Below are 144,179 nucleotides of genomic sequence, written 5' to 3'. Positions count from 1 at the left end.
CTTTTTCAAATTTCACAGTGAACTCAATCATGTTATGATCACTGCCTCCTCAGGGTTCCTTCACCTCAATCTCTGTAATCACCTCCGGTTCATTACACAATACCAAATCCAGTACAGTCAATCCCCTAGTGGGCTCAACAACAAGCTGTTCTAAAAAGCCATCTCGCAGACATTCTACAAATTCTCTCTCTTGAGATCCAGTGCCGACCTGATTTTCCCAATCTACTCGCATGTTAAAATCCCCCACAATTATCATAACACTGCCCTACTGACAAGCCTTTTCTATTTCCTGTTGTAATTTGTAGTCCACATCACTGCAGCTGTTTGGAGGCCTATAAATAACTGCCATCAGGGTCCTTTTACACCTGTGATTTTGTAGCTCAACCCATAAAGATTCTGCACCTTCCAATCCTATATCACCTCTTTCTAATGATTTAATATCATTTCTTACGAATAAAGCCACGCCTCCCCCTCTGCCTACCTTCCTGTCCTTCCGATACACCGTGTATCCTTTGACGTTCAGCTCCCAGTTGCATGCATCCTTTAGCCACATCCCTATAGATATGGAACCCAAGCCAACCCCGACCGAGATATTTGTTTAAGTCTAATCGGCAATAGTAAATTTCTCTGACAATGTGAGTTACACTTGGGAAACATTCATGAGGAACATTTAATTGTGAGCTGCTGTGGGTCTCCGGGGGAGACAAGACTAGTAGGGCAAGGCCGGTACAAACGAGGGGCCCACGCGGCCTTTGACCATCACCGAGGTCCTGGAAAGGAGCAAGACAGTAGATGGAAGACAGGGTCCGAGACCCACAGGGAGTCCACTGAATAGTCAAATTAAAGGACAACAGGGACTTCAAAGACTGAGATAAATTCTGGCCAGTAAAGGGAAGGAAATTGTATTGTGATTGAAAACTAAATGCATTTGATGACTGATTAACCTAAAACTAACAAGTAAGAAATTGGTAGTAATGAAAGCAAATGCACCAAAGCCGCTAGAGTTGTATTGAAGAAAAGGCCTCCTCGAGCCCTGCTGATCCACCGACAAAGGCTCCAATGAATAAACATACCAAGAAGAGGGTAAAGAAGTATAAGAAGACTAAGCAACTTCTGGGTGAGTCCCTACTGCCTCCACATTCCCCAGCGGACAAGGTATGGCTGGAAACCGGAGAAAGCAGGTATGCGTTTACTTTTCTAGCAACTTATATGGATGGAGCCCTGGAGACTGACCCTTGGAGTCTCCTTTGATTTAAAGAAAATTCATTACTGGAAAGGTGAGACCAGAAGAGGGGATGGGGACTCAAAGGAGGTGTGCAGTGAAAGTTTTTGTTAGTGCAGAGAGTGGTGGGAAAGTGCTGCCGAGTCGGCTCCCGAGTACGCTTTCCATCCGTGCCGGGTTGAGTGTCGAGGTCTCAACTCAACCTCGTAAAATAAAGGGAAAAGTGCTGCGAGATGTCCGTGTGGGGAGTGGCGCATCACACAGTCTCTCTCTCTCTCTCTCGCTCCGCGCCTTGTGAAGGCATGAAAAAGACATCGTCCTGCCAACATCGCACACACACAGACGCATGCATGCAGACGCACGGACGCACACACACGCACGCGCCAAAATAAATAAATAAATAATCTTTTTCAAGAAGCTCTGAGGTAGGCACGGGAATTGGTGAAGAATAGAGGGATATGGACCTTGTATGGGTAGAAGGGATTACTTTGATTAGGCGTGTAATTACTAGTTTATTTAGTTCAACACAACATGATGTGGTGATGGGCCTGTTCTGATGCTGCACTGTTTTAAGTTCCATGTTCTATCTTTATCACCTGAAAAGACTATCATTCCTGAATGTGCAGGCAACATGTGACCTAGTAATCATGATGCTGAAATTCTGATTGACGTTGAAGCCTTTGGAACTTGGCCACCATGGGATCAAGAGCTATGTAGGGAATGGTCTGAGTTTAGGGAAGAAAAGTCAAAACTTCCACTGGAGCACCCAACCGTTAAGTGGTTTCTGCATGAGCTGTGATGGATGCTAGCATCATTGCCATCTGCTGGTGCATTGGTTTGATGTGGAGCTGGCCACCATTTCCATGGTCTCCAGGCACCACATACTGCAAGGTTGGCACATGAGTCTCCCAGATTCCGAGACCCTTCGCTCAGGCTTTTGTGATAAAAATTGGATAGATATATGGACAGGAAAGGAATGGAGGGCTGTGGGCTGAGTGCAGGTCGGTGGGACTAGGTGAGAGTAAGAGTTCGGCACAGACTAGAAGGGCCGAGATGGCCTGTTTCCGTGCTGTAATTGTCATATAGTTATGTGGTTATATTATCTTGTACACCTCTATCAAATCACTTTATAATTGAAAATTCATGCATTTTTAACACACAAGAGATGGCAGGTGGTAGAATCTGAAGCAACAGAAAATCTGCTGGAGAAATGCATCATGTCCAGCAGCATCTGTTGGCGGAGGGTAGGGGGAAAAGACTGTCACTCTGATAGCGAGTTTTAACAAGAATCATTGACAATTCCCTCCAACCCCACCCACTCCTACACCCCCACCCGACAGATGCTGCTCATCCCACCTTCCCCACCCTCTTATTCTGACTTTTGCCACCTTCCTTTCCAGTCCAGATAAAGGCTCTCCAGCTGGAATGGTAACATGGTAGCATAGCGGTTGGTATAAAGCTTTACAGTGCCAGCGACCGAGATTCGGGTTCAATTCATACCACTGACCGTAAGGAGTTTACAACCCCCTGCCATGACTGATTGGGCTTCCTCTGGGTGCTCCAGTTTCCACCCACATTTCAACGGCATACGGGTTACAGTTAGTAAATTGTAGCCATGCTGTGCTGGCACTGGAAGCCTGGCGATACTTGCGGGCTGCCCCCCACCAGCACATCATCGGACTGTGTTGGTCGTTGACGCATTCCACTGTTTGTTTCGACGTTTCGACGTAGAGTGTCAGATAAAGCTAATCCGAGGAAGAAAGTGCCCTCCTGGACTGTAGCAATGTGACCCAGCATAAGACTGAGGAACACCTCGTCGCCCCTCTGGGCACGTTGCATCTTTCTGAATCTGATAATGATTCAAGATTCAAGATTGCTTACTGTCATTCTTCAGTGCTTGAGTGTCAAAGCGGTACCTCCAAAAGGTGGCATCCATCATTACGGACCCCCTTCACCCAGGACCTTCACTCTTCCCATTGCTACTGTCAGAGAGGAGATACAGGAGCCTGAAGGCGCACACTCAGTGTTTTAGGAACAGCTCTTCCCTCTGCCATCAGATTTCTGAATGGACAATGAATCAACCCATGAACGCTACTTCAATATTTTTGGTTCTCTTTTACACTACTTATTTAATTGAATTACAATAAAACTATGAACTACAATAGGAAATTAATGAATTTATTGATTGATTGATTGATTGTCCACTGTAGTATAGTTTCTGTACCCATTCTAACTTCAGTAACTTGCAAACAAAGATTACTCGGGTAACTGATGAACACTCCAACTTCAGATAGCTTGTTTTCTGTCTGTGTCTGTCATCCATCTTTGATATTTCTTAGCTCGTTGTTCTTTCTCCTTTTCTTTCCACTGGGGCTGGAAGACGTGCCCAAGCTGACCTGCCAGGCATGTCATTCCTCTCTTATTTTCCATAATTCCCACATTCTTTTTAATGTATTCTATCTCTCTGACTGCTCCCATTCACTGATTGGCCTGATCACTTCTTAAGCACTTAACCTTATGGTCATCCCAGTCTTACTCATCAAAGCCTTATTCCCTCTCTCCTACCTCCAACGTTTCTTTTATTGCTGTCCTGGTTCTAACAAGAGGTCTTCAACCTAAAAAATTAATTCTGTTTCTCTTCCTGCAGAGGCTACCTGACCTAGTAAGTTTATCCAGTAGGTTCTGTTTCTGTTTAACAATAATCTGCAGTCTGTCCTACAAACATGCCCAGACACTATCATTATCAATGATTACACAATGTCCGATGTTCTGGCCAACTTGATTTTGCAATGAAGATGACAAAGCTTAAACTGTTTCCAATTTGACCCACTCCAGTTGAAGTGAGACGTAGGAAAAAAGATTGAGAGTGTTGATGGGATGATGACATAGCTGTTCTTGACGCCACTCCATCTGCAGCTTCAGTCAATTATTGAGCCATTAGTTAAGGTCACATCTTGCATGCTATTATGCAACAGACACAAGATGGAGATGTATTTCCCCGGGTAATAAAGAGGATGCTCAACTGTATTTCTCGAAAGACAGAATAAAAGGATAGTGTAAGGTAATTGTGGTATTATGGTTGATTATGTACCCTCCTGGGGTTAAAGCACAGTAAAGATCGTGTCCATTGTGCTTCTAACAATTTTTCACCAACATCTCTCAGAGTTTTCAAAGTAAATTTATTATCACAAGTACAGAGTGCAGCCTATTTTCTGATCCTTCCATTAAAATTACCCATTGGATCAACTTGACACCCTCTGGGATGTGGGCCAATCAAAGCAGAAGTCCTTCTTGATCACAACCATAGTTTCCAATTTTGGGTATATGCATTAATATGACAATGGTATGCTAGTTCTGTGTTAGAATGAGTCAGAGGGTTACTATTCAGCAATGACTCAAGTTCGGGCAAAGCAGCCAGGACTTAAGTTAGAAAACTCCAGGGTACACTTTTTATTCTGCATTCTTATTGCTTTACCTATTCTAGCTCAATGCACTGTGTCATGATTTAATCAGTATGAACAATATGCAAAACAAGTGTTGACACTGTATCTAACTACATGTAATAAAACAATGGATTATGAAAAGAACGTTTGGATGGAGTTATGAAGATTATCATCAGGAAGGTGCAACTTCAGGTGGAGAACAGGAACGGAGTGCATCCTGTACAATAAAAATGGAGATGATTCGAATTTTGATCCATGCATTGACTAGTGTGACGTTCATAAAACCATAAGATAGATAGATAGATAGGTAGATATACTTTATTGATCCTGAGGGAAATTGGGTTTCGTTACAGCCGCACCAACCAAGAATAGAGTATAAATATAGCAGTACAAAAACCACAAACAATCAAACAACAAAATGCAAACTATGCCAGGTGGAAATAAGTCCAGGACCAGCCTATTGGCTCAGGGTGTCTGACCCTCCATGGGAGGAGCTGCAAAGTTCGATGGCCACAGGCAGGAACAACCTCTCGTGATGCCCAGTGTTGTATCTCGGTGGAGTATGGCCGGAGTCCAACAGTAAGAAGTTCAATATCCGGCCTACAAACACGTTCCTCGATTGTAATATGACCTGGATTGCACCATCTGTTGTTAACCAGAACAGTAAGCACCCAACTCCTTTACGCTTACCGCTCTCCGTGCACTTCCAGTCAGCCTGAACGGTCTGGAAACCGTCCATGGAAAAGTTTTGATTGGGTATGTCCTCGTACAGCCCCATTCCAGTAAAACACATAACACTGCACTCCCAAAATGTTCTCTGACGCCTGGCTAGCGCCGTCAACTCGTCCATTTTATTACCCACCGAACTCCTCTGCACCATAAGTCTCTGTTGTCTCGACCCGGTCCTCTTTCCTCGACTTTGTGATCCCCCTCTGCATCCTCTGTGTGCTTTCCTCCAGATTTCAGCAGGGCTGTCCGCCGCTCTGCTCACTAAACCGGCCGGCATAAGCGCAAGCAGCTGGTCCCTGGGATAAACAATGCGACCATGCTTCTGCCCCACTAATGAGGCCTGTCGGAATGTAACTATTTCCAGCGCTAAAAACCCAAATAAAACTCTCTCTACCAACATGTTAGAGAGGGTGCAGCTTCAACTTGTTACCGTGAAAAAAAAATACAAAAAATAACGTAAGTTAAAAAGTAAGAAGAAAAAAGTAAGAATACTCGTCAGAACGGCTGTAACAGGCTGCATGCACGATCGGCGCATGCGCACAGATATAGCAGATTTGGGCCATTTGACCCATTGTGTCTGCTCCATCATTCCATCATGGCCAATTTATTATCCCTGTCTACTCCAGTCTCCTACCTTCTCTCCATAACGTTCGACGCCCTTACTAACCAGCCTCCACTTTAAATATACCCAAAGAGTTGGCCTCCACAGCTATCTGTGGCAATAATTTCCATAGATTCACCATCCTTGGGCTAAAGAAATTCCTCCTTACCTTCTAAAGAAAGGTGATAGGAGTGTGGAATGATCTTCAAGACATGGACAGAATCCTTAGCTCCTTGCGCTGAGATCAATCAAAGCAATTTTTCAGAACAAGAACACAAAAACAAGCCTTAGATATACGGGAATATTCTTGTATTCATGATAATTAACTTCATTTACAGGGCTGCAACTGACAGATAATCAGCTGCAAGAACATTGGAGGAACACATTCATAGAATCTCCTTTCAGGCAAAGACAAATTGTTTAAGGAGATATCATTTGTACAACATCAGCAGATGACAGTCAATCTATCATGAGACAGACACACAGATATTCATTGTTGAAAACTGTTGACTCATGCTTTAACAATTGTGTGCACACCAGCATATTGGTCAGCTTACAATTTCTTCCAATAATGTGGAGTAGGCTAAGATACTATACCCCTTTAGCTCATTCTAACACAGAATTTGCATATTGTCATTATTTGGAGCATATACCTAATGCTAGGAGCTATATGCATCGTCAACTCTGGTCTTGAAAATCCTCCTCCACATCTCAGAGGAGGAAACCAATCCACTCAATATCTTTACAACAAACAACAGGAATTCTGCAGATGCTGGAAATTCAAGCAACACACATCAAAGTTGCTGGTGAACGCTTTCTTACTATCTCTTCCTTCAGTTAGTCCTGACAAAGGGTCTCGGCCTGAAATGTCGACTGTACCTCTTCCTAGAGATGCTGCTTGGCCTGCTGCATTCACCAGCAACGTTGATGCGTGTTGCTCCAATATCTTTACACAAGGGTTAGAAAATAGACTATATTCAGTCAAGGTATGATCAGTAAAGAGGATACAGCAAGCACTAAATGCAACATTCTTCTCCAGATGAAATGCTCAGAGTATAGTCTTGTCATAACCAACACATTGTTTTACCAATGTGGGGCATGCATAAAATCTCAGTACCACAAGCCCAATAACTAACATCTGTTAGATTACATTGCTATCCGAAAAAGGAATCACACTGATGTAGCATCAGCCAGGCTAAGGCAAGTACCAATGATTGTTGAACTGATTACAGTCTAATCCATTCTGTAGCCTGGCCCCAAAACAGCAACTGCAACTGCAACGGAAATGTTGCTCCAAACTAAATTAATCTCACGGTCCAGCTGCATAGCTCTTTTCAACTTGATGACTTCCAGCCGACAGGATTTGTTGAGTGTCCACGGTGTCTGGACTGCCCTGACATCCAACATCATTTTAGCCTCTGAAGTAGTTCTTTGATTCCCTGCCAGGTAGTACAACAAATAGTCTGTTGAAAATGACCAAGATTTAGTTACTGCAAGGGCAATTTTGTTTTAGAATTGGAAAGCCAAACAAAATTTAATGAAAAGACCGGTTATGAAATAAGAGATAATAGATGTAAAGACTATTTGGTTGTTTTGACGCAAACATTGAACAATTTAGTCTGAAATGGTAGAGCTTCTAAACTCAAAGCATACATACACCAATGTTCATTTCAGGAGATTGTTGTGTTAGCCATAACAGGCAATGCAATAGGTATCTTCAGTTCTGAGAAAAGGAAAAGCCACAGCCCTGCAGGCACCTGAAGGCTGAGATACAACGGAAAATATTGATCTAAATCAGAGATGGTGAACCTTTTTGAGAGTGTGTGCCCAAACTGATGTTAATCTTCTAAACATTTCTCTTGTGCCATGGTGATTTTGAGCAGAGATTATCATTGACTAATAAATTAGTATCAATAATTATAGACTTTTTAAAGTAAAAAGGGCAAGACCTGTTGATTATTTATATGTATTCATTGCTTTATGATTAATAGAAGTATAACAGAGACAAATTAAAATAGATTACGTGCTTTAGAAAACATATTCAAAATTTATAAATATTAATCTTTTTAAAAGATAATTGAAAAATAACTATTTCTAAATGCAACCATTTACTATCTAAATACAAGTCTGCAAGGATTTCAAAATGTAACATCCAGCATTATGTGTTTTCACAACAATCTAGCTGACACCAAACAGCCATGAGACATCTCCTGTGAAACCATCTCACTGCTCTCAAGTTGTATACCATCATTTGCTGCTTCATTTGGGGGGGGGGGGGTAAAGATAATCGTTATCTATCTTTTTATCATGGATGGAGTTTAAAGAATCAAGGGGTGACTTTACATGCATGTGTGCCAACAAAATATTTGCACATGCTATCTTGAGAACATGTATTATAGGTTCGGCAGAGCCAGTCAGTGGCAAGAAACTGACTGATGATTATGAAGTGCGCAGATTCTTTAGCATAGTTAATCTCACCCATGGCTTAAGAAGAGCCATAACTTATCTTGGTCAGAAAGAAGGCAACAACCCCTGGAAGGAACACTTGGAAGAGCTCCTTTACCATTATTTGACTCCATTCCACAACAAATTATCTGATCCAGTCTTGCTACCACCTCTGACTAGACCATTCCCTCTGCCTCCATGAACTTTTAATTGCATTAAGGCTCAAATGTTCTTAAAGACCTAGATAGAGTGGATAATGAGATGTTTCCTATAGTAAGGGAGTCTAGGACCTGAGGGCACAGCCTCAGAATAGAGGGACATCCACTTAGAACAGAGGTGATGAGGAACTTGCTTAGTCAAAGGTGGTGAGGCTGTGGAATTCATTGCTACAGACGGTTGTGGAGGCCAAGTCACTGGATATATTTAAAAGCAAGCCTGATGAAGGATCTCAGCCTGAAATGTCAACTGTACTCTTTCCCATAGATGCTGCTGGCCTGCTGAATTCCTCCAGCATTTTGTGTGTGTTGCTTGGGTATGTTTAAAATGGAGGTTGATAGTTTCTTCAGGGTGCCAAAGGTTACAGGAAGAAGGCAGGAGAATAGGGTTGAGAGGGATAATAACTCAGCCATGATGGAATAGTGGAACAGACTCAATGGGCTATATAGGCTAATCCCGCTCCCATATCTTATGGTCTTACCGCAGCTGAAAGACAACAAGGTCTCCAGAGCGGTCGGCATTCTTGATGAAGTTGTAAAACTGAACCAAGTGGAAGCTCAGTAATAAACACAACTTTATCTCCCACATCAGTGGAAGTTAATAGAAATCATATTGTACAGCCGATGAAATCAAACTCTTAGCAACAAAGGTGTCACAAAACAATACATTTCACAAAATATGTCAGTGATAATAAATCTGATTCTGATTGTGATACTGAAACTTCGTTTGATAAATGGCATAGCTACCCCCTCTTGAATACCAGTGCATCATGATTACACTGAGAATTATTAGTTAGCTCTCTGGACTTGTCTTATCTAGCTTTCTTGTCATGGCCTATAGGCACAACAGGGCCTGTAGAATGTCTAAATCTGCAGCCTTCGTACTCTCACGTTAATTAGAGTTGTCATTTTCCAGAACCTAGCAGAACGCACATCTCCTTTTCAAAACAATAAATTTCCAATGATTCTAGGAGACTTGCAATCAAAAGTGCAAAACATTATTTAAGATAAATGTAAAAACTATTTGGTTGTTTTGACACAAACATTCAGACATTTAGTCTGAAAGTGCAGATCACTGACCTTCCTAATTCAATACAAACATATGCCAATGTTCCTTTCAGTAGACTGGGTGTTAGCCACAACAGGCAATCTAATGGGTATCTTAATTTCTGAGGAAGACTCCCTCTTTAATGCTACACTGTGGTAATTCGGCAGGTTCTGTGGATTGCAAGACAACTTCATTGTCACTTGCTGAATTATTTAATATTGTGTCATGACTTTGGAAATGTTGAAGAGCCAGGTATTTGCCTCGTGCTTTTCAAATAGAATGCCCGGTGAAACAATCAATGACAAAATCATCCCTTAGGCTAAATTTAAAAACGACTTCCTTGTGGATGCACAAATGACTAAGGAGGTTGGAACCTGGAGCCACAAGCAAACTGCTGAAGGAACCTATCAAATCAGGCAGTATCTGTGCAGGGAAATGGTCAGCTGATGTCTCAGGATGAAACATTTCATCCAGATTTTCACATGCTTGCCTTTAACATAGAAGGAGGTTAATTGTCCAGTGAGTCTTTATCAGAACAATCCAACCAATCCCATTCCCCCAGTAACACACACAAATTGATGGAGGAAATCGACAAGTCAGGCAGCATCTGGAGAGGAGATTAAGCAGTTTACGTTTCAAGCTGATGAAGATTGAACCATGTGCACCAGCATACTGATAAGCTTAGAATTTTATCCTGTTTTGTACTATAGTGAGGTAAGTGAAGAAGTCACTTTATTAGTCCTGATGAAGGGTCTTGACCTGAAATGTCGACTGTAAATTCCTCTCCATAGATGCTGGCTAGCTTGTTGAATTTCTTCAGCATTTTGTGTGTGTGTGTGTGTGTTGCACAAGATTTCCAGCATCTGCTGAACCTACTGAGATTATAATCGCATTTCCCATTTCCAGTTCCCCTGTTCATGTTCTCTCACACATGCCCAAAAACTTCCCCCTCATTCTCCTTCCAACTATGTACTCCAGTGTAATTTGTAGTGACCAATCAACCTACCAACCCAGACATGCTGGGTACGTGGAGGAGAGCTGGAGCATCCAAGGACACCCATGTGATCATTGAGACGAAGAAGGAAGAAGAGCAAGAGAGAGTGAACTCCACACTGAAAGCAGCAAATGTCAAGATCAATTCCTCCTTTCCCTTCCTGAAGAACATAATCAGTTATTCAGTTTTCAGACATTGAATGAGAGGTTGTAGTTGTGGTACCACTCAACCAGGTATATTGCTCCTGTACGTTGATTGATCACCACCAGTGTTTTGACCAACTGCCATGGTGTTGTCAATGGATTGTATATGTTTGAGTGGTTTGCATCAAGGATAAGTATTGATGAAGTTTCCAGAAAAGTCACACGTTCTTCTTCAGACTGGTGCCAAGGGATCTCTTGCACTAATGGAGAAGGCAGAGGAGGACTCATTATGTGATGGTTGCTATACATGACCAGCAGCCTGCTACAATGTGAGCATCAATGCATTCTGGCTTACTGCTCCCACACACAGCAGCACAGAATTAAAATATGTTAATAATAAAATGCCATGATGAAGGTTCTTGGACAGAAACATTGACTGTTTGTTCCCTCCCATAGAAGCCTCCTGACCAGCTGAGTTTCTCCAGCATTTTGTGGGTGTTACTCAACTTCAGCAGGATCTTCTGTCTCCAGGCAGCATAGAGGTCCTCTGGACTCACCACCAAATGGAGGACCTGGATATCCTATGTCTGGCCCCTTTTCAGCCACCGCTGGTCTCTCTCATGCTGCCTCATTCACTTGAGTGGACCAGTTTCTGTAAAAAGCAAGAACTTAAAACTATAAGACGTACGAACCCTCTGAGCTGGCTCCACCATTCTGCCTTGCTGTCACTTCCTGCACCAACCCCAGTCCTTTCGTTCACTAGGTAAAGATGTTTATCTTTTACTTTGAGTAATATCAATGTCTTCATTAACGTCAGTCCATCCAGTTTTAAACTATTTATGATAGCCTAATTTTTAACCATTGCTTTCTTCTGACACTGACAATTTGGCTGGGTCCCTCTTGTCTTTAACTGTTTCCTGATCAATTCACTAATCTGTTTGCCATAAGGCATAGGACCACACCATTCGGCCCATCGAGTCTGCTACACCATTCAATCATGACTGATTTATTATCCCTTTCAACCCTATTCTCCTCACTTCTCCCTGTAACCTTGGACACTCTTACTAATCAAGAACTTATCAAGCTCTGCTTTAAATACATTCAATGACTTGGCCTCCACAGCCGTCTGTGGCAATAGATTCTACTAATTCACCATCCTCTGGCTAAACAAACTCCTCCTCCTGAATCCACTCTCTGTATAGTTATGAGTAAAACTTTTCAGACTGGAGATTAACCCAGTGAGAATGCTCAGTTTCTGTAACAAAAGTTCCTAAAATTCTATTTAATAGTTTACTTCAATGTTCTGCTTTTAAAATTGGTTAGAGGCAAGGGATATGATAGCTGGTGGTGTATCCTTAAGGCTGATTTATACTTCTGCGGTAACTCGACGCGGTAACCTACGCAAGTGACCAACGCACGTTGTGAGCATTTATACTTGTGTGCTGGTGTGTCTGTGTCACTCTGCAATTCACGCTCGTCACACATGCGCACACACCTACCCGTGCAAGGCTTCATGGTCATGGTAGTCTTTCTCGGGGTAAACAAGAAGTGAGTGTCTTTTTCATAAAAGCGAAATGTGTCCTCCATAGCTTCGGGGGTCTGTAAAGCTTTATGGAAAGCATTGCAGCCAGAGTTCCTTCCCTGCCCTTCAGTCACCCAATGGGAAGCTATTGCAGCGTAGGATGAAACGCGATGCTACCAAGCGGACCAATCACAGCTGTTGCATTCTCCGTTGCCACGACGCGTAGTTACATTTTGGGAGAGGTGCGTGTCAGGCTACGGCATAGAGATCGCGTAAGCTCTGCTTAGGATTTGTGGCTACGCCGTACCTACGGCGTCGATTTGACGCAGAAGTATAAATCAGCCCTTAGAGTTCTCTCTTTATTGCTTCTTAGTTAAGCAAGTAATAAGACTTAGATCCAGGTTCAGATTTGTTTATTTATCACAAGTATATCCAAGCACACAGTGAAATGTGTCATTTGTAGCCAACATAACCTAATAGGATAGATATTCTGCTTTAATAAGAGATATCAGGGTATTCTACCCTAAGAAGGGCAGAATATCAAAAAAGCTTAATTTATTGATTGCATATGTTATCCAGCTAACAACAGTAGTTGATGCAACCAGCTGTCAAATATCATAATTGAGAGGTGTTGTAGGGTAGATAGTCAGAGTCTTTTTCCCAGGGTGGAAATGTCAAACACTAGAGTCTTTGAGTGTAATGTCAAAGGGGAAAAGTTTAAAGGATACTTACAAGGCAAGTTTTTTTTTAAATTTCACACATGGACTGGTAGGTGCCTGGAACGCGTTACCACAGGAGGTGGTAGAAACAGATATGACTGCAACATTTAAGAGGCATTTAGGCAGAGGCAGAGAATGCAAGTAAACAGACCATGTGCAGGCAGATAGCATTAGTTTATTTTGGCATTATGGTCAGAACAGAAAGGTCTCTTCCTTTGCTGTACTATGTTCTATGGCTATTGCTTGCTGGTGGAAAAGTAGACAAACAGGTGGGTAAACTGAAGATGTACATACATATATATATATAAAGGAAGATAGATAATTAAAAGTGAAGTCAACTCAACTCAGTTGATAAAAAGATTCGACAGAAACCAATGAACTGTCTGGTCTATTCTTCTGCTTCCTGTCTCTTTTTTTCCCAACTAACCTCCAACATTCACACATGTTCTTATCTGCCGAAGACCTTGAGGCTTTATCACTTGACACAAAGCCAATTCTAGTGTCTGTCTGAGACATAGTAGCCACATCGCATTGTAGCGTGAGAAGGTGTGTTTGTATGCCCAACTTCATCACACGGTCCACAGAGCTGTTGTCTCAGATCTGACAGATATAACTTCACATGCAAAGCCCGTTATTCTGCAGGACAGCAACAGAGTGTTCTGAATTTTGCATCAATGTCTCAGGCATTTAGGGACATTGGGACAGCAATAGGTTGGACACTCCTTGAGTTTCACTTAATTAAGCCACGACTGATCACTATTTAAAAATCTCATGCCTTTCTTGAAGAGCCCTTCAACCCAACTCGTCCATGCCAAGCAAGATACCCACTTAAGCTGGTCCCATTTGCCCATGTCTGGCATGCAACCCTCTGACTTCACAATCTATGAAGTTATCCAAATAACTTTTAAATACTAGTATTGTAACTGGCTCAACTACTTCCACCATCTATGTGGAAAAAGTTGCCCCTCACCTCAGTGTAAAAACGACAAAAAGAGTGCAGTGCAGGTAAACAGTAAACTGAAGGATCATAGTGAGATAGACTCTGAGGCCAAGAGTCCATCCTATTGCACAAGAGGTCTGTTCAAGAGTCTGATAACAGGGGGGGCAGAAGCAGTCCTTCAGCCTGGTGTTACGTGCCTTCAGACTTTTGTATCTTCTGTCCCATGGGGAGGGGAGAAGAGAGTATTGGCCAGGAAATAAGCTAAAGACAAGAGGCACCTTATCAAGCACTTCCTGCCCCATTGCTTGATTCAAAACTGTAAGATCACAGAGTAGTAAGTTTAAATAAATGTACTTTGGCACCTGATCCTGCCTTCTGCTCCCCTTGTTTTCAGTCCGATGAAGGGTCTCAGCCCAAAACATCAACTGTTTATTCATCTCCATAAATGCTGCCCGACCTGCTGAGTTCTTCCAGCATTTTTTATGTATTACGCAGATACTTGGGGGAGCATGGAAATCGCACACAACCAGTCCCAGAGGTCAGGATCAAAACCAGGTTGCTATGATTGAACTTGACTCCATGGAGATCAAGGTGATATTGCTGCTCATTTTGCTCGCCACAGGATTTTTCCAAGCAGATGCAGCAGATCTCTAATGCCTTCTTTTTAAGATACAGCCCGGTAACAGGCCCTTCCAGCCCAACGAGCCTGTGCTGCCCAGTTGTACCCATGTGACCGATCAAGCTGCTGACCCATACGTCTCCGGAGTGCGGGAAGAAACGAAAGCATCCGGAGGAAACCCACGTGGTCATGGAAAGAACGTACAAACTCCTTACAGGCAGTGGTGGGAATTGAAACCGGGGTCGCTGGCTGATGCAGTAGTAGCATTATGCTAAACACTATGCTGCCACGGTTCCACATTATCAAAGAACCAAACACCACAGAAGTGAGTCCTTACAGCCCACCTGTGGACTGTCACACTCTTCTACATGAATCCCATTTTTCTCTTCTTCTTTTCCCATTACCTGCCCAAATGCCCTTTAAACATTGTAATTGTACCTGCATCTACCACCTCCTCTGGCAGTTCATTTCCATATCCCCACCACCCTCAATGGATACAACGCACCACCCCCCCGATCCCTTTCCCCTCTCACCTTAAACCTATGCCCACTAGTTTTAGAACAGCTTAGCCTGGGAAAAAGATTATGCCCATCTTCTTTATCTGTGCCACTCACAAGTCTACTAACCTTTTAAGGTCTCCTACACCCTACAGTAGACAGCCCCAGCATACCAACTATTTCTTTATTACTAAAGCCTCTCAGTCCCAGCAACATACTCGTGAATCTTTTCTGCCCTCTTCCAAGGATCAAGAATCAAGGAATCAGAACCAGGTTTAATATCACAGGCATATGTCATGAAGTTTGTTGACTTTGCAGCAGCAGTACAATGCAGTACATAATAATAGAGAAGATATATATAATAGTTAAATTAAACAAGTAGTGCAAAAATAGATATTGAAAAACTGTGAGGTAGTGTTCATGGGTTCCACGTCCATTCAGAAGTCAGACAGCCGAGGAGAAGAAACTGTTCCTGAATCGTTGAATGCATTCCCTCACAATGGTAAGCATCGTGATGGTAGCAATGAGAACAAGGCTTGACCTGGGTGATGGGGGTCTTTAATGATGGACACTGCCTTTTTGAGACATAACTCCTTGAAGACGTCCTGGTTACCATGGAGGCCAGTGCCCATGATGGAGCTGACTAAGTTTACAACTCTCTGCAGCTTATTTTGATCCTGTACAGTAGCCCCTCCTGATACCAGATAGTGATGCAGCCAATGGGAATGCTCTCCACGGTACAACCATCGGAATTTAAGATTGTTTCAGGTGACATCCCAAATCTTCTCAAACTCCTAATGTAATGCAGCCGCTGCTGTGCCTCCTTTGTAGCTGCGTCAATATGTTCCGTCCAGGTTAGATCCTCAGAGATATTGACAACAAGGAACTTGAAATTGCTCAACCAACAGACATCAAAGTTGCTGGTGAATGCAGCAGGCCCGGCAGCATCTCTAGAAAGAGGTACAGTCGACTTTTCAGGCCGAGACCCTTCGTCAGGAACTTGAAATTGCTTGCTTTGTTCGCCTATATATTTAAATTTGAGAGGGAATTTGCCCTGGTGTGTTGGTCAGGGCACGATATGCAACAGAGACAACACTCAACAATGACGAAGAATAAAGAATTACATAAAAAATAAAGTCAGGTGCTAAAGTACGGATATGGAATAAAATGTACATAAATGACACTCAGCATAACAATATCCTTCCCATACCCAGGTGACCAGAACGACACATAGCATTCACACTGCAGTCTCACTAACACCCTAGAACATGACATCTCAGCTCTTATAGTCAATGCTCCACCTGACAGTAGTGGAAAACACCACAAGTCTCCTAAAGATGTGATTTTGTTCCTTGTGTTTGACTGGCTCTTTTCGGCAGGTCAGAACAAAACAAGGCAGACTTCAGTTACTGCATTTTCTTTTTTCAGCTCTGAAAATTTGGACTGCAGCCAATACCAGAAGAATAAGAGAAGGGAGATTCCTAGGCTCTGAAGGCCTTGAGGCACACCTGAATAGCAGCAGCAAGTCTGCAGGAGGAATACTGAGGCTGACGGAGAAAGTCCCAGCTCAGAAGACGCAGCCCCATCTTTCAAATTTTACCGGCGCAGGCAGGCACAAATAGGGTTCTCTCTTTAGAGATGATTCACATAAGGAGCCTACAAAATAAAGCTCTCCAATTTAAACCAAGTTTGCCAATAATCAGACAGCAGACGACAGGCAAAGACAAAATCCCCTCACACCTTGCTGTGAATTGAATATAACACATTGATGAATGAATCCCTGCCACAATTATTTTAATATCTCTGTACTTTCTGAGGAGTGATGATTCACTTAAAGAATGTAAACCACATTTAAACAACTATGGGGAGGATCTTAAATCTGCACCTGAGAGACACTGATGCACAGGACATCTTTTCATCTCTGATGAGGAACTAAAATGATTATCACCATTGTCCCACTGTGTAGGGATACTTAAAGGAAGCTACAGTAGCCACTTGCCATCAAGCTTTTCCTATGGTGTCCTAGAAGGTCTTTGGATCCCCCCCACCCCAACCCCAACGTACAGGAACTTCCTCTTATTGACCTGGACTTTCATATCCCATTAACTGACGGTGGGAGCTCTCTCCTGCTCTCCTGCATTTAGTGCGCAAAAGTAGAATGCTAAATTGGCTGAAGTTGCCACTGAAGGGATGCTTTTATGGTCCAGAAAGAAGTGCCAGAGTGGAGCATCCACAGTTCCCACAGGAACCAAACAAATCTCAGGGAAGGAGAACTGATAGAGTTGTATAAAATCATGAAGGACATTGCATGAATGTACATAATCATCTTCCCCAAGAAAGAAAACCAACAACTAGAGGGCATAGTTTTAAGTTAATATTGGAAAGATCAACCTGAAGGGCATGCAGAGGACTTGAGTATACAGAATGAGCTGACAGAGAAAGCAATTCAGGCAGGTACAATACCACTTGGGTAAGAACACGGGTAGGAAATGTTTTGAGGGATATGCGCCAATGGTCGGTAAATGGGACTAGCTTAGGTGGGTACTTTGGTCAGCATGGATGAGTTGGGACAAAGGGCCAGTTATGATGTTATATTACTCTCTGGTTCTTTATGACACAGCTTTTAAGGTCTGTCTCCACATGAAAACAACACAGACTTCAGTGGAAGGGACAGAGGCTGCAGGGGAGATGGAAGGATGTCCAGCTTTCAAAGTGACCTGCAAATCTCGTTCAATAAGCTACATACTAGGAGGATGGTCCCATGTCTCAAAGAGATCTGGAGATCCTCTGGGTCCCCCGAAAGAAAAGCTTGACAGAAGCTGGCTACGATACTTCCTCAGGAATCCACACAGATCAATCAACAGTTGTAATCAAATCTTCAGGCAAAAATAGTTAATTTTAACATGCTGCTGCCACTCCACATGATTCAGGCACAGTTTTACAAACCACTATGAGTATATCAGAGAAATAACATGACTGATAGGGTTGTCATTTGACACAAACATTTCAGCACCAGCGATCACCAATCAGGATTTCAATTCCCACCTCTGTAAGTTTGTATGTTCTCACCTTGACTATGTTAGTTTCCTCCGAGCGCTCTGACATGGTAGGGTAGCAGTTAGTACAGTACTGCACATCACCAGCAATCAGCAATTGGGGTTCAATTCCAGCTACATTCTCCCTGTGACTATGCGAGTTTCCTCTAGGAGCTCCAGTTTCCTCCCATACACCAGACATGCCGGTTAGGGTTAGAGTTAGTCATATGTGGGCATGTTAATTTGGTACCAGAAGCCTGGCGACACTTGCAGTCTGTCTCAGCCAGCACAGCCTTGGATTGTATCGGTCATTAGTGCAAATGACACATTTCACTTATGTTTCGATGTACATGTGACAAATAAAGTTAATCCTTAACCTTTTCTTTGACAGCAGCAGTATTTGTTCTGACAAGGTTAGACCGTTGCTACCACAAGATAAGATAATTATTTAACTGACAGAGGTCAATCTTATCATGACAATGGGCCTCAAGGTTAATAGTTTAGCAATACACATGGGAATGGAAGATAACAGCGTGGAAATTGCTGACTCCTGTCTTGAGATGCATAAAACAAGACAGGATGGAGAAACGGCTCTTTTTCATGCTGCAAACCAATAACTAGCCAACTAAATAATAAGACACGTTAAGAACCTCCAACCACCCTATTGTACACCATCTGCAGAGAGGTTCATTCCAATGCATCACAGCCACATCCTTCCCCACAATCGATGGTATCTACACGAGGTAATGTCACAGGAAAGCAGCATCCAGCTCCATCATATGGGCCATGCATTCAATAGTTTACTTGTGCATATGCCAATAAACTCAACTTTTTCATTTGATAAATTATTTCTTCTTTTTTATTTAAAGATACAGCACAATAACAGGCCCTTTAGGGCCAATGAGCCCACCTCATCCAATTACACCCATGTAATCAATTGAGTTACTAACCCGTACGTCTTGTGAGCACCAGAGGAAACATACACGATGACAGGGAGAACATACAAACTCCTTACTGACAGTAGCGGAACTGAATTCAGGGAACTTTGACTTTGAAAAGATAATGGACAGAAGTGCCTAGATCTTTCTTCCTTCACCTTGCTAGCTTTGCAGAATCAGAATCAGGTTTAATATCTGGTATATCTTGCTCCTGTAGGCCCTCTCATCACCAGCGGAGATTCTGAGATTGAGGTGTGGAAGCTGAACATTAGAGAACTAAAACGAGGAGGAGAGCAGAGCAGCCGACATTGCAGAAAATGCAGGACACAGCTCCCAGTTAAAGCGAAAGTCAATTTATGCCACCACATATTAGTTTGAGATACATTTTCTTGCAGGCATTTACAGGAAAATAAAGAAATACAATAGTATTAGATTAGATTAGATTATGAGGACACACAGTCCTCTTTTATTGTCATTTAGTAATGCATGCATTAAGAAATGATATAACATTCCTCCGGTGTGATATCACAGAAACACAGGACAGACCAAGACTGAAAAACTAACAAAAAACACATAATTATAACATATAGTTACAACAGTGCAACAATACCATAACTTGATGAAGAACAGGCCATGGCACAGTAAAAAAGTTCAAAGTCTCTCAAAAGTCCCACATTTCACGCAGATGGGGGAAGGAAGAAAACTCTCCCTGCCGTGCCCGACCACAGTCCGACTCTGAGTCATCCAAAAACTTTGAGCCTCCGATCAGCTCTCCGACACCGAGTACCAAGCACCATCTCTGCTGAACACTTTGACCTCAGCCTCAGTCGCCAGCAGCAGGCAAAGCTAGGGATTTTGCAGCCTTCCGTCCGGAGATTCTTAATCGCACAGTAGCAGCAGCAGGGAACTGAGCATTTCAGAAATTTCTTCAGATGTTCCTCTGTGCCTTCTCACATCTGTCTCCATCAAATCAGAATTGTCCACGGCATCCTACTTACAAATACAATAGTATTCATGAAAAGCTACACATAAGCAAAGACTGATAAAACAATCGATGTGCAAAAGAAGACAAATTGTGCAATTATAAAGAAACAATTCTGAGAACGAGTTGCAAAGTCCTTATCAAAGTAGGTTGTGGAATCAGTTCAGAGTTGAGTCATCCATGCCAGTTCAAGAACCTGATGGTCCTAGTTTGATAACTGGTGGCGTGGGACCCAAAGCTCTTGAACTTCCAGCCCCATGAAAGTAGCGAAAAGAGAGCATGCCCTGGATCATTGATATTGAAGATGGATGCTGCTTTCTTGCGTCAGCGCTCCTTACAAATGTGCTCAGTGGTGAAGAGGGCTTTGCCTATGATAGACTAGGCTGCATTCACCACTGTCTGCAGACTTTTCCATTCTTGAGCATTAGTGTTTTCATACCATGCTGTGATTCAGCTCCTTTGGACACTCTCCACTGTGCATTTATGGTCGTTTGCCAAAGTTTTAGATCACAGGTTGAAAAAATGCATTGATTTAGAAGCACCAGGAGGAGGAGAGACAACTGGAATTGATCTCATTTAGGACAAGATCTTTCTCATTCCCACAGCTGCCACAAGCTTTACCCAGAAGAGAGTGTGTATCATTATCCTCATCCCTCACTGCGAACAAGAGCATGGATTGTTATCATTTTAGAGGATCTGTTTTGAGTCCAGCTCAAAAGTGCCAATACGAAGAAAGGACATCAGTGCCTCTGCTTTCTCAGAAGTTTGCAAAATTTGACATGTCATCTAAATCTTTGACAAACATTTATAGATATGCAGTGGAGAGAATATTGACTCGTTGCATAATGACCTGGCATGGAAACACCAATGCCCTTGAATGGAAAAGCCTACAAAAAGTATTGGATACAGTCCAGTCCATCACAGGTAAAGCCTGCCGCATCATTGGGTATATCTACATTACATGGAACACTGTTGCAGGAAAGTAGCATCCATAATGAAGGATCCACACTATCCATACTAGGCTTTCTTCTTGCTGCTGCCAGCCATAAGAAGGTACAGGAGCCTCAGAACCCACATCACCGGGTTCAGGAACAGTTATTACCACTCAACTATCTGGTTCTTGAACCACTGTACGTCTGTAGGAATTTGGAAGAGTCTTTGGTGAATATCAAATATCCTCAAACCCCAATGAAGTATATTTCCTGGCATGCCTTCTTTGCGATTACATCAATATGTTAGGCCCGGGATAGATCCTCTGAGATTTTGACATCCAGGAGCCTGAAGCTGCTTGCCCTTTCCACCACTGACCTCTTAACGAGGACTGGTACGTGTTCTCCCAAATTCCTCTTCCTGGAGTCCACAATCAATTCCTTGGTCTTGTTGATGTTGAGTGTGAGGTTGTTATTGTAACACCATCCAATCTATCTCACTCTTGAACTCTCCCTCGTTGCCATCTGGAACTCAACAGTGGCGTCATCAGTAAATTTACAGATTGCATTTTAGCTGTACTTAGCCATACCACCTTGAGCATAGAAAGAGTAGAGCTTCCCTTAACCACGTCTTGATTGTCAGCAAAGAGGAGATGGTATCACCAAACCACACTGACTAAGGTCTCCCAATAAATACATCAAGGATCCGGTTGCAGTGGGAGGTACACAAGGCATGTTTTGAAGCTTGCAGCAAAAATGATGAAACTATGTACAGGGAGGAGGTCAAACACCTGGAGAGCTGGTGCAGGGATAACAACTTGATGCTTAATGTCACCAAAACTAAGGAGGTGATCGTCGATTTCAGATGGTCTCAGCCGGAGCACATACCCCTCAGCATCAGCGGCTCCACAGTGGAGAGAGTGGAAAACATCAAGTTCCTTGGGGTGCAGATCTCGGACAATCTCACCTGGTCCAGGAACACCACTGGGATTGTGAAATGGGCCCAGCAGAGATTGCACTTTCTGAGGAAGCTTAAACAAGCATCAATCCCCACTAACATCTTAACTACATTCTACAGAGGCGTGGTTGAGAGTGTGCTGACCTTTTGCATCACAACCTGGTACTCCAGCTGCAGTGCTGTCAACAAAAAAGCCTTGCAGAGGGTGGTTAGGGGAGCAGAGAAGGTTATTGGGGTCTCCCTACCTTCTGTCCAAGACCTCTTTCAGAGTCAATGCCTCCAGAAGACACGGTACATCATTAAAGACCCCTCACACCCTCTCCATGAACTGTTTGTTCTTCTGCCATCAGGCAAACGTTACAGGAGCATCAAAACTAAAACCACAAGGCTACTAAACAGCTTCCTCCCACAGGCAGTCAGACTGCTAAATAGCTGCTCCACCTGACTCTGCTTTGGACACTTTTAACTTGCACTGGACACTTATAACTGATTTTAACTGACATGTGGCTGTTGTGTTTTACTATTTATTGTTATGTTTATTATTTAGTGTTGCGTTTGTTATGTTATGATTGCACTGCCCCTGAGAAACGCTGTCTCATTCTGCCCTGCAGAGCTGATGTATGATTAGAATGACAATAAAGTTTTTTGAATCTTTTGAATCTTGAATCTTTGATTAGTACTATGGAGATGATGGTATTGAGCACTGAGCTGTAATTGGTAAACAGCAACCTAATGTCTGTTTTGTGGTTGTCTAGGTGCTCCAGGACAGAGTGGAGGATGAATGAGATTGTATCTGCTGTAAGTACAATCTGCTAACAGAATGATCTCTACCTTGCTGAGCCCCAGCGACAACTGTCGAACACCTCCACTTACCTACCCCTCGAACAGGACCCCACTAAGGAGCATCAGGCCATTGTCTCCCGTGCCATTACTGACCTTATTAACTCTGGGGATCTTCCATCCACTTTCTCTCGCCCCGCACCTCCCATTTATTCCTCCTAGCCAAGATCCACAAACCTGCCTGTCCAGGCAGACCCATTGTTTCAGCTTCTCCCGCCCCTCTGAACTTATACCTGCATACCTCAACTCAGTTTTATTCCCCCGGTTTAGTCTCTTCCTACTTACATCTGTGATACTTCCCACACTTTTGATCTTTTCAATGATTTCAAGTTCCCTGGCCCAAATCATCTTATTTTCACTATGGGTGTCTAGTCCCTATACACCTCTATCCCCCACCAGGAAGGCCTCAAAGTTCTGTTTCTTTCTGGACACCTGACCCACTAGTTTCCCTCCGTCACCACTCTCCTCCATCTGGTGGAATTTGTCCTCACTCTCAATAATTTCTCCTTTGGCTCCTCCCACTTTCTTCAAACAAATGGGTAGCCATGGGCATCCGCATGGGTCCCAGCTCTGCCTGCCTTTCTGTTGGTTGGTGGAATAGTCTATGTTCCAAGCCTACACTGGTATCACCCCCCAACTTTTCCTATGGTACATCTACGACTGCATTGGTGCTGCTTCCTGCACCCAAGCAGAGCTAATTGACTTCATCAACTTTGCCTCTAACTTCCACCCTGCCCTCAAATTTACCTGTTCCATTTCTGACACCTCCCTCTCCTTTCTTGATCTCTCTGTCTCTATATCTGGAGACAGCTTATCTACTGATGTCTATTATAAAGCCACTGACTCTCACAGCTACCTGGACTATGCCTCTTCTCACCCTGTTAATGGTAAAAATGCCATTCTCTTCTCTCAAGTGCTCCATCTCTGCCTCACCATTTCTCAGGATGAGGCTTTTCATTCCAGAACCTAGGAGCTATCCTCCTCCTTCAAAGAAAGTTCCTCCACCATCAACACTGCCACCACTTGCATCTCTTCCATTTTGCGCACGTCTGCTCTCACACTAGGGATAGGGTTCCTGCTGTTCTCACCAACCACCCCACCAGCCTCTGTGTCCAACATATAAGTCTTCGAAATTTCTGCCATCTCCAATGGGATCTCACAACCAAGCACATCTTCCTCCCCCCCCAAAACACCACACTTTCTGCTTTTGTGGAGATTGCTCCTGCGCAACTCCCTGGTCCATTAATCCCTCCCCTCTGATCTCACTCCTGGCACTCATCCTTGCAAACGGTACACCTGCCTCTACACTTCCTCCCTCACTACCATTCAGGGCCCTAAACAAATCCTTCCAGGTGAGGTGAAACTTTACCTGTGAGTCTGTTAGGGTCATCTACTACATCTAGTGCATCCGGTATGGCCTCCTGTATACCGGTAAGACCTGACATAGATTGGGAGACCACTTAGCCAAGCACCTACGCTCCATCGGCCAGAAAAAATGGGATCTCCCAGTGGCCACCCATTTTAATTCCACTTCCCATTCCCATTCCAACATGTCTCTTCATGGCCTTCTCTACTGTTGCAATGAGGCCGCACTCAGGTTAGAGGAGCTGCACCTGATATTCCGTCTGGATAGCCTTCAACCCAATGACATGAACATTGATTTCTCGAACTACTTGTAATGTCCCACCTTCACCATTCCCCATTCCCATTTCCCTCTCTCACCTTATCTCCTTACCTGCCCATCACCTCCCTCTGGTGCTTCTCCCAATTTTCTTTCTTCCACGGCCTTCTGTCCTCTCCTAACAGATTTCCCTTTCTCCAGCCCTGTATCTCTTTCACCAATCAACTTCCCAGCTCTTTACTTCACCCCTTCCCCAGACTTCTTATTCTGACTCCTCAACATTTTTCTCCAGTCTTGATGCAGGGTCCTGTCCTGAAACATCGACTGTACTCTTTTCCATAGATGTTGCCTGAGTTCTTCCAGCATTTTGTGTGGATTCCCAACATCTGCAGATTTTCTCTTGCTTACGCTGTAGGCCTCTTGTGGCAGCATGCAAATTGTAGTGGGTTATAGTCATAGTCATAATTTATTGATCCCGGAGGAAATTGGTTAGGTCCTTGCTCAAGCACGAGTTAATTCTAGCCATAACCAACCTCTTGACACATTTCGTTATAGCAGATACAAGGGCTACAAGCCAATTGCGGTTGAGGTAGCTCTTCCTGCTCCTCTTGGGCACTGATGTGATCTGACATGTTCTGTCAATGAGGTAGCATTAGGGTTGTTCAAGAGTTCAAAAACCTGATGACTGTCGGAAAGCAGCTATTACCAAACCTGACTGATCACAATCACACTGAACCACACTGGTCAGTGGACAAGTCCATTCTCCCTATGCTATGTTTGCAAACCCAGAGATGCCCTGCTGTTGTGTTTATCATATCACTGAAATTGGCAATCCCCCTGTGTCCTTCAGCTTCTCTGATTCAACAGTCTGGGGCAATTTCAATATAAGCTTTCAATAACTAACTGTGCAAAAATTTGCTTAGTGGGAACGATTAGACAAATTTTATTCAAATTTGAAGTTTAATGCATAATTTGGGAGGGAGGAACGGAGCTCATTTTGCCATTCTCACTTTGTAGTGTTCTGTGTTTTGCTACTGAGCATCATGGGCAGCGTGTATTGAATATTTCAGTAATATATTATAAATATATTGTTAGATTAAGCATTCTTTGTTGTTTAAATAATTCATTAAGGGTAAAAGTACGTGAATGGCATTTGTGAGGATGCCACCACAACAAATACAATGCCTCACTAGAAACTAAATACACACATTTATCCCTAGGTTCCTTGTGTTTTTCTTTTGATTAGTTTTGGAGTTACAAAATATAACAGTAATGACGAGAAAGTTTTAAATGGCTTCCTACATGTTAAATTACAGCAAGACTTCCAAGGTTTAAAAGAAGTGCAGTGAGACATTCAAGTGTATAAAAAAAGGTGATGCAACATTGGGTCACGAGGCCTCATGTCCAAGAGCGTCTCTACTATGATGCCTGCTTGTTGTTCAGACTAAAGACTTCTATATCACCAGCTTTAGTGACTCCCAGTGACTTGGATCACTGTCACAACATTATCAGAAAGCATTCAAAACAGCTTCTAACTGAAACACATTTAAAAGAGCAGTTGAAATCACTGTATCAATGGAAACCACAGCCGAAGAAACAAATCAGGAATGAAAGTGAGTGTGAACCTTTATCGCCCGGCTCCCTGTGTTTCACTTCGATTAGTTTCGGAGTTGCAAAACATAATACAGGGTCTGCTGTGTTGACACTGGAATGTGTGGTGACACGTGCTGGCTTCACCCAGCCCACCCAAATCGTTAACACAAAGGTTGCACTTCACTATACAGTTGCTAGAAAAAGTTAATGAACCCTTTGCAATTACCTGGTTTTCTGCATGAATTACTCATAGAATATAGTCTGATCTTCATTTAAATTACAATAAAAGACAAACACAATCTGCCTAAACTAACAACACACAAACAATTGTACTTCTTCTCATCATTACTGAGTACACCATTTAAGCAATCACAGTCCAGGTTCAAAAAAGTATGTGAACTTCTGGGGTAATATCGTTGCTGTCGTCACTGCGGGGTCGGGAATTTTCCGGAGGGTAGACCTCAAAATCCTCGGCTTTGCCTGCTGTTGGCGACCGAGATTGAGGTCGAATCGTACAGACAGAGATGGCGCTCAGTACTCAGTGTCGGAGAGCTGATTCAGAGGCTCGATGTTTTCAGATGACTCAGAGACGGATTGTGGTCAGGCATGGCAGGGAGAGTTTTTCTTCCTTCTCCCATCTGCGTGAGATGTGGGACATCTGAGAGACTTTGAACTTTTACTGTGCTCATGAACTTCTTCATCAAGTTATGGTATTGTTACACTGCTGTAACTATATGTTATAATTATGTGGTTTGGTCAGTTTTTTAAGTCTTGGTTTTCCTGTGTTTTGTGATATCACACCGGAAGAAATATTGTATCATTTCCTAAAGCATGCATTACTAAATGACAATAAAAGAGGACTGCGTGTCTTCATAATCTAATGTCTTCTACAAAAGCTCCTTGGAGTCAGGTGTTCCAATCGATGAGATGAGACTGGAGATGTGACCTGTTGAAGTGCCCTGCCTTTTAAAAGAGATACAGAAAGTAAGTGTACCCCTTAGGCTCAGCCAGCTCGCGTTCGTCTAGGGGGAACTGCCTTTGGCCCCGCCAAACTGAGTACATGCTGTGAAATGTACCGCCCAGTTACAAACCTGCACCGCAAAACATCAGGCAGTACACTATATGCAATTAAATGATTGAACTTTATGAATCTTAATCTGAATATGGGGTTAGTAATGAAAATTTTAAAAAGGGCCCATTTTAAGAAAAAGTCAAAAGTGCACGTCACAAATTCGACATACTCCTCCATCGATCTCTTCCAAGGTCGCCGACCTTCAGACCCTCAGATCCCAGTCCACTCCATCCGGTGGTCTACCAGCTCTCTCCACACATGCCTTCCCTCTTCATCTCTCCTCAACAAAAGACTGTGAAAAGTCTCCTTCCAGATCCGTAAGACAGAGCAACAATCTCCTGATTGGCTAACATGCATAACCATAGTCCTGCTATCTCCAGTCATAACCCAAACATTGCTGCTACAGAGAAACCATTACCTCAGCAATGAACATTACAGAGAAGTTATTACATTAGCAGTGAATCCTTACAGCGCTTTACATAAGGTTACTGACACAGCCTGCTCTTTTCAAGAAGGATCTCTTTATGTGTACCATGCCTTGATCAAAACAATTTTCAGAGGACTTTAGAAGAACAATTGTAGAGATGCATGAAGCTGGAAAAGCTACAAAAGCATTTCTAAAGACCTGGGTGTTCATTAGTCCACAGTGATAGAAATTCTCTCCCATTGGAGGAAATTCAGTACTGTTGCTATTCTCACTAGGAATGGGTGTCCTACAAAGATCACACCAAGAGCACAATGTGCAATGCCAAAAGAGGTGAAAAAGAACCCAAGGGTAACAGAAAAAGACCTGCAGAAATGTTCAGAATTTGCTAAAGTCTCTGTTCATGTGTCTACTATAAGAAAAGCACTGAGCAAGAATGGTGTTCAGAATCAGTATCAGGTTTATTATCACTGTCGTGTGACATGACATTTGTTAACTTAGCAGCAGCAGTTCAATGCAGTACATAATCCAGCAGAGAGAAAAAAAAACATAATAATAATAAACAAGTAAATCAATTATGTATATTGAATAGATCTTTAAAAACGTGCAAAAACAGAAATACTGTATATAAAAAAAGTGAGGTAGTGTCCAAAGATTCAATGTCTATTTAGGAATCGGATGGCAGAGGGGAAGAAGCTGTTCCTGAATCGCTGAGTGTGTGCTTTCAGGCTTCTGTACCTCCTACCTAATGGTAACAATGAGAAAAGGGCATGCCCTGGGTGCTGGAGGTCCTTAATAATTGATCTCACGGAGATCCTTAATAATGGATCTCACGGAGGAAACCACTGCTCTCCAAATAAAAACTTTGCTGCACGTTTCAAGTTTGCAAAGACCACCTGGATGTTCCACAATACTGCTGGGACAATATTTTGTGGATGTATGAGACAAAAGTGGAACTTTCTGGCAGAAATACACACTGCTATCTTCAGAGGGAAAAGGGCACTGCAGACCAACACCAAAACCTTATAACAACTGTGAAGCATGGTGGAAGGCGCATCATGGTTTGGGGCTGCATTACTGCATCAGGGCCTGGACAGCTTGCAGTTATTGAGGGGACAATGAATTCAAAATTGTATCAAGGCATTTTACAGGAGGCTGTTGTGGTAGTAGTCCATCACTTGAAGCTTAATAGAAGATGAATGATGCAACAAGACAATGATCTGAAACATAAGAATAAATCAACAACAGAATTGTTCAAAAAGAAGAAAACTTGTGTTTTGAAATGGCCAAGTCAGAGTCCAGATCTTAACCCAATTGAGATGCTGTGGCCTGACCTGAAGAGGACTGTTCATGCAAGGTATCCTAGAAATATTGATGAACTGAAACAATTTTGTATGGAGGAATGGTCTAAAATTCCTCCAAGCCGATGTGCGGGACTGATCAACAGTTACTGGAAACATTTGGTTGAAGTTATTGTTATACAAGGAGATCATAATAATTACTGTAAGCAAAGGTTCACAAACTTTTTCCAACAAATACATGTATTATTGGATCACTTATCTCAATAAATAAATGAATAAGTTTAATGCTTTTAATTGGGTTCTTTATCTAGTTCTAGGACTTGCATGAAGATCTAATCATATTTTAGGTTGTATATTTATGCAGAAATAGAGAAAATTCTAAAGGGTTCACAAATTTTCTAGCAGCACTATGCTTTGATGTACATATGATAAATGAACTTGAATCTTGAATTTTGAACTTCTATTATAGAGAGAAAGAATATAGAAATATAACATGTTATAATATACAATATATGATATAATACAACACATCTCAGTGTATTCCGGTTAATTGGGACACACCAGGACCAATACATTTTGGCCCAATTAAGTGGATGCCCCAATTAGCAAAGGTATATAAAAAACAAATTACTGTTTAACTGAGTAACAAACTATGTATTTAAATGAAATACAGAGCAAATTAGACCACTATCAATAATACGACAGCATTAGAACTATGTATTAGTTCATAATAGTTATCAATTGAGAAATTAATTGTACACTGATGCTTTCTTTTGATTGACTGTAAAAGGACATAATGAGCGCAGACTCCCAGTGTAGCCTTCATACAATGCTATTGATGATTGTAATCTTCAAATCTTAGTTTTCATTATAATGTTCAAGATAATTGTGGATACCTTCAGATTCTTCATAGTTCCTAACTTGTTGAAGTCGTGAAATTGTTTCATTTTTACTCCTGGCTCTTTCTGGCATCTCCAAGCCTAAATTATTGAAACCACATTTAGCAAAACAGTTTTGAATTGTCTTACTGCTTATTTCTCTCCAACTATCAGTGATAAAAATCATTTCTTTTTCAAAACAGGCACATGCAACTGATGGGATTTATCAAAATGTTCGCTCTAAGCACGGTGTAGTTCTAATGGCCACACAAGTGCACACGTCTGAAACTAGTTAAAAACTGTTCAACAACAGTCTCCTGCCACAACTAAGTGGCATAGTGTCCCAAATAAACAAAGGGAATCCCAGCTATTTTTTTCTTTCAGTTTTTGTTCTTTCAGAGTTGGCCCAAGTAAGTAGCTGCCCCAATTAACCAATGGCCCAATTAACTGAAATCTACTGTATGTACAGAATATGCACAGGAGAAGTAGAAGGAAGAGAAATGCCTTAAACTGGTTGACTTGCTCTGCCATTCAGTATCGTACCTTGTCAAATCTATTTGATCTGCTCCACCTCTCTGCTAGAGACTGATTTCCAGTGCAGTCCATGTGGAGTTTGCACGTTCTCCTTGTGACTCCTTAGCTTTCCTCAAGGGTGGTCCGGTTTCCTCCCATATCATGTAGTCTGGTAGATGAATTGAGTCCTGATGAAGGGTCTAAGCCCAAAACATTAATTGTTTATTCCCCTCCATAGACGCTGCCTGATCTGCTGACTTCCTCCAGCATTTTGTACATGTTGCTCAAGATTTCCTGGGTCTGCAGAATTCTCAGAATGCGTCCATTCCTGGGAATTGTTCAAAATCCATCAGAAATGAACAACTGTGTGTGGGAGAGGATCACGGGAACAGCAGTGACAGGACAGGGAGCAGGCATGGGAAGAGCGGTCACCAGCCAGCCTTACTTCCTCAGTGAAGGAGCAAGTGAGTCTGCTCAGTGCTCCCAACTCTGCTCGGTTCAACCCAACCCCCAGTTGCTGTGGTTCATTTGTGTGCACGGGTGGCCATAAGTTGACATGTATCTCAGGGAGAACCTGTACAAGCATTTGATGGAAGGAAATCCTCTGCCCTATGGTCCATATGTGATGATATGCTCTCAGTAAAGTGATTATCACTTATGTCTCCACTGAAGTGGAGTCACTCAGACTTGAGCCAACTAAGGGTGGCTAGGTTAGACTCCATCTGCTATTTCTCTGCCCAGAGAATTCTGGGCTGTCACCTACACTATCCACAACACCACCAATCTTCGCATCAACTACAAACTTACTAACCCACTGATCTACATTTTCATCCAGATCATTTATATACATCAGAAACAGCAGAAGTCCCAGCACAGATCCCTGCAGAACACCATTAATCACAGACCTCCAGCTAGGATTAGTTCCTTTGGCCACCACCCTCTGTCTTCTTTGGGCAAACCGGTTCTGAATCCAAACAGCCAGTTCACCATTGATCCCATGCATGTTAATCTGCTGGATGAGGAATCCACAAGGGACCTTCTCAAATGCCTTACTAAAATCTACATAGACAACATCCACAGCTCTACCTTCATCTTTCACCCTCGTCAGCTTGTCAAAAATTCAAAAGACTTAACTCGCCCTATACAAAGCCATGGCAGCTCTCCCTAATTAGGGTATGGTTTTCCAAATGCCTAAAAATCCTATTGGAAGGTCGGGTGAGGACTGGGCCTGACGTCCCACTCACCCAGGGAAAGCGAACACGCAATACATCGCCTCTCCTTTCCCGGTGTAGTGATTGCCGCATGGTCACTGTCTGGCCTGCTAGGCAGGAGGACACTGCAAATGGCCTCTCCTACATTACTGCATCCATAGCAACACCCACTCGTCGGTGCCCCGGTTTCCACCAGCTTGCTACGTCATGGCGCGACCGAGTGTCCGGCGGTATAACTGGATGGGTAGGATGGGCTCGCTTGGTTGGCAGCCAGCCTAAGAGAAGGAGAACTCTGAATCCAACCCCGGGCAGGCTCATTAGCCTTGTCAGGCCATCCACCTAGGAGAAGGACGGTCCGACGTAACTCCTACGACCCAAAGATCTCGCTGTCACCATCCCAGCTTGCTAGGCTATGGCAGATGAATCCCGGGTGTAAAGGGTGGGGCCACACACTGCACTCCACCTAAAATACCATTGCGCAGACCGAAGGACACGCCCACATCTACGACCATCCTCCCCAACTCCCTTGCAGCCGCTGTGGCCGGACCGTATTGGCCTCGTCAGCCACCAGCGAGTCTGCAGCAGTCGTGGGCAGCCGCCTTCTTAAATCTTCATTTGCAAAGCCAAGCCACGATGTTGATAATAAATCCTATCTCTTAGATTTCTCTCCAGTAACTTCCCTATGGCTGACGTGAGACACACTGGTCTATAGTTTCCAGGACTATCCTTGGTTCCCTTCTTGAATAATGGAACTACATTAGCTACTCACCAGTCCTCTGGGATCTTGCCTGAGGTTAGAGAGGACTTCAGATATCGGTCAAGGCCATAACAATCTCTTCACTTCTCTCCCACAATAATATGGGGTACATCCCACCAGGCCCTGAGGACTTACCCATCTTAATGCTCTTTAAGAGACCCAACACTACCTCCTTTATTTCAAACTATCTTGCTTATTAATACTTTTGAGAATGATCTCCCTTCTCCGTGGTAAATATTGATATAAAGTACTCATTAAGGAACTTACACACATCCTTTGCATCCAAGCAAATGTTCCCTCTTCATCCTTCAGTGGTCCCACCCTCTCCCTAGTTATCCCCTTGCTCCTATTGTTTGTGTAGAATGTCATGGGATTCTGGTTAATCCAACTTGCCAAGGACTTCTCATGGTCCCTCCTTGCTTTCTTAAATCCCTTCTTAAGTTCCTTCTTTGGCTTGTTTATAATCCTCTAGAGCTGTTTTTGATTCTAGCTTCCTCACCATTACATACTATTCCTTTTTCTTCTTGGCTAAATTCATCTCCTTGCCCAATAACCAAGGTCCTCTTACCTTGCCATCCTTTTCCTTCCTTCTGACCGAAACATACCTGTCCTGTACTCTGTACAGTTGGTCTTTAAACATGGCACATGTGGACTTGCCAAAACACAACTGTACCCAATTAATCTCCCTAGCTCATGCCTATTGCTCTCTTAATTGGCTCTGCTCTAGTTTACTACTCTATCACAATGTCCATATTCATCCTTATCTATAGCTATCTTAAAACGTGAGGAGATGTGACAACAGTTGTCACTGTTCCCTAACTGCTCACCCAATGAAAGGTTGGTCACCTGGCCAAGTTCATCAACCAATACCAGATCCAGTACAGCCCCTAATCTTGTTGGACTATCTTTTAGATATTGATTTAAGAAACTCTCCTGAATACACCCAACAAATTCTGCCCTACTTAAACCATTTGTGCTGAGAAGATCCCAGTTTATATTAGGAAAGTTGAAGTCCCCTATGACACAATCCTATTACTTTTACACCTTTCCTTAATCTGGCTGCATATCTGTTCCTTAATATCCTAGCGGCTATTGGGGGGGGGGGGATCTGTAGTACAATCTCATCTGAGTGATTGAACCCTTCCTATTTTTGAGTTCTACCCATATAGACTCAGTGAATGGGCCCTCCATTATGCCCCTTTGAGTGCAGCTGTGATATTGTTCCTAATTAGTAGCACAACTCTCCCCTTCCCCTCTTGTACCTCCCTCTATATCTTTTCTAAAACATGGAAATCCTGGGGCATTAAGTATCCATTCCTGTTGCTCTCTCAACCAAGGCTCTGAAATGGCCACAACATTAGCACAAAGCTTTACAGTACAAGCGACCCGGGTCCAATTCACTGCTGCCTGTAAGGTATTTGTATGTTCTCCCCATGACTGCATGGGTTTCCTCTGGGTGCTCCATTTTACACCCACAGTCCAAAGACAAATTGGTTGGTAGGTTAATTGGTCATTGTAAATGGTCCCATGATTAGACTAGGATTAAATTGGGTGATTGCCAGGCAGCTCAGCCTAAAGGGTCAGAAGGGCCTACCCCGTGCTGTAACTCAATAAATAAATAATTAAAATTATAGTTGCATATACTGATCCATGCTCTACACTTACCAATAATACTAGCATTAAAATACACACACTTCAAACTATCTGTCCTATTGCTCTTGCCTGTTTTTACTGGCCCTGACATCGACCTTCCTCTCCATCCTTCCACTTTCTGACCTATTGGTCAGGTTGCCATCGCTCTGTCAAACTAGTTTAAACCCTTCTGAACAGCACTAGCAAACTTCCTGGCCATGATGTTGGTTCCTCTCCGGTTTAGGTGCAACCTGTCCCTCTTGTTGAGGTCACTCTTGCCCAGAGGAAGTTCCAGTGATCCAAGGACCTCCTGCGCCAGTTCCTCAGCAACTCATTCATCTATACTATCATCCTATTCCTGTCTTGACTAGCACGTGACACCGTGAATAATTCAAAGATTACTACCTTGGATGTCCTGCTCTTCAGCCTCTTTCCGAACTCTCTATGCTCTCTGCACAGGACATCTTCACACTTTCTATCCATGTCATTGGTGCACCGTGACCTCTGGCTGCTCACCCTCCCCCTTGAGAATATTCTGCAGCTGCTCCAAGACATTCTGGAACCTAGCAACACATCATCCTGGCGTCTCTTTCTTGGCCACAGAATCTCCTATCCATCCCTTAACTACTGAGTGTCCTATAACTATCGCTCTGCCTGACTTTACCCTTCCATGACTTTAAACTTCCTCCAGCACTTTGCTTCTTGCTATGCATTGGTTACCCTGTTCATCAGCGAGGACAGAGGGATTGGTCAGCCGGATATGGTTCAGGTTAAGATACAGAGAGCAGAGTCCTGTGTGACTTCATGTTGTAGAGAATGAAAGGCAGTGGCCGGCCAGGAGAGCACCAGAGGACTCAAGACAACCAACAGAAGCCTGTTGATTCAACCACTGAATGTCCCAAGATAAGACAGCCTACGAACTCCTTTCAAACACTTAATCTATTGTTATCATAACCTTCTGTTCCTTTCTAATTTTGCCTATAATGCCCATCTCCAAGAACCATAAGAGATATTCAGCTTGTCTCCTACCCTGGTTCTTTCCCCAGATTAAGCAATATTGTTTTCAAATCATTTGAATCAATTCCCTCTTGAAAGCAATTTTATTGTTTCTATATGCATCTTCTGAAGTATTGCATTTTGATTCATAGCTACTTACCCAAAAAAGAATATACCAAATCATATTGAAAAATTATTCCCTTGGTTTTCCTGTTGGATGCATTGTCAACGCTGACTGATGATCTTTTTGCAAGGTCTGCTAGTTTCTCAGCTGCTTCTCCCTGGGTTCTGCTTCCTCTTCCAACTGCTTACTCCATGATAATGAGGAACGGGAACTTCTGCAAATGATCAGACCACATTTGGTTTTAAACTTTGATAAGTATCTATCCAAAAGCAGACAATTTCAGTTCTGGAATGAAGTCATGTCTGTGGCTACATTTGCATCAATAAATGACTATAACTATAGTGAAATAGAAACATTTGTCAATACTTAAACACTTGATAAATAGGTTGGAAGTGCTTTTACAGACATTCATACTCGAAGCATAAAAATATTGCATTATGATGTTCAATTTGTCATTATTTGGGAAACATCCATGACGTCTTGTAACTTTAAAACTATATTCTGCCTTCTGTGCTTGTTTTTCCTTTTGTACTACCTCTATTTCCTTATACTTGGAATGATCTGTCTGGATTGTATGCAAAATAAAGCTCTTCCCCGTATCTTGGTACATGAGACAAGAGTAAACTAATTACCAATTACTATATCCCTCTCAATCATTCGCAGGAATCCAAACAGCTAGTATTTATTTATTTATTCAGTTAGCGATACAGTGTGGAGTAGGCCTTTCTGGTCCTTCGATCCACGCCACCTCCGCGACCCCACAACCCCAATTAACCCTAACCAGATCACAGGACAGTTTACAATGACCAATTCACTTACCGAGTACATATTTGGACTGCAGGACGCTACTGAAGCACTGAAGGGAAAATTCATGCTTTCTATGGGGAGGATGTACAGAGGTTCCTTACAGAACAGTGCCTGAGTTGAACTCTGAACTCCGAGCTGCCATAGCGTTGCGCGAACCACAATGCTACCATGGTGCTCACATCGGTACATGGAGGTAGTCAAAAGGAAAATCAAGAGCTACGATTCCTATTGGGATTACAAGTGGACAGGGTAGGGTCTTGGCATCAAACAGATACCAATGATTCATAAAAGTGGCATACCACACCTCCCCAAGGGCAATTAAGGATGGGCAATAAATGCTGGCGTTACTATTGATACCCAAATGGATTACAGTGAAGTTTATCTGCTGGAACTTGGGCCACAATCTTACCCTTCTCTGGTGGGGGAAGAGTTATCTTCCATTCCAACATTGCTGGACAGAAATGTTGACTGTTTGTTCCCCTCCATAGATGATGCCTGACTTGCCGCATTTTGTGTCTGTCTGCCTTCTTCATAGAAGTGGCTTCATGAAATATTTCGATGGAGATCAGACAGACAGAGAAGCTTTGGAATGGAAGTCAGAAAATTAATTGGTAACAACATAGCCTACTTCAGATACTACAGCTGACTGAGACAATTTCCATCAATCACCCATTTACACTAATCCAATATCAATCTCATCTTTCATTCTCCCCACATTCTCTTCAACTCCCCCCCAGACTCAATCACTCACCTACACACTCGAGGTTATTTACAGTGGCCAATTAATCTGCCAGACCACATGTCTTTGGGAGGTGGGAGGGAACTGGAGCACCTGGAGGAACCACACATGGTCACAGGGAGAATGTGCAAACTCCGCACGAATGGCACCAGGAATCCGGATTCACTGGCGATGTGATATCAGATCTGCTACGTGATCTGTCCTTTTCACTTTCCCACCAGTAGATCTACCCTGTGAACCCAGGGATCGTGTACTCACATTCTTCTCTGGGATCATTTCCAGAAGTCAATTTACTAGGTTTTAACCTCCAACCCATGGACACCCATATGTACAAACGAGCTCCCACTCTATTACTGAATTCAAAAGTCCAACATACATTTGTTCCTACAAACTGCAGAACCAGATTCCCCATTCTCTTCACTTTTTGCCTTTGTTCCTTCTTATCAGTTGCATATGTTTTTGATCCAAGGTCAAAGAAAATTTATTATCAAAGTACATATATGTCACTATGTAGAACCCTGAGATTCATTTTCTTGTGGGAATACTCAATAAATCCATAATAGAATCAATGAAAGACAGCACCAAATTAGGCGTTCAACCAGCGTGCAAAAGGCAACAGTCTGTGCAAATACCAAAAGAAAGAAACAATAATAATAATAAATAAATAAGCAATAAATATCGAGAACATGAGAGGACGAATCCTTGAAAGTGAGTCCACAGGTTGTGGGAGCATTTCAATGATGGAGCAAGTGAAGTTGAGTGAATTTATCCCCTCTGGTTCAAGAGCTTGATGGTTGAGGGGTAATAACTGTTCCTGAACCTGGTGGAGTGGTTAGCACATTGGATGATTTTTGTGTACATTCTGATTTATAGACAAAATTTGCTGAAGAACATCAGACATCAACGAATACTTCGCTTCGGTATTCACCAATGAGAGGGAACTTGATGACGGTGAGGACAATATGAGTGAGGTTGATGTTCTGGAGCATGTTGATATTAAGGGAGAGGAGGTGTTGGATATATTAAAATACATTAGGACTGATAAGTCCCTGGGGCCTGACGGAATATTCCCCAGGCTGCTCCACAAGGCGAGCAAAGAGATTGCTGAGCCTTTGGCTAGGATCTTTATGTCCTCGTTGTCCAAGGGAATGGTACCGGAGGATTGGAGGGAGGCGAATGTTGTCCCCTTGTTCAAAAAAGGTAGTAGGGATAGTCCGGGTAATTATAGACCAGTGAGCCTTATGTCTGTGGTGGGAAAGCTGTTGGAAAAGATTCTTAGAGATAGGATCTGTGAGCATTTAGAGAATCAGGGACAGGCAGCATGGCTTTGTGAAGGGCAGATCGTGTCTTACAAGCCTGATAGAGTTATTTGAGGAGGTGACCAGGCATATAGATGAGGGTAGTGCAGTGGATGTGATCTATATGGATTTTAGTAAGGCATTTGACAAGGTTCCATGCGGTAGGCTTATTTAGAAAGTCAGAAGGCATGGGATCCAGGGAAGTTTGGCCGGGTGGATTCAGAAATGGCTTGCCTGCAGAAGGCAGATGGTTGTGGAGGAGGGAGTACATTCGGATTGGAGGGTTTTGTGACTAGTGGTATCCCACAAGGATCTGTTCTGGGACCTCTACTTTTCGTGATTTTTATTAACAACCAGAATGAGGGGTTAGAAGGGTGGGTTGGCAAGTTTGCAGACAACACAAGGGTTGGTGGTGTTGTGGATAGTGTAGAGGATTGTCAAAGATTGCAGAGAGACATTGATAGGATGCAGAAGTGGGCTGAGAAGTGGCAGATGGAGTTCAACCCGGAGAAGTGTGAGGTGGTACACTTTGGAAGGACAAACTCCAAGGCAGAGTACAAAGGAAATGGCAGGATACTTGGTAGTGTGGAGGAGCAGAGGGATCTGGTGGTACATGTCCACAGATCCCTGAAAGCTGCCTCACAGGTAGACAGGGTAGTTAAGAAAGCTTATGGGGTGTTAGCTTTCATAAGTCGAGGGATAGAGTTTAAGAGTCACAGGGTAATGATGCAGCTCTATAAAACTCTAGGTCACACTTGGAATACTGTGTCCAGTTCTGGTTGCCTCACTATAGGAAGGATGTGGAAGCAATGGAAAGGGTACAGAGGAGATTTACCAGGATGCTGCCTGGTTTAGAGAGTATGCATTATGATCAGAGATTAAGGGAGCTAGGGCTTTACTCTTTGGAGAGAAGGATGATGAGAGGAGACATGATAGAGGTATACAAGATATTAAGGGGAATAGATACAGTGTTCAGCCAGCGCCTCTTCCCCAGGGCACCACTGCTCAATACAAGAGGACATGGCTTTAAGGTAAGGGGTGGGAAGTTCAAGGGGGATATTAGAAGAATGTTTTTCACTCAGGGAGTGGTTGGTGCATGGAATGCACTGCCTGAGTCAGTGGTGGAGACAGATACACTAGTGAAATTTAAGAGACTAATAGATAGGTATATGGAGGGATTTAAGTTGGGGGTGTTATATGGGAGGCAGGGTTTGAGGGTCGGCACAACATTGTGGGCTGAAGGGCCTGTACTGTGCTGTACTATTCTATGTTCTGTATTTCGGATTGACCTGTATTACTTTTGACACGGCAAGAAGTTGGATAAGTTATTCTTTTTTAAATCATGGATGGTGAATTAACACTTGCAATTGCTCTGCATTGTAGATCAAGACTACATGTGTAATATTAACAGTGAAGGATACGAATTTATTAAACACATGCAGACTTTGAAAAGGCCAAGGTTAGCATCTAGGATATGCATCTTCAGCATGTACATTACAGCAATAACATGTTGACAGCTGCAAATGGGAACAGAAAATGCTAGTTCATTCATGGAAAGGGAAGCAGAGTTTTTACTTCTGGTTGTATAGAAACTGTGACAAAGAGAAGTTTCTTATTTACAGCAACACACCAAATGTTGCAGGAACTCAGCAGGTTAGGCTGTATCTATGGAGGAAAATAGACAGTCGACATTTCAGATCAAGACCTTTAATTGGTTCTCCCTTATTCACAGGCCTCTGCTTATTTGCTCTCAGATACTCATTTACTCTCAAATGTCAAACTGTGTCTTTCTGGCTCATTATCAGCCATCAGTTTTCCTTCTTTTGATTTCTCTAGCTCTTGTGTTCTCTGGCTTTGGACAAATGGAAGGTCATTGATTCGAAATATTAACTCTCCTTCTCACTCTCGGCAGATGCTGGCTAACCAGCTTTTTGTGGAAATTTCAGACTTCTATCACCTGACCTTCTGCTAATTTCCAGTCCTAATGAAGGGTCTTAACCCAAAACATTGACTGCCCAGTTCCCTCTATAGGCGCTGCCTGAGCCTTTGAGTTTCTTCTGCGCTTTATCTGTTGCTAATTTCTGAGATTTTATTTCAGTTTTCCACCATTTGCAGGACTTTGCTCATGCAAGCTGAATGTTATTGGTCCACACAAACGGAAAATGCCAGAAGCAAAAAGCAGCTCTGAGAGTATCACTGGGTTTCAAAAACAGGTTGATGACCTTAGAAAAATGTCTGTTCATTCTTCCTGTTATTGCATAACAAACTTCACCTGACTGTGATAAGAACTGTTGGAAACACTCTGCAGATCACGCAGCATCTGTGTAAGGAGAAACTGAACTAACATTTGAGGTCAAAATGAAAACATGTTAGTTTTAAATTGCAGAGAAGGTAGTGAGGGCTGCATAGAACACAGGGAATATTTCCAATATCTTTCTTTGTTTTCAAATCTTTTTATTGTGTATATATATATATATATATGAAAAATAACATGAGTACATCGAAGTAACAACACTTACAATGCCTCAAAAAAAACCATCATCTTAAAGATTGAAAACAAAATTTTGTGATAACAAAAAAACCTCCTGAGCAGAAAAGTGAGAAAAAAAAATGAACCCATTAGGTGTACAACCCCGGAGCCATGCATCATATAAAAAGCTTCTAAAAATAAACATCAAACCGCCAGCAAGAAAAAAAAATATACTAAAAGAATTTACAATTAGATCTTGGAAAAATTATATCAATTAACTCAAATGATAATAACGAGCAAATGAGCCCCATCTTTTCTCAAAATCAAATAAAGGTTCAAAGGTTCGACTTCTAATTTTCTCCAAACTAAGGCATAGTATCACTTGAGAGAACCATTGTGACAAAGTGGGAGCTGATGTATCCTTCCACTTCAACAAAATGGCCCTCCTAGCTATCAATGTAACAAATGCAATAACATGTTGGTCAGACACAGAAATACCGTGAATATTTTGAGGAACTATTCCAAAAAGCACAGTTAATTTATTAGGTTGTAAATTAATTTTAAGTGCTTTAGAAATTGTTGATATTTCCAATATCAAGGACCATTTCTATCCCACAATTAACAGACTCCCAAACAGACCTCTCATATGACAAAAGATTAACTCTTCATCTCACAATCTACCTTGTCATAGGCCTTGTCATACACCTCATTTGTGTACCTGCACTACACTTTCTCTGTGGCCACAACCCTATATTTCTAGATTTCAACCCACCCCCCACCCCGCTTTACTACCTCAATGTTTCTTTGTCTGCCATGATCGGACAAGGTGGCATGCAAATAAAAGATTTTTCATGTATCTCAGTACATATGATGACAATAAACCAGTACAATAGGCTGATGCCTGGATCGTCATGGTGAAGTCCCCCACTGCTAAGTTAATGAGGTTAGTTAGAGAGAGGCAGCACGAACACTACAGAATGCAAAGTGTCTGCAGCTGCTGCTGGACAAGTCAAAAGCTTTCTCCATTTTTATTGCACCTTTCCAGCATCTGCAGCTTCATATTGATTTTTATGTACCAGTTGATGAGAGGATTAAAACACAAACTGGACCAGAGAGCCTGGGATAGAATCTAGTTTACAGAATAATAATATTATAATTCCATATGATTCAGTTACTGGTCTGGCAATCCAAAGGTTTTGGAGGATGATCTAATGATCTGGGTTCAAATCCCTCCATGACAGAGGATGGATCTTAAATTTAATTATTATGATTCATTAGAAAATGCTAGTTAGCAGTGATGGGAACTGCAAAATTATCATATAGTCATTTAAAATCCACCATATTCATTCATGGAACCTGCCTTCATTGTTCAGTCTGACCTACACAGGACAACAGTGTCACTGAATCTTAATAGAAGAGGTTCAGTTCAAAGGAAGCTAAAGATTAGATTCAAAATGCTGGACTGGCCAGCAACCTTGACATCCTTAGGATAAATTAATTAAGAAAGAATCCTCTGGCAAATTCAGGCAGCCTAGGGTGCCCTGTTGGTTACTTTCCACATAGTTACATAACAGGTTTAAAAGCCACAAAACATTTTATTGAAGTTGGAAGCCAACTCAAACAAGAGTCATGACTGTAATTGCAGTTTACTGTTGATCTTGGAATGTTTTCAATTGAAAAGCTAAATAAGTAGAATTTAACAGGGTCAATATAATTTTGTGTTGTACAAGCTGTGTGTTTCTCTCCAAATTGACCCATAGTAACACCTTGAATTTAATACAGCTTAGAATCAAAAACAAAGCAATGCATTGTGCTGCAGTGCTATGAAAAAAAGAATTTGACTTTCAGTCAAGGGATGAGTCAAAGAGATAGATTTTAAGGTGATCTTAAAATCTATGCATAAATTGGAAGAGAACAATGAATTAGTTATATTTATACAGCACATTTCATGAACTTTCAATTACTTTCACATCAAATTCACAGCTGTATTGAAGTAAATGTGGTTGTTTCATTTCACATGGACAGATCTCACATGAGTGTGATGGGGCCAGTGTTGAATACTGATGCTTTTGCGATACAAAGACACTTCAGAAGTCAATAATGAGGCATAAAACTTGTTATTTATGGTAGCTTTAATAAAGTGTTACAAGAGCAAGCAGAGGGAAGGAGAAGCATAGCAAGAGAAACAGGAAAATGGAGCAATTTAAAAGTAATGTGGACTTCTCATACCAGACAACTGATAACAGAAATTCCAACATATCTTCCATTGATAACAGTTAACCAATTAAATAGCCAGGTTCAAGTAATTTGACACCCAACACTGAAACCAAGAAGTTCTCCAGAAAAATACAGAGGCAGCTGTAACCACTAGAAATCTTCCTGAATAATTACATGTTGTGATGGTACTGAGTTTGCTGAGCACAAAGTTCTGAACTCAAGCAAAGACCTTAAGCCCTATCTGACATGAATAGCTACAGATACCCTCACTAAAGGGAAGCTATACGGTAATTACTCAATCTTCAATTACTAGTCTACTTCCCTGTTTATCCTCCACAAGTTTAGCTATCACTACCCATTATTTGAGTGTTGTATCTTCCACCCCCCGACCCATGAAAAGATGCTTCCAGCTGACAAAGTAGTTTAGACACAGTTCATTTATTTTTAGTGATACACGTTTAAATTCAAACAACATTCTTAAAAAACGTTCAAAACTCACAGAGAATTTCTATCTTATAAAAGATTTCCCAAAGTACATAAAGGATTTCCAAAACACGGGTAAAATTCCTATAAGCTAAAGACATACCCACAAGATGCAGATGAACAAGTCATCTGTCACAGAAATTGAAGCCAGAAGAATGGATTCTAATTCTCCCCGTGTTTTTGTCATTCTTCTTGATATTCTGTGGCCTGAACTTCTCTACTTTTATACTGCTTCTCTGCCACGTGATATTTCTTCAGATACTTCTTAACACAAACTTTCTAAAAATTTCTTAGGACAGGGATCCCAGATACCCACAACTAATAAACAAGGGGAAATCTGCAGATGCTTGAAATCCAAGCAACACACACAAAGTGCTCGAGGAACTCAGCAGGCAGCACCTATGGAAAAGAGTACAGTCGATGTTTCAGGCCGAGACCCTCCATCGGGTCTGGAGATAAAAAAGATATGGAGACAGAATTAGAAGGTGGGGGGAAGGGAGGAAGAAACACAAGGTGATAGGTGAAACTGGGAGGGAAGAAGTAAAGAACTGGGAAATTGATTGGTGAAAGAGATGCAGGGCTGGAGAAGGTGAAATCTGATGGGAGAGGACAGAAGGCTATGGGAGAAAGAAAAGGGGGAGGAGCACCAGAGGGAGGTGATGGGCAGATAAGGAGATAAGGTGAGAGAAGGAAATAGGAATGGGGAATGGTTGGGGGGATTGTTGGAAGCATTACCAGAAGTTCGAGAAATCAATGTTCTTGTGGGTTGTTAGCAGCTGAGACAGTTACAACTTGATTGGAGATCCATTCACCATTTGCATGTTACTTCCCCTGCAATAGAGCAAACTGAAAGCGAATTAAGAAAAGCAATCACACATCAGTCTCCATGCTGTACACTATGAACGTGAAGTCGTTGTTGCGACCAGCCAATCTATCTCACTCCTGTACATTTACATTAGCTTGTCTTCATCTCAGATTCTGCCAACAGCACTGGTGTCATCAGCAGACATGTGCATACCATTTGAGTTGTGCCTAGCCACACGGTTGTGAGTGAAGAGAGGGAAGTGCAGTGGGCTAACTATGCATCCTTGAGATGAGCCTGCTGATTATCAGTGAGGAGGAAACGTTATCACTGATCTGCACAGTCTGTGGTCACCTGATAAGGAAATCGAGGATCCAATTGAAGAGGGAGGCATGGAGGCCCAGGTTTTTGAAGCTTGTTGATTAGTACTGAGAGGTTGATGGTTTTGAACACTGAGCAGTAGCTGAAAAACAGCAGGCTGAGTACAGTGCCAGTGGGGTTGTGTCCCCTGTAGACTTGTGATGATGATAGGCAAATTACAATGAGCCCAGGTCTTTGCTCTAGCTGTAACAAAGATATGAATGCTACTGGCAATTACCATATAGCTATTAAGGTGGCTCATCTTGCTCGTCTGGGAAACTGGTACAATTAATGTCTTTTTGAAGCAGGTGAATTTACCGACACAGTGATCCCTTTGATCATTTTGCAGTAAAATGAACATTTTTTTTTCTAATCATGGTCTTTCATGTAAAAATTGCATTTACATTTAATTTTTATGTTTTTTTTCTTGCAAGTGCTACTTATATGATGTTATGTACCAGTGATGTGGCTACAAGTAAATTTTACATTGCACCTGTGTATGCACATGCTGCAGTGGTGCCCAGCCAATCAACTCAACTTTGACTTTGACTATTACAGTGCTGCACTGTAGTGTCAGTCAAGATGTCTGCTCAAGTCCCTGTATGTACCTTGACTTCTGGCTCAGAAGGACTACAGTTGCCAAATGCTCCAGACTGAGGCATCAGAGTGCCTCAAGGCTCAAAGTACAGTGATATGAAGATAGGCCGTGAATTGATTTTCACCAGAACATAGGCAATGCTGTTTTAATTGGCCTTCGCTAAGCCTAATGGCAGTTATGAAGACTATAAGACATAGTAGCAGAATTAGGTCATTAATTCCATCGAGTCGGTTCCGCCTTCCGTCATAGCTGATTTATGTTCTCCATTCTCCAGCCTTCCTCCCATAATCTTCCACATCCTGACAAAACAAGAAGTGGTCAATCTCCATTTTAAATATACCTGATGACTTATCCTCCACAGCCAACTGTGCCAATGAATTCCATGACCCAGAGCCATCAAATGCTCCTCGTACGTTAATCATTTCATTCCCAGAAATATTGTTGTAAACCACCTTTACTCTCTCCAATGCCAGCACATATTTTCTTAGATAAAGGGCCAAAAACTGCTCACAATACGCCAAGTGCAGTCTGACCAATGCCTTATAAAGCGTTAGCATTACATCCTTCCTCTTATACTCCAGTCCTCTCTAAATGAATGCTAACATTACATTTCCCTTCCTCACCATTGACTCAAACTGCAAGTAAACCTTTATGGAATCCAGCATAAGGATACCCAAGTCTCTTTGCACCTCTAATTTTTTAATTTTCTCCCATCTACAGCTTTTTTCCTTCTACCAAAGTGCAGGACCATATACTTCTCTGCACTGCTTTCCATCTGTCACTTCTTTGCCCATTCAACTAATCTGTCTTTCTAAAAACCTGTTTCCATCAGGCGATAGTAAGCAGCCATCTTGGATCACGGCAGTTCATGTGGTTAAGGTACTCTAAGTATGCTATTATGTTTGTAGATACCATATACCATGCTATAATCATGCACCTTATTGTCTACCTGCTCCGTACTTCCTTTAGCATAACATTTTGTTCTGTATTTGTGTTATTGTTTTACCTGGTATTACCTCAATGCACTTTTTAATAAATTGATCTGTATGAACAGTATGCAAGACAAGCTTTTCACTACACTGTACAATGTTATGTCTGCCCATGATAATCTAATGGAAATTCTAATTCCTTTGACCAGTGATGACACAGGAGCTGTGATGCAGTTCAGTTTAAGGATGGTGCAAACATCCACAGCATTTCTATGTACCATTTGCAGCATTTTCCCTGTCCCATAGAAATTGGAAGACTCTTTGAAAACCTGGAGGAACTCAGCATCTATGGAGGGGAAGTGGCTGGGATGTGGTTGCAGGAAGCCTGCATTCAGCTCCAGATAAGATGAACCACAGAACAAGAAGCAGCACACACAAAATGCTGGGGTCAGCAGGTCAGGCAGCATCTATGGAGGAGAATAAGTAGTTAAAGTTTCAGGCTGAGACTCTTCATCAGAATTGGATAGGAAGGGGGCAGAAGCCAGAATAAGAAGATGGGGGGAGGGGACGGAGTATAAACTGGGATGTGATAGCCAAGACTGGGTGAGGGGGAAGGTAAAATGCAAGAAGTTTGCACTGTTAGTGTATTGCAGTGACGGGTGAGAATCTGTCATTGTGGACAAAAAAACATATAGGTGTTACTGGCTCCAAGTCTCAGGTAGGATGAAGCTGGATATTGACAGATTCTAGAAATAGGGATCACTATATTGAAAATGTGTTATCTATTTAAGAACGTGGTGGTGTGTGTAGGGGGGGGGAGGAGTACAAGCTGGCAGGTGATGGGTGAGACCAGTTGAAGCGAAGGTGGGTAGGTTGGGGGGGGGTGACGATATAAGAGGGTAGGAGATAGTAAGTGAAAGAGGTATAGGATGGAAGAAGGAGGAATCTAACAGGAGAGGACAGTGGGCCATGCAAGAAAGGGAAGGAGGTGGGGGAGGTCATGGGCAGCAAGAAGAGAAGTGGGGAGAGGGTATCCAAAATGGGGAATGGAAAAAAGAGGAGGGAGGGTGGAAAAGTGATCAGAAGTGGTAGAAATCAATGTTCACGTCATCAGTTGTGAGGCTACCCTTCTCTTCTCCTCACCTGCTCAGTGGAGTCAGAGAGAGTCCTGACATTTCAGAAGCTGGTAGACAGTGATTGACTCACCAAGGCTTAGAAGGCTATAAACTAAAGGTGAGTAAATGGGGCTGTACCTGTCATTCCCCTTTATGTCCAATTTATTCTCTCTTATATGTCCACCAATTCCCCTTTAACTCCTTTGCCATTTATTGAAATCAAGGAATAATTCGGAATTGCCAACAAACTCATGTCTGTGGAATGTGGGAGGAAACTGGAGGAGCCAGAGGAAACCCACACAAAATCAGGGAGAATATGCCGAGTCCACACAGACACCTTTACAAACCCTCCATCCACATCTTTTCATTATGGGGCTACCAGAGTAACACACAAAAAAAATGCTTGAGTAACTCAGCAGGTCAGGCTGCGTCTATGGAGAGTTATAAACAGTTGACGTTTTGGGCCGAGACCTTTCATTAGGACTGCCCGTGTTCTTGAAAACCCATTGCCTCTGATTACTGAGGAGAGGTTAAAGATAAATAGATTTTGCCATCCCCCCCACCCCCAATACCGTTCTCAAGGAAGCACCAAGATTATTATTTTTACTACTTGTCAATTTCCAGAGTAACTCTAAGTGGTTCTCTAGTTCCAGGTCAGAATCGGGTTGTAATCAATTCTGTCCGCGTAATGCAAGTGGTGGTCCCTAATCCGTCAAGCGCATTGTATGTAAATCGTTATGGAAACACGCCTTGGAGCAGAAGGACCGTATCTCAAAAATCTTACATTCTCACCGAATTGCTATCATTTTCCCTCGTGGGGATTAATATCCGCAATCAGGTATAATATCTCAACACTGTCTATTTCCCTCCAGAGATGTTGCCTGGCCCAGTGAGTTCCTCCAGTGCTTTATGCGTTGCTCAAGGTAAAACCCCCTCTCGCATTCTTCCCTTCCTTTGGCCCCAGTGCATTCACGATTTCCTTTCCCCGGTTGGCCGTTATAAAGCAGATGATTCCAATTTTAGGATCGGGGCTGACCACAAATTCACTCGTGGCCTCCAACTTTGCATAGGCAGATTGTGTGCACATGAAGAGTACGAGCTCTTACGTCACACCAATACCTCTTACAAAGGATTTGCTGAACAAAGTACTTATAAAGGTGGAAAGTTTTTCAGTTTTTTTTAGATTATGGGGACACATAGTCCTCTTTTATTGTCATTTAGTAATGCATACATTAAGAAATGATACAATATTCCTCCAGTGTGATATCACAGAAACACAGGACAGACCAAGACTGAAAAACTAACAAAAACACATAATTATAACATATAGTTACAACAGTGCAACAATTCCATAGCTTGATGAAGAACAGGCCGTGAGCACAGTAAAAAAGTTCAAAGTCTCTCGAAAGTCCCACATCTCACGCAGATGGGAGAAGGAAGAAAACTCTCCCTGCCATGCCGGACCACAGTCCGACTCTGAGTCGTCCAAAAACTTTGAGCTCCGATCAGCCCTCCGACACCAAGTACCGAGCACCATCTCTGCTGAACGTTTAACCTCATCCTTGGTCGCCAGCAGCAGGCAAAGCCGGGGATTTTGGGGCCTTCCCTCCGGAGATTCTCGATCGCACAGTAGCAGCAGCAGTGCACCGGGCATTTCAGAAATTTCTCCAGATGTTCCTCTGTGCCTTTTCACGTCTGTCTCCGTCAAATCAGAATTGTGCACGGCATCCTACTTACAAATATGATATCATTTCACTTTCTCCTCTTGCAATCTCTTCAGCAACATCAGTATCTCTTTGGCTGATTGTTGTCAGATTACCTCACTTCTATGCAAATCCTCACTTTATTCTGTACACCCTCACCCCTTCCTCCCTAGGATTGCAATCAGTACCCCAACCTTAACGTGGCAGATCTCAATCTCTTCCTACAGTCCTCAGCTGTTCTTTCTCTCTCTCGCTCTCTCTCTCAATCCATGCTCCCATGAGATTACAACCCACTTTCGGCTCTCTTTTGAGCATTTTACTGAGCGCTTTTGAAAGAACAACCCAGGTAATCCTGCGGCGTCTGATGTCAGTAACCCCCCCCCCACCACTCTTCATCTGTGTAGAAGGAAGCTATTCGGCCCATGGTATCTGTGCCAGCTACAGAAGAGCTTTTTAGTCTTGCACATTCCAATACATCACATGCAAATCCGTAAGCTCTATGAACAGGATGCAGGTTTTCCCATTAAGGATCTTCTAAACTTGAACAAATTAGAATAATCAGTTTGCACTGTGTTGTATGGATTTTTACAGCATAAACTATTTTAGCAATTACTTTCTTTGTTGATGTCTTTATTTATCATGCTGTTTCAACCTATATCATCAGGATCACTGCATAGGCAGGGCTGTTAGCATTGCCAATGATCCCTCCCATTCGTCCAACAATCTCTTTGACCCCCTACCTTCAGGAAGGAAGTACTGTGGCATTAGGACAAGAACTATTAGGGTGGGAAACAGCTTCTTCCCCCAACTCGTAAGGATACTGAACTCCCTGCCACCACCCAGTTCTCATCAGCCTACAGCGTGACACTGTTTACTTTTTAACTTGTGTCATACATATAAATTATTATTTGTTAATTTACTTTGTCTTATGTATGACAACAACACCTTGACCTTATATAACTGTCGTTGTATTTACACCATTCCTCCCAAACTGATACCTGGCAACTCCGAGTCAGCTTCTTGAATTTCTAAGTTGCACTCTGGGCGGGATTCCAGTAGGGGATTCAGGCTAATGAGAGTTTGGAAAAACAGTGTTTGTGTCTGCTGGGTCCATGTTTGGTGAGAGCGTTCTGTCACAATGGGGGGCGCTGGGAACAGACCCAAATGCAAGACACAGACACTGAAGTACTAGGAACAGGAACGGACAAAACTGAATGATGGGACAGGACGCAGACTAGAAGTAGGGACAGGAACACAGACTAGGCTAGGGAAGCAGGACCAGAATGAGGGACTGGGAACAAGGAGCCTGAGCATGGACTCCGAGCCAGAGACTGGACAAGGACCCAGAACCTGGGTCTTGACTTGGGCTTGGACTCCAAAACCAGGCGAAGACGTGACGAGGCTTTGGTTCTTGGAGACCAGGCAAAGACGTGACAAGGCTTGGGTTCTTGGAAACCAGGCGCAGACGTGACGAGGCTGGAGTTCTTGGAGACCAGGCGAAGACGTGACAAGGCTTGGGTTCTGGGAGACCAGGCAAAGACATGACAAGGCTTGGGCTCATGGAGACCAGGCGAAGACGTGACGAGGCTTGGGTTCTTGGAAACCAGGCGCAGACATGACGAGGCTGGAGTTCTTGGAGACCAGGCGAAGACGTGACGAGGCTTGGGCTCATGGAGACCAGGCAAAGACATGACGAGGCTTGGGCTCATGGAGACCAGGACAAGACGTGACGAGGCTTGGGCTCATGGAGACCAGGCCAAGACGTGACGAGGCTTGGGCTCATGGAGACCAGGCCAAGACGTGACGAGGCTTGGGCTCCTGGAGACCAGGCCAAGACGTGACGAGGCTGGAGTTCTTGGAGACCAGGCGAAGACGTGACGAGGCTTGGGCTCATGGAGACCAGGCAAAGACATGACGAGGCTTGGGCTCATGGAGACCAGGACAAGACGTGACGAGGCTTGGGCTCATGGAGACCAGGCCAAGACGTGACGAGGCTTGGGCTCATGGAGACCAGGCCAAGACGTGACGAGGCTTGGGCTCATGGAGACCAGGCCAAGACGTGACGAGGCTTGGGCTCATGGAGACCAGGCCAAGACGTGACGAGGCTTGGGCTCATGGAGACTTGGGTTCCTGGAGACTAGACAAGGACATGATGGGGCAAGGGTACTTCGAGGCAATTCCTGGGCAGGACGCAGGACTCCACCCCACAGAGGCAAGGACAGGGAAGGATAGATTCAACCGCAGGGTAGCGGCAAACGGCCTGGCTTACCGGACGGAGGCACAGGACAGGAAGGGCAGACCCAACCGCAGGGTAACAGCAAATGGCCTGGCTTACCCGACAGAGGCACGGGACAGGAAGTGACAGACCCAACCACAGGGTATTGGCAAACAGCTGGCTTACCCAATGGAGGCAAGGGACAGGAAAGGAACTAGGTCCGGGGTGGCTCCAAGACTCGAGGCAGCCAGTAACCTCGGTGGGCTACAGAATATCTCGATGACTGCACTAGCCTTCCACCAGTGGGTTACTCCAAGGGGAGACTGACAAGACAACCCCACTCGATCCCAGGGCCACTTATATTCCCAGTCCCAAGTTGAGCATCAGGTGCTTATGGTTAAGTCCAACCAAAACAAGTGACAGCTGGAAGACCCGGAGTACGGAGTCCGCAGACCGGACCGTGATCCGGAATGCGGACTTTGGACCGAACCATGACACTTCCACCCCCCCCATCTCTTTTTCTATTCCCCATTCTGGCTCCCCCTTACCCCTTCCCATCTCCTCACCTGCCCATCACCTCCATCTTATGCCCCTCTTCCTTCCCTTTCTCCCATGATACACTCTCCTCTCTTATCGGATTCCTTCCGCCCTTTACCTTTCTCACCTATCACCTCTCAGCTTCTCACTTCATTCCCTGCTCCCCCAGCAATCCACCTTCCCCTGACTTGGCTTCACCTATCACCTGCCAGCCTGTGTTCCCTCACCTTATTATTCTGGCTTCTTTCCCCTTCTTTTTCAGTCCTGTGGAAGTGCCTCGGCCATAAACATTAGCTATGTACTCCTCTTCATAGATGCTGCCTGACCTGCTGTGTTCCTCCAGCATTTTGTATGTTACCAAAATATTGTTATAGCAATAATCAGAACCGCCCGGACAGGATCCTTTGCATAAGCAATCTGTTATAGGAACTCAGCAGGTTGAGCACCATCTATGGAGGGAGAGGAACTGTCAATGGTTCAGGTGAGAGGTGATAATAGATTAGCAAACATTCTTCTGGATCATCTCAGTGGGTTGATCAGCATGTCGGGAGAAAGAAACTGACCACTGAATTCCTCCAGCATGTTGCCTATTGCTCAAGATTTCATCACCTACATCTCCTCATCAGAAGTATTCTGACAAAAATGGAATGTCGCAAACATGAAAGGGCCTTGAGCCAAAACGTAAACTGTTTACTCTTTCCCATAGATGCTGCCTGGCCTGCTGAGTTCCTTCAGCATTTTGTGTGTGTTGCATGGAATGTCACCTCTCTTCCCAAAGATGCTACCTAAACTGTTGAGAATTTGCAGTATTTCCCAGTTCATTGGCCTAGGAAATAATGTGAATAAAAATTATGTTATTCTGCAGATGCTGGAAATACCGAGCAACACATATACAGGAACTCAGCAGGTCTCCTCCATAGATGCTGGATGACCTGCTGAGTTCCTCCAGCATTTTACTGTATACATGTTGCTAAGGTAAGTAAGGTCTTGACAATGTCTATACAGTATAATTGGTAACACAACAGCATCATGTGTTATTCTGGTACAAGGCAGTGGAACAGTGAGGTGTAATGGCCCCATATTCCAATATTTTCTATACTCTATTTCAAAGCTTTCCGACTATTTCATCCTTTCTCTCCCTACACCAACTCTAGAACTTTAAAAATGAAGAAAGACAAGTAGGTGCTTTAGCATTGATCTGAAGAAGTGCAGCCTTGTTGGAAAACAAAACCACAAATACTGGAATGTGAGGTAGAAACAGGAGTGATGGAAGAACTCAGCTGGTCAGGCAGCACCCATGGAAAGATGAAACAGTTACTGCTTCAAATAAACTGCAGAAAGAATTCAGCAACTCAGGCAGTGTCTGCTGAGGCAGAGAGACAGTCAACGTTTTGGATCAGGACATTTCTGTATCACAACTAAGAGGGTGATAGTCAAGGGAGATAGACTGGTAATCTCCACCCTACGCTCTCAGTCTTGAAGCAGGATCTCAGCCCAAAACATTGACTAACCCCTTGCTTCCAGAGATTTTGCCCTGATGCCTGAACCATCGCAGTATTTTTTGGCTCCAGATCTCAGCATCTGCAGTCTGTCTTCTCACCACTTAAAATTTCAGGTCTGCGACACTTTGGTGTTTCCTGACCTTGTCATAAGGGGGCGTTGGGAGCGGACCCAAATGCAAGACACAGACACTGCAGTTCTAAGAACAGGACTAGGTCTGTCAAGAAAGCAAGGGGAGTCAGGAAGAAACAACGCTGGACATTGACACAGGCCCTGGACGAGACTAGGATTCAGGGCCTGGGCTAGGACTTGGACTAGAAACACAGGACCCGGATGGGGAACTAGGAACGAGGAGCCTGGACAAGGACCTGGAACCTGGGTCTTGGTTGGGACTCGGAACCGGAACTCGGGTCTAGGCTAGGACTCGGGACTAGGATCTTGGCAGGGATAGGACATGGAACTCCTGCACAGGACGAGGCACATAGACAGGACTAGAACACAAAGCCTTGACTTGGACAGGACCAGGTTCTTGGACGTCGCTTGGACAGGAGGAGAGACTCCTGGACAGGACGAGGGAACTCCAACACAGGACTGAGCCAGGTACTCCTGGGGTGGGCAAGGAATCTCCAGCACAGAACGAGGAATCTGCAGCACAGGACGTGGCTCTTGAACTAGGCTTGGTTAGGCTCTTGCGTACAGAGCTGGGCTTCTTGGAGCGCAGGCCGGGATGACTGCTGAGGTAAACTGTCGAGGATTCGGATGAGGACAATCCAGCACAGGGGAATCTCCAGCACAGGACAAGGAATCTCCAGCACCAGGCTGGGCAAGGTACTGGGCTGGGCGAGGCACTCCTGGGCTGGGCGAGGCAACCCTGGGCTGGGCGAGGCACCAGAACTGGATGAGGACACGAAGCTCAGAGTTGGACAGGGCTGGAACACGGCACCTTGACTTGGTCTTGGAACACAGGAACACAGAGCCTTGGACTTGAGCACAAGAATACAGGAACATAGAGTCAGGACTCCTCCTTGGGGAGCACAGGACGTAGGGCCAGGACTCATACAAAAAAAATGGGCACTAAACACGGGGACACAAAGAGACAGTTCCAAACTCAACAATGGATAGTTCCTTCTCTTGGCGTGGCAAGGCTCCAGTCTCACTCTGGTGGTTGAACTTGATGGGGATACTGACAAGGTTGCAGGCGGAGGTCCAGAAGGGAAGGGAACAGTCCACCAAACAATCCCTGGTATGCAGAGGTATTTATGTGGCAGACTGAAATGAGAATCAGGTGCCTCAATTAAGGCACCCAACAGAACAAGGGAAAAAACAGGAAACCCTGGAAAGAGGATCGCTGGACTGGACTGTGAACCAGAATGCGGACTTCACAGACTGGACCGTGAGAGACCTGAAAATTTAACCGGTTCCTCTTCCTGTAAATGTTGTTTGACTGGTTGAGTTCTTCCTGCACTTTTATTGTTTCTACCTCTTCAAGGATCAAGGGTCAACTTTATTCACTACTCTATTCACTCTTGGCTACTTTATCAGGTACACCTGCTTTGTCCACCAGTCTTCTTCACTTTATAAACTTTTTGTGTCTCAAATTGCACAGTGCAATCTGATTAGAGTGCATAACGGGAAGCTGGAAATCTGGAATTAGAGTGAAGTCTAACAAAATGGATTGAGACAGAAGCTTGAACAAAGATGAATCGATATATTGAAATGAAAATACTTTCTTCTTCTTTTTAAATCTTTTTATTAATTTTTCAAAATTACAAACTCAATAACAAAGTTGGTACAAAGAGATTGGAAAAATGTTCATCAGCATATATAAAATGAATTTTAAGTAACATAGATATAAAAGACTTCCAAACTCATAATGAGATCAAACATTAAAAAATAAATAAAAAGAAAAAAATATATAAACAAAAAAAAGGAAAAAAAAACCCAAGAAAAAAAAACAAAACAGGGCTAGACCAACAGCTTATATCAGACATGTTCAATAATGTCATTAACTCCGCTCCTCTCATCATATAATTTAAATTTAGAAAAAAGATTCGGAAAGGTCAGATTACATCATATGAAAATGTTGCAAAAAAGGTTTCCAAGTTTCTTCAAATTTAACCGAAGGGTCAAAAGTATCACTTCTAATTTTTTCTAAATTTAAACTTAATATGGTTTGAGAAAACTATTGGAATGTAGTTGGAGGATTAGTTTCCTTGCAGTTCAACAAAATAGATCTTCTCGCCATTAAAGTAACAAAAGCTATCATTCGACAGGCTGAAGAAGACAAAGATCTATGTTCTACCATTGGCAATCCAAAGATTGCTGTAATAGGATGGGGTTTTAAATCGAAACATAGAACTGTTGAGATAATATCAAAAATGTCTTTCCAATATTTTTCAAAAAGAGGACAGGACCAAAACATATGAGTTAAAGAAGCCACTTCAGAGTGACATCTATCACAAGTAGGGTTTATATGGGAATAAAAATGAGCTAGTTTATCTTTGGACATATGAGCTCTGTGTACTACTATAAATTGTATTAAAGTATGTTTAGCACATATAGAAGAAGTACTAACTAATTGAAAAATTTTATCCCATTTCTCTGTAGGTAGGGAAAGTTGAAGTTCCCTTTCCCATTCATTTTTAATTTTGTCAGATATATCTGGCTGTAATTTCATAATTATATCATAAATTATTGCTATTAATCCCTTCTGCAAAGGATTAAAGCCTAAAATTTTATCAAGAGTGCCAGAAGGATTGGAAGTCGGAAAGGTAGAAAATGAAAATACTTTCAGTGGCTTCTTTATTAGGTACACCTGTACACCTGTTTACTAATGCAAATATCTAATCAACCAATCATGTGGCAGCAACTAAATGTATAAAAACATGCAGACATGGTAAAAAGGTTCAGTTGTTGTTCAGACTAAACATCAGAATGGGGAAGAGATGTACTCTAGGTGACTTTGACCGTTGAACAATTGTTGGTTGCAGATGGGGTGGTTTGAGTATCTCAGAAACGGTTGATCTCCTGGGATTTTCACACACAACAGTCTCTAGAGTTTACAGAGAATAGTGCAAAACCAAACAAAAAACATCCTGAGTGTGGCAGTTCTGTGGGCAAAAATGCCTTGTTAGTGAGAGAGGTCAGAGGGCAATGGCCAGACTAGTTCAAGCTGATAGGAAGACGACAGTAACAGTGGTATGCAGAAGAGCATCTCTGAATGCACAAGATGGCCTACAGCAGCAGAAGACCACACAAACAAAAAAATCAGTGGCCACCTTATTAGGTACAAGAGATATCTAATAAAATAGCCATTGAGTTTACTGTTACATGTATTAGGAACTTGCTGTGGTGTGTTGGCACGACATGCAACAAAAAACAACATTCAACAATTATAAAAAGTATTGAATTATATAATATATATGTATGTACAGACAGAGATGACATGTGGTTAACTTCCTCTATAAATTGCCTGCACTTTCCCAGTGGACACTCCTTGGATTTATAACTCCACTGTTCTGTTCAGCCACACCATGTTTGTGAGCCACGGCAGAGGCCATGCCTGGACCTGCATTTGTGCTTGGCAGGAAGCCACTGGAGCCTTGGGAACTGCACCTCAGTTACGGAGCAAATAACAAGTGAACAACGGCATTAAAAACCATCATTGGGACACACCCTCTTCTCACTGTTGCCACAGGCAGGAGGTACAGAAGCCTGAAGTCCCAAACTTCAGGAACAGCTACTTCTCTTCAATATTCGGTTCTTGAACCAATCTGCACAATTCAAATTCTGTCTCAGCAATGGCACACCACAGACCACCCCTTGCACAAGGACGGACTTGTCTCTGATTGAGTCTTTTTATGCCGTAATATTTTGTTTTTGCACAGTTTTCTTTTGTATCTCTTTTCAATGTGTTCTAATTTAACACTTGGCAAGCTTCCCCATGGTAGACTCATCCAGAAAGTCAGGAGGCATGAGGTCCATGGAAACTTAACAGAGTGGATCCAGAACTGGCTAGCCCACAGAAGGTAGATGGTGGTAGTGAATGGAACATACTCTGCCTGGATGTCAGTGACAAGTGGCATTCTGCAGTGATCTGTTCTGGGACAACTCTCTTTGTGATTTTTATAAATGACTTGGGCTGAAGAAGTGGAAATGTGGGTTAATAGTTTTTTTTTCAGATGACATAGACGTTAGTGGAGTTGTAGTTAGTAAAAATTTGTCATTAGTTACAATGGGACATAGACAGAATGGTGAACTGGGCTGAGAAGTAGCAGATGGAGTTCAACCCAGTAATGTGGTGATACACCTTGGAAGATCGAAGGCAGAATACAAGGTTAATAGCAGGATATTTAGCAGTGTGGAGAAATAGAGTTATCTTGGGGTCCAAGTCCATAAATCCCTAAAGGTTGCCATGCGAGTTGATAGGGTAATTAGATTTCACTTTGATCATTGCGTTTGGATTTGGTTCCCTCATTAAAGGAAGCATTAGAGAGGGTGCAGGGAAGACTTACTAGTATGCTGCCTGGATTAGAGAACATGTCTTATGGGGAAAGGTTGCGTGATCTAGGACTTTTCTTTTTGGATGAGAGGCAACTTGGTAGAGGAGTATAGAGGCTGGGATAGAGTTGTCAGTCAATGTCATTTTCAACGTGGTGGATATAGCTAATATGAGAGGATATCCTTTTAAGGTGAGTAGAGGAAGGTTTAGTGAGATGTTAGTGGTAGGCTTTTTACACAGAGAGTAGTAGTGTCTGGAATGCACTGGTAGTAGAGGCAGGGATGTCAGGGACTCAGATGGCAACATGGATGAAAGAAAAGTGAAGGATCATGGGTTATGTAGGAGCGAAGAGTTAGATTGACGGTAAAAGCTCGGGATAACAATGCGGGCCAAAGGGCCCGTACTGTGCCGCACTGCTCAATGTTGTTATCTATAATTTATGTTCTGTGTGTTGTCTGTCCCTGCCTACCAGTGGTGCTGCTGCAAGCAAGTTTCTCACTAACCCTGTAGCTCGCAGTGTTTTAGCACTTGCTAATAACCTCCCATTGACTTGAAATAAATTCTTGTATTTATTAGCATTTCTCTTCCTTTGCCTAACCGTGGCAAGTCCTTGGACTCCGCGAGCATGGCAGGGCTGGGAGTTCCTGCTCAATTTTAGGCAGATAACTTCTGCTTCTCTCAGTTCTCCAAGAGTATATACATACATACACTTGACTCCGTCAAAAAAAAACTAAAGTGCTGTATATATAGTGGTTTCCAGGGAGCTCGTTCACCTTTGGTTCCCGCCAGACACTCAGCTCTCATATGAGGCTCCAAGTAGCTGTTCCCATGCATGCGACAGTGGCCACACCCGGGTGCACCACTTCGACAGGCGGGCTAAACCAGATGAGGGTAGCCAGCTCCCCTCTACCCCGGTGAGCTAGAGATATGCGAAGTCACCTTCGATGCACTAGATGGATGCGATCAACAGTGAGAACCAACAAACAGGAAGGCGATTCCGCAATGCTTCGTGGGGAGCTAAGGGCATGGCAAGGCACAGAAGAAGTCATGATCATCTCCTGCGACCAAAGAAGACCCCAGCAGTGTCGACTATTCGTACCAGTGGACCTGGACTTCAGCGGTGGAGGGAGTGGAAATGCCCCAGTGCAACTTTCCCACCTTAGAAAAAACTCTCCCGCATAGGGTTCTTCGTGCGTCAAAGAACTGCGCAAATCTGTCGTGGTCGGATACGGCAGACAAACCAATCACTCCAGAATGAAGGTTCTGACCCAAAACATCAATTTCCCTCATCTTTCCGTCCAGATGCTGTCTACCCTGCTCAGCTCCTCCAGCGATTTGTTGCTGCAGATTCCAATATCTGATGGGCCGAGGGTAGGTCGAACGTGGACATGCTTGGCGTGCTGTATGACTCCAGTTCCAATGTATACATGCGGAGTAAAACTCTCCGCCTAAAGATCTAGATTTCAGTCAGCCAAAAGCCAAATATAAGCATGTGAAGCAAAGACTGGACGATTTGGTGAAGAAACGGGAGACCGCAAAAGCTGGAATCTGAAGAAACACGCAGTCGGCTGGAGGAACTCAGCGGTTCGAGTCGAATCTGTGGAGGAAAATGGTCAGTCGACGATCAAACGCCGCCGAAACGTCGGAGTCAATTTCCCTCTACGGTTTGCAGTTCGACCCGCTGAGTTCCTCCAGCACTTCCTGTGTTTTTAAAAAAAAATCCTCATTATTTGTAATATCTCGGTTCATTAGCCTTCTTCATTTAAGAGTCAAAAACTTCGTAGCCATTTTCAGGGAGCGTTTATCCTGTATTAGATTCCTTTATGTGCCCTTGGTCTCTGCAGTCTCTGCGGGATTGGTTCCGTGTGTTAGTTTGGCCGACCGCCCAGACTCGATGATATCATTGGCTATTTCATCACATCGCGCTTGTTTGCAAGTATAAAACGCACCGCAGAAGCCAGAAGTTAAACCAGATTTGCAAGGGAAATAAGTCTCTCAGTGCAGTGACTCAACATATAGGACCCGGCTCACAACAACATTAAAAGAAGGAACCAATGCCTTGTTTTCCCACAGTAGGGGGGAAGTTCGATCGTGAAATTTTACTTCGGGAAGCATTTGTGGCTTCGATATCTTTCTGTGATCACAGCTAGTTCTGACTCTTGTAGTCCGTAGCGTGAACTTTTGTTTCCGGACGCTTCCATTCCTCAGCAAAGCGCGAGACCTGCTAGAATCATTTTGTTGGTTTCTCTCATGCGGAGCGGATCACAGCATGATTCTTTAAAAAATGAACCTGCTAACTTGTTTGCTGGATTTGCCTTTGGAAAGGTGGGTACAAATTGGATTGCACCTATATTGAGCACTTTTTTCCTGTCGCCTTCGGAGTGCATTTGGGATTATGTACGCCGCCCAACTGCAAGCGAATCAAACACAGGTATATATGATAAAAATTAGACCGCACTTTCCTACCTTACTCTTTTAATTGCCTCGACTGTCAATTATCTGCTGAATCAGTTGTAAAGTTGCTACAATAAGATTTGAGATACATAATGAAGAAGGGAAAAGTCGTTAATCATTATTCTCCGTTCTGAAGCAAAAGTGACCTCAATGGTGGTACGATAAATTAGTGTAGCTCTAAGCCCCGACGTATCCCAGACATCGGGCAGAAGATACAAAACGCTGAAAGCGTATACCACCAAGCTCAAGGACAGCCTCTGTCCCAATGTTATAAGACTACTGAATGGCTCTCTAGTAGGGCAGGGTGACTGTTGCCTTCAATCTAACTGGTTATGATCTTGCACCTTATTGTCCACCTGCACTACACTTTGTGGCTGTTACAACTTCTTTTGCATTCTGTCATTGTTTCATCTTGTAGTGCCCTAATGCATTGTGTAAAGTATTGATCTGTATAAACAGTATGTGAAATTGTTCACCTTATCATGGTGCATATGACAATAATAAACCAATTTATTTATTTATATGTACATATTTATTTATTTGAGATACAGTATGGAATAGGCAATTCCAGCCCTTCGAGCTGCAATTTAACCCTAGCCTAATCACGGGACAATTTGCAAAGACCAGTTAACCTACCAACCGGTATGTCTTTGGAGTGTGGGAGGAAACCAGAGCACCCAGAGGAAACCCAGGTGGTCACAGGGAGAACATGCAAGCTCCTTAGGGATGACGTTGGAATTGAACTCCAAACTCTGACAGCCCGAGCTGCAATTGTGTCGCACTAACCGCTGCACTCCCATGGCACCCACAGTCATTGACTGATTTGGTGGACTAACATAAAAACGTAAATGATATTCTGCCAGGTCTGCCCATGGAATCAAGAATTAGTCCATTTCCCTCATGTGTTGAATCAAGTGTAAACTTTGTATGACTGGTGGGCATCAATTCAAACAGTTAATGCTACAAGAAAATGAAGCAGTTATATCTCCACAGATGCTGCCTGGTCCACTGAGTAACTCCAGCAGTTTTTTTTTAACTCCAGACTTCAGCGTCTGCAGCATTGTATGTCTCCAATGAAATCTCATTATTGTAAGTCAGACTTTGATCATAAACAAAGGATTTCTAGAATAATTTCAAAAGCTTTTAAAATCACCTTCCAAAACATGAAATCATACAGCATTGTGAAATGAATCATCCAACAGGATTACATAAATCAGAATCGCTTTATTGCCAGTATGTGAAACATACCAGAATTGATTGTGATTCAGTGTCAAGCATAAAACACAGAACAATACCATAATAGACAACACAATAGAAACCCACATTTTACAAGACAATAATGCAAGCAACCATGAGTAATGCACAGTCGCATGTGCAAACTTTAAAAAATATGAACGTATGAACAAACTAAATAATTATCAACAGAACAAGGAGAGCGGGAAAGACTAATGAATGTTGTGCAGGGATTGTTGAGGATATTTCAGCTGGGTGAGTTTTTATTGTTGGGTTTTTATTTTCAGCTCTTTACTTTGCTCTTGAGATGAACAAGCCTTTTAATGTTGATAGCTAACATTCAATGAACTCATCTGAGTAGACCACTCACTGCAACCCGGACCTGACGAAGGAGGAGGGGAATGAAGTGGTCACCACACTGTCAATAATGGCTGAGCAAAAATATCATCAGGATACACTCTGAGATGTTAAATTTTCTCAACTGGCATAGGAAGAACCACCTGTGCTGAGCTTTCCTAGGGATGAACGTAACGTGCTTGTCCCACTTCAATGTATTGTATTGTTAATGGTTGCTCCAAGTTGCTATGAGCACACCACTCTGCTAGACGGTCTACCTCTCTTTGACACTACCTCTCTTTGACAGCATGTCACAGCGTTATTAGAGATCCGTGAACTTTAGGATACTGATGGATTTGTCTGCGGAGGTACAGTTACTTGTATAAAGTGAGAGCAAGACGGGTGCAATAACACAGCCCTGAGGAGAGCCTGTGTTTATAGACATTGGACTGGACAAATAGGAGCCCAGTTTTATATACTGCTTCCTTTCTGTCAGCAAATTCATAATCCACTGACAGATCCTGCAGGGTATAGCTAGCTAGGTTAGCTTGCTGTGGAGCAACTCCAGAGCAATAGTGTTGAAGGCTGAGCTACAATCCGCAAAACAAGATCCTCACATCGGTGTTGTGGGAGTCCAAATGTCGAAGAATCTAATGAAGGCACAAGTTAACTGCATCCTCCACTGATCAACATGCTCTATAAGCAATCTGAAGCGGGTCAAGAAGAGGATCAGTGATGGACTGATCCAATAAAAAAACTGTCATTATCTGATTACAATTTGAATAGGCGTGGAGATTTGGACTGTCCATAAAAGAATGATGCCCTAGATTGTTCAGTGTTTGCTGATTTTTAAGCTCCGATTGTTGAACAACTTCAGACCAAAGGCTGATGTCACTGCATATAGTTGGTGTTCATGTTCCACACTGCTGTTTGCTGCACCACTGAAAGGCATAACGGATATGTCAGCTAGGTTGAAGCAAATTAAACATCACAAAAAGTTACATTAACTGTTTAAAAAATAAGATTTCTGTTTAAGCATTGCCCAACTCTAACACTGAAACTGACAGTTGAATTTCTTCATGTATGAATTCCGTTGGAGATATTTGAAGTATTTAATTCAGTGACAAAATTGAAGTGTTAACATATCTCTTTACACAAGAAACTTTTGCTGACACTTCTTATAACATCTGAGGTTGGTTTTACATTACTTTTCAACTAGGCTCACTGGCCACTTTATTAGGTACTTCCTGTATCTAATATAGTGGCCACTGAGTGTAATTTTGTGGTCTTCAGCTGCTGTAGCTTATCACCTTCAAAATATGCACTAATGTAACTCATCGGACAGGATTAATCCAGAAACAAATCAAACAGCTTTTTCATTCCTTTGCCATCTGCCTATAGAAAACCCATTGTAATGGTGTCAAAAGATAAACATGTTGATTATGCAAAGAATCTGACTTAAATATATTTAAATGCAAAAAAAATGCAATAGAGGAAATCTTGCTGGTGTAATTGTTCCTACTAAGTGACTTTGCTTCCTCTTCAGATTCTGAGTAAAGCAAGAAATAGCAGAACATTGACAATCCGTGGTAAGTTTGACTTTATTCTTCAAAGTTATGCAATGTTAGCAATTCTGTTGCATGCTGGTAAAAATACCTAAGAAAATAATTAACAGTTAACGTAATTGCATTAAGAACAATTACAATGGAACAATCACAGGATAAAAGGCTAACAAACTTAACTTGTAAAGGCAGAGTGCACTAATCTGATGTTGCATTTAATGGCAATAGTGTCACCTAGAGGATGATCACTACTATAGACAAAATCGTATTGCTTTTACTTGTGTTTTTGCCCTCGGTGATGTTAAATATTTACACTTTACCTTCAAGAAACCATCTCAGATCGCCATGGGAACACTACAGATGATATACAGCACAGTAACTGGCCATCTGGCCATCTTAGTTCATCTGAGCCTCTATCCCTGAATAGAGCCTTCTAACACAGAATGGTTATAGAACAGAGAACGTCCATTTGGTCCATCAGTTCTATCTAATCCAAGTATATAAAATCTCTTTCTACTCCAGGGAAAAAATTCCCAGCTTCTCTATTCTATCCATATTAACTAAAGATCCTTATCCCTGGACTTGTTTTGGTAAATCTCTTTCCAAAGCACTCATATCTTTCCTAAAGTGTAGAATCCCAAACTGCACATTATACTCAAGTTGGATTGAACTATTATTTTATAATGATTCCCTTTACTTGTATTCTGTCCAGGATCCCATTTGCTTTTTGAATTAATACTCAACCAGCCTTGCCACTATCCACATAAACTATTGGATCCCTCTCTGTGTGCACCCCTTTTATAGCTGTGACCGCACGGTGGTGCAGTGATTGGCACAACACTTCAGTACCAGCGACCCAGGTTCATTTCGTGCCTCTACCTGTAAGGAGTTTGTACGTTCTCCCTGTGATCACATGGGTTTTCTCCGGGTGATCTAGTTTCTTCCCACAGTCCAAAGACATACCGGTTGGTATGTTAATTGGTCATTGTGATTAGTCTAGGAATGAATCAGGGGATTGCTGGGTAGCATGGTTCAAAGGGCTGTATGGGCCTATTCTGTGCTCTACATCAATAAATAAATAAATTGCCTGTTCTCACTCTTCCTACCAAAATATAATTCTTTATTATTTCAAAGTTTTCTATTACATCTCTCACCCATTCATTCATTCCACTAGAAAGTACTGCTGCTCAAGAGTTCACCTCACCAAGTTTTGTGTCATCTGCATATTCGGGACTTTCATCCCGTACACTCAGATCCAAATGATTTATTTATTCATATTAAGAAAAGCAGTAGACCTAGTAACCATGCCCGGGAAACTGCACTGTCCACTTCCCTCTATTCTGAAAAACAACATTATGCTACTCCCTTATGGCACCCCCATTTATTCAATGAGGTTAGGTCTTAATAACAAGTCTATTATATGATGCCTTATCAAATTTTGAAATCCATATACATCACATCAACCCCATTGGCTCGCTCTTCTCTTACATATCTTTTCCTGTTCACATTGAAGGAGATATTTTTAGACTTCTTATTACACTTGTTCTCAGAATTTACTAATGGTCTCTCTTTGCCACTCTGTAGGAAGCCTTGCTCTCAATAGTGATAGCGGGCTAGCATCTGTCACATGCTCTTTATTCAGGATAGCTGATGCTGGAGTCAGAAACAAAAGCGGACATGCTCGAAGAACTCAGCCAGTCAAGCAGACTCTGTGCAAAGGGAAACCAGTTAACATTCTGGGTTGGGGACCCTTCCCCTGCACTGAAAGAAGAGTCGTGGGGTGTCAATGCTCAAAGCAGAGTGGGGTGGGGGTGGCAGGTATAGTGAGGTGTAATTTCCAAAGGTGTCATCTTGCTATAGTCTTTTGTCTTATGCCTCACTTCTTCCCCAGCCCTGCTTTGAAAATTGACACCTTTCTGCACTTCCCTAATTCTAAGAAAGTATCTCTGACCCAACTGGTTTCTCATTTCAAAGTTCCTCCTTGAGTTCTTCCAGCATTTATGCATTTGCTGTTAATTTCTGTTTTCCTCATTACCTTTCCATGTAACACTGGCTTTAATTTCCCTACTCTCCTCCCACATGGAATGCACCCAGCGTATCGCTGAATCGTTAGATTATAGCTGAATCCACTTTAAAGCTTCTAACTGTTGAGTGTTTGCCTGTTCTTTTCCCTGTACCATACTTATTTTTATTCTATTGACATTGGTCATTCTCCAATGTACAATTCTTCCCTTGAAATGTAGCTATTCTAAGTTGTATGATAATATGATCACTGCTTCCTGGATGCTCCCCCACTGAATCTTGCTCCACTTTCTTCTAGCTAATTATGCAGAATCAATTTCAACAATGTCACCTTCCCTATTGTGCTAGAAACATCCTAATCATGAAAGTCTTCCTAAAGACACTTGAAGAATTCCTCACTTTTTTACCCCTTATCATCGTCTGATCTTTCTTTATCTAAATCTAAACCAGTCAGTGTAACCAACAAAATTTGGTACCAGGTCATATAAGGTGATAAGAAGATAAATAACTAACAGCTAAGGCATTCCTTCTTTAACAGGAGTTCTGAATGAAGAGAAGGGGGAAGTGGCAAATTAAGGTTAGGTGTAATAAAGGAAGCGGTTATTTAGAAGGGAGGGGCTCAAGAAAATTTGAAGACAAGTATGAGAACTTTTACATTGGGTCTTTATTCAGCTGGGGTTAATGGGTGAATTGGATGACATTAGCTATGGCAAAGAAACAGAAGCTTGGACGATTTCAAACTTACGGAGGGGGAAAAATGCTGTTTGATAGTAATGTCTTGCAATGAAGTAAAAAGAGGGCATTGTTGAGGATTTCAGAAAATGAGTAAAAATTTGGTTAAAATTAGATCGTGTTATGGAGATGGGAAAAGGTGGTTCCTACTCCTTCGTTGGAAATCACCGCTGCGTTGACGGCAGCACTTATCTTCATTACATTGTAAATAATGTAGCGTGCAAACATACAGGACCTAGAGTCAGTAATACCATGCTCCTCTACCGAGCACAGTTGATGGGAATTTGCTGATGCAATCAATGCTGAATTACTTGATATGTCATGAATATTAACTTATTGCAAATTAGTCCCACTAAAGATAAGCGATCTGAAATGTTGAGCCTTATTGAAAAATGGTTTATACAATTTTGAATAATATCCTTTGGTTACTGTTGAACATCACCATCTCTAAACATTTAACTTTTTAAATTTTGCATCTGATTTCCTAAGAAAACCCATTAAAAATGGTTAATAATTCAGTTTATTTAAGCTTTGGTGTTTTCATCATCAGAGATGGAGAAGGTCACCAACTGTAAATTCCTCGGTGTTATTATTTGGGAAGACTTCCTGGGCCCAGCGCGTAAATGAAATTATGAAGAAAGCACGGCAGCGCCTCTACCTCCTTAGGAGTTTGTAGAGATTCGGAATGACATCTAAAACTTTGATGAACTTCTTTAGATGTGTGGTGGAGAGAATATTGACTAGCTGCATCACAGCCTGGTATGGAAACACCAATGCCCTTAAATGGAAAATCTTATAAAATTTAGTGGATATGGCCCAGTCCACCACAGGTAAAACCCTCCCACCTTTGAGCACATCTACATAAAACGCTGTCACAGGAAAGCAGCATCCATCATTGGGGATCCTCACCACCCAGGACATGCTCTCTTGTCGTTGCTGCCATCAGGATAAAGATAGAGGAGCCTCAGGACTCACACCACCAGGTTCAGGAACCGTTACTACCCCTAAACCATCAGGCTCCTGAATCAAGGGGGAATAACTACACGCAACTTCGCTTGCCCAATCATTGAAATGTTCCCACAACCAATGGATTTACTTTCAAAAACTCGTCATCTCATATTCTCGATATTTACTTCTTATTTATTTATAATTATGATTTCTTGTTTTTTGTATTTGCACAGTTTGTTGTTTTCCTCACTCTGGTTGAACACCTAAGTTGGACAACTTTCACTGATGCTGTTTTGGTTATTATTCTAAAGGTTTATTGTGTATGCCTGCAAGAAAATGAATCTCAGGGTTGTACTTAGTGACATATACGTACTTAGATATAAAAAATTTACTCTGAACTTTGAACTTTTTCAGCTTCTATAGTACCTTGCTCCATGTATAATCTTGCAATCGAAAAAAGGTGTTTAAATAATTATTTAAAATTTGGCTTCTTTCTTTGCTCGCTGATGATTTTTTACTTTGATTGGCTGCTCAGCCAACATGATGTCATCACTGTAGCTGGGTGCCACAGCTTTTAGTAGTAGTATAAGGAAATCAGCAGTACAAAAAAATTCTCTAAACCTCACTGAGTCTCTCTGCGCAGGTATTTCAGATGTCAGGTAAGAGGCATATATTTTCCCCAGCCAGAAAATCTAGCCCAATACTTATTCCAAGAGCGGCTTAGCCATGTTAGTTGTTTGGTCCATTGCTTAAGCACTTTGATTTGTTCTCCACTGGTTAGGAAAGGGAAAATTATCTAATGCATATTAACAAAATGCTAGAGGAACTCAGCAGGTTAGGCAGCATCTATGAAGGAGAATAACTGTCAACATTTTTGGGCCGAGACCCTTCTTCAGTCTGATGAACCAAGGTTAATGCTTCCAATAAAAAGTACAAAGTACATTTATTATCAAAGTATGTATACTATATACTTTGAACTTTGTCTCCTTACAGTCAGCCACAAAACAAAGTAACACAATAGAATGCATCAAAAAAGACCATCAAACAGCCAATGTGCAAAAAAAAAGAACAAACTGTGCAAATAAGAAGAAGTAAGCAAATAACATTCAGAACTAAAGTTTACAAAGGTGAGTCCACAGCCAGGAAGCCAGTCAACACTGCAGCTGTTCCAGGAGCCCATCAGTTCAGTGCAGAAATGAGTAAACCTCAACAAGCAGAGAGCTGAACACCAGCTCGACTTTCACTTCTGGCCCTGACACCCTGATCTTTTCAATCTGGCCCAGCACTTAAATTGGCCAAACATCAGGTTGCTCCTCACTCTCAAACCCGGGCCCTGATGCTGTGATACATACTCGTGCCTGGGCCCTGCTGCCTCAATGCAGCCCATACACAACCTTTCCAATCTGGGCCAGCATTTAAATCATTCAAACATCGGCTTGTTCCTCGCTCTCAAGTCCAGGCCCTACCACCTCGACTCTACTTTGCCTCGGTTCTGCTGCTTCGAACCTGCGCCAAGTACACTCCAGCAATGACCAAACATTGGCCTATTCCGCACTCTCGGGCCTGGCCCCACTTCCTCGATTCAGCCTGTGTGTGCCATGCCACAACCATCCTGCACCTTTGAGGCTTTAGTTCAAACCGCAAAAATGCCAGGTCATATAGGCAGTTCAACGGCAAAGCTCTGAAAGAGAAGTTACAGGCTATTGGCTGTAGTGATATTTTTCCAGAAAAAGTGTGATTAACAGAGAATTTAGTAGTTTTATTTGCTACCACCAAGGCATCACTGTGTTTCACTAGCACTGTCTTAAACCGGAATAGCCTCCAGCAACAAATACTGAGAATCTCTCCTTAAGATAGAATAGCTAAGTCAATCATGTGCTCACATACAACAAAAATATTTCGTTTGCATGCATCTGTACAAATCATTTCATCACATCAGTTCCTCATTATAGTTTCTAAAGTCGTCTTTGTCTTTTCTACTCCTAAACTCATCCTTCTTGCCAAACCTCCTAACCTTTGGTGTGTCGTTCTGTTTACTGGAGTATCTTCCATGCATTCTCAAGCTTGCAAATGGGGAGGTTGAAGAGAATGAGGAAAAAAAATAGTAATGGAACAATATTGCAGAAGTATAAGAACGATGTTGATCAAGTGAATTATTTCTAGAGACTGCCTACAGTATTTCATTTTTCAGTTCACTCACTGCTATTTAAGGTTTTAAAAAATACAAATGTACATTTATGATTATTACTATGTCATGGAAGATGAGTCACAACACAACCGGTGTTGTTTATTCTGAGCATCCCAACATGGAGACATGCTTGTAGGCAACATGAGGGTGCCTCTCAAACAGGCAAGTATATTTATCACAAGGTAACTGCTGTAGTTCCAGGGCTGTTGAGCTGAAGTCACAGTGTTGAATTCTTGAGTAGGGGAAATTAAACGCATACTTAAATGTAGAATCAGCAGCTAGTATCAGTGACGGTAACCACAAATATAGTGGATTACAGTCATAGGGTCATACAGCATGAAAACAGGCCTTTCAGCCCAAATTGTCCATGCTGACCAAGATACCCACCTAAGCTAGTCGTTTATGCCTGCGTTTGGCCCATGCCCTGGTAAACCTTTCCTATCAGGTACTAGTCCAAGTGCTTTTTACATGTTGTTAATGTACCTGTCTCAACCACTTCTGAAAGTGCATTCCATATGACTGCCCTCAGAGTGAAAATGGCACTCATACAAAATGCTGAAAGACATCAGCAGGTCAGGTAGCATCTATGGAAAGGAATAAACAGTCGATGTTTCAGGCCGAGACCCTTCTCTATTGAAATGAGGTTAGTTGTGGGTCAAATGAACTCCTGCCTCAGAAAGGACTTGGACTTGCACTGCAATTTGCCTCTTGCCACAATAGGTCAATGGCAGATGCAATCTCAAAAGCTCCTCACACGAGCTTAGATCACCTGGACAATACAAACACCTACGTATATCAGGATGCTGTTCATCGACTATAGCTCAGGATTTAACACCATCATTCCCACAGTCCTGATTAATAAGCTACAGAACCATGGTCTCTGTACCCTCCTCTGTAATTGGATCCTTGACTTCCCAACCAGAAGTCCACAATCTGTGTAGATTGGTAATAACATCTCCTTTTCACTGACAATCAACACTGGCACATCACAGGGATGTGTGCTTAGCCCACTGTTCTATTCCCTCTATACCCATGACTGTGTGGCTAGGTACAGCTCAAATGCCACCTATAAATTTGCTGATGATAGAACTATTGCGGGTAGAATCTCAGATGGAGATGAGAGGGTGTACAGGGGTGAGATGTACCGGCTAGTTGAGTGGTGTCACAGCAACGACCTCGCACTCAATGTCAGTAAGACGAAAGAGCTGATTGTGGACATCGGGAAGGGTAAGGAGGGAAATCAAACCAATCCTCATAGAGGGATCAGAAGTGGAGAGAGTGAGCAGTTTTAAGTTCCCGGGTGTCAAGATCTCCGAGGATCTAATCTGGTCCCAAAATATTGATACAGCTATGAAGGAGGCAAGACAGCAGCTATATTTCATTAGGAGTTTTGGTTTGTCACCTAAAACACCCAAAAATCCTCTATAGATGTACCATGGAGAGCATTCTGACAGGCTGCGTCACTGTCTGGAAAATTAGTCAGCTCTATCTTGAGTACTAGCCTCCATAGTATCTAAGACACCTTGAAGGAGCGGTGCTTCAGAAAGGCTGCATCCTTTAATAAGGACCTCCATCACCCAGGACATGCTATCTTCTCATTGTTACCATCAGGAAGGAGGTACAGAAGCCTGAAGGCACACACTCAATAATTCAGGAACAGATTTTTCCCCTCTGCCATATGATTCCTAAATGGACATTGAACCTATGAACACAACTTCTCCTTTTTTCGTATATATTATTTCTGTTTTGCACTATTTTAAATCTAACTTTAATATACATATATATACTTATATTGATCTACTTATTTTTTCCTTCTATGTTATCAGGTGTTGCATTGTACTACTGCAGCTAAGTTAACAAATTTCAAAACACATGCCCGTGTTAATAAATCTGATTCTGAATAAACCGTTGACATTTCATACTGAGAATCTTCTCTATGAAAATGGATTTTCAGTCTACGTTTCAGGCTGCGGCCCTTCACTATGAAATGAATAAGCAGTTGATGTTCCAGGCTGAGACCCGTCGACCTATAAATCATCATCTTTAAAATGCTGGAGGAACTCAGCAAGTCAGGCAGCATCTAGTGGAATAAACAGTCGGTGTTTCAAGCAAACACCCTTCAAGTCCTGACCTGTTGAGTTCCTCCAGCATTTGTGTGCATTACTGTGGACCTACACCTGCTTATACCTTGTAAGTTCATTGCTGGGAAATCTCAAAGTAGTTTACAGTCAATTTGGTCTTTGGAAGCGGAGGGCAAAGTGATGATATCAGAACACTTCTTTGCACTAATAGGAACTTAACTAGTCATGTTGATTGAGTGACAGGTATTAGCAGGCACGTTGGACATAATGCCATTTTCCTCCTTCGAACTGCTATTGTGGGACTTGTTACAAGAGTGATCAGATAGAGCCTAAGTTTAGAGTTCCACCAAAAAAGACTGCATAATTTTGGTACTCCAAATTCTTGACAGCGTTGAACCCAGGACACATGAATCAAAGGCAAGAGTGTGACCCATTGTGTACCTACTCCTCATGTGGGACAATGCATGCACAGATTGGGCCACTGACACACTCTCCTATGTAGACATCCACTCCCACATTAACCCTGTTGAGTCAATCCTTTAGATAGCAGGATACCAGGAAGCCAGATAAGCAGGAGTCAAGACGTATTGGAATCTGAAGCAATCCCAGGACAGGCTGCTGAGCCTCCAGTGGACTTTTGAACAATGGGCCTCTGAATTCCCTGGTGGACACCAAACTTGTAGAGCCAGGACTTCAGCCGTTGGGCTTTGACTTGCGGACTTACATTCGACCTTTAGGTTTCGATCTTAGGTACCAACCCCTGGATTAGCTGATGATAGGACTCCACACAGAAGGACTTAGTTTTACCATCTTGCATACCTAGGTGTGACTGGCCCTCGTGTCCTCTGCTTGCATGGACCTCCAGTCCTGGGGCCCACCAAACCTAGGGGAATTTCTGTCCGGGTAGGCCACCAACCCTCATCCTCACTGTTCCTCGTCCAAGGCACCTGCCAGAGGTCCTTCATCAGACGTCCATGACGTTAGCCGTCAAGCGCAATGCAAAATACTAGAATCCAGATGTCCTTCAATCCCATGTCCACATCACTGGCCTTCAAGCATGGAGCGAAAGCCTAGACTATGGATGTCCTTCGTCACACATCCACATCGCCGGCCTTCCAAAGCAGAACACAGAGAGGAAGCCTAGCCTCTAACTCTTCCTCATCGCTGTCCCCAAACCCTAACCTGATGCCTAACTCACCTCACTGTCCCCAAAACCATCCCTAAGAACTTAAAAAAACAACTAAATCTAAGCGATGACCTTGATGCACACCACTGCTCAGTGCTATTTGGACTGGAAGCTGCATGGACTGCTTGCATTCATTCCTCAATCATACTTAACTGTGCTCAAGGAGAACAGCATAGTCCCTGTCACCAAACTTTTCTAAATTTGAAAGAATACTACTTTTATATAGAAATTCATTAATTGGATACAGAAACAGACCAATGGGTAATCTTGTAGATGTACAACTTCCTTATTTGCATAATCAATCACGAATCACACTAGAACAATACAGGTATCAATATCAATCAGAGTTTACATGTAAATACTTAAGAGTTAGTGAAGTAACTGACTAATTGGAAGTGTCGCCCCGGAAGCCTTCATTGCAACTCTTTCTTATCTTGATATGCCAAATGGCTCTGACCTATGCTGGGGAGCTATGTTCTTCATGGACCTTTCTTGCCTGGGTTAACTGCACAGTGTCTGTAAACTATCCTTGCCTGGACAGTTAATGCTTGCCTTGTCATAACGTCCACATGTAAGTACAATTGTATTGTAAGTACTGTGGAAGACTCTTGGCTACTGTACGATTTCCAGAATCAGCAGATTTCCTCTCGATTATGATTACTCTGGTTGGTTTGACTGGTCTTGCATACTTGCATTGAAATTGTCTTACGTGGCCTTCAAGTTTATGTTGCATAAGAGATGGGCAAGTCAAGCACGCCATGCACCATTGGGGTGTTGCCAGGGACCAGGTCTGTTCTCGGGGTCAGATCCAATGTTAGCATCCATTAGACTATAACAGCAAGGATGTGATGCTGAAGCTTTACAAGACATTGTTCAGACTGCATGTGAAGTATTGCCCCCACTTCTAAGATAAAATGTGCTGCCATTGGGGAGGGTCCAGAGAATCATTCTTGGAATGAAAGGGCTAATGTATGAGGAAAGTTTGACAGCCCTGAGCTTGAATTTGGTTGCATTTAGAAGATTGAGGAGGGATCTAAATGAAGCCTGCCGGATATTGAAATATCTAGAGTGGATGTGGAGAGAATGTTTCCACTAGTGAGGGGGTCCGTGAGCAGAGGGTGCAGTCTCAAAACAGAGATGAGGAGGAATTTCTTTAGCCACAGGGTGGGGAATCTATCAAATTCATTGTCATAGATGTCTGTAGAGGCCAAATTTTTGGACATATAGAAACAGGAGGTTGAAGGATCCTGATTAGTAAGGGTGTCAGAGGTTATAAGGAGAAGACGAGAGAATGGGGTTGAAAGGGAAAATACGTCAGCCATGGTGGAATAGCGAAACAGAGTCAAAAGACCAAATGATCTAATTCTGCTTCTGTGTTTTATGGTCCTTTGGTGCCCAGCACACTAATTGAGCATTGTGCCAAAGGAAAGGAGCCGGTGCATTCTCATGTAAATTAAGCCCCCAGGTCATCTGAATGAAGAAGACATTCCAGTTTGATAGAAGGGATTGGTTGGATGGGTGGGAGAGGGGTGTTAATGGTGGCAGTTGTGAAGGGTTAAAACAAGAATTTTAAATGATTAAGTGGTAATCTGTGAGGTATTGTTTTGAAGAAGGGAACACAAAAGAATATTTTCAATTGAATCAACTAGCTGGGATTTTATTTGTGCTTGTTTCCACTGCACCTTGGCTTTTGTGTAGCTGGATGATGTTGAAGTGTCTTCATGTTTAAATAGTTTTTCCAACTCACGTGACACATGTACCATTTCCAACAAAGCCTGTTCCCACCTCCCCAGAGAGTACCAGCAGAGTGTTACTCAATCTTTTATTTTATTTTCCCTTTGAATACTATATAGTACAGGACTGTGTCAATAAATCATTGTAAAACTAAAGTTACATATAAGTATCAAACAATGAACCATTAAAATGCAACATCTCTACAAATATAATTGCTTTATAACCATAATATTATTGCCTTTTAAAACCTTTTACTGCCCTCTTCCAATTGTTTTTTTGCCTTGGTCCATTTCCCTGTTAAGCTTGTTCAGCTGTGACACACCAGAGTGCAGATGCTGAAATCTGGAGCAACACACAGATATACTGTGGGACACTGGAGGAACACACAGATATACTGCAGGAAGTCAGTGGGCTGAGCAACATCAATGGGAGGAAGGAAACTCAATGTTTGGGTTGAAACCATGCATCGGGTGTGAGAGTGGAGAGGTGAGATGACTAGTACAGAGAGCAGAAGGGGAGAGGCAGAACACGCTTACGAGACGATAGGTAACAATTGGACTTGTTCCATTGTTTGGTACTACTTCCTTGCCCTAAAGAAATTTGCCACACACACACAGATGAATGCCACATATCATGTTGATGAGAAAGCAGGCTACCCAGCTCCCTAGGGATGACTTTCCTCCTTTTCCTATCTTTGCTCAAGATAAACTGATTTCTAAACTACAACAGAATTCTGGCTTCTTTTGTCATGCATGTTGCCTGCTCAACTCTTGTCCTGTTAAGCCACTCTTAGATACAAAATACATTACACCACATTGGCTCAAAGAAAAACAAACTCCCATGCTGAGACAGAAACAAGGATTTATTCATCAGAACTACAACTAAAGTTCTATGGCTCGTCCAAGCGATACCGCGAGATGAATCATTCTCGAAACACATACAAAGACCCAGCGATAAGTGCTAATTGGGAGTCCACTTTAAATAATCACCGCAGGCTGAAAACCCATGGCAGTCAAAATAAACTTGGCAAGATTAAACAAAAAGCACAAGGGCTTAATGACTCTAGATAAGAAGACGATGAACAAATACAGGTGCAAGGCCAGCAGCGCTCATGACAGTACCTTCCTCCTTAAGGCCAACACCTGATGGCCCAGGGAGTCCTGGGGAACTTGAGACAAGGTTGGTAAATTAAAAAAAGACATGATGCTCTTATTAAGACAGGGCTGGAAAACTCAAGAACATTGCATCAAACTTGGGAATATTACATCAAACTCGGGAACATATTATCAAACTTGGGAACATAGTACCAAACTCAAAAATATGGTGTAGTCCTTGGAAACCTGGATTAGTCCTCGGAATAGTCTTCAAGAATCCTTGACAATTTTGAACATAGCCGAGAGGAGCTTGGAACGTAGTCTCAGGAAACTCGGAACATAGCCTTGGGACACGCACTGAAAATAGAAGGCACCCTCACCTCCAGTCGACTGAACCTCTGTTGAACCTCTGCCGGGTCCTTCTTTCATGGCACACATTGACAAATGACTGAACCCAGATGCTGAGGAGCAACAGCTCCCTTGTTGAGCCAGAAACAAAAGTTTATTCATCAGAACTCCAACCAAACTTCACTGAATTGAATTGAATTGACTTTATTACTCACATCCTTCATATACATGAGGAATAAAAATCTTTACATTGCATCTCCGTCTAAACGTGCAATGTGTAATTTATAGTAATTCATAATAAATAGTATGTACAACAGGACAGTCAATATAACATAGAAATACAATTGTATCAGCATGAATTAATCAGTCTGATTGCCTGGTAGAAGAAGGACCTGTTGGTCCTGGCTTTTATGCTGCAGTACCATTTCCTGGATAGCAGCAGCTGGAACAGTTTGTGGTTGGGGTGACTCGGGTCCCTAATAATCTTTCAATCCCTTTTTACACACCTGTCTTTGTAAATGTCCTGAATAGTGGGAAGTTCACATCTACAGATGTGCTGTGCTATCTGTACCACTCTCTGCAGAGTCTTGCAGTTGAGGGTAGTACAGTTCCCATACCAGGCAGTGATACAGCCAGTCAGGATGCTCTCAATTGTGCCCCTATAGAAAGGTCTTAGGATTGGGGACCCATGCCAAACTTCTTCAACCATCTGAGGTGAAAGAGGTGCTGTTGTGCCTTTTTCACCACACAGCCGGTATGTACAGACCAGGTGAGATCCTCAGAGATATCTATACCGAGGAAGCTTTTCACCCTCTCAACCCCAGATCCATTGATGTCAATAGAGGCTAGCCTGTCTCCATTCCTCCTGTAATCCGCAACTAGCTCCTTTGTTTTTGCGACACTGAGGGAGAGATTGTTTTCTTGACACCACCATGTCGGGGCGATGGCTTCTTCTTTGACGGCTGCCTCATTATTATTTGAGATTAGGCCAATCAGTGTAGTGCCTCAGCTAATTTAATTAGCAGATTGGAGCTGTGGTGAAGACACAGTCATGGGTATACGGAGAGTAAAGGAGAGGGCTTACTTCACAGCCCTGAGGGGCACCTGTGTTGAGGGTCAGAGGGGCAGAGGTGAGGGAGCCCACTCTTACCTCTTGCTAGCGATCTGATGGGAAGTCCAGGATCCAGCTGTACAAGACAGGGTGAAGGCCGAGGTCTCTAAGCTCCTTGTCGAGCCTGGACGGAATTATGGCGTTGAATGCTGAACTGTAGTCCAAGAACAGCATTCTCACATAAGCATCCCTCTTCTCCAGATGTGCAAGGATGGTGTGTAGAGCAGTGGCTATTGCATCATCTATCGATCGGCTGTGTCAGTAGGCGAATTGTAGGGGATCCAGTGTGGGTGGTAGCATGCTGCAGACGTAGTCCTTGACCAGCCTCTCAAAGCATTTGCTTATTATTGAAATGAGTGCTTATTTTTGACTGAGTAAGACCACAAGATGAATCATTCTCAAAACAGATACAAAGACCGCACAATAAGTGCTAATTGGAAGTCCACTTTAAATAATCACTGTACCTGTGCCAGTCAAAATAACTTTGGCAAGATTAAACAAGAAGCACAAGGTCTTAACAACTCGATGTAAGACAACAGTTAACAAATACAGGTGGACAGACCCACAGGGCTCATGACATGAAGCCATACACGAGAATGAAAGGATGTAGCAGGGGGCAAAATGTCGAGTATCCTGTTGGGCTTAGGGAGGACATCCTGAAATGCAGGAAACCATGAACAAAGAAACACAAAGGAGGAATGTCATATAACCAGTCAGGTCCGTCTCAGTATGAGGAGGCTGAGTTGAGCTGACGGTCTTGTGGACTCGCCTCCGAACTATCCAGAGAACAGGGCACATAAATAGAAATGGTTTGAGAACTGTCATTCTGCAGAAGGAGCAGTATGATTGCATTGTCCAAGCACCCTAATGATTAAAGAACTCTATAGTCTGATAACAAAACAAATGCGCCTAGTTTATCATGCCGTGGAATGTCCAAACCATGAATCAAGTGATTTAGTAAGTGATAAATTAAGACAATGAAAACAGTGGAATTATTGAAAACTAACCACGTGGACATGCTAGGGTAACTTGAACATTAATAAGGCTAAGTTGTACTAAAGTTTATTTTTAGAGTCTCTTTGTATTTAATGAGATACAGTGCAGATTAGGCCCTTGGAGATGCGCTGCCATGATTTAATCCTAGCCTAATCACAGGGCAATTTACACTGACCAACTACCCTACCAAGCAGAACATCTTTACACTATGGGAGGAAACCAGAGCACCCAGAGGAAACCCACACGGTCACAGGGAGAATGTACAAACTCATTACATGCAACGGTGGGAATTGAACCTGAGTTGCCGGTTCAATAAAGTGTTGTGCTAACCACCACACCACCATGCCGCCCCATATACCCTAGAATCAATAGGACAAAGAAGTAACCCAGTTGTTTAAGGGCGTAGTCTCACATCATGAATAGTTGAACTTTTGAGAATTTGATTCATGTTCTCCATCCGCCCACCTTCCGGGGGTTTTAGTATGACCTGAAATTACAGCAGGGTTTTCAGATATTCAGTTAACCACTTGAATACTTTCCTTTCCACCTACAACTATAAACACCATGCAAAGTTTCCTGCTTGAGTATCCAAGCAATTGACACTCTGCTGGACATGTTACCCAATGAAATATATCTTTTCCTAACTTCAGTAAAAGGTCAATAAAAAGAATAATAATATATATATAAAACATGCTGCTAGAGGAGCTCAGCAGATCAAGCAGCACCTGTAGAGGCAAAAGGACATTTAATGTCTCAGGTTGTGATACAGGGTCTGATGCTAAAGCATCGACTATTTCTTTGCCTCCAGGGAAAGTGGATTGACCTAGAGTTCTTACAGCAGATTGTTCCCCATTCCAGATTCCAGCATCTACAGTGTCTGGTGTCTCTCTTAATTCTGAAAGTTAAGAGCTAACTTTATTCCAGACAGAAGTGCAGAATTACCTCTCTCGAGTAGTTGTAAAATATCCCGTGGTTTTATTCTGATGGTAGACCGAGCCAACAAATTCTTTTGATTTGTATGTACTTCTGTAACGCACAAAACAAGGGAGAATTTTTCTCTGCAAACTCCCGCACTGCTGGTATTCTATCTGTGTCACTGAGAGGTAGCTAACTGGCCCAGACATTGAAATAACTCCCCTGCTGTTGAAAGCAGTGCCAGGGAGTAGAACTAAATTTTTTTTTGCCTAAAGAGTTATCATGGTCTTGATGTTAGAATGCAGAAAAATAAAAGCATTATATATCTCACAATCGGTTGACAGACAAAATATCAGATTCCAGATAGAAAATGCCAGAGATAGAAAGTGCCAGAGATACACAAGAGGCCAGGCAGCATCTGTGGAGAAAGGAACCAAATTTTAATGAAGAGTTGTCAACCCGAAATGTGCACCTGCAGTTTTTGCTCATGAGGCTACCCTGCCCTGCATTCCAATATTCTCAATTATTTACAGCATTGATTTAAGAGCATCTGTCTTTATCTTATTGTGTTGGGTGACTCCAATCAACAGTTTGAATGTGGTGACCCAAACAGATCTACTGCCAGGATTAAGGAGGAAAGTGGAGATGAGTTGACAAGGAGGTCCTTGGAATAGAGAGTGTGATTCTATTAAACATGTTAGAAACAACATAACAACAGATGAATCAAACTAATACTTGAATTTTCACCTCTTAACTTCCCAACATCCAGTTACGCAAAGCGGTGAAGCAGCAACCCGCGCTCATGCACTGCAGTCACTGGTTATAAAGTGCTTTCCTCTACAGTGGAGGAACCATACACAGGCTGGCCGATTACATGGAAGAAAGCAGCATTCAGTCCACAGGGGCAACCCTCAGTTCCCCATTGCCTACCCATTCAACTCCTCATCTCACTCCAACTCTGTCCTATCAGCCTGTGGCCTACTACACTGTCATAGTAAGGCCCAATTCAAACTTGATGAACGGTAACTTATCTTTCTGTTTGAGCACAGTGCAGCCTTCTGGACTCAATATTCAATCCTATAAATTCAGATGAGGCAACACTTCACCTGCAGAACTGTTGGGGTCAGCTACTGTATCCAGTGCTCCCGGTGTGGCCTCCTCTACATCAGTGAGACCTGGTGTCGATTGGAGGGCTGCTTCATTGAGCATCTTCACTCCATCCGCCACAGCAGGTGGGATTTCCCAGTGGCCACCCACTTTAATTCCACTTTCCATTCCCACATTAACGCTTTGGTTCACGGCCTCCTCTATTGACACAATGTGGCCACCCTCAGGTTGGAGGAGCAACACCTCATATTCCATCCTGATGGCATAAACATTGACTTCTCTAACTTCTAGTAATTTCTCCTCTCTCCTCCTCCCTTATTCATTTCCACAGTCTCCCCTCTTACCACTTCCCTTCTCCTCCCGTGCCTACCACCGTCCTCTGTGCCCCACTTCCTTCTTTTTCTCCCATGGTCCATTCTTCTCTCCTTTAAGATTCTTCTACACTTCAGCCCTTTACCTCTTCCACATCACCTCCCAGCTACTCGTCATCTCCCCACCCCCACACACCCACCTTCCCCCAGACCCTGTATCATCTATCATCTTGTGCTCCTTCCCCCATCTCCCTCACCTTATTCTGTCTTCTTACCCTTTCATTTCCACTCCTGCTGCCTGGTCTTGGCCCGAAACATTGACTGTATATTCCCCTCCATAGATGCTGCCTGACCTGCTGAGTTCCTCCAGTATTTTGTCTGTAACTTCAGGTAACCTGATTTCTCAGTATGTAGCAGTTGTCCGTCTGATATTGGCTCAGCTTGTTCTGTTTCTCACATTTGAGAATGGTGTGTGTAGCTTGTCTTGCAGCCGGAAACGTTGACTCTTTATCCCCTCCACAGATGCTGTCTGATCTGCTGAGGTCCTTCAGCATATTGTGTGTTGTTATATATTTCACAACTTCCAAATTCTTTTGCTGATGTCCTTTTGTCTATGTTCCTACCCCCTAACAGCTCCATTCACACATTGGCCAGATCATCTTGTTACAGCATAGTTACCCATTTTCACCCTATCATAGACACTTCTTCCCCATACCACCCCACCCTTCCTGCAATTCTAACAAAGAATCTTTGACCTAAAGCATAAGATCTGTTTCTCTACAATACACACAAAATGCTGGAGGAATTCTGAAGATTGGGCAACATCTATGGAAGGGAATGGCTCAGGCCAAGACCCTTCGTCAAGACTAGAAGGGAATGGGGATGAAATCATAAAAAGGTGGGGATGGGAGGGCAAAGAGTACAAGCTGGCAGGTGATAGGTGAGAGCAGGTGAATGGGAAGGGGGATGAAGTATAAAGCTGTAAGGGGATGGGTGGAAGAGGTAAAGGATTGGAGAAGATTGATTCAAATTGGAGAGGATAATGGACCATGGAAGAAAGGGGAAAAGGGGGATCAGAATCATCTGTGTGCTATCCTATCAAACTCCTTCTTCAACACATTACCTCTTCAACCTATCTCTTCCAATCTTCTGACATCATCCTGCCTTCCCCAACCTCCCACCTTCCCCTTCACCTGCCAGCTTGTATTGAGGTTAGTTTCCTTGCAAGCAAAGACTGACAAACAGTCAATGTACAAATGAAGACAAACTGTGAAAATAAAAATAATACTGAGAACGTGAGTTCTGCAGATTCTGGAAATCCTTAATAGATCTGGAGCTTGATGGTTGTAGGTTGACGATAACTGTTCCTGACCTTGGTGGGTGGGATCTATGGTCTCAGAACCTCCTCTTCAATTGTAGTGATGAGAAGAGGACGTGGCCTGGATGGTGGGGATCTTTGATGATGGATGCTACTTTCTAGTGGTGGTGCTCTTTGTAAATATACTCAATGCTGGGGAGGCTTTTGCCTGTGATGGACTTTACTGTATCCACTAGTTTCTGTAGCCTTTTTTTTTACAATGTCTTACAGTGTGAATATAACCAACTTTTATAACTGCTTTTCATATCCAGTTCTTCCAACCCCTCAGTCACTATAATAATTGCTTTCAGTAGCTCTAAAATAATTTCTATGCAGCAACCTACACAATGCATATTGCTGCAAATGTAGATGTGCCAATTATTTAGCAATACATCTGCCTTTCCATTTATTTGGTTTCCGTGTGGTAGGTATTGACTAGCTCTCTCTCCAAGCTGCAGTGACTTCTACCTTTTCTCTTGGATACATGGGAATTCACCCTTCTTGCCTCTGGGAAATTGCATTCACAGCTCATAGGTACCTTCAGGACTTCGCAATGCAAATGAAGTGCAATGCTTGTTAGACTGCAGGAAATGAACCAGCCAATTTAGAAGCAATGTCCCACAAAAGGCAATGTAACAATAACTGGATAATTGTTGATTTTGGGATAAGGTATGGCCAGGACACGCTTTGAAATAGGTATGGCAGGACTTTACATGAGGAATTCTGCAGATGCTGGAAATTCAAGCAACACACATCAGGGTTGCTGGTGAACGCAGCAGGCCAGGCGTCATCTCTAGGAAGAGGTACAGTCGACGTTTTGGGCCGAGACCCTTCGTCAGGACTAACTGAAAGAAGAGCTAGTAGTCTTTTGTGTTGTTGCCTGGACATGTTGCATACTGTTGTGATTAGACGGTGCAGAGTCTGATTGTCTTGGATATTTTTTATTGTGATCGCAAGACCCTGTTGGACATTGGTAACATAGAATAGTACAAGTCCATTTCATTGGTTCATTGGCGAGTCCAATGATGGGGGAGCTGCTTTGCCTCAATTGTGGCGAGGATTAGGTTCTCACCATGGGTCATCAGTTGCAGTCGTTCAGGGGCGGAGAGTCCAGAGGCAGTACGTGAGAGAGCAGCGGCTTCTGTGGGTGCTCTGGTATCCCTACTGGGTTGGGAGCTATCACCACTCACCCCCTCCACCACCACCACTCAGTGTTCGCTTCGTGCTGCCCTCCAGTGTTCGCTCAGTGAAAGGTCAAGTTGGACCAGGAAAACCCATCATCAATTTACAGTCCTGCCACTCAGGGACTTGGACTATACTATTTTCTTTGTGACTGGATGTTTTTCTGAAATCGTAACTGTATGTGCTCTTTGTGCTTCGTGTAGTGTGCTGTTGGTAATGTGTTTTGCACCTTGGCCCAGAGGAATGCTGTTTTACTTGGCTATATTCATGTATGGTTCAACAATAATTGAACTTATTCCTACCCCAACATAATAGAAATCTGCCTTCACTAGTTTATGGTGAAAGTACATCAGGATAACTATGCAACAACTGTTAAATCATATCCTTTATTTAAGTTACAAAGACAGGAAAACTCTGTTAATTCAGCATGCTTGTGATTTTGGTTGTGCTGGACTTGTAGATTTTCCGGATTATCAGATCTTATTCTGTTGATGCTCCAATAAACTTCTAATTCACATTTTTTGATTATTGATAGGTAAACCATTTCAGAAAATAAACTAATATAGTCAAGTAAATCAGTCTTTTGAATATAACGCGATACTGTACAATCTCATTGACGTGAGGGTACTAGTAGACATGATTGATAAGACTTAAGTTTAAGACTCTAAAATCGGTACATCATTGAAATTATATCTGATCCATGTGATCTCTGATGTAACCCAGTTTTTAAATCAGGAAGTGCCAAATTTGTGAATATCCAATTTCCCACGTCTGAACAGAAGAACAGATGGTGTCACTGATTTTGATTAATCTTTAATATTTTTCTGATTATGTGAGTGGCTGCTAGTTAATCCTACTGGCTCTGTGCTTATGATTACATGTACCTCTGAATACAAAAGATAACAACAGCTCTTTTGGATAACTGAGATATGCCTTTAGTTTGCTTCCCTTGTCTTCAGGCTTTTGCAGTATGTCATTGCAACAGTTCAACTAGTTTAGAGATGAGTGTTTTGCCTTAATCTTAGCTTTTTCTAAACATCCTCAGGACCCATCTCCTTTCCAATAGTGCATTGTTCTCAAAAGCTAATCTTAGATTTTGCAGACTTCCTCGTGTTTATGATTTGCTACTCCACTGCGAAGTCTCTTTGAGTGATGCCTACCCTGAAGAAGTTTAAATCTCTTCAACAGGAGTTTGGTGAGACCCCCTCTATCACCTCTGCTGCCCTCTGACTCTTCAACCATGTACTCACTCAAAACCACTACCACATCCATGTATCCTTCCTGGGAACTTGTCTTCATCACCATCTTGTTCCACATAGCTTACCAATTTCTCCTCCTGGTTTACAAAATATTCCTCTCCCCTCTTCTTTTATTCCCAGCTCTGGCCTCTTACCTCTTCTCATCTCCCGCTGGGCCTCCTCCTCCTTCCCTTTCACTTATGGTCCACTGACATCTCCAATCAGATTCATCATCTCCAGTCCTTTACCTTTCCTACCTACTTGGCTTCACCTATCAACTTCTAGCTCCCCTTCCCCCTCCCCCCCAACAATCCTTTTATTCTGGCAATTTCCTCCTTCCTTTCCAGTGCTGAAGATGGGTCTTGGCCCGAAACATCAACTGTTTATTCATGTCCACAGATACTGCCCTGCCTGCCCTGCTGAGTTCCTCCAGCATTTTGTATGTGTTGCTTTGTATTCCAGCCTCTGCAGACTTTCTCATGTTTACGTATCAATATCTACTTGTTTAAAGCCTTTTTCACATCATGTTCTTCCTTATCCTGTGGTAATTTTCCACGATAGAAAGTTTTGCATCCAAGATAACAGATATCTTAATGCCACTACACCACCAGCCGGCTTTACATTATTGTGCCACTTCTAATTTTCACCTTTCAGTGGGTTAATATTTTGCCTTTCTGTAAGTCAAAGTTACTTGCACAAGTACACAACGCACAAGTACAATGAAAAACTTTAGCAGTATCATAGGCAGATAACAACATTCACAATGAAAAACTTTAGCAGTACCATAGGCAGATAACAATGTTCACAAGAAAAACTGAAATAGAAATTGTTAACAATTTTTACAAGAAACAATGAAATTAGAACAAAAAAAGCACAAAGTCCATTTTAGTGTAAAGTGATCAAAATGGTTATACTGTTGTTAAACTGTAATGATGATCAGGGCAGTGCTACTTCAAGAACTGAATGGTGATGTCCTTGTTACAATCTAATTGGAAGCAATATAATCACTATTCAGTTTATGTCCATATTAACAATGGAATTATTTATTGATTGAGAGATACAGCAATGTAACAAGTCCTTTTGGACCAACAAGCCCGCACCACACTATGTGACCAATTAACCAAATGCATATTTGGAATGTGGGAGGAAATCAGAGTTCCCAGAAGAAACCCAGGCAGTCATGGGAAGAATGTATCAATTGCTTACAGACAGCAGTGGGAATCGAACCGGAATCGCTGAATCGGGCAGCAACCTAGTTGTTTCTTTAACAGTTTTACAAGGCTGAGTTGCTTGCTTGACTCTCAACCCAGCACAGATGGAAAGCATGCAAGCAGCCGGCCAATTCGAATCCCGGGCCCACTCACCTCGAAGTCCGGTGCGGATGCCACTACACCACCAGCCAGCTTTACATTATTGTGCCACTTCTAATTTTGGTTAGCATTAAGCAAATATCCAATGCAGGAAAACAAACTGAAAGATGATAATTCGTTCTGAAATTTACAATACAAATGAAACGTTCATGCCAGGTATGAAATACTATACATGTTAATATATCTTCAATGCATACAGTACATGAAACTGTATGCTTTAAGATTAAGCATATCTAGTTGCATTAGAGAAAGGATTTGCATCATTTAGCATCATCCTCATAGTCTGTACATCTCAAAGTTCTTTAAAGTTAATTGTCTTTTTAAATAGTAAACATTGCTGTGACAGCTAATTGTACACAGCAAACAGGAAAGGATCTCTAAACCGGAGTGCAATTAGTAGACGTGTGGCCCATAACGGACAGACAGTGACCATCTCCAACAACTTGTCCTTGACATTCAAAGGCATCACCTTCATCAAGTCTGAGTTCAATGTGACAATGTATTACACCTCTGATACAATTTATGAGAGGAGAGCACGAATCATAATGATGCCATCCTTGCATTCCTTTCTTTCCTTTTTTTCAATCTTTTTATTAGTTTCAACAACAAACACACTACAAAAAGCACAAAATAATTGGGATTATGTTAATTGATAATAATTATTAAAGTTTACAGTCAGGTAGCACATAGTTAGAAACATCCCAAAATCACACAGATTAACAACAAAATATAAAAAGAGTATACATAAAATATAAAATATAGTAAAAAAAGAAAAAGAAAAAAAACCCTTAAAAAATATAATCTACCTAAACTAAAGAAAACTACAGAAAAAAAGAAAAGAAAGGGCTATTATAATATCTCAGATTAGAACCAATAGTGTCGCCACTTCTGTTCCTCTCCCTATATATTGAAATCACAAAATAGATTGGCAAGGGACAAATTACATCATGTGGAATGATTGAATAAATGGTCTGCAAGTCTCATCAAATTTAATAGATGGGTCAAAAATAACACTTCTAATTTTTTCTAGATTTAAACAAGATGTAGTTTGAGAAAACCAATGGAATGTTGTAGGAGGATTAATCTCTTTCCAATTCAATAGTATAGATCTTCTAGCCATTAAAGTAACCTTGCATTCCTTACAAACACAAGAAAAGCTGCAGATGCTGGAAATCCAAGCAACACACACAAAATACTGGAGGAACTCAGCGGGCCGGGGTCCGCCTATGGAAAAAAGTAAATAGCCAATGTTTTGGGCTGAGTCCTTTCATCAGTACTTGCATTCCTTAGCCTAGCCAGCCGAGGGGTGGTGAGACCTATATACCAACGGCTAAAAGTAAAAGAGATTCACAAAGTGTTTCGATGTGCTCCACATTATGTTTCCAATAGACTTTTGTCTACCCATTGTTTGGAGAAATACTGCCTGGAATGACTTTCATGGGTTTTAATTTGCTAAATGTAAGTCTACTTTACAAAAAAAGGGCTTTTCATACTAGTATCTTAAAATGATGAACATGGATAGTACTTAATAAGAAGTTGACATTCCAAGACTTATCCTTTGAGCAGAAAGAAATTACTCTAATTAAAAGGCCCAAAACGCTGATTGTACTCTTTTTCCATAGATGCTGCCTGGCCTTCTGAATTCCTCCAGCATTTTGTGTGTGCTGCTTGGATTTCCAGCATCTGCAGATTTTCTCTTCTCTGTGACTGTAATTAATTACTCAGGTTAAATACTCCTAAACTAGTAACATTGGTGTTGATTTGCATGCATGAATTGGAAACTATTAGTTATCCTCAGTTTCATGTAAAATCATTTTTGAAAGTAACTTCATGATAAATCTAAATTAGAGAAAGGAAGCCCAGTGAAGGAAGCCATTGAAATAAAGCTAGAGGAAAAGAATTTTAATAAAGATTAAGGTCTCACTCTAAGTAAAAACTGGAATTTGATTGTGAACAAGGTGGGAGAGTGGAAACCTGATTGGACAAGGACTAACTAATCGGGAGGGATGGACAATGGGGGTATAAATACCACCAGACTAAACATGCCAAGGCATCATCCCTGATGAAGATGGCAGAGTTTGTCATCGAAACATCAGTTATAATTGATACCTGTACCCGACTAGAAGCCGGAGAAGAGTTTATTCATCATATAGATCCTTTTCCTAAATTAGATATTTTATTTAATTCCATTCAAACATCAATATTAGATTCCTAATGGTCACTGAGGAGAGTTGATTTTGGTTCTTATGTAATTACATTCCCTATTTAAGGAACAATATACTATTGCTTTAATCTAGTCAAATGTTTTTGACTCGGTGGCATTTTTGTTTAACTGACGTCATTCAGTCAAAGAAACACACTGTTTCCAGAAGTATGTTAATATTTTGCATGGTGTTTCCAAGATTGATGATTGAAAAGAAAGTATGTTTTGAGGTTTACAGTGCCTACATTTTGGCTGTGTTGTAATTGGCAAACAAGTTAGTTTACATTTAAGAAATACCCAACTCTAAAATGACAACCATTGACAACACGGTTCTTTGAACTATTTCGGTGAGAAAGGTTTGAAGTGTTAGCTTCTGCATAAATGGATAAACATCGGTTCAAGGTTTTGTAAATAATTAATCATAAATCAATGTATTCTGCTTCTCGTAATATCAATGTTTGTTAGTTGCAAGTTAGTGACAGCTGTACAGCCATAGATATAAACTGTCTATTCCACAAGGTGTTGACCTTTTCAGGATTTCATATAATTCTATTGAGGAGTTGAAATGAACTTTGAAAGCTTTGGTTTTTAACCACACATACATAATATAAAAGGCAGGCACATCCCTCACATGATCAACAGTATCTACTGGTGATGCTGCCTCAAAAAGGCAACTCTTACCATCTAAGATCCCTACCACCTGGGCTATGCCTTCTTCTCACAGCTACCATCAGGCAAGAGATCCAGAAGCCTGAAGTCCCAAACCAGCGAGTTCAAGAATAGCTGCTTCCCTTCAACCTTTCCATTCTTGAACCAACCTGCACAACCTTAATCACTACCACTGTATAGCAACACAATGACAGTTTTGCACCACAATGAAACTTGTGTGCTATTATTTTTGTCTCATTGTGATTGTTCTTGTAAAGCGTTCACAAGAAAGAGGATAGGTAGGGAAAATGGAAAAAAATCACATCAGACATGATCTTATTGCATGGTGATTTGGCATGAGGTGGTACACATGGACTCCTGCTGTTCTGTCAGGTTTTCATGAATCTTTTTCCAATCATCAAGCTGTTTGATTGGCACAATCAAGCAGATGATGCTTCCCATCTGTTTATTTATTCTTTATAATTGACATGCATCTCTCCAATTTCCACCTTCTTTAAATGTCCAATGCCATGGTTACTCCTGTATTGATCTAGGACTGCCCCAAGGATTTCCTTCTCTGAAAGCAGTTAGCACACTGGATATCTTTTTACTCATTTTGTGAACCATCTAACTAAATTATCTCAACATTAATGAAACCACACAAACTCATGAAATCTAGACCACTGCAATCATTATTCTCTACCTGACAGCAACTCAGTTTGGAAACAACTGCTTTAGAGGAATATGCTTAAAGGAGCATTAAAAAATCTGTATTTCTAAAGAAATTACATTTAGCCAATAACTTCTGCCATGCCATGCACTCCGTACCTTCAGAAACTGGCAAATCTATTTCATTTTTAGTCAATGTGTCTGTCAATAAATACAACAGTTCCCTTAACAACATAAACATTTTAAGCAGAGTTTGATAGACTAATGGACAGATACTATATCACACGATTACAGATAGGTAATTGTTAATCCAAAAGGTCACATGTTATCTTCAAGGACATTAGCACACTCTAAGAGCATAGTATTCAAAGCTGAATAGTAGAGAACAAGGGTCCATTGCAACTTGGATTGTGAAAGAGAAATCTACAAATTTTGCAAGATTACATAAGTGGTTCTTTCATACCTTTCCCATTAGCTCATTGAGTCTTGTTTAGACATCTCCACAAAGCAAACAATTAACAACTACACTTAGTTACATATTACTTCAATTCTATTATGTTGGTGATAGCTTTGGATTTTCTTAAATAACTATAGCGATTATGCTTCAAAGTGCATTTCATTATCTGTGAGGAGATAAAGGACAACCTGATGCCACTTGTAACATCGGACATTGTGGTCTTAAAGAACTCCCAAGCATGAGACCATCATCAAGTTATTACAGCAACAGCATACTGGGTTTAGTTCCCACTACTGTCTGTAAGCAGTTTGTACGTTCTCCCCATGACAGTGTGATGACCCCGGGTTACATCACTGATGATGTATCCCAAACCTATGCAGAATCTTTAAGTCCCTTCATTTAAGGATTCTACATCTATTTCTTGTGATATCCTCGGGCAGACAGTGGGTGGGTACGAAAGTTAGAAAACACCAAGCTATCGCAGGCGGAGCGGGTAGACACCCTTGGATGGCAGCGTTATGCTGCAGAGCGAGCGGGCGTCCCTACAGGAAGCCCCTCCTGGCCACGAAGAAGAAAGTAGTAGTGATAGTGTCTGTTCTATACTGTCGACCTCGCAGCCAGCTCTGCCAGGAACCACCAGTACCGCGCAGGTTTATTAACAAAATTTCCACCTTCTCCGACCATGCTCACTGCTTTCAACTGATTGCTTGCCGCGGGTCGGCTATTTATAGAGTGAGCGGAGCCACACCCCTTTGCCTTCCCCGCCCCTCCCGCGCGTAGCCCCGCCCATTTCGCCGCTCCCTTTTCTCTCCTCGCGCCTGTTTTTTCCTCCATTTACCCAACCTCCCCGCCACGTCGTCGGCGCACGTGACCTCCTTCCAGGCAGAGGCGGCGGCGTGGGTTCCCGCCCAGCCCTGCAACGCTGCCATTCACAAAAAAAATAGCGGAGCGCGACCACATCTGCTGACCATCAGCGATGTGTCCCTGGACTGGATGGAGTTGTGGAACGGCGCTGAGGTGAGCCCCTTCGTTAAGAGTAGGGTGGAACCTGGGCTGGAAGCCCTTCCAGCATCCATGCAGTATTGCCGAGTCTCAGCCGCAACTTTGCCGGAACTTTTGCATGTGAGCCTACTTCCTTCCATGGCGATAGATTAGGGGCGCTGCTCTCCGGCTTTGGTGCCTTGTCTGCTTCTCATCTTCCGCTGTGTTCCCTCGTGTCTCGGTGGGGGTGGGGGGGCGGGGAGGGTTTGGTGAGAACTCTGTTAGTGTAGGACCAGCTGGATTGTCCGATGCGGTGGATGGTGGCTGCCTGTACTGTTGTGAGGATTTGTACTGTTGGTGCCCTGAAGGTGTGTGTTGGTGGGTGGGGTGTTACGCTGTGAAGGGGGAGGTTGGTCATTTGATGTGATCAGGGTCCTGTTTTTGCGGTAGGTGGGTGAGGGGTGTGGTGGTGGATCTGATGAGGGTATTGGTTCATGGTGCCGGTGGGATGCGCTGCTGTGATGAGATGGGGGGGTGGTGGAGAGGAGAGGAATAGGGGGCTACAGGTGCCCTGAGGAAGGAGGGGGTGTACTGGTGTAGGACTTGTCTTTCGAACTGTTGGGTGACTGCTTGTCGTGCTGATACGCTCATTTCATGCTGTTATAGGATTGCAAGTCTTTAAACAATATTATGATACTGGCTTCTACCTAACCCCCCGCCCCTTGTTATAAATTAATCTAGTTTCAACGTCTGCCATTCCCTTTAAACGTCCGTCTACTAACCCACCACCTTGTATCTATTCTCTTCTCCCCAGTTGTTATCGGGTGCCTGTCACTTCTCAAAACTCATAAAGGGTTTCCTTCTAGACAGCACACTGCAGATACGTGAATGTGGAGTAGTAACAATTTACTGCAGAAACCCGGTGGGTCGATCAGCATGTGGGTGGGGGGGGGGAGAGAAGATTGGACAGCCGACATTCCGTGTCTAGATTCCGCATCGGCCCCCTTTCTGTGTCTTCGACCTGATCCGTTCCTCGTTCCACAAATGCTGCCTAACCTGATCCACCATCGGCACATTCTATTTTAAGCGTTTTATTCCCCTTTTCCCGCCCTGATTTTAAGTATTGTATCGGTTCTCCCTGGGATTTCCTTTTTCCTGATAGTCTCTCTGAAGTTTTTTTCTTTAACTGAAGTTCAACTAATTCGTTCCGCATTTCCAGTTGGTATTTGGTAGAGTTTTATATTTTGCTACCGCACTGTACTAAAGTTAATTCCTACATTGAAATAAAACAATGCTATGCGTGTAAACGCAGAAAACGCTGGAAATTCTCGGTTGTTTGAAAGGGTGTCTGTGGTAAGTGAAACGGTCACTGAGTGTATGTTTTCGCCCTGGGATTTGCTCCGTAAATCACCTTTCTACCAAGCCGACTTGTTGCTCCTTGCGCCTCTGCTTAAACAGGAACACACCCCTCGGGGAGACGTCAGTGCAGGAGCAAGGTCTCCGCCGTCAGATATCAGCACAATACTCGGAATGCCGTCAAATTTGTTCTCGGTTAATAACAATGCATAAAGTCGGATCAATTCATTATTGGGAAGTTCCCTTCCCCCTCTTCTGAAGATGTATAAAAAATGAAATTCTCGCACTTGCTAAAAACCTCAACCCCCCCCCCCCCCCAACCCCTTTTCTGCGCATCACCGCCAGGTTTGAGAGTTTTCATCTGGTCACTTGTGCCTCTGTACATTTCCAGACTAATAACCCACACACACACACACAATGCTCGTTCATCAAATAATTGCCGTTTCAGATTTACGTAGTCTTTAGAGGTTAGGGTGGGAGGTTGCAGGCCTATGTGGCAACACGGCCAATTTTAGGTTTTCGAGAAAAAAAAGGCGTTTTAACCACAGAAAAGGAAGTTAACTTGCCCTGACATTGTGCAAATATCATTACTGTTGAGTTATGACTTGCTACAGGTCAGTGCTGCTGCTGCCATTTTAAAGTTTTAGTTTTAAAGAGGAGATAGTTAGCTCTAATAATTCCGCGTCTTTTCCCCTGGCTATGGAGGCATTTCGCAGATCATGTTTTCCAGATAAAGGATTTTCCTGCATACGATGCTTTATTGTGTTTTCGGGATGGCCCTGAGCAGTTAGATGTGAAAGTATTCTTTTGAAGTGCAGTCATTGTCTGGCTGATGTTATGCATGAACAGTGTGGACAACGTGCTACCCTGCAAATGAGATGAATCATAACAAGCTCCGAAACACTGAGCAGGTCAGGAAGCATCTGTTGGCGAGAGTTGATGTCAGGTCAGCAACTGTTTCATCGTAACTGGAAACTGTTGGGATATGTTTTAAGCAAAACCAGATGCAGTAGCTAAGAGAGGCAAGGGCTTTTGAGAATGTATCCATGTACAGGAAGACGTTATAGGCAAAATGTAAGGAAAGTACCCATTGAATAATGTCCTGCATTGCTGAAAGGATGTAGAGCGGTGGTTCCCAAACTTTTTTGGGTTACCTCCCCCCTTGGTTCCCAGACCACATCCCCTGCCAGTTCAACCATTACATACAAACCATAAAGAAGCTTGATTTACGATGCACAGTGAAGGAAAATAAGAATTGTACATTAAAAGCAGTCATAGATTATTGCAAAAAGTATTTAGAGTGAAAACTCTTTTTCATCAACAATTTTACAGCGTGTACCCCTTTCAATGAACTTGATTTTACTTACCATAGAACCATAGAATACTACAGCACAGAAAACAGGCCATTCGGCCCTTCTAGTCTGTGTCAAAACATTATTCCACTGGTCCCATTGACCTGCATCCAGTCTATAACACTCCAGACCTCTCCTATCTATGTATCTATCCAACTTATTCTTAAAACTTAAGAGTGAGCCCGCATTTACCACATCAGATGGCAGCTCGTTCCACACTCCCACCACTCGCTGAGTGAAGTTCTCCCTAATGTTCCCCCTAAACCTTTCCCCTTTCACCCTAAAGCCATGTCCTCTCGTAATTATCCCTCCTAATCTAAGTCGAAAGAGCCTATTCACATTAACTTTGTCTATGTCCCTCATAATTTTGTAAACCTCTATCAAGTCTCCCCTCCAAGGAATAAAGTCCTAACCTGTTCAATATTACCCTGTAACTCAATTCCTGAAGACCCGGCAACATCCTAGTAAATCTCTGCACTCTTTCAATCTTGCTGATATCTTTCCTATAGTTAGGTGGCCAGAACTGTACACAATACTCCAAATTTGGCCTCACCAATGTCTTATACAACCTCCCCATAACATCCCAACTTCTACTGATGTCTACTATAAGCCTACGGACTCTCACAGCTACCTGGACTTTTCCTCTTTCCACCCTATCTCTTGCAAAAATGCCATCCCCTTCTCGCAATTCCTCCGTCTCCGCCGCATCTGCTCTCAGGATGAGGCTTTTCATTCCAGGACGAAGGAGCTGTCTTCCTTTTTTAAAGAAAGGGGCTTCCCTTCCTCCACCATCAACTCTGCTCTCAAACGCATCTTTCCCATTTCACGCACATCTGCTCTCGCCCCATCCTCCTGCCACCCTACTAGGGATAGGGTTCCCCTTGTCCTCACCTACCACCCCACCAGCCTCCGGGTCCAACATATAATTCTCCGTAACTTCCGCCACCTCCAACGGGATCCCACCACCAAGTATATCTTTCCCTTCCCCCCCCCTTTCTGCTTTCCACAGGGATCGCTCCCTATGCGACTCCCTTGTCCATTCGTCCCCCCCATCCCTCCCCACTGATCTCCCTCCCGGCACTTATCCTTGTAAGCGGAACAAGTGCTACACATGCCTTTATACTTCCTCCCTCACCACCATTCCAGGCTCCCGACAGTCCTTCCAGGTGAGGCGACATTTCACCTGTGAGTCGGCTGGGGTGATATACTGCGTCCGGTGCTCCCGGTGCGGCCTTCTATATATTGGCGAGACCCGACGCAGACTGGGAGACCATTTCGCTGAACACCTACTCTCTGTCTGCCAGAGAAAGCAGAGTTTCCCAGTGACCACACATTTTAATTCCACATTCCATTCCCATTCTGATATGTCTATCCATGGCCTCCTCTACTGTCAAGATGAAGCCACACTCAGGTTGGAGGAACAACACCTTATATTCCGTCTGGGTAGCCTCCAACCTGATGGCATGAACATTGACTTCTCTAACTGCTGTTAATGCCCCTCATCCCCTTCTTACCCCATCCCTTATTTATTTATTATTTTTTATCTTTTTCCCCTTTCTTTCTCTCTTTTTTTCTCCCTCTGTCCCTCTGACTATAACTCCTTGCCTGCTCTTCATCTTCCACTGGTGCTCCTCTCCCCTATCACCTGTCCAGCACTTAGCTCCTTCCCTCCCCCTCCTGTCTTCTCCTATCATTTTGGATTTCCCACTCCCCCTCCCACTTTCAAATCTCTTACTATGTCTTCTTTCAGTTAGTCCTGACGAAGGGTCTCGGCCCGAAACGTTGACTGTACCTCTTCCTATAGATGCTGCTTGGCCTGCTGCGTTGCACCAGCATTTTGTGTGTGTTCCTATACTCAATACTTAGATTTATGAGTGCCAGGATGCCAAAAGCCTTCTTTACAATCCTGTCTACCTGTGATGCCACTTTCAGGGAATTATGTATCTGAACTCCCAGATCCCTTTGTTCCTCCACACTCTTCAGTGCCCTGCCATTTACTGTGTATGTCCTACCTTGATTTGTCCTTCCAAAATGCAACACCTCACACTTGTCTGCATTAAATTCCATCTGCCACTTTCTGGCCCACCCCTCCAGTTGGTCCAGATCCCTCTGCAATCTTTGAAAGCTTTCCTTGCTGTCCACAAGGCCTCCAATCTTAGTGTCATCAGCAAACTTGCTGATCCAATTTACCACATTGTTATCTAGATCATTGATATAGGCAACAAACAACAATGGTCCCAGCACAGATCCTTGAGGCACAAGTCACAGGCCTCCAGTCTGATAAACAATCATCCACTACCACTCTGTCTTCTCCCACACAGCCAATTTTGAATCCAGTTTACAACCTCTCCTTGGAAACCTCGTGTCTGAACTTTCTGAACTAACCTCCCATGTGGGACCTTGGCAAAGACCTTACTAAAGTCCATGTAGACAACATCCACAACCTTTCCTTTGTCTACTTTCTTGGTAACCTCCTCAAAAAATTCTACAAGATTCGTTAGACACGATCTACCATGCACAAAGCCATTCTGACTATCCTTAATCAGCCCTTGGCTGTCCAAATACTTGTATTTCCAATCTCTCAGAACGCCTTCCAATAATTTACCTACTACTGATGTCAGGCTCACCACTATAATGGTGGTATTTAATTTGTGCGGCCAATCACTTGGGTATATGGAGATGAGATATTATCTGTTAACTACACAGTGAGTGGTAAGTATGTTAGGTATAGTTTTTTTCAAGAAAGTAATGACCCACTGTGGCATCGTTGTATTAATGGTGCCCCATCTGTTGCACAAGCAAGAAATTTGGTGAGCGGAATGTCTTTCTCTTTGAAAACTTGCTCAACAACCCAAAATATTGACTCTCCCTTCGTATCTGTTTCAAGTCCCCTTGTAAATAACAACCCTTGAACAATGCTTTCTTTTTTATGAAGCCAACATAACCAAGAAGCGAAGATTCATTGCTTGGCAAAGTTGACACATCCAACTGCAATGCAAATTCTGTTGTCCGAAGTATGTTGCTCATTCTTAGAAATTTCACCTATTCATCTTTGAACAGAGTTGTCTCTGATCGGAATCATTTTAATTGTTTGGTCTCGAACTTCCAGTAATGCACCCCCCCCCCCCCCCACCGTTCACCATTCCCATCCTCTTTTCCCTCTCTCACCTTATCTCCTTGACTGCCTGTCACCTCCCTCTGGTGCTCCTCTCCCCTTCTCTCTCTTACGTGTCCTTCTGTTCTCTCCTATTGGACTTCCCCTTCTCCAGCCCTGTATCTCTCTCACCAATCAATTTCCCAACTCCTTACTTCATTCCCCTCTTCCTTGTTTCACTATCACCTTGTCTTTCTCTTTCCCCTCTCCACCTTTTAAATCTGCTCCTTATCTTTTTTTTCTCCAGCCCTGCTGAAGGGTCTGGGCCCGAAACATTGATTATACTCTTTGCCATAGATACTGCCTGGCCTGCTGAGTTTCTTCAGCACTTTCTTTGTGTGTGTTGCTTGAATTTCCAGCATCTGCAGATTTTCTCTTGTTAGTTAATTTAGTCTGGTGACTAAACGATACTCAGAGCCTCCCTTACTGCTGACAGAATCAGTTTTCCAATGATGTGGACATTTCCAGATTTAGCAATGAGCAATGAAATGTTATATGAACCATGCAGACCATCACTGTTATGTTGTGAGGTGCTGGTAAACGTGTTTTGAAGATTTTTCCATCGCTGGAAGTTTTCACTAAGTGACTGAAAATAAGCCAAGGTCTTGTCGTTTTTATCAGTGTATTCTCTTCAAATGTTCAAGGAGTCTGGACAGTGTCATTGCCTCATTTGAAAACATTTTTTCACAACAGGCAGATTGGCTGCTGTTGGTTGCTTAATGCTGGAATAAACCCATATTTCAGACACGCCACACTATACCCTGTACATTTTTTTTTGTTCGATCTCCTGCCATTTTTATGACCGCAATTGCCTGTTGTTTAAGTCCAACCTCAAACGCTGCAGTCAATAAAGGGCAAAGTTATGATATCAGTATAGCTCAGGCAAAACTTGACTCTGCCTGAGGTTACATAAAATTGGGTAGCATTACATCAGTTGAGCCGTGGGATGGAGAAATGTGGTCAAGAACTTTCTAATCGGTAGATTCTGAACTTTACTGCCGTTGACTGCATAATTCACAGGAACTCTGTCACTGTGTGATCAGAGAATGGGAATCGTGCTAACACTGTACTACAGTAGTGGACGGTAATAAATAATGTGTGAGCCTGGCCCAGAAACAACACTACTTCTTCAGTCCAGTTTTCTCATGATATGCCAGATGTAGAAGACTTGTATTGCTATTCAACCAACTATAATGTACTTCGAGCAAATTCTGAGAACGGTGGGTTAGCAAGAGCTATAAGGTGATTATGTGATCATTGTAATCAATTATGAGCTACTGAAGATCAAATGCTTATAATATTAATTCATTTCTTAAATTAAGCTTGTAATCCCTCAGCTGCCTCTTGCTATTTAGTACCTCCTTTATCTTTATCATCCCCTTAGAAACTCCCGCCACCCTGAGGTGTGGGGCAATATTGCTCATTTTGGGAACCACTAGAGTCTATTGAAAGGGTGCAGAAAAGCTTTACCAGGCTAGTGTCTGTATTCGAGGGGCTGAACTATAATGAGTGGTTGGGCAAACTTGGGTGATTTAATCTCTGGAGTGTCAGAAACTGAGGGGAGTTCATAAAATTGTGAAAGACATAGATATCATAGACTTTAGAATCTTTTTCCCAGGGTAGTAATGTCAAATAGAGGACGTGAACAGTGTAAATAAAGTGCCATCCTGCAAATGAGATGAAATGAAACAAACCTTGAAACAATGAGCAAGTCAGGAATTACCTGTGGGTGAGAGGACGAACAGGAGCCTTGGGTTCCACACTACCACGTTCAGGAACAGATATTATCCTTCAGCCATCAGGCCCCTGAACTAGGGAGGATAACCTCACCCACCTCAACACTGAACTGATCACGGAACACAACCTATGGACTCACTGTCAAGGATTCGTGTTCTCCCTTCTACTTCATTATATTATTATTATTTTTTTCTCTCAGCTGAAGCTGGTAAAACCGAAATTATGGGCATAGCCAACGACACTCATTTATCAATTGCAAGGAACTTTAAGACTCTTCTAGTGGTGCTTAGTATTGTGGACTTCTGAAGATTTACATAGATATTGCTGAGTAGCCCTAATTGTTTAATGTTATTGTGTGGTGCCTTTGGGATGATACTGGTTGTAGATATTACTATCGAGACAATGTCTACCTTGTTCATATTCCAAAGTCTTTCAATTTCCTCTTTTAATTCAGCATATTTCTGGTGTTTTCACTTACTGCTTTTTGTAAGTGTTTGTTTGGAATGGCTATATCTAATTAGCAAGCTGTTCTTGCTTGTTTATCGTGTATTATTATATCCTGATGATTATTACGGATTATCCTACCTGTAATAACTGATGAGTTATAATAAAATTTGTGGTATTCTGACTCTAAAAGTGGATCAGGCTTCTCTATAGTAAGGTGTGATTTCAGTTTTGAGCTTATATTTTAAAGCAAGATTTTGCTGAATAATGTTTGCCACTTGATCATCCCTATGTAAGTAATCAGATTGTGTTAAAGTGTTACAGAATCCTGTAATGTGGGGAAATGGGGTAGCAGTTCTGTATACATGGAACTCTGGCAAAAGCTGTGTGATATGAAATGGCGACATGGATAGACAGGGTGGTGAAAGTGTTACCTTCCTTGGTCAGAGCACTGAGTAGAAGAATTGTGATGTCATTACAACTGTGCAAGAGCGTGAGACCATGCTTGGCATATTGTGGGCATTTCTGGTTACCTTGTTATAGGATAAGTGTCACTATGCTGGAATGGGTGCAGAAATGATTCTCAATGATGTTACTGGGACATCATTGTAAGGAGAGGCTGGGACTGTTTACCTCCAGAATACTGAGAGATGACCTAGAGGTTTATGAAATCATGAGGGGAATAGATGAGCTGAATAGCCAGTCTTTATCCCAGGATCCTCATTATTAATGTGCTGCATCATATGATGTGGGCGATAATGGTCTTGACCATGAATATTCTTAGCAAATTTTTCTACAGGTGTGGTTTGCCATTGCCATCTTCTGGACTGAGTCTTTACATGACAGATGACTCCAGCCATTCAGAGATTGTCTGCCTGACGTCAGTGGTTGCATAACTGGGACTTGCGAAATGCACCAGCTGCTCATATGACCATCCACCACCTGCTCCCTAGACTTGGTGGGGGTTGGAGTGAGGGGTAGAGGAGTGGCTAAGCAGGTGCTACACCTTGCCAAAGGGTGACCTGCAGGCTATGGGAGGGAAAGAGCACCTACACATCCTTTGGTAGAGATGTATCACCACCCCACAACTCATACAATCCCAGGAGAGTGGAGTCTAAAGTCCAAAGACGTAAAGTAAAGGGGGAAAGATGTAAAAGGGGGGACCTGAGGGGCAGGTTTTCCACAGTCTTTGGTGAATGGAGTGAACAAAGAGGGGAGTGGTAGAGGTGGTACAATTACAAAAGACATGGAAACACGTAAATGGATGGAAAAGATTTAGGTGAATGTGGGCCAAACTCATGGGATCAGCGCAGGTAGGCAACTGGGTCGGCATGGAGGAGATGGGGCAAAGAGCTGAGCAGCTCCCCAGCTCCCCTTTTGTGATGCATAAAGCTTCTTTAAAATATACTCCAGCAACTGAAAGTTTTGGGGAGCAGCAGTATAACGTGTTGTGCTGTAGTATTTGTGATTTGTAAACCATGAACAGCTGTCAATTCGAATGAAAACTTAACTCTTTCTGATCCCGTATCATGTGAGGTCTGTAAACACCATTGCTCTGTTAGGACTAAATATCTTAAGTGGTTTGATTAGTGAATCCTTTCAGACTCTGCCTTATTGCTTATATGTAAGCATTAATGTACACTGTAAGCTCAAAGAATGTTGTGTGTCTGGATATTGACGGACTAGTGACTGAGGAATGACCATTAAAGTGTCTAATTCATCTATGAAGCAATGCTGAATGTTGTATTAAAGGACACAATGTGTGTTTAACTAAAAAAAACAGCCTAGTTATGTTAATAGAAGATGAAAAAGTTTGTCTCGTGGTTACTCTATGCATGTGAAACTTGTGTATATAATGAGCTTTTTAAGCATTCTTTGGAATTTCACCAAAGACCGGGATCACAATCTGTCATGGTCCGGTCCGAGAAGTCCGCATTCCGGTTCGCGGTCCGGTCCATGGACTCAGGACTCTGGGTCTTCCAGCTGTCCTTTGTTTTGGTTGGGTTAATCATAGGCACCTGATTCCCATCTTGGAGCTTGGAATATAAGTGGCCTTGGGGTCGTGTGTGGGCAGCTGGTTTGTCTTGTCAAGATTCCCTGGGAGCAACTTGCTGGTGGAAGGCTAGACAGCCACTTGCCATCTTTAGGCTGCATTGGTGAACCATCACCTCATGGAGCTTTGCTGTCAATAGTCGGAGCTGTCTTTGCGGTATGGATTCAGCTGTTTCCCGGGCCAGCTGAGTGGCCGTCAGCCACTCCGAGTCAGGTAGGGATCTGGCTGTGTACGTAGCCAGCTGAGGTTGCTGGCCATAACTGCGACTCGGAGCAACCCCGATGCGGAGATGGAACTGTCTGTCGTTCTTCGGCGTTTGTCTCTTCTTGTCCTTGCCTCTGTGGGTAAGTCAGGCCATTCTGCTGTTACCCTATGGTTGGATCTGTTCCCTCTTGTCCTCACCTCCGTGGGGTAGGTCAAGCCATTCTGCCATTGCCCTGTGGGGGATTGGTCTTGTCTTGTTCTGGCCTCCGTGGGGTAAGTCAGGCCGTTCTGCCGTTGCCCTGTGGGGGGGGGGGGGGGGGACCTGTCTTGTCTTGTCTTTGCCTCTGTTGAGTAAGTCTAGCCGTTCTGCCATTACCCAAAGGATGGACTGGTCCCACCTTGGTGTGGAGATAAATTTGAGTCCCGGCTTGTCTAAGGATAAGCCCTGGCTCTATGTCTATGTACTGTCCAGTCTCATGTTAGTGTCGTGTTAAAGATGAGTCCCAGCTTTTCGAAGGATAAGTTCCGGCTCTGTGTTGATGTACATTGCCCAGTCTGTCTCCGAGTTATCAGCCTCCGCATTCCAAGCCCCAAGACCCCAGCCTGTCTCCAGGCTCAAGCCCCAAGACCCCAGCCTGTCTCCAGGCTCAAGCCCCAAGACCCCAGCCTGTCTCCAGGCTCAAGACTCTAGACCCCAGTCACGTCCTGTCCTGTAGACATGTCATGTCCTTGCCTAGTTCTGGGGTCTGAGCCCGAGGCAAGACCCAGGTTCTGGGTCCTTGTCCAGTCTCTGGCTCGGATTCCAAGCACAGGCTCCTAGTTCATGGTTCCTTGTCCGGGTTCCCTGTCTAGTCCATGTCCTAGCCCAAGTCTGCGTTCTTGTCCCTGCTCCTTGTCTGTATCCTGTCACGTCCCTACTGTAGTCAAGTCCTGTTCCTAGTAATTCAGTGTCTGTGTCTTGCATTTGGGTCCGTTGGCAACACCCCCCACTGTGACACGATCGGTGTCTGGGGCCCAAGGGTGGCTTCATGAGTCGGAATGAATGAGAGTTCCCACAATGACAGCAACTCAGTGTTGAAGGAATCGTGAATCCAGAAATCTCTGTGACTTGCTACGTAGTGTCTTGTGGTTACTTGTGCTTTTTTTAAGAAGTTATAAGTTAAACTTAACTTACTTTGTTGTGCTTGTTTGCTTATGTATAAATTTCCACATCTCCTGAACACTTGAATAGTTTGGTCTGATCAACCCAGCCCATTACACATCCAAATGGAGATAGTTTATTTTTGAGCAGCAGTCAAAATGAGCCCTAGTTATTATTACAAAAAATAGTTATCACATAAGAGGAAGAGGAGGCCATGTAGTGTCTTGGATCTATGTAGAAAGCAAATACACAAACAAAAGGACAAAATACAAAATTGGTTATCCTACAGAGACCAGTATCTACTGACCATTAACTTCTCGGAGCCTGAGAGATTGTCCAGTAGTAGTGACCTTGTGAGCTGCTTTGTTTAAACCTCTGATTCAACAAGGGTTGGTGGTTTTTTTTTGCAACAGCAGATTTTTAAAAAATTCAAGTTTGTGCATGCCTGTAGGTTGAATACATATTCAAAGACTGCAGCAGCAGGTATGGTGGTGACAGGTTACTGCTGATTGGACTCTTTGATTTTCTGTTTATCTTTAGATGTATGGATACCAGTAATTATGGTCACTTCAATGCAGTAAGGAAGGCAACTGCTGATGATTTTGCTACTGTGACAACTTCAAACATTAAATCCACATTTTCATCTAATTCTAAGCTAGTGGATTTTAAACATGTGGCCCCCTCTGGATGTTTTAGTTTCTACAATAGTCGGATGTGAGTTATTCACAGCAACAATGAGAGAATGGTTCTTTCAAAAAGGCAGTAAAACTTTAGGCATAGCAATTTTGAACACTGAAGATAATTGTATTAAATTTTGTAAAATACTGGATAAAAGTCTGAACAGTTCCAAGTGATGCTTTAATACTTGTGAGCTTGCAGCATGTAAGGTGTCTGTACAAGTTAAACACTATAGGTTTGTTATGTGTAATGTTTACTGATAGTGGCTGGATTCTTCCTTGGCCTCAGGCACCAGCATCATGAGGATGTCTGTTAATGAACACAAGTTGTTTGAATGAGAGAAACCATGCTGAATTAACAACATGAGCACAAAAGACCAACGAGCTTGACTGTCTCTGCGTGTCTCTCAATGCTTGTAGAACTCCTGTCACAGCCATGCTGAGTTACTGGCTTGAGAACAAAAGGTCAAAGTTTGTCTCTGTGTGTTTTGCTTTCCACGCTTGTGGAACAGCTATTTATTGGGGCATCCTTCCCTTGGTCCTTGGCGTTTCACGTAGACTGAAGAAATCACTACAGGTGCCAAGGACCCAGGGTAGTTTTATGAATCGGAATCCCACGACACTGTTACAATCAAATGACGAGAAAGAATTGTGAGCCTGGAAATCTTTGTACCTTACTATGTGGTTGCCGTACAAAACTTGATACCAAATAAGAATAACCGTGACAAGTGGATGCTGCAACTATTTGGTTTCGCTTGAACAAACGGACCCAGACTCGGTAGTTCCTCCGAGACTCGCTTTATTGTTAATACAGAGAAGAAAATAGAGAGTTGTGAGAAATGCTTTATATTATACACTACCTACACCACTAATAGGTAGGGCCACTGGGCATGTGGCCAAGTGGTTAAGGCATTGGACTAGTAACCTGAAGGTTGTGAGTTCGAGCCCCAGCCGAGGCAACGTGTTGTATCCTTGAGCAAGGCACTTAATCACACATTGCTCTGCAAGGACACTGGTGCCAAGCTGTATGGGTCCTAATGCCCTTCCCTTGGACAACGTTGGTGACTTGCAGCATGGGCAACTGCTAGTCTTCCATACAACCTTGCCCAGGCCTGCGCCCTGGAGAGTGAAGACTTTCCAGGCGCAGATCCATGGTCTCGCAAGACTAATGGATGCCTTTAAACTTAGGCAACCCCTAGTGGTCTACACCACCTAGTATACTTAGCAATGTCTACGTGGTCCCTGAAGCAGGCGATTGACCGTGGACTGGCTAGGGTGGAGGTCCTTGGCACCGGTTCAGCTGCTCGGCCCGAAGGTGGGACCTAGGCGAGTGGTCTGCCCAAGAAAGAACGTGCCCACCTTTAGAGCACTATTGCCACCTCCCAGTCCAGCTGGAAGGGGCCAGGCATCCAATCTGACGCCTACACGACCCCAACTTGAGCCAACCCAAGTCCTGGTCACGTATCACATCCTCCACACCCGCAGGTACCACAGTTGGGTGACCTTCAACAGTCGGCCTCCGCCTCCCCAGGGACAATGCATCCTATTAAGCATACAACCAAACAATGTGTAAAACATTTTTAGAGACAAGGTAATTTAATTGATTGCTTTTACACAAATCAGCACTTTTAGCTTGCTTTCATGTATGTCATCTGGTATATCAGGGGTATATATTGTTTCCTCCTTATCTAGTATCAGGGTTCAATCTGCCTAACAACAGAACAGGCCCACAAATTCCTACTTGTTAACCATTTCTTTACCGTATCCATTTTCATACCCACTCACTCTACTTACACACTTACCTATACAGTGGTTTACTTGTGCTTTCTAATTTATGATAAGTTACTTTGTTGTGCTTGTACACTTATTGCAGTATCTCCTGGGTATTTTGGGTCTAATCAACCCAGCCTATTACAAGGTAATGCAGTGTTAGAAAGTATCGGTGTGGTGTGAGAAGACGCAAGTCTTATTCTTAATAGAAAATGTGTTCTGGCAACTGGGATCCATAAAATTCAGGAAAAGCATCCAAACAAAAATAAGAAAATAGAACAGTATAGCACTGTACAGACCCTTCAGCCCATGATGCTGTGCTGACATTTCGACCTACTCCAGGATCAATATAATCTTTCTCTCCCATATAGTCTTTCGTCCGTCTGCCTATCTAAGAGTCTGTTAAATTTTCCTATATAAGTGCTTCTGCCAACAGCCCGGCAAACCCAGGAAGACATCCTCATGAATCCAAGTTTAACAAGCACAGAGTCATCAAAAGACAGATAAATCCTTTGTTCTCTGCCATAGACAGTCTGGTTTCTTTCGTTCAAACAAACACATTGTGTCCATCAATCCAGTCTCGTAAATCAATTAGACATTTTAATAATCACTCCTTGTGACCTCAATCCTTAATCTCAGTGTCCATGACATATAACATTCCTTGGGCTTTCACAGTACATTAATGTTTACAGATAGACAATAATCCTAAATTCAGGAAGAATCCAGTTTAAATTCCACTTGAAAGGCATTCTACAAAGCAAATGTGCTACATTGCACCCCTCAATAGCTTAGAGACACTTAGAACTTTCCCTTCTGCTTGAAACATTTAATATGCTGTCGAAGAATAGATATCAATATCCCTTGAATGATTAAAATTTAATATTAAAATATGTGGAATTATACGGATCCCAGGATTAACCTCAACATTCACATTAAAATATATGTGTGTGTGTGTGTGTGGGGGGGGGTGGTGGTGGGGGGTTGTGGTAACAACAACTCGTCGCCAATTCGAATAGGGCGGGTGAGATTTACAAACAAAGCACTACATTGTGATTGGGGATGCAAGAATCAAATTACAATCAATTTGGCACTTGTTTCTGATCACACAAACAGAAGTGATATGGGGCGAGTCACCCTAGGTGTGGCCCACCGTACTCCCAATTAGCACATCACATTATGTGCATCTTTTCCTGGAACAGTAATTTCTTTTCCACAGATCACTAGGTTATCAGTGGCTTGACAGGCGTCAACAGAAGTCCGACATCCAACAAAACGCAAGACCAATGTTAAAACAGGACAAAGCATCATTCCTGTAGAGACCTTTTAAAAAATGAAAGGGGAGAGATAGTTAGGATCATTTTCTCTTAGTCAGTTTACCCTTATCCACACACACACACACACACACACACACAGGATGGGTGTACCATCACCCAGTATGTATTTCCTTGTCCTTCAGCTAAAACCTCACTCTCCACTGGAGTGGTAGACATACTTTTTCCCCCTTTGCCCGACTGAATCGTTATCAGTGCATTCAGTTGTGCTATCAGGAACAAAAGGAATAGATTGTCCTGTCCTTAACAAAAAGGGAGTGTCTCCATTCAAATTATACAAAGTGCGATTAAGGACAGGTAATCACTCAGATAAGGTGCAGACAGGTGTAAGTAAGTGAAGTTGCTGTTTTAACAGACCATTCATTCATTCTGGCCTGAGGGTAATATGGGACATGGAAGTTTTGGAAGCTGTTGGACCTTAATTTGTAAACATAACCCACGATTCCCTACTGCTGTACGAGCCCTCAGTGGGAAGGAGCAATCCCCTCTACCGAGACCACCCCATGGTACCCTGTACCCCAAAGAGACCTGAGGAGACTGAGGTCCTTTAACATCTGCCAGACGATGCTGAGGATGTTCTACGAGTCTGTGGTGGCCAGTGCTATCATGTTTGCTGTTGTGTGCTGGGGCAGCAGGCTGAGGGTAGCAGACACCAACAGAATCAACAAATTCATCCGTAAGGCAAATGATGTTGTGGGGATGGAACTGGACTCTCTGATGGTGGTGTCTGAAAAGAGGATGCTGTCCAAGTTGCATACCATCTTGGTCAATGTTTCCCATCCACGACATAATGTACTGGGTGGGCACAGGAGTACATTCAGCCAGAGACTCATTCCACTGAGATGCAGCACAGAGCGTCATAGGAAGTCATTCCTGCCTGTGGCCATCAAACTTTACAACTCCTCCCTTGGAAGGTCAGGCACCCTGAGCCAATAGGCTGTTCCTGGACTTATTTTATAATCTACTGGCATAATTTACATATTACTATTTAACTATTTATGGTTCTATTACTATTTATTATTTATGGTGCAATTGTAACGAAAACCAATTTCCCCCGGGATTAATAAAGTATGACTATGACTAGCAAGCAAGCAAGCGGCAACAATGCTATCTGAGTCTGAGGGATAGATGTCACCTTGTCAACACAAATGATTTTTCTCAGGAATATTGTTAAATCTTGTCTTCGGCAAATTGTGGTAAACTGATGTGGTAAACTGTAAAGGTAATGTGAGGAGAAGGAATTTCTTTAGCCAGCGAGTGGATTGATTGGCACAGATGGTTGTGGAGGGCAATTCATTGGGTATACTTAAGCAGAAGATGATCGTCGAATGATGTAGAAGACTCAATGGGCCAAATGGTCCCATTCTGCTCCTATGTCTTACGGTGGAGAAATTCAGCAGGCAGCATCTATGGAGGGACATTAACTTGGCAGTTTGGAAGAAGTAATTAATTCTTTTGTTTTGTAATTTATTTTTTATTGAAGTTTATTGTCAACCAAATATTTCCATAAGATGTATTTCAGATATTGTACATATGCATCATATAATCATATTTGCTACAAATCTCCACATAATATTTATCTGAGGTATTCACCTATAGAAAAGAGAGGAAAGAAAGAACAAGCAAAAGGAGTAAACTATGTACAAGTAGGGAGTGATCTTTTTTTTACAACATATTCATTGATTTGTGAGAATAAAATCAGGCCTATGTGGTGTTGAACTATTTTTCCCAGTATGGATCAAATTGTTCCAACTTTGTGTGGGCATGATGCTGTGTGTATTCAGCACTAATATTTTTTTCAGGGAGATCACAAGATCTCCGTAATGATCGAATGCAGTCAAACAGCAGCCATCTGATGTCATGGTCCCATGATACTACATATGGTGTTCGTTTACATCCAGCCTGACAAGTTAACCACTAACAGGCATTGGAGGCAGAGACACCCTCACCCCACAGACACACCTAACAAGCCCAGAACACTGCACCAAACATCCTACCTCCCTGCTGTTGTGTCTATGGAATTTCTAATTTCAGGTGCCCAACACATTTGAATGCAGTGACATATTTGTATGCAAGAATTGTATACACAATTTGCACTTGAACAATAATTTATACGCTCTAATAGAAAAATGCAGCAGAAATTACGTCTTTCAGCCCATTGTCTGTGGCAGAACTTTGAACAGGTTGTCCGGTTCCTCAGGGCTACCTTTCAGTAATTTTATAATTATTTCTCTTTCACTATCTCTTAAATTCCCCAGATGAGAGTTGTGGCTTGTGTATTCACTCTTCCCAATGTTCACCTGGATCTTCTGGGATTCGTGTCAAGAAAACCCAATGGCGATGAGTAAGGTGGCGGTGACGTAGGGCCAAGTGTCTTCAAAGTATGTGTGGAATCTGCAAGGGACATCGCCTTGATGAGAAATGGAAGTCAGTCAAGGGTCAAACTTTGACATATTTTGGAGCTAATGTTGGGCTGGAATGCAAAGCCGTAGCAATGAGGTTCTTGCCTGCGATTGGCACGAGTGGAAATGGGTAAAGGCAACCTCGCCTGGCAGGACAATGGAGCAGGATATTGTGATGAGCTGTTCATGCTTTCGCAGAATGGAGAGCTGGCAGTACATTGAAAAACAATCACTGTGTGCTTTTCAGGAGATAATTAACTACTAAACGAAGAGAACAATTGGGATCTTTGCTGCTATTGAAAATGTTTCAAGTCCTGATTGTCCTCAGAATTGCATCATTGTCTTGATGATTTAAGGAAAAGAACTTTGATTGGAAAGGGATTTATTTTAATCTGTGTTTTCAAGATTGACCAACAGGTGATTTAAAAATAACTGGTTCACAGCAGATAAGGTAATTAAAAATTATTTTAAAGAATAGGTTTAAGTGTAATTATTGAAATAAAACTTAAAAGAAAATACAATGCTAGATGTTCTTCAGAAGCCTGTGACTAGAACAAGCAGATGTCTATTTTAGATTAGACATCGGTATTCCCTTTCATGTGCTGTCCTTGTGTTGCTGTTTGTGGGAGCTTGCTTTGCATAAATTGACTGCCTCAATTCCTACATTTTGTGAAGTTCTACATTTAAAATATCATTGTTGTTGTTGTTCGTCCTTCGTAGTCGAAGATGACCATGGCTTCAAAGTCAAATGGGAGATTGGTGGCTGTGGGTCTGGAGGTGACTAATGAGGCCAATCCAATCCGGGCCCTGAAGGCTCGCTTACATGTGGGACACAAGTGGGTGGGTGCTGTCGTGGCAGTGGATGCTGCTTGGGCCTTGCGCACAGCACGCTTCCGTTGCGCCTCGATGATGTGCCTGACTTCAGCTGCACGGGCTCCTGTGGTGATCTTGCTGCGCCAAGCTGCAGAAATCCAGGGCTATGCAGACAGCCACGACATAAAGTGCTTCTACGATGCGCTTAAGGCTGTATACGGATCCCAGTCCTCTGGCTCCTCACCACTCCTCAACGCGGATGAGACGCAGTTGCTGACAGAGAAGAAGCAGATTCTGGATCGGTGGGCTGAGCACTTTAACAATGTCCTTAACCGCCCTGCCGACATCAACGACGAGGCCATTGCCCGCCTGCCCCAGATAGAGATCAACAAGAACCTCGACACCCTCCCCACAGTAGATGAAGTCAGGAAGGCAGTGAAGCAACTCTCCTGTGGCAAAGCGCCAGGACCCGATGCAATCCCTGCTGAGTTAAAATATCATTAAGTGCTTTAGGGCAGCAGTCCCCAACCTTTTGCGCACTGCAGACCGGTTTAATATTGATATTCTTGCGGACTGGCCGATTGGGGGGGGGGGAGGGGGAGAGGGGTGTTCAAATCAACGGTGTGTGACAGGGAATGAGGAAAGGTGCAGCTGACTCCTATTAGATTGGATTAGATTCAACTTTATTGTCATTGTGCCGAGTACAGATACAAAGCCAATGAATTGCAGTTAGCATCTGACCAGAAATGCAAAGAATAGTGTTATTTACAAAAAACTGCGAATAAAAAGTAAGTGCTACAGTACACAAATATAAAAGTACTAAGATAGTACAATATGGTTGCAATATTGCCTAGCGCTGTGATGTGAGGTTCAGCAGGGTCACAGCTTCGGGAGAAGTGCTTCCTGTGCCTGCTAGTATGTGAGCAGAGGCTCCTGTAGCGCCTACCAGATGGGAGGAGAGTTAGTTAGGGTGAGATGCATCCTTGATAATGCTTTTCGCTCTGCCCGGGCAGCGTTTATGGTAGATGTTCTCAATGGTGGGAAATTGGGTGCTGATAATCCACTGGGCAGTTTTCACCACCCGCTGGAGTGCTTTGCGGTCCGATGTGGGACAATTGCCATACCACACTGAGGTGCAGTTGGTGAGTATGCTCTCACTGGTGCAGCGGTAAAAGTCCGTCAGTATCCTGGGACAGAGGTGAGCTTTCTTGATGCTCTGCAGGAAATATCGTTTCATATCGCCAAATCATATTGTTTCCGTGCGGCCTGATAGCACATGCTTGCCACTGCTTTAGGGTACCCTGAGATAATGAAAGGGGCAAATGTAAGTGTTTTATTGTAACCATGTCCTATTTATTTATTGCAGTTTAATGCGGAATAGGCCCTTCGAGCCGCACCTCCCAGCAATGTCAAATAAAATTTACTGTATGCCAATGATTTGGATGACATAATTTGCGGACAGTACGAAGATAGGTAGTGTTGAGGAAGCAGAGAGGTTGCAGAAGGACTTAGATTAGGAGAGTGGGCAAAGAACTGGCAGATGGAATACAGTGTGGGGAAGTGTATGGTTATAAACCTTGGTAGAAGGAATAAATGCATAGTCTATTTTCTAAATGGGGAGAAAATTCAAAAACTCGAGGTGCAAAGGGACTCTGGAGTCCTTGTGCAGGGTTCCCTAAAGGTTAACTTGCAGGTTGAGTTGATGAGGAAGGCAAATGCAAAGTTAGCATTCATATCGAGAGGACTAGAATATAAAAATCATGGATTTATATTTATATGGATGGAAAAATAATGTTGAGTCTTTATAAGGCACTGGTGAGGCTTCACTTGGAGTATTGTGAACAGTTTTCGGCCCCTTATCTGAGAAAGGATGTTCTGACATTGCAATCAAAGGAATTTCAGGAAAATGATTCCTGGATCGAGAGGCTTATCGTATGAGGAGCGTTTGATTGCCCTGGGCCTGTACTTTTTTGAATATAGAAGATTGGAGGAGGGATCTCCTTGAATGTTGAAAGGCCTCGATAGAGTGGATATGGATTCCCTATAGTGGGGAATCTAGGACGAGTGTGCACCACCTCAGAATAGAGGGACGTCTATCTAGAATGGAGGTGAGGAGGAATTTCTTTAGCCTGAGGGTAGTGAATCTGTGAAACTAATTGCCACAGGCGGCTATGGTGGCCAGGTCATTGAGTATTTATCATGGCCGTTGATAGATTCCTGATAAGTCAGGGTGTGAACGGGGAGAAGGCAGGAGAATTCTGCTCCATTGTCTTGTGGTCTTATCCTTAGCCTATTTGCAGGACAATTTACATTCGCCAATTAATCCCAGCCTTTGGACTGGGTAAGGAAACTGGAGTTCCGGGAGGAAACCAATGCATTCACAGGGAGAACATACAAACTGCTTACAGACCGCAGTGCGAATTTAATTTGGGTTGCTGGTAAGCCTGATTTATACTTCTGCATCAACGCGTCGCTGCAAAGCCGACACGGATCCCTACGCGAGAGCCTGTGTTGCTGCAACGCGCACCTCTCCCAAAATGTAACTGCACGTCGCGGCAACGCAGACCGTAAGAACTGTGATTGGTCCGCTTGGTAGCATCGCATTTCCTCCTACGCTGCAATAGCTTCCCATTGGGCGACTGAAGGGCAGGGAAGGAACTCTGGCTGCAATGTTTTCCATAAAGCTTTACAGACCTCCGAAATTATGGAGGACACATTTTGCTTTTACGAAAAAAGACGCTCGCTTCTTGTTGACCCCGAGAAAGACTACCATGGCCATGAAGCCTTGTGAGGGCAGGTGTGTGCGTGAATTGCAGAGCGACGCAGACACACCAACGCACAAGTATCAATGCTCACAACACGCATCGGTCACTTGCGTAGGTTATGGCGTCCAGTTAACGCAGAAGTATAAATCAGGCTGTACTGTAAAGCATTCTGCTAACCACCACGCAACCATTGAAAGTACATTTCTCTCAAGATGGCGGCAATGGATAGAAGTTCCACTTGCAAGCACGGGTGCGTGTCCTACACTGACAATTCAGTGCTACACAAAGACAAAACTTCATTGGAAATTGCATTGTATATGGGTTGAAATTGGAGGACAGGTTGGTGACAATTTTGACAAACGGGAGTTTCCATTTGTCCCATGGATTCAATGGAAGTATAGCTCCAGTTTTCTGTCTGGCAAGCAGCTGGCAACATGAGGTGAGCGCCAGCGCTTACCGCGAAGTGAAAAGGGAGCTGTGGGGTGGAGATCTTCACTTCGAACACAGAGTTTCTGAGCCGATTAATCATTTACTGCCTTGTCAATTTTTCACTCAAGCCATTAACACATTGTGCTTTGTCTCTCCTTTCTCCATTTGTTCCCTAAGGCCTTTTGTTCTCTTTCTGTTTATTCAGTCACCTTTTCTCCGCCAGCCACTTTCCATTGTCCTTACTTTCTTTAAATCTTTAACTAAATGATTTAGTGTAAAATAAAAGCATTTTCTGTTCTTAGTGGATTTTGCAGTGGGAACTATTGTGAAAAAGGGGGGCTTGGGCACCAGGTGTCATGAATGATGTCTGATCCATCTTTCTTTCTTTGCCTCCCCAGCAGGCCCCCTCCCAACTCCTGAAATTAAGGGTAAATCTTTCAAAAATAAACTTTTTTTGAGTAATTGAAGTCCATGATTTCATATTAGTCCAATGTTGACTAATTTGTTTGATCAATTTATGATCTAAGCACAAGAGATTCTGCAAATGCTGGAAATTCAGAGTAACACATAGCATGATGGATGAACTCAGTAGGTCTGGCAGTATCTACAGAGAGGAATACAGTGTCTAGATGAAGGTCCTTGGCTCAAAACGTTGACTCTTTATTCCTCTCCATAGATCAGAGTGTCTCAACCTGGGATCCACACACCCTTTGCTTCATGGTATTAAAAAGGTTGGGTACCCCTGTTATTGATGCTGCCTAACCTGCTGAGTTCATCCAACATTTGTGTGTGTTACTTTTCATCTAAGGCTTTGTTATGACTGATTACAACTGAGCCACATGAAAGACATAATTGGGAAATATAAAGGTCTTTATTCGTGCTGTAAACTTGCAGGAGAATCCAAAGGAATCTCACTATTCTGGTACAGTTTTATACTTCAACACAAAGGTGACAATAAGCAAAGAACAACAGTTTCATTTGCTATAATCATCTACTTTAAAGTCAGATAAATATAGAGAATTTATCAGAGCCCATGGTCTGTTCTTCATCAAATTAGGGTATTGCTTTGCACTGTTGTAACTATATTATAATTATGTGTTTTTTGTCATTTTTTTTTAGTCTTGGTTTGTCTTGTATTTCTGTGATATCATTCTGGAGGAACAAATTGTATCATTTCTTAATGAATGCATTACTAAATGAAAATAAAAGAGGACTGCGTGTCCTCATAATCTAATCTAATCTAATTTGCAATGGTGGCATGTCACGACTAATAGAACGCGTTTGAATATTCAAACTAAGGCCCTTTTGTTCGTGTTGAAGGATGCCCCCATGAATGTACAACTAGCCAGATGGTTCAGTGACAAAACAATCTGTCGTGAGCTGTGCATTAAATGGCAGGGATACACCTTTCATAATGTTCAAATACCTGGAGCATTCATCCCGAACAAGAGAAAATCTACAAATGCTGGAAATCCAAGCAACATACAAAATGCTGTAGAAACTCAGCAGGCCAGGCAGCATGTAAAGTCAACATTTTGACAGTCCTGCTGAGGGGTCTCAGCTCAAAACATTGTCTGTACTCTTTTTCATAGACGCTGTCTGGCCTGCTGAATTCATCCAGTATTTTGTGTGTCTTGCATAGCATTCATTCTCTAAGTAGGGCCAACATCCATTGTGATTCTGGCCCTACTTGGAGGAAGATAATGTCCTAAAGCAGGGGTGTCAAACTCATTTTAGGTCACGGGCCAGATTGGGCAAAATGCGACCTCATGCGGGCCGGATCAGTTGTGCACGCGCGTGCTCCCACAGCTTTCGTTGCCTTCATTATTTCAACCTGCTGTCATGTGTCTCGGTCTCTGCTATAACTACAAAGTGTTTCACTTTACGAATTTCATTTCTTATGAAGGAGATTGCCTAGCAAGCAATATTTTTATGATTGGTATTAACTTACAGTTGTAGGCTACAAGAAAGTTGTGATGAGAGAGAGGAAAAAAACAATGCTATTTTGGCTGAGATTGTTTTGGGAGCCACATCCTTTCCATTAATAAACCATTTGAATTCGAACATTAGCAGACACAAATGTAGACCTAACGAAACAAATTGTAAATGTAGGCTATACAACTGCACCTAATTTTTATTAGCCTACTTCTAGCAATCAAACTCAGACAATGAACACAGTTAGCCTCAAATTTTTATTGAAGTGATCACATTTACAATAATAGAATAGTCAGAAAATGAATGAATCACAATATCATGACACTCAATATTTCATAATGCATTTTGCTTACATGTCGCAGTGTCACTCATTTTTCACTTGCTGCTTCCAGGCACCTGACATCTCTTGGCTTTAACTAGCCTGTCAATATTAGGGACCAGTTTCTGGGCAGTTGTGATTTTCATAATGTCATTTAGATGTCTGTGTGTCAGCTGCAAACACAGTTTGGATTTGTTAATGTTCATTATGGAGAACGCCTGCTCACAGAGATATGTTGTCCCGAACATGCAAAGGATCTTTGAGGCAAAGTCTGTCATCTTGGGATACATTGGTCCTACATATTGATAGAATGAGTCCAGACCCACAGTCTCAAATTTATATTTCAAAGCTGAGTTACACACTGAATTTCAACTAGTTCCATTTGGAATTCCTCTGACACATCTGTTGCTGCGTTGACGGCAAACAGCGAGCAAAATAGTGAGAATTCCTTCTCGAGCTGAGTGAAGACTTGGAAATGTTTCTGAAACTCACTTTTCAGCCGTGTTATTTTGTCCTTGTACCTGTCCACATTGTCATTCCCATGAGCGACATGCACAGACTGCAAAGGGGGGAAATGAGCTGGGTTGCTCTGGGATAGTTGCATCTCCCACAGGCCTAATTTAATTTGAAAGGCACGAATGCTGTTTGTTGCGGCCTTGCATGTTAACATTAACATTACGCATTTAAGTGCTCTGTTATATCCACCAAAAATGCAAGATCATGAAGCCAGTCTGGGTCATCCAACTCTGCCACCGGCTTCCCTTTCTCGTTCATGAATAGTCCAATTTCCGCACATAATTGAAAAAAACATTTGAGCACAACCCCTCTGCTCAACCAACGGACTTCAGTGTGGTAGGGTAGGCCGTGTCCAATATTACTTTCGGACAAAAGAGTGTCAAATTGCTGATGGTTGAGCTCCTTGGCTCTAATAAAATTAACCGTTTTGATTGCTACATCCATGACATTGTCCATTTTCAGGCTCCTGCTACATAACGCCTCTTGGTGTATAATACAATGAAAATTCCAGAATTCCTGCTCTGGATTCTCTCTCTGAACTTCCTCTCTGAGTTTTGCAACAACACCTGCCATTTTCCTGACCGTGGATGGTGCGCCATCTGTTGCCACGCCGACAGCGTGACTGCAATCAACCCCCAGTCTGAACAAGGCCTCGACGAGGCTGGAGAAAACGTCGTTCGCTGTTGTCGTGTTTGTCATGAGCACCATCTCCACAAACCCCTCGATGACGGTTAAAGATGCAGCAACACCACAAATAAATATTCCCAATTGAGCTACATCAGTCACGTCGGTGCTTTCATCAATTGAAATAGAGAAGGCAATAAATGACTTCACTTTGTCTTTTAGTTGACTGTTCAAATCTCCTGCAAGGTCCCCGATTCTCTCTGCCACAGTATTTCTTGATAAGCTGATATTACCAAAAGCCTGTCTCTTCTCAGGGCACATCAGCTCAGCCGCCATCAGCATGCATGCTTTTATGAATTCCCCCTCTGAGTATGGCTTTGATGCAGCAGCTATTTTGTTGGCAATAATATAGCTGGCCTTGACAGCTCCATCATGAGTCTCTCGACTTTTGGTGAACACTGATTGCTGTTTTTTCTCAGAGCTGCTTCAAGCTCGGTTACCTTTTGCATTCTGAGTCCTGCGTACTTGTCATTTTTTCTCCATGTGATGTCTCATAGTGTCGTTTGATATTGTACTCTTTCGCCACAGCCACTTGTTGCAAGTATATCAGACACACAGGTTTGCCGTTGACCTCACAGAAGAAAAAACGATCTTTCCAATTATCGTTGAATATCCGACCTTTGATGTCAACTTTTCTTGGACCACAGCAGCGAACAGTCTTAGCCTTGCTACAGGTGTTACTTACCTGTGTACTCTGTGTGTTTATACCGTGTCTGACAATGTAAGTGGGGCCCTAGTGGTCTTCAGTGCAGGGTAGTAGGTGCTTACGCACAGCCGGTGGTTAACTGCCGCCTATTGTTTTCCAAGTACACACAACAAGCTGCCGGCGCAGCAGGTGGCACAGACAGCGGTGGGAGAGAGAGCGGCTGCCGTACAGATGCAGAATAAATGGTCGCGAATATACTTTTTTCCCCCCAAATCATCCCGCGGGCTGGATTGGACCCCTTTGGGCTGGTAGTTTGACACCCCTGTCTTAAAGCCAGTGATGCATTTCACTAGCCACAAAGTATAAGTTGTACAGGTTTTTATTTCCTGACGACTGGTTCTCATTTTAGTTAATACTGTACATAATGCTGCTATCCAGAACGTCATTTATTTATTTCCATAGACGTTGCCTGAACTGCTGAGTTCCTCCAGCATTTTGTGTGTGTTACAGGGCATAAGTTGCCCTAAATGTAGCAGTTAGAGGAGAACTGGGATCAGAATGGGTTGATGTGCATATGGTTGAGAATAAGTGGGGAATGCGTGCTGGCATAGATTCAGTGGGATGAGTGGTCTGCTGTCTACTAAGAAACACATAAGTGATGTAGGAAAAGGTTTCTTTTTTGAGTAGAAAAATTCAAGTGGTCAACATCAAGAACAACCATAACCATGTCGACAAATGCACTATAATTAGAAGACACCACAGATGGAATGGAGAGAAGGTTGATGTTGGTCCAACAGAAATAATGTATAAATAAGGGAAGCGATTCTGGAGCAAAGGCAAATATTTAGGGAAAAACTTGGTAAGTGAGGTTATGAAAATGAAAGCAAATTTATGTTGGATTTCTGGATTTAAAACGTTTATATTGGTGGAATTGCTCGCGGATTAAATGATGGCCATGGAATGAAAACAGAAGCAAGGTCATTGACCTAAGTATTCAGTTTCTCAGGATGCTGTCTGATGCACTGGCTATCTGAAGAACACAGGCACACACCACAAGATCATCTGCGCGGTTTGCTTGGTGGTATTACAACGTCAGTGAGATGGATTCAATTCCACTGCCGTTTGTGTGTGCTCCCTGTGATTGAGTGGCTTTTTTTCCTGAATGCTCCAGTTTCCCTCCCATATTCCAAAGGTGTGTATGGACTTGTCTGATTGGCCACATGGGGTGTAATTAGGCTGCGTGGACTCGTTGGGTCAGAAGGACCTATTACAGTGCTGTGTCTTTAAATACAATTAAAATGTGTCAGGATTGGGCGAATGGAAGAAATGTTATAGTTAGATATTGATCAGGGGCAGAGTCTTCACTGTACAGGAGGGTCGTTCAGGGGAAGTATGTCAAACACGGCTGGGAGTGAACCTCTGTGTTTCACATTGGTTAAGAGATAACTGAACATCTACTTTGGAATTGTATATTCCTCCAGATATGTATAAAATATCGTGCGAAAGTGTTGAACCATGCTGTGTGATCTTGCCGCTCCCTTGGGCACACAAAAGATTAATGGGTTCAATAGGTACGTTTAATGTCAGAGAAATGTATACAATATACATCCTGAAATTTTTTTTTTCGACAAACGTCCACAAAAACAGGAGTGCCCCAAAGAATGCATGACAGTTAAATGTTAGAACCCTCCCATGCATAAGCAGCAACAAAACAATGATGCCCCCCCACCAGCAAAAAAAGCATTTGCACCCTCCACTAAGCACTCAAGCGAGCAGCAAAGCATCAATAAAGACACAGACTTGTAGTACCCTAAAGACTGCTCATTCACCTGGTAATTCGACATACCACAGGCTTTCTCTCTCCCTAATGAGGGAAAAAGAGATGTCTCCATTGTAAGATGAATACAGAAATTATCTGGTTGACTTTAAGTACAATCAGAGATGAATTCTGATGAGAACATGTGCTAGTAGTTGTGCAGTGGCTGAATTCTGATTATATAAACTGAAGCAATATCAATTTTTCTTTAAACTTTGTTAACAAATTCGGGGTTACCCAAAATTAATTCAGAATTGTGTGGAGTAGGTGGTAAAATGGTTTGCAGGTTATCCTGTGGATTAAGCTTTTATTCAAGGGTACTTGTCAAAGGATTTCCATTGATATTTTGATGCCTTGCCTTTCTTCTACAATACTTCAAGATTTGTTGCAATTGTTGATTTAAAATTGCAGTTCAAATAGTTGGGAATTATTAACCATAGATTAGTTTTGGCATTTATAGCATTTAGTCGAACTGACTTGTATGTACTACTTTGAAAGGTATAACAACAGGAACTATTGGCAGAGCTGTCTTTTCAAATAGCAAAATACCCCTATGTACTTGAGACAATATTATTAGAGGTTGATGCAAGTGTATCGTGAGGTAGATGAAAGTTTTTGGATTCTATTGATGTAGATAGGAGAGTTCAGGGAGTGTGTTTCAGAGCTTGGGAACTTGGCTAGATAAAAACATACACATAGATGAGGGGACACACATAGTGCAGTGGATGTGATCTACATGGATTTTAGTAAGGCATTTGACAAGGTTCTACACTGTACACTTATTCAGAAAGTTAGAAGGCATGGGATCCAGGGAAGTTTGGCCAGGTGGATTCAGAATTGGCTTGCCTGCAGAAAGCAGAGGGTCATGGTGGAGGGAGTACATTCGGATTGGAGGGTTGTGACTAGTGGTGTCCCACAAGGATCAGTTCTGGGACCTCTAGTTTTCGTGATTTTTATTAATGACCTGGATGTAGGGGTAGAAGGGTGGGTTGGCAAGTTTGCAGACGACACAAAGGTTGGTGGTGTTGCGGATAGTGTAGAGGATTGTTGTTGCAGAGTGACATTGACAGATGCAGAAGTGGCCTGAGAAGTGGCAGATGGAGTTCAATCTGGAGAAGTGTGAGGTGGTACACTTTGGAAGGACAAACTCCAAGGCAGAGTACAAAGTAAATGGCAGGATACTTGGTAGTGTGGAGGAGCAGAAGGATCTGGGGGTACATGTCCACAGATCCCTGGAAGTTGCCTCACAGGTAGACAGGGTAGTTAAGAAAGCTTATGGGGTGTTAGCTTTCATAAGTCGAGGGATAGAGTTTAAGAGTCACGGGGTAATGATTCAGCTCTCTAAAACTCTGGTTAGGCCACACTTGGAGTACTGTGTCCAGTTCTGGTCGCCTCACTATAGGAAGGATGTGGAAGCATTGGAAAGGGTACAGAGGAGAATTACCAGGATGCTGCCTGGTTTAGAAAGTATGCATTATGATCAGAGATTAAGGGAGCTAGGGCTTTACTCTTTGGAGAGAAGGAAAATGAGAGGAGACATAATAGAGGTATACAAGATATTAAGAGGAATAGATAGAGTGCACAGCCAGCACCTCTTCCCCAGGGCATCACTGCTCAATGCAAGAGGACATGGCTTTAAGGTAAGGGGTGGGAAGTCCAAGGAGGATATTAGAGGAATGTTTTTTACTCAGAGTGGTTGGTGTGTGGAATGCACTGCCTGAGTCAGTGGTGGAGACAGATACACTCGTGAAGTTTAAGAGACTACTAGATAGGTATATGGAAGGATTTAAGGTGGGTGCTGAAGGGCCTGTACTATGCTGTACTATTCTATGTTCTATGTACACTAAACACTGGAGGACCCAGAAGGCAGGCAGCATCTGTAGATGAATAAACAGTTGGTTGTTTGGGCCTGGAACTCTTGGGTGGGGTCTGGCCATTCAGCCCATTGAATGTGCTCTGCCGTTGCATCATTGCATTCATTATCCCTCAAAACCCCACTCTCCTGTCTTCTCCCTGTAACCTTTGATGCCCTTACTAATCAAGAACCTATTATGCCCTGCTTTAAATATATCCGATAACTTGGCCTCCACAGCCATCCATGGCAATGAATTCCACAGATTCACCACCCTCAGACCAAAGAAATTCCTCATCTCTTTTTGAAAGGGGTGTCCTTTAATGTGAGCAAGAGAAAATCTGCAAATGTTGTCAAAGTAGCACACACAAAATGCTGGAAGAACTCGGCAGGCCAGGTAGCATCAGTGGAAAGAGTATAGTCGAGTGTCGGGCCGAGACCCTTCATCAGTACTCTCAGCCCAAAACGTCGACTGTTTACTCTTTTCCACAAATGCTGCCTGCCTGCTGAGTTCCTCCAGCATTTTGTGTCCTTTAATATGACTGGGGGAAAACAAAACTCACAAATTTTGAAAATGCTTTAAGAAATTGTGAAAATATTTTAATTAGTAGTAGGTACTTAATTCATTTCTTTCTATAAGCCTGTCACCTCCCCTGCACAGATTGGCGGCTTCATGTGCCTTGCGTGTTACACGCTTGGGCGATCATGGCTCTCCGCATCAAACGATCCTCGCAGCATCAATGATATCTCACACATCTTGGCAGCTTTGCACTTTAAAAATTTGAGTAAGTTGGACTGAAGATGCATTGGGAATTATGTAACTAAACCTTTTTTGCTTTTGTCATTGTTCTGACTTCATTAGTTTTTACATTGAGGAATTGATATAACCCCGAAAATTAGTGTGACGAATTAGGGAATCTCGACAATTACCCTTGGGAGTTTTTATCCAAGTTAATATTTGTGTTAAGTCAACTGTTTATCCATTTCTTTGAAAACAGTCTTTATGAACATTGGCATCAATAAAATTGTTGAACTTAGAGGTCTTATAAATGAAAATAACTTTTGAAATAACTTCAACAATGACTGCTTTTTAAAATCCAGTGAGTGGACTACATTCTTTATGTGGATTTGAGGTATTTGCGGAATTTGATGTGTATGAGAGAGAACAATTAAGTTTTGAGTTATACACCTGGCAAGCATTGAAAATTAAGCATGTTTTTTTCAGCGCTGCAGGATGAGATCTATCAGCTAAAAGTGAAAGTTAGTTCGAAGTGATCAGAATAATATTCTCTGCTTTGTGACAGCTAAAGTCAAAGCTGATTTCATCAGCCATTATATATCTAGATTGTATTATCATAAGTCCATAAATGCTTGTTGGTACATGATTGAAACACTGTAGTTAGATTAATAGGGATACGTAGATAAAAATTATTTGCAATCTCTGATTGCTGTTCTTCAAAGCGTGTACCTGGCAGCTGGTTATTGGCTGTCGCCGCAGTGATTGTCACAAGTCTGTTTCCTTTGTCAAACAGCAACACACAGCACCCGAGACTTTCCGTTCGTTATTGCTTCAGCTGCAGTGTACACAGGATGTAGGTCAAGTCCCCTAAAGTTTCTAATGAACTGATGTCTATGCGTAACTTTCATTTGGGGAATTAATGATGGACCGTGTCAGTCAAGAACTATAATGGTACGTGGTAGTATATTTTAAGGATTTGTACTAGTAGTTAGTTGTTTTGTAATTCTCATTGCAACATATTTATCAATAATTGTTGTAAACAAGGAAGATCAAAGAATGCAAAATATGTCTAAACATCAGCAATTCTTAAATAGTTCCAAATCTTAAGTGGCTTATGCATTTTTTCAGTACATTTTCAGTCTGTATATTTATATTTTCCCCTAAGTGGGGTTGTTGTTGTTCTGAATCTATTGCAAGAGAGGAGAAACTTTTGCACATGATTTATGCCATGTTGATGATAGATATACATGCTGTGATGAAGTACTTCTGTGGTTGCAAGTCAATGCCAATGCTGCTGGTTGTAATGAATATTGTAAATTTTGTATATACTTGTGTATAAATATGTTTAATAGATAAATTCCACATTTTCTATTGATGGTGCAACTTAAAACCACTGATCGTACTAAGCTGACAAGTCACTTGTTGGTGAATTGCTTCTGTTGTGAGAGGGCATTATATTGTGATTAGCAAATATCCTGGGGTACAAACCTGCCACCTAGTGATAGTTAAAAACACTCTACATGCATTACAGCATAATCATCGAAAACACTTGAGTTTACAACAGCCTTAAGCACTCTTAAGCGTACGGTTAAGTAGCAAAAAGATCACTACAGTTAACAGTGGTACATCTGTTGACTAGCTTTTTTTATGCCATTAGCTAACTTTATGCCATTTTTTTAATCAATTAAATTTGTCATGTAGATGTAAGTATGCAAAAAGCAAATAATTTATTAAAGGTAGTGAATCAGATTTTCAGTATCAAACTGCAAGCAGAGATTGAGTGAATCTTAGTAAAACCCCTTCCTTAATGGGGCTCTGTAACCCAAAGGTACACATGTCAAATAGAATAAAAACGCCGACGTAAATAATAGTTCCTGTAACTTGTTAAAGTTCGGGTCTCTGTACAATTTTTGATTTACAAATAGCGTAACTAGTACAAGATTTTTACAACATGGTTTTCAATTTTCTGATTAAATAATCCCTTTTTGGGATCCCATACTTGTTGCTCTGCATCAATAGTATATTTCTGATTTAAATTAAAGATGGAAAGTTTGGATATTGCCTCCATAAAAAGTTTTTGACATGCCTGAAATGTACCAGTGCAAATAATTCCATTCCTTTTGGCTTTAATTAAACTTGAATGTCATTATAATGTCAATTGTCTATATAATGCTAATAATCCAAGTTCAGAGGCAATTAAGGGTGACTCATAATAACACATTCCTGAGATATCATCTGGCCCAGTTTTATTTAATGTTGTGTATTCAGGTTGAAACATGCACTCAATGACCTCTTTATTAGGTACACCTGCTCCTTAATGTAAATATCTCATCAGCCAATCATGAGGCAGCAACTCAATGCATAAAAGTATGCAGACATGGTCAAGAAGTTCAGTCGTTGTTCAACCAAACATCAGAATGGGCAGAAATGTGATCTAGGTGACTATCACAGTGGAATGAATGTTGGTACTAGACAGGGTGGCTTGAGTTTCTCAGAAACTGCTGATCTCCTGGAATTTTCATGCACAGCAGTGTCTGGAGTTTACAGAGACTGGTGCAAAAAAACCCAAAAAAAATACAGTGAGCAGCAGTTCTGTGTGTGAAATCGCCTTGTAAATGAGAGAGGAGAAATGCCAGACTGGTTCAAGCTGAAAAGAAGGTGACTGTAACTGGAATAACCACATATTATAACAGTAGCGTGCAGAAGAGCATCTTTGAATGCACAACACGTCAAACCTGGAAGTGGATGAGCTACAGCAGCAGAAGACCTCGAGCAGGAGGTACCTAATAAAGTGGCCACTGAGTGTACCTGTTGCTTTCATGTTCCTGATTCCTGTATTACAAGATACTACAGTTTATAGTCAAATCTTCATTTAAGAAAATATAGGCACACCTAATCATGGGAATTTTAATGGTGCAAATATAAAATTTAGTTTCTGACTTTCCCTAAGTGGATATCTGAACTTTGCAATGTTGCAGTTTTGGTTCGATCCTTACACTTTAGTGACTGTAATTATCTGGTCCTTCAGAGCATTGAACTCATTAATTTCAGAGATCAGCATGTTTTCAGTGTTATTTCGCAACACGCTGGAGGAACTCAGCAGGTCTGGCAGCATCCGTGGAAACATCGGTCAACGTTTCGGGCCGGAACCCTTCAGGCCCAAAACGTTGACTGATCGTTTCCACGGATGCTGCCTGACCTGCTGAGTTCCTCCAGCGTGTTGTGAGTGTTACTCTGACCCCAGCATCTGCAGAGTATTTTGTGTTTCAGTGTTATTTATTGTTCTTCTGATTTCACTTTTCAATCACCTCACTATTTAGGTTTCCTACAAAGGCAGTGCTTTTTGCTATTTGCTCCCCTTTACCTTCTCAGCTGGCACTACCACCCATCTCCTGCATCTGCTACAGTATTCCCTCTATTCTTTGCATTATTTCTAACTTTTAGCAGTTCTGAAAAAAAGCCTTCAGCTTGGAGCTATATTTGTTTCTTCCTCTCCTCAAGACTTGGGAATCCTTATATTGTTACTGCCAAGTGAAGAAAGAACACTTGCGATGGCCTTGCTCCACGAAATATTTCCAGCAATTCTGTATATGTGTCTTCAATTCTTTGGTCCTGAAGTAAACACAGTGTGATATTAAAGGGCCAGCAGTTAGCTGCACCATTTGTCAGCTGAATTGATCTAACAAAACAAGGTGGGTAAAGGTGAGAGCCACAAACTCTGAATGCAGGTGGGACTCCCGTCCAACTCTGAGTTGGCATGTTTCTTCAGGCACTTATTTCAGGTTGTCTGGTGCTCACAGTGCACAGACTCAAAGGCTCCAAAGCCATCGCAAACGTTCCTTCTCTGTGGCACTAATGATCTAGGGATTCCCAAACATCATTGAGAATGTTACATTCTGCCCCCCCCCCCCCCCAAGGAAGAGGGTTTGAGGAAATCCTTAACTTGGCTCTGTCTTCGTAATCTTTCTGTTTTGGAGCTTGGAGGAAAGTGTCTGGAGTGTACTTACCAGAAGTTGAACAGTTCTATATTAACTTTGAAGACAGGCTTCACTCCTGTGAGAAGTTTGTTTGGAAAGGATGTGCGGCATTCCAGCAAGAGAGTTTTAGCTAAGGTGTTGCCAATGACACAGCCTTCTTTCTTGATGGTCTTCACTGAGATTGGCTGTTGTGGAGACCTAGATAAGAATCACATCTTGGATGCTGTCATGAAGTAATTGCATCCAAATTTGAATGTACTCCTTGGTCCTTCTGGAGATAGCACATGGTGAAGATCATGTCTATTGTACCTAGGATGGGCAGAAGTCATGCTGGAATGCAAGAGGTTGTTCTTTGCCCACTGAGAGGAGGTGGTCAAGGAGAACTCCAGCAATCATTTTCTCTGTAACAGTTAGTCAGAACACCCCTCTTATTGCCTTTGGATTTGTCTATTGTGTTGAAGTTGATCATTATCTGCAGTTCATCATAATTGACACCTGCAAAGAGACATTTGGTTTCTCTACCAAGAAGTTTCAGCAGTAGGTTTACTACAATGACTCAGAGTAAAACTAGCTTTACTAGAATGACTAGGAGACCTACAAATCTGAGATGTTCTAGGATTAGAAGCCAGGCTGTTCTGAAACGAGCTTGAAGACAAGAAACCCAATCCTTGAAAGAATGGACAGTAGATGGAAAGAGTGTAAGAGGCTCAGCAACTCTTATCAGCCATGATGTTCTTCAGCATTTCAAGGCCATCTTTGGTCCAGAATCCAGGGCCTATTGAGTAGCTGCTGGAAGAAATACATCAATTTCCACCCCAGATCTGTCCTTAATGTGAGCAGCCTTAGCTCCATCCCACTTGATCAGATGATGTCTGACTAGATCTCAGTCTGTAAGTCACTTTCCTGAAGATGAAAAGAAACACAAAACAGAAAATATTTTCACTTTTGGAATGTATGTTTAATAATCTATTATTGAAGAGGAATTAGGAGAGCATTTAATCATATACTCAGTCAATATGGTTTTCTGTAAGGGAAATAGTATTTGAGACAGTTTGAGGCAGAATTTATCTTGGTAAATATGACAATAACAAATTGATTAAGGAGAACCAGTAGATGTAGTGCATTTAGATTTCCAGAAGGCATTCGGTGAGGTGCAAGGAAAGATTGTTACATAGGGTATTAAGGGTGATGCTAACATTAGCTGACATTAGTCAGTGGCTGACTAACAGGAAACAGTTGTGTTAACTCTGAATTCAGATTGGCCATCAATAACAAATAGAGTGTAATCTGAATTACTACTGAGGTTTATAACAAAACTATTGAATTGGGTGGGCATGTTGATCAGCGGGGAGCAGTTGGTCTGAAGGGCTTGTGTATACAGAGGAACAGTGCTTACTGAGACCAAATTTGCTGATTACACACATAATAGGTGGGCTGCAAGTAACGCGAAGAGGTCAAAGAGCCTGTAAAAGGATATGTGAGTGGCAGATGAAAAGTAACGTGGGGAATATGTGGAATTGCCCACTTTGGAGGAAGGAGTGAAAAAATTATTTATTTTCCACAGTGAGACTACACAAAATGTCGTACAAGGTGATTTACGAGAGCATGATAATGGGTGAAAAGATGGTACGGGGGCCTAGCAAGCAATTGGAAAGCTAATAGTGTTTAACAGCTTGTAACAAGCTGAAATCTGCTTTGGAAGAAAAAATAAATAAGAGAAGAACTGGAGATACTGTTACGTACCCCGTAACTGGGTTGCCAAACCAGCAGAAATGGAACGCTCGTTGGAGTCTGGATTACTAGGAACTAATAAAGTTTCATTAAAGAAATAAGTAGTACAGTACACTAATCGTAAGGATATAAATGTAACAGGTTAGCAATGATAGTATACACATATACACAGAACTAGGGTAATAGGAATCAACCAAGCTCTACCGCAGTCTAGTGGTAAAATGATCAGTCTTAAGTGAAGCAGAGTTCAGTTCAGTTTAGTGCAGTTCGCAGTAATCGCTGTTGTCGTACCGTTGGGGAGAGAGAGAGAGAGAGAGAGAGAGAGAGAGAGAGAGATGCAATTTGGTTTCAGGCAGACCTTTTGATGTCTTCGCAGTTGGTTTCGGGCAGACCTTTTGATGTCTTCCATCCCGCTCTGGTCACCGACTGTGACCCCTCCGTTCCGGATACAATCGTTCTTCCGCGGTAAACCCGGCACCCAGGCAAGGGCGGACACACACCCCAGGTTCCCACCGATCGTACCTTTACACCCTGTGAGCCTCTGGTCGGTGCCCGCGAACTGGTCCTCCAAACTCCCACCAACTTGTGGGTGCACACTGCTCTTTCCAGGGTCTCGTGGTGTGTCTCGTGCCTTAGCAAACCTGCTCTTTTTATCCCCCTGCTGGGGTATCACCTGTCCAACAAACTTCAAACAGTTCAGATTCAAAGCAACCGGTCTGTCAATATCTAAATTGTGTTTCTTTCCCGTTAATCTCTCCCTTCTCTCTCATTAGCATTTTGAATGTTCTGCATTGTCTTTCTTACCTCTCTCATTAGCATCATCCGTCCGGTAGCTCTGCTGGGTGTCACACATGACAATACTATGAGGCAGATATTTCACAACAGCTTTTACATTGAAAGGTTCATGTAATAGGAAGGGAGGGGCAAGCCCAGGGGAATTGTAATTATTGGGGAAGCGTTACAGAGAGAATTATTTCAGCTGTGAGCTGACAAAGCCTTCGGGTTCTGAAAACCTTTGTACCCAGATCTTTAATGGACGGTGACATTTTTGAGTATGGAAAGCATATGGATTACAAACATATAGGCAAGTTTTTATAGCTGCTTTATAGGGTACAGGAGAACCTGCACCTGGGGTTCTGCATACAGTTAGAGTCTCCAGCTTAAGGGATGACCTACTAACAGCCTCCTGTACAAAACTGTTAATTAGGTTGATTTCTGAAAAGAGGAGGTTGACAGAAGAAAGGTATGTGTAGAAAAAGCAGAAGTGATCTTATTGAAATGTACAAGATTCGGAGATGGATTGACTTCGTAGGTGCTGAGCAGATATTGTTCCTAGTATAGGCATCTGGCATTATGGGATGCAAATCCAGAATAAGGCTTTCTGGGGAATGTTTTCTGAACTGTGAATCTTTGGAACTCTCTGCACTGGAGAGCAAAGGAGGTGGAGTCATTGGGTGTATTGAAGGCAGAGATTGACAGGTATAAACCTTGGAGGATGTGGGAAGAGAGGACGAACATGGTGTTCAGTCTTAGATTGGATCAGCTGCAATCTTTGTAAATGGTGGAGCATCTTGAGGGGCCGATTGCTGTACCCTTGCTTCTGTTGGTATCCTCCAGTGTTAATTATTAGGATCTTTGTTCATAATTTGCAAACAGTTTAAAGCATTTTGACAAAGACTGACCTTGGTATGTAATTCTCAATATGCATTGACACCTTTCCCCAATAAAACTTCTGTCCTTTATCCTGATTATCCAATTTAAATATAGTCTGTAAAGAAAATGGGTATATTACGTCAATTGGAAGGAGGTCTGAAAATACTTCAGGAGATCAGAGGCAAACCTAGTCTTTGATTCATAATTTACCATGTTGAAAAATGACCAAATCCTATACCTTTGTAGGTACCTGTCATATTCAGTGGCAGTAAGTGAAGAAATTATCTTATCGTCTAGACAGAGTTCCATCTTACCTTTTTCCTGTTGATTCTTAATGACAGGAAAGTCACAATAATAAAGTGAATAATACGCCTATAATTTCATTAAGCAGCCTTTCTTGTAATTGATTTTTTAATTGTCTGATTCCTGCACAATAGCAAATGTGAACTTATTTCATCAGTTGTGTACACTACAATAAGATGAATGCAATTGATGAAATGTGTCCATATTGACAATGTTGTAAATTAACCATTTATTTAATTTTATCTGTGCACATTTGCATGCATTCTGCATTGTTAACCATGATACAATATTGCTTGATTTTGTTTTAAATGTTCTTTTCTCTTTTTTTTTTCTCCCTCTGGTTAAGGCCCTTTTCCTCTATCTGGAGCAAATAAAAGACCTGAAGCATCATGATGGCCAATAAAAGAAATCTTGATTGCATAGATTCCCTCACTTGTAGCAAGATGCCTCGACTGGAGAATGAACACAATGAGTTATCAACAGCGATTTGTAAATCCGGCACTCAGCCGAGTTACCTGCAAGCAAATTCCCTTAAATACACCGGATCTTATTTAGCATATCATCTTAGAAATCGAGATGGAACTGACCCCTCGGGATTCTGGAACCAATCGCATCCCTATATGCAAACCATGAGTAGTCCACCTGTCCAGTCACAACCTGTTGAAGACGGTCGCCTCGGCAGCCGTTTGTATCAGACAGAAACTGAAACTCCTCCTCCAACATTTCAGCGAACTGTAAATGAGAAAGATAAGCTTGACTTAGTCAAAGATCTGATGAACGTTCGGTCAAAGTGGGTCACTTTTGTGGAACGACAGAAGAGCCTGAGAAATGGTCAGAACATTCCTTCTGCGGCTGGGAAACTTAACTTGCTCGCGCCTGCAGTCCACAGCTGCGGAAATGTAGCATTTCCACAGCCTGTGTATAGAAGTGGCATTTGTTGTTCCGGGGCTGGCTGCTCCTTGGAGAATTCAGCGGATCATCTTCATAGAAGGGCACAGGACACTGAATGGAGAATGGCAGCTCCAGTTACTTCAGGTTGTACAGTTGCAAATGGCGATCACTTGATGCAAACTCAGCAATATGGTAGTCCTCTTTTGAAAAATAAATCACTGCACCATGGATCTAGTCATTCACCGATTAGCTCCATGGCCAGAATGCCCAAGGAAGCTAGAAGACTACCCGGAGTGCCATCATCCCTGTGCCAAGGGTATGGTACTTACAATGGTAATGTTCTGCAAGACCTCAGGTATTCCATGCTGCCGTACGAAAACTCCAATGGAAACGCGCCAAGTCATGCATCTATGCACAGCCTCCAAAACTTCCAGAAACTTCCTTTGCAGATGTACTCGGCAGGTGAAGGACCACAGGCACAGCCGCCTTTTTATTGTGACAAGTCGTCACCCCCAAAGTTCCCCATTCCCATTCAACCAAAAGCTGTACACTCACAAAACACTATCTTAAATCAGCAGACTGCAGGTCTCTACTCTCTGTTGCATCCTCATGGCCTCAGAGCGCAGGTGAGCAGGTGCCCGTACCCAGTTCAGGGCACGGGCGGCCGGTTGTCTGATTCCAGTTCCACGTTCGTAGGGCAACTAAGCCCAGGGAATCCTTACCCCCACTACTCCGAATCTCTGGGATATCCTGTTCATCACCCTCCATTGCAGAAAGGTATCCCCATGACAGGTCCTTTGGTTCATCCCGGGTTAGATTCCGGAGGGAGGCTGGAGTTGCAGAGTCCCTCCAGGAAAAGCTCGTCCACCTCGCGCCAAGACCCAACAAGTGGAAAGCTGCCTCCGTCTGAGACCCTGCACTTCAGGTCACAGGCTATTGTTGACGCACAAGCAGAGAAGAGATGTTACAACTCATTGAACTCGCTTTCCAGCCGGCAGCAGTTGATAAGTAAACACAGTGCCTTCCAGCCAGTTATCTCTGGGAAGCACTTGAAGGGGACATATGAGAGACCAACTATCTCCCCTGCAGATCAAAGACCAAATGATATTTATGTACATGAACATATGCCGAGCATAGATATTTTGTCCAATAGTATATCAACATTCAGTAAAGAGAACGAAGGCATCAAAACCAAACTGGTTGACTCTGGCCTGGGTAGCCCATCAAAGTGTTATAATAATAGTCCAAATAGGAAAGCATCAGAGATTAATTTCCTATCTGCCTCTTCCTCTCGGGAAGGCAGGAGACTCTCTGCTCCTTCCCCACCTATGCCGGTTATTAATAATGTATTCAGTCTGGCTCCTTATAGATCTTACCTGGAAGCCACGGGTCTGTTTTTCGCCAGGTGTCAGAAATGTCAGTCAGATTGCAATAAATCTGTGAATTGTTCATGTTCTTCAGAAAGTAAAACTAAACATAATCGCAATGCTGGAGTCATTGATCCAGATCCGCACAAGCAAAGCCCTGCGAAGCTTTCAAAGGGCATCACTGAATTGCAATACAAGGATGCTGAATTGATGCAGAGCAACTCTCCTCTCTGCACTGGAGCCAGTCAGAAAGAGGGCTCTTCAGGAACGGAACTGAGGAAAGCAGAAAGTGGGAAGAACCCTGACATTCAGCATCAAGGCATTAATTTGTCTCCTAACCTCAGGATTCACAGTGTTCCGCATCAGCCAAGTAGCAAGTCTGCAGCGGGTCACGAGCCTGATCATAACGCTAGAAAGACCGAGGTGACTAAAATGCACGCTGAGTCAGTGTTGGACCTCAGTATTAAGAACAAGAATCAGCCTGTGGCTGTCACTCAGCCAAAGATCCCATCTGCTTCTGGATTAGGGGAAGATCGAGAAAGCCCTGGAGGAACCATAAGAGAAAAAGAAGGTAGAGGGAAGTCCACAAGCAATGCAGAGGGACAAGGAAGTACAGCAGATGCCACTGAGCCGTCTTCATCTTCGGTTCCCTGTGACTTCAGGGAAGAATTGAACGACAAAGGAATACCAAATGAAAGGGAAGAAAATACTACGGCAGAATCTCAGAGTAACAAGAGAAGACAAAACCCGGACGCGCCATCTGAGAGTAATGGGACAGGAGCAGTGAAATCCTCTGAGACTAGCAATGCGGTGAACAATACTGCCCTCACAATGGAACTGAGTAAATACAAAATACTGAGACCAGCCCCTGCTCGAGTGGATGGATCCAATCCTACTCAGGCAGCTGGAGACTCTGATGCCAAAAAGTTAAGTTTGCTTGGATCAGTTAATCCGTTGCGATTAGTTCTGAGACCATTGAAGCTGGTCATTCCTGATGAGCTAAAATTGCCGCTGAGTCCTGTTACAGAATCTAAAAAGTCCCCCTGTGAAACCGAAGTTGGCATCCCCAGTAACGACGAGTTAATGCAGAGCGAGAGTAACACTTACTTTTCCTTTGTGCGTCTTCATCAGTCCCTGTGTGACATGATTGTGCGGTCTGTGGCCGAAACCTCCGAAGAAGTTTTGCGTGGATGCTTGCAGGACATTGAGACACAGAACCATGGCAAGGAAAATCCAAAGATGAGACCTTCACTAAAATCAAAGAATAATACTAGAAATGAGGTATTAAAGGTGTCAAAATCACAGGAGATTTGGCTCAATTATGGACAAATTCAACCAACTATGCAAAAACTGCTCTCCCATCTGAAAGCCTATCATTTTACCAGACGGTGCCCATTCCCCCACGTAATAAGAGCTGGCACAATTTTCATTCCAATATATTTAGTGAAGGAGAAACTGTTTTCCAACGTCAAGGGAGCAATGATTGATCAAGTTTTTCAGGAGCACAAAATAGAACTGCGGCCAACAACTCTGTCAGAGGAGAAGATACTGCAGAGTGACTTGCATCTTCAGAGATGTTCCTCCAGATTAATCAAGCTGCTCTCCCTGAAGCAGCTGCCTGAAATCTATCCAGATTTGTTGAATGTTCTGTGGCATACTTGTGCAAAAGTCCGTCTCGGTAAGTACCTTCCATACCTTAGGTGAGAGCTGTTTCTCTGGCAAGTCCAACAACAACTTAAGATTATCAAGTTTTTAGCTTCAAAATATTTAAAACTTGTTAGCCAGACAAGTCCAAATCACAGGGTTCTACTGTAATTTCATAAATAAACTATTATTAGTCAATGTCTTACTGTCACTTGGAGAGCTTCACTTTTTTTCCTCCCTCTTCTCACCTTTTCATCTCCCAGTTAGCCTTAACTGCTATGACTGAAATGAATTAACAATTTGGCCTACTTGCTAAATAATTGCTACTTTCAAAATATACATGGCTTCTGTTCTTTGTATTAGATACTAATGGTTCAGTCTTGTAGCATTACTACATTGAACCCCAAAACCTCTAAATTAAATAAACACAACTTTTTAGTTCTGATGCATAGTGCTATAACAGTTGTCAAACAGGTGACTGTATGGAATCTGGAACCGTTCATCCTTCTGGAAAACATCCCATTGTAGACGATTTCCACAAATATCCCACCTTGTAGCTTAAAAGCCTGATTCATGCTTTTCATACAGGTTATTTCTGAAAAGACAGTATTAAGTTAACCCTGGCTTTTACAGTTGACTTTGGACAATTCTATAAGTCTGAAGACAACAGAATTGGTTGTGATGTGATTTAAGCGATTAACAGGTTTTATTTGGCCAATGGGGGTGAGAGGGTTTAATGAGAAAATGTATGCCAGATCTGTTGATGTTACCAAACTGAAGTTCTATTTCAATGTGTAATAATTAAGGAAGTACAAAACTGAGTGTTTTGTTGACTTCATTAGCTTTTCTAGACTTTTTTATCAGCAATCAGTGATTGCCATTCTCCAGTGGTTTGGTTTACCGTTCTGTTTCCTGTCCACATACAACCAGGAGGGGTTAATAATCACCAAAGAATGCAGGTAGTCTAGAAGAGGTGAAATTCCACCCTTGCTGTCACTCGTCCTCCTCTAGCCTCTGCCTACTCCTGATTTGTCACCATCCCCAATCAGTGCAGCTGTTACTTTCCATTAAAAAATTAAAATACCATTAAACTATTATGTGAATATTCTCCAAGAAAGAAATTTGTATTGATCAGTTTAATCAGGTTGTATGGAAGACCAGCAGTTGCCCACGCTGCAAGTCTCCCCTCTCCACGCCACTGATGTTGTCCAAGAGAAGGGCACTAGGGCCGATACAGCTTGGCACCGGTGTTGTTGCAGAGCAATGTGTGGTTAAGTGCCTTGCTCAAGGACACAACACACTGCCTCAGCTGAGGCTCGAACTAGCAACCTTCAGATCACTAGACCGATGCCTTAACCACTTGGCCACACGCCAACACAGAAACAATATACGGTGCCTGTTAATCTTCAGATCTACACGTGCTTGGGATGTGGGAGCAAACCAGAGCACCCAGGGGAAGGTTTCACAATTGTAGGGAGAATATGCAAACTCCACAGAGCACAGGAGGTCCAGATTGAACCAGCTCACTGGTGTTTAATGGATTCGCTCTTAGCTGTACCTCCCTTGTGTTAACCAAGCTGTGGTATGTTTAAAGTAGCTGAGTGTCAACCCCATGTTATAAGCTGATATTTGTTGTTCTCATGCTCATCTTCAATTCCCAGGAATCTGCTACAACTAGAGCACCAACTAGAGTCAACGTTCAAAGAAAAATATTCCTGATTTATGTTCAAAAGTACCTGGAAATAAGCACATTAGCCAAGAATACAGGCTTCGGAAGAAACATGGCACCATAAATATGTTAATATTTGGGGGTTAACCTTGTGTAAAGGAAAAGGACAAACTTAAAGCAAGAAGGTGTAGGATCTAAATGAATTGGAGGTCATGGTTGAGTATTCTGGGGAGGGTGGATTTAAACTTCTTGCCAAGCTGCTTGTAACCCTAAACTTGGATGAACATTTCTATCGACACACCTGACACCAGCTATCTGTTTGGCTTCACTCTACCATTTTGATGCTATATTCTGCTGGATATCTATAAGTATTGCTGAAACTCCCCTGATTTCATTTACAAAAAGTATTAAAGACAGCAAACAAAGGCACCAACAATAGCTTATTCCATCTTCCAAGCATGAGTCTTCCATCCTTACTCAGAAGTCCATCTCACCATAAGTACTCTGAAACTTGCACAAGTTCGAGCTAAAATTGCACATTTGACCATTTTGATTTCTTGCATTACCCTCTGCTTCCTCTATTTCTCATCCCAATGTGATCAGTGATTACACTTCCATTTGCTAATCATTGCTCAACTTGTTTCTTCTTCATTTTTCCTCAGTTTGATTTCTAGTACTCATTGTTTCTTAATGTCTTTTGTGTACATTAGACATAACCAGATTTATTACCATTGAAGCTGGAGTCTTTCTGGTTTGTATTGTTCAATTATTTAGTCATTGAGGTACAATGAAAATTTATTTTACTCTTTAGGCAGAGGTTCCCAACCTTTTTTTTTAATGCCATGGAGCCTTCGCATGAACTGACGGGGGTTATGGACACCAGCTTAGGAAGCCATGCATTAGGGGACATGTTCCCTGTTATTCCATTCTCCTGTAGTGAGTCTACCACATAATACAGCATCATGAAAAGTATGCAACAGGTTGCAGGGAAGGAATTTCTTGTTTAATCTTTGAATTGTACCTCTTGTGTGGAATACCGAATTAATCCTGGCTTCTGATTTCCCCGGGTTTACTTTAATGAAAAGTATCACTTGCATTTCATGAGGTATATTGAAAGCTTTCTTTTTGGAATCAAAATGCCAAACACAGTGACTGACTTAGAATGAATGACCTTGCAGCATCTGCAAATGGTCAAATAAAGTAAATTGCTCATTAGTATTACATCTACTTTCATTGCTGGGTCTAACTTATAGAAATTCTCTTCCTGATCTGCCCAGCTTTCTTTCTCCATTCAGTGCCTGGTCTAATTTGAAGAATGGCAAGTGGCCGTTCATCAGCCAACTTTTCTATCCATTGTAAATCATATTCTCAACTCTTAATATTAAACTTGCAGAAAGTGAATCAAAATACAGTCAGAGAGCAAGATGACTACAAATCTTGTTATTGACCTCACTTGAAATATTAAAAATGTGCAGAAAAATAAAGCATGCATGATTGGAGATAGAGGAAGCAAACTCATGCTGAATACAAAATACAAGATTTGGAAAATAATATGCATCTATTTATTCAATGTTTGGTTTAAAAGACCTGCATACTTTGTCTTTTATCTTGTTACACACGCTTGAAATCGAATTCAGTTTGAAAGTTTTGATAAGTTTTGTGTTGTCACTAAAACTTTGCTACTCAGATTAATCTCTCCTTGATGTTCCAAATTGTGCCCTAGGTCTCCACTACCTTCGCCATAGAGGAAATCACTTGGCCCTTTGCAGAGCTGGGAGGGTAGTTCCCTGCACATTTACAAATAGGGATAATGTGGGTGAAGAAGAGGCAAATCTTATCACTATGAGATGCACTTTAAATAGTTTCTGAGCGAAAAATATTAGATGTAATCTGCAATTTGAAACTCTTGAAATTCTCAGCGACATAATAGAAACTGATTTTTGTACCAATCTTAAAATGTATATGAGGCTTAAATCTTGCATTAATAGTTAAAGATCGATGTAAATAAATTTTTATTTTGCAGATCTACCTACACATGTTGATCTAGATGCTCCAGTGCAGGTATATTTTAACCAGTGTTTTGAATCCTGTAGCGTTTTCTTTTTGTTCACTTTCTTTAATCAATAATGATTTAATTCGCTTTTCTGAAATACTGATTGGATGTGATTCTTGCCTTTCACAGGTGGAGAAAATGAGGATACCCTAAGGAAGACTGCCATCACTCCAAGCCCGGCTGAAATGGGTGGTAGAAAAAATAAGTCAGATTCTGGTTCTGCTAAAAAGAAAAAAGTAGTAAACAAAACACCAGGGGAAACCCCTCCTCCCGTTAAAGAAAAGCCCAATGATGGCATTACTGTAGCCAAACTGGGTGTAAAACTAAGAAAAAGGCGAAGAAATGGTAATGTTTCTTCATGCACAAATTCCAACCCTGTATGTACTAGCTCTAGCATTGGTACATTGTCTGGACACAAAGTAAGCCCATCATCAGTTGACCAGTCAGAAGAACCTTGCTCCACAGAACGTGATCAAGATGCTTGTGCACCAAAGTTATCCAAGGAGTCCCAGCCAGCTCCTCGAAAGTTACGCAAAACTACCAAAGAGCTTTTGGATGAAAAGGCTATTGTGAAAAGTAACTTTGACAAAAAAGGTAGCACTTTGGTAGTTAAGTTGAATAGAGTAGTTATTAAAAATGACAACAAGGGACCAGACATTCCCTGCTCTGTAAAGATCAAAGAATTGCAACCTCCAGTAAAGAAAAGCAGCACTGCACTGAGGCCAACTAGAAGCACATCTAAGGTGCTCCACCTTCGTGGCTCTATTGTGCGGCTAAAATTTCAGAAATCTGTGAAAGCCCCTCCGCCCAGAAACATAGTATTGAAACCATTTACCACTAGAAAGCCTTTAGTGACTCGGAATTCTCAACGGCTGGATCAGAAGAAAAGTTTGAAACCTCTACACTTCAAAGAACATCAGGAGAAAGAGTACCCCAATTTAGTGGGCAAACGTATCAGACATCTGTATGAGGAAAATGATAAAACTGAGTCTTGGTATAAAGGTGTAGTGCTCAGAGTGCATGAAAAGCACCAGAATCCTCTAAAGACTGTGTATGAGGTCAAGTATGACACTGAACCTGATTGGCAGTACTACCTTGAACTCTTGCAAGATTATGAGAAAGGATGGCTGAGGGTTGATGACTGACTTCTTTTAAAAGTAAAATTATGAATTGTCTTTTAATATTTGGGATGACCACTATGGAAATTGAAACAAACAACTTGTAAAGGAATAACGATTTTACATTTTGTAAGAGATCTACAATGAGTCTTTTGAGTTTACCTGCAGGAAATGATACCTCTACAGCCATTCCTTCCTTCCTGGCAAAATAATGTGTGCTTTGATTTTAGTTACAACTAAAGTTGTTGGTGTGAGTCTGGGCAAATAAGATGTAATGTCAAATGTGGATGATATAGTGTACATGTTCCAAGCTCAAATCATGGGAAAGGTTCAAATTTCTGAACCAAATTATATGAGTAGAATTACTTGCGCAATAGATTCTTCTTGTTTTCAAAAGCACAAAGTGCAGGAACAGCCCTTGACGTGTGCGCCTTGTCTCTGGTGTTTGGTGTGAATTCTCTTCTCTAGGATCACGCAGCCAGAATCCTGAGCAAATATCCATTTCATCTGTTGCTTTGGCTGCAGAGCATGATTATAGTCCCTGAACAATATTTCCAGCAAAAATGGGCTAATTTACAGTGTAAAAGATGTGATTTTTAATTTCTGGGTAGTACAAACAGGGCATTGAAAATCATTTGTGTATATCATGTTTCTTGGAGATTGGTTCACCAGCCTGGAATACAAATTTGTTTTTAAGGTTCAGTAGTACAGAAACATTTGTAAACTCCTTTTTAACCTCCCTCCCTACCTTTTGTCTTCTGAACATACAAGTGTGTTGTGCTTTAATGCATAAACAGTACTGCTGCGTTGGTCTTTGGTAGAATATAAGTCAATAACCAATGATACAGAAATCTCAATTTCAATATTTTGTCATGTTAAAACCATCTTTTTTACTTGCAGGAATCACAATCAGCAACTTATCAATAGTAGCAAATATATATTGACCAGCATTATTCTTGCAGTAAACTTGGCTCCCTTTCGTCTGTCAAAAACTATGCATGCATCCTATTCATGGAGATGCATGTGCTCATCTCTTTATTGCTGCTGTACAGACTAATAACTTGAGGAATTGATAACAATTAAGTAGCATAGTTACACTGTGGTGTTTTGTACTTTTAATAACTTACTTTTTATATCTTAGTAAGTTAAGGATGTTGATATAGTGTGCTTAAATGTGAATGGTAGGTTGAAAAACCATTGTTACAAGCTACTTTGAATTATGTACTTTTGTATAAAGATTTTAAACTATTGAAATTTGTCTCATTCTTTTGAATGTATTTGCAATGAAGTAAGTTAAGATTCATGGCTGTACAAATATGACTCCAGAAAAGATGCTTGCAAATGTACATTGTCTATATGCCATGAGATTTAGCAACAGTAAACCTATCTTGTTTTAAGTATTCGGTATACTTTGTGGATCCCTGCATTATATGCTGGAGTTCCAGGAGTCCCTACAGACTGATACAAAAGAATTTTCCTGCTCTTGAGAACAATGCTCAACTAAAAGAAAACAAAAGAATAGAAAGACTATGTAATTATGATTTTAAGGTAGGTATCTTGGAAGGTCACCCACACAACTAATAAGTAAATGGGTCTAATAATCTTGTCTCAGTTGAAGTTTAAGCACTGCCCAAAGCATCACCTGTTATTTTTTTAAATCAAATAATTTAATTCGTCACTTGGAGCAGATGAAACCGATTCTTTGTCTCTTTTAAGATGCTCGAACACTGCACTGCTGGTTGCTCGAATGTTTTTGACGCATTCAGTGTGATGCTACTGCACCCTTTGATCTAAGGCCATGGGACAAGATGCAGGCAAAGCAGAAGCTGATGATTTCAATAAAGATTTATTTACCATAAAATTGCTGTGTTCTGTGTAACTGCAAGAATTTGCACCAAAGATGTACTGTTCATGGCTTGATTTATTTAAATAACACACAAGCAAATGCTTTTCACTATTTCAGTGCATGTGATAATAATAAACCACTACTGCAGATCCTAAAAATTACATTTAACAAAATGAAATTCTGAGCATGTTACAATGTTAATGTACATTTAGGCCAAATGTATATGCATTGCTCTAAGGCATAGATTCCATTCAGCCTTTCCTACAGTTATACAGCCCTCTGTCATCTAGTTCTTAATTCCTGACATGCCTTCTAATTTGCCCAGTATTTACTGGGTAGCTCAGCTGTGGCTGACACTGAAGATGTGAAACCAACAACAAGAAGTATACATCGGAATATTTCCAAGTGACTTGAGAAGCATTTCAAATCATCCTTCGGAATGAAGAACTTATCTATCTGCATTTCTTCTCAGTGAGGACTCCAAATACATACAACAAGTACACCAGCCTTCTCATGAGTGGGTTGTCTTCAGTCTTGCTATATGCCAGCAATTTAACAAATTGGGTTCTTTTAGAAAACTGTAAGTAACCATGTGACTCCTGCTGCATTCTCCATTTCTTGTTTCTTGCTGAATCTGTTGATGCAAAAGAAGAACTTGTTATAGCCTATATTTTGTGTGGGCACTTTGTACTCGATGCACTTTCCTTGTTGCTGGATGTTAACGACTCCCAGTGGCATTTTTCAAAGTTGGATTTCTCTTACTCTTGAGGCTGTCTGGTTTCTTGATGCTCCGTTCCTAGAAGAAACAAATGAGTGGTTAAATTTTCTAGATTTACCTCATTTGCCTTGCTCATTGAACTTCCTCAGCAGCTGAAGCAATCAGTGGGTGTTAGAGATGGCACTGCCTCTGACAGCCATTGAGGTCTCTGTTGGTCAGTGTCACCATGGATGTTGTTTCCAAGCTGTGTATATGATAGTGGAAGCCAATGCAATATGATATTGAAAGCAAGCTGTTGCCCATGCAATTGATGAATCCAAAGGAACAGAGATCAATACAGTTTGGCAACAGCATTGTCATAGGAGGTTATCTGGATTCTAGCTTCTGATTTTCACGCCCCACCACCCCAGGTTACTCCAAAGCCTTCTCCACAAGTGGATATAACCACAAGTGTTTTGAGTTTTCTTATTTTAGCTGTCAACCATGGCCAGTGAGACCTAAGCTGTTTGAAGCAGCTTATTTTAAGGCACCGGTAACCCTTCTTTGCCCCTTCTATCAGTAGAAGTGCTTTTGCCAGGCTTAGTAGCTAAGCTATATGTAGAGGCCAGGGGTTGGACTTGGTTGTCAGAGGCCACATGAGATGCATGCCATTGGGAGCATTTAATAAGTAACAGCAGCTTATCCCCACTGTACCAGCTGTGTAACAACCTTAAGGAGCCATGACACCTGTCTGCAGCATAAATCACCCTCTCTTTGACTTCCTCTTTTGTGCTCAGTAATTGCTTTACCAGTCCCCATTCTAACCAAAGTGACATTTACAGATAAACGTTTCTTGAGCCCTTTCCACTTGTAGAGGTGTGTTTGGAGCTGCAGTGTAATTATTCTGCAGAAAAAGTTTCAATACTGCACCTCTTAGTTGAAGCTCACACTCTGGAGTCATAATAGTACTTTGAGCTCTGCATGATTTCAAGACACATATTGTCCTCACAGTAGCGGAATGGGGCTATCACATCATGGTGATGTTCTCAATGGTTCATCTTCCACATCATTTGATCTGATTCTAAACAAAGGAAAGCTGGGCTTCTGTGTCCTACATCTGAGGAACTACAACTGCATTGTAGTTGGTCTTGTTTCATACATGTTGAGCTTCCTGAGCTCCTCTTTGCACTTGTGTACTGAGGAATGCCAATAAACAATCTTGAATATCTAATGTTGCTCTTGTTGTCTCAAGACAGCACAATCTCTGAGCCCTTGGAAAGCTGAACTTCAGAGGAAAGTTTCTGAAAGTTCATCTTGATATCTTGGTGTTACAACCTCTTTCTTGGTCTTGCTAGAGCCAAGTAACTATGCTTTGGCTTATGGAGACCTTCCCACACTTGCTTTAAGATAAATAATGTATTTTAGAAATCATTTCTTTGGTTTTTGCAAACAGGAGTGAGTTAGGTATTTTACTTGGTAAAAACTCACAACTGTGCTGAAATACACCAGACTGAAAAAAGGTGGCTTTTTATTGTGAACATGGATATTCTTAATGTGGTTCTACTTTTTGGGCTGGTCATCTTGAAACAGATATTTTATCCTTGGTTGAGAGATGTACTAAGACATTCTTAGCCAGAAACCTGGTCTCCGGGTTTGTGATAACAGAGATAACTATTAATGGCTGCAATTATTTCTGAGCAAATCTGGACCGGCACAAATGTAGTAATTGACTTCAATATAAATTCCAGTTATTTTTATCGGAAACTACAGTTTCAAATAAATTTGGATCACTATCATTTATTGAGAAGATGCACGATGAAGAAATCTAGACTCAAAGATGTGTATATTTTCCCATTATTTTTTTCATAATATATTTCAAGGATTCTTTGTCTTGTCAAGGTCACTCATTTCAGAGCTAAGAACCATTTATTCAACACATGGATCTCGAGAACAATGAGAATGGAATACTGTACTTCACGATATTTCAGGATCCAGTTAATAAGATATCCTGCCAATTTTGGTGGTGGAGTTGAGTTGATTACTCTTGGCCAAGATGAATCCTGCAAGAGCAAATGTGAATAAGAGAAAATGTATTGCATTCTACCTCTCAGAATCTCCATTACATGTGTGCTTGAAGACCGATGTAAATGTCAAGATGGCATCAACTAATTGACAACATTGCTTGTGATTCTTTCTGCATGTGTCTGCCTCAAGCTAATACCTCTGCCAATAGTTCACAAAGCAAAATTGGTTTGTTGATCAGGTCAACTGAAGAGATGTGCACCTGATATATAATCCAATGGACAATATATTACCAGAGAGACAGTGAAATGGGAGCTGGCATTGTGAATTCTGTTGTGTCCATTAATCTTATATACCCAATTCAAATTCAAAGATCCATAAAAAATGCTGATGCTGGAAATCACAAATAAAAGTAGAAAATGGTTTCTATTCAATACACCAACTATTCCTTTACCTACTCAGAGACTGCCTGACCTGAGCTCCAGCAATTTTTTTTTGCAAGAGGAAGTACAACTTGGTTTCCAGTTGCAGGAATATTTTGGTAGGACAAAGGCAATATCTCCAGTAGGATTAAGGCTAGGGTTTCCAGTTTACAGAGTTATCTAGGTAATAAGTTAAAGAGGACAGTCAAAGAGAAAACACACAAGAACATGTAATCCTGTGAAACCAATAGGAGAACTTTAATGACCAGCAGATCAGACAATAGTATTGGAAAATGCAAATCTTGAGTTATTATTACATATTAGTAGCCTTACAACACAACCATCCATGGCTAAATCAACTAGAAAAGGTGAAATTAATTCAATAGTGAGTCTTAAAGGCTGCCATGTGACTGGATGGAAGCTGAGGTGCTGCTCTTCAAACCTAATGTGGGCTTTATTAGAACACTGGAGGGTCAGTGACAGAGCTCAGAGTGGCTGTGGGAGCCTGCAATTTAAAATTAAATTGTTTTCTCTCCTGTAGTGCTCCAATGTTGACATGTGCAAGTGAACAATTGCTTCTATTCAGACAAAACAAATTGCTGCCTCTTAAGCAGTAATGAAGCAAACACTTTATGATTATCCTAAGTGATGCTCTCTGTGGATGTGTGATATCCATACAAAGTATTCTTTGGACCAAGCGATTTATCTTACCTTAGTCTTCCAAACCTTGTAGTATTAGGCTGGAACTGCAAGCCACCTACTGAAACACCTTCCACAAACCTAATTTCTCTGAGAGCCTGATGTATGTTTTTCCACTCGAATGTGATTAGACCAAATGCTACCCCTTTGAAAACTCAGTTCTTTTCTTCTCTGGCAACACCCTAACTATAATGGGAGTCTCTTGAGTGTGCAAGAGGGATGTCAAAGAGACATGAAGCATCCTTGACCAGTAAAATCAAGGAGCAAGAGGGTATTGGCTCCCTTAAAGATCAATGAAGTAATCCATTTTTAGAACCAGACAATGTTGTTGAGGTCCTAAATGGATACTTCTCAATGGAATTAATCAGGAAAAAGGGCATCAAAAATACTAAGTTCAGGGAGGAGTTCAAGAAGCTGCAGAGGGTTGTAAATTTAGTTGCTCCACCTTGCACTCTATCCTACAAAGTACCCTGAACATCTTCAGGGAGCGGTGTCTCAGAAAGGCAGTGTCCATTATTAAGGACCTCCAACACCCAGGGCATACCCTTTTCTCACTGTTACCATCAGGTAGGAGATACAGAAGCCTGAAGGCACACACTCAGTGATTCAGGAACAGCTTCTTCCCCTCTGCCATCCGATTCCTGAATGGACATTGAACCCTTCAACACTACCTCACCTTTTAAATATATATTATTTGTTTTTTGCATGATTTTAAATCTGGGCAATATATGTGTACTGTAGTTGATTTACTTATCGTTATTATTTTACTTTTTCTCTTCTGTATTGTATATTGCATTTTGCTGCAAAGTTAACAAATTTCACGACACATACTGGTGGTAATAAACCTGATTCTGATCCTGATTACGTGAAGCAGTACAGGAGTGAGTTAGATCTGCTGGTTGAGTGGTGTCGCAACTTCAGGAAGGGGAAGTTGAAGGAACATACACCCATCCTGACTGCAGGTTTAGCAGTGGAAAAGATGAGCAGTTTCATGTTCCTGGGTGTCAACATATCTGAAGAGCTATCCTGGGCCCAGCTATTGATGCAATTATGAAGTGGACACACTGGCAGCTATACTTCATTAGTATCTTGAGGAGATTTTGTACATCACCGAGGACCCAGTAAATTTCCACAGGTGTACCATGGACAGCATTCTAACTGGTTTCATCACCATCCAGTATAGGGGAGGGGGCACTGCAGAGGATTGGAATAGAAAAGCTGCAGAGTGTTGTAAACATAGACAGCTACATTACGGGAGCTAGCCTCAGCATTTCATCTTCAGATGCTGATGCCTCAAAAAGACATGAAATATTGAGAACATGAGATGAAGAGTCCTTGAAAGTATGTTCATAGTTTATAGAAACATTTCAGTGATGGGTCAAGTGAAGTTAACCCCTTTGGTTCAAGAGCCTGATGGTTGAGGGGTAATTACTGTTCTTGAACCTGGTGGTGCGAGTCCTGAAGCTCCTGCACCTTCTTTCTGATAGCAGTAGCAAGAAGAAAGCATGACCTGAGTGGTGGGGGGGGGGGTTCTCTGATGGATGCTACTTTGCTGCAACAAAGCTCAGTATAGATTAACCAAATACTTTACCTGTGATGGGCTGGGCCATATCCACCACTTTTTCTAGGATTTTCCATTTAAGGGCATTGGTGTTTCCATACCAGGCTGTGATGCAGTTAGTCAATATACCTACACCACACTCGTAAAGAACTCAGCCTTCCCTGAGTGCAGTAGTTCTAGGTTTTTTGAACATCTTTACTGAAGGAACAATTGACAACTTTCATGTCACTAGTAATCCACTGATAGTGACTGTAACAGAACATGTGTGGCAGCAATGTATCTCTGACTGTATCTGCTACTGTACATTTAACTCTACACTTTCAGTTGCCAGATTTACCTTGCATTAGAGCTTCATTTTATTATCAACAACATATTTAAACTATTATATTTGAAAGATTATTGGTCACAGATTGTACTTGTGGAAACTTGTGCAGTTACTGTAGAAAAAAGATATTGTTAGATTTTAAATGAATTTGAGTGTTCAGGATATTTAGATAGGGTACTGAATGAGATTTATTACAGCAGATGGGATCGGGAATGACTACATGATACATTGAAAAATCAGTGAGAATATGTTACACTCAGTGGCCACTTTATGTCCTCATGTCCATGGTATTCTGCTGCTGTAGCCATCCACTTCAAATGGCACCAACAATTATTCTATGGTCAAGGTTTGACATATTGCGTGTTCAGAGATTCTCTGTTGAAATGCA

At 42.3% G+C, this 144,179-nt stretch overlaps 1 protein-coding gene across 6 annotated transcripts; it reads left to right on the top strand.

Annotated features, from left to right (window-relative positions):
- Positions 1-59,178: 59,178 nt before the first annotated feature.
- c18h15orf39 (chromosome 18 C15orf39 homolog) lies at positions 59,179-137,473 on the top strand. Of its 6 annotated transcripts, none has more exons than XM_072282353.1 (4): positions 59,179-59,540; positions 62,785-62,827; positions 127,824-131,413; positions 135,231-137,473. In XM_072282353.1, exons 3-4 carry the CDS (start codon positions 127,867-127,869, stop codon positions 136,244-136,246), a joined length of 4,563 nt encoding a protein of 1,520 aa, XP_072138454.1. In that variant the 5' UTR covers positions 59,179-59,540; positions 62,785-62,827; positions 127,824-127,866; the 3' UTR covers positions 136,247-137,473. The 6 variants fall into 6 exon arrangements, with proteins under 6 accessions (XP_072138454.1, XP_072138456.1, XP_072138459.1 ...); XM_072282355.1 differs by having other exon boundaries at positions 59,179-59,646; XM_072282358.1 differs by lacking the exons at positions 59,179-59,540; positions 62,785-62,827 and adding exons at positions 89,546-89,714; positions 135,072-135,109 and having other exon boundaries at positions 135,231-135,352.
- Positions 137,474-144,179: the final 6,706 nt, after the last annotated feature.

This window comes from Mobula birostris, chromosome 18 (genome assembly GCF_030028105.1).
Source record: "Mobula birostris isolate sMobBir1 chromosome 18, sMobBir1.hap1, whole genome shotgun sequence".
NCBI lineage: Eukaryota > Metazoa > Chordata > Chondrichthyes > Myliobatiformes > Myliobatidae > Mobula > Mobula birostris.
Note: the sequence above shows the minus strand (reverse complement) of the source record. Positions and strands in the feature narration are given on the sequence as shown.

Bases quoted from the DNA above. Each gene is read 5' to 3' on its own strand.
- c18h15orf39 (XM_072282353.1), top strand. From the start codon at position 127,867: ATGATGGCCAATAAAAGAAATCTTGATTGCATAGATTCCCTCACTTGT. The intron at 131,414-135,230 runs GTAAGTACCTTC...TGCCTTTCACAG, and splicing joins TTGTGCAAAAGTCCGTCTCG to GTGGAGAAAATGAGGATACC.